Source organism: Paramormyrops kingsleyae, chromosome 9 (genome assembly GCF_048594095.1).
Source record: "Paramormyrops kingsleyae isolate MSU_618 chromosome 9, PKINGS_0.4, whole genome shotgun sequence".
NCBI lineage: Eukaryota > Metazoa > Chordata > Actinopteri > Osteoglossiformes > Mormyridae > Paramormyrops > Paramormyrops kingsleyae.
Genome location: NC_132805.1, coordinates 1,965,933 through 2,082,938, shown reverse-complemented (window position 1 = coordinate 2,082,938; position 117,006 = coordinate 1,965,933). Strand labels below are relative to the sequence as shown.

At 43.8% G+C, this 117,006-nt stretch overlaps 6 protein-coding genes across 20 annotated transcripts in view; 4 read left to right on the top strand and 2 right to left on the bottom strand.

Moving 5' to 3' along the window:
• Positions 1 to 9,515: 9,515 nt before the first annotated feature.
• LOC111839069 (cysteine-rich venom protein catrin) lies at positions 9,516 to 12,935 on the bottom strand. 2 transcript variants are annotated; one of them, XM_072715894.1, is made up of 7 exons: positions 12,889 to 12,935; positions 12,033 to 12,133; positions 11,495 to 11,585; positions 10,707 to 10,849; positions 10,443 to 10,534; positions 10,108 to 10,190; positions 9,516 to 9,972 (listed from the first exon to the last, which is right to left on the bottom strand). In XM_072715894.1, exons 2-7 carry the CDS (start codon positions 12,042 to 12,044, stop codon positions 9,830 to 9,832), a joined length of 564 nt encoding a protein of 187 aa, XP_072571995.1. In that variant the 5' UTR covers positions 12,045 to 12,133; positions 12,889 to 12,935; the 3' UTR covers positions 9,516 to 9,829. The 2 variants fall into 2 exon arrangements, with proteins under 2 accessions (XP_072571995.1, XP_072571994.1); XM_072715893.1 differs by lacking the exon at positions 12,889 to 12,935 and adding an exon at positions 12,239 to 12,333 and having other exon boundaries at positions 12,033 to 12,156.
• Positions 12,936 to 27,369: 14,434 nt separating this feature from the next.
• Positions 27,370 to 74,759, top strand: rftn1b (raftlin, lipid raft linker 1b). 3 transcript variants are annotated; one of them, XM_023802548.2, is made up of 11 exons: positions 27,370 to 27,864; positions 33,867 to 34,033; positions 46,340 to 46,517; positions 49,225 to 49,330; positions 51,137 to 51,614; positions 54,716 to 54,919; positions 58,323 to 58,367; positions 59,266 to 59,381; positions 67,080 to 67,183; positions 70,002 to 70,077; positions 70,829 to 74,759. In XM_023802548.2, exons 2-11 carry the CDS (start codon positions 33,889 to 33,891, stop codon positions 71,507 to 71,509), a joined length of 2,133 nt encoding a protein of 710 aa, XP_023658316.1. In that variant the 5' UTR covers positions 27,370 to 27,864; positions 33,867 to 33,888; the 3' UTR covers positions 71,510 to 74,759. The 3 variants fall into 3 exon arrangements, with proteins under 3 accessions (XP_023658316.1, XP_023658317.1, XP_072572107.1); XM_072716006.1 differs by lacking the exon at positions 27,370 to 27,864 and adding an exon at positions 28,553 to 28,665; XM_023802549.2 differs by lacking the exon at positions 58,323 to 58,367 and having other exon boundaries at positions 27,372 to 27,864.
• A 2,881-nt stretch (positions 74,760 to 77,640) lies between these two features.
• Positions 77,641 to 79,346, bottom strand: LOC111839064 (vitelline membrane outer layer protein 1 homolog). The gene is made up of 4 exons (XM_023802659.2): positions 79,090 to 79,346; positions 78,639 to 78,751; positions 78,117 to 78,447; positions 77,641 to 77,811 (listed from the first exon to the last, which is right to left on the bottom strand). The coding sequence occupies exons 1-3, from the start codon at positions 79,306 to 79,308 to the stop codon at positions 78,147 to 78,149; spliced, it is 633 nt and encodes a 210-aa protein (XP_023658427.1). The 5' UTR covers positions 79,309 to 79,346; the 3' UTR covers positions 77,641 to 77,811; positions 78,117 to 78,146.
• Positions 79,347 to 83,443: 4,097 nt separating this feature from the next.
• Positions 83,444 to 85,369, top strand: malsu1 (mitochondrial assembly of ribosomal large subunit 1). Its single transcript, XM_072716004.1, has 5 exons — positions 83,444 to 83,479; positions 83,729 to 83,825; positions 84,121 to 84,296; positions 84,657 to 84,738; positions 84,834 to 85,369. The coding sequence occupies exons 2-5, from the start codon at positions 83,783 to 83,785 to the stop codon at positions 85,028 to 85,030; spliced, it is 498 nt and encodes a 165-aa protein (XP_072572105.1). The 5' UTR covers positions 83,444 to 83,479; positions 83,729 to 83,782; the 3' UTR covers positions 85,031 to 85,369.
• Positions 85,370 to 86,325: 956 nt separating this feature from the next.
• Positions 86,326 to 99,210, top strand: stk31 (serine/threonine kinase 31). 4 transcript variants are annotated; one of them, XM_023802707.2, is made up of 26 exons: positions 86,326 to 86,413; positions 86,728 to 86,780; positions 87,739 to 87,778; positions 87,862 to 87,914; positions 88,045 to 88,143; positions 88,229 to 88,300; positions 88,424 to 88,582; positions 88,691 to 89,013; positions 90,753 to 90,918; positions 91,144 to 91,269; positions 92,184 to 92,299; positions 93,129 to 93,285; positions 93,717 to 93,842; positions 93,979 to 94,158; positions 94,469 to 94,603; positions 94,697 to 94,816; positions 95,268 to 95,399; positions 96,435 to 96,536; positions 96,879 to 96,959; positions 97,128 to 97,253; positions 97,407 to 97,532; positions 97,692 to 97,778; positions 97,870 to 98,019; positions 98,196 to 98,321; positions 98,506 to 98,577; positions 98,833 to 99,210. In XM_023802707.2, the coding sequence occupies exons 3-26, from the start codon at positions 87,754 to 87,756 to the stop codon at positions 98,932 to 98,934; spliced, it is 2,961 nt and encodes a 986-aa protein (XP_023658475.2). In that variant the 5' UTR covers positions 86,326 to 86,413; positions 86,728 to 86,780; positions 87,739 to 87,753; the 3' UTR covers positions 98,935 to 99,210. The 4 variants fall into 4 exon arrangements, with proteins under 4 accessions (XP_023658475.2, XP_023658473.2, XP_023658474.2 ...); XM_023802705.2 differs by lacking the exons at positions 86,326 to 86,413; positions 86,728 to 86,780 and adding an exon at positions 87,089 to 87,231; XM_023802706.2 differs by lacking the exons at positions 86,326 to 86,413; positions 86,728 to 86,780 and adding an exon at positions 87,231 to 87,353.
• An 8,342-nt stretch (positions 99,211 to 107,552) lies between these two features.
• The window catches only part of pals2a (protein associated with LIN7 2, MAGUK p55 family member a), a 19,238-nt gene continuing 9,784 nt past the window's right edge, over positions 107,553 to 117,006 (top strand). Inside the window, exons 1-4 of one of the 9 annotated variants that reach the window (XM_023802566.2) lie at positions 107,768 to 108,068; positions 113,333 to 113,447; positions 114,945 to 115,031; positions 116,611 to 116,733. In XM_023802566.2, the coding sequence (XP_023658334.1) occupies positions 116,703 to 116,733 (31 nt within the window). In that variant the 5' untranslated portion in view covers positions 107,768 to 108,068; positions 113,333 to 113,447; positions 114,945 to 115,031; positions 116,611 to 116,702. Of the gene's footprint in view, positions 107,706 to 107,767; positions 108,069 to 108,752; positions 108,873 to 112,913; positions 113,448 to 114,944; positions 115,032 to 116,610; positions 116,734 to 117,006 lie in introns of those variants that run through there. The other 8 variants (XM_023802569.2, XM_023802565.2, XM_023802568.2 and 5 more) reach the window with 8 other exon arrangements.

The window sequence follows — 117,006 nt, the reverse complement described above, 5'->3', positions numbered from 1 at the left end:
TTGATTGCGCAGGTTGTTATGGACCGGAATGATGAAGTGACGATACACAATGCCTACTTACGTACAAATGGTAACTTTTTAAGAACTTAAACAGATGAGACAACAAAACAAAGGCAGCTCAAGGGTTCAAAAGAAAGACAGTTGGGCTACATGAAGAAAAACATGGACTGGAACTACAAGAGGCAAGCAGAGGGAACTTAAAATAACAGCTATAAGAAATTATAACATTAGAGATCATTACATTATTATAACATTATTACATTAGAGATCAATCAGGACACAAATCAGGGACAGGCACATAGGCACAAGTGTAAGAAGGAAAAGGTGTGAGCCATAACAATCAAACAAAAAATAAAGACTAGGGGCTAACAAGAGCAGGTGTGGGTCAATTTACAAATCACAAAAGACTCAAACTCTAGGGGTGACCAGCGACACCTGCTGGCCAGGCAGGGAAATGACAGGGCAAGATCCTTACAGTACTCCCTCATAATACATACACTCTAGGCATGAGAGATACTGCCAGAACCAGGATAGAGCACACAGGACTGGGAACAAGACACAAGAACAGAGCAAGACAACCACAATCCATCAGTGAAACCCAGGGAATAGGATGGGACACAACAAGAGAACCAAAACAGACAGGTGGAACAGAAGGAGCTGGGTCAGGGTCAACAGAATGGGGAACCTCAAAGGACAGGGCCAGTCTATTTGGGACAGACAGACTATGGGCAGGACATGGCACATGGGGAGAAGCTGGAGGGACAAAACCACTGGTGGAGGAACAAAGGGAATAGGAGCAGGAGACAAAGGAGTAAACAAAGGAAGGAAACTGGGTGGAACAGGGCCGGACTGTGGTCTACGGGACATCAGGGGACTGACAATGGACTCTGGGCAAGATGAGGGACATTAGGTTGTGGAGCGCTATTGTACCAGAGGTGGAACAGACGAGGATGTGACATGAGTGATGGGAGAAGGGACAGTGAGCACAGGTGAGACGGGGGCTCAGGAAGCAACAGGAACAAACACTATAGGCAGCAGCCAGGGAACCATGCGACATGGCCTCCCTGGGGCTGGACATTGGAGACACGGGCTCTTCTGGACATAGTGCTCGAGACATGGGCTGAGCAGCTTCCTTGGGGCTGAATGGACAAAATGTCCCTCTCTGGGCCCAGAACCTGGGACACAGGCAAAGCAGCCCTATGTGGGCCAGGAGCATGAGACGCGGGCGAAGCGGCCCTCGCTGGGCCAGGAACATGAGACGCGGGCGAAGCGGCCCTCGCTGGGCCAGGAACATGACACGCGGGCGAAGCGGCCCTCGCTGGGCCAGGAACATGACACGCGGGCGAAGCGGCCCTCGCTGGGCCAGGAACATGAGACGCGGGCGAAGCGGCCCTCGCTGGGCCAGGAACATGACACGCGGGCGAAGCGGCCCTCGCTGGGCCAGGAACATGACACGTGGGCGAAGCGGCCCTCGCTGGGCCAGGAACATGGGACGCGGGCAAAGGGGCCCTCGCTGGGCCAGGAACATGGGACGCGGGCGAAGCGGCCCTCGCTGGGCCAGGAACATGGGACGCGGGCGAAGGGGCCCTCGCTGGGTCAGGAACATGAGACGCGGGCGAAGGGGCCCTCGCTGGGCCAGGAACATGAGACGCGGGCGAAGCGGCCCTCGCTGGGCCAGGAACATGGGACGCGGGCGAAGCGGCCCTCGCTGGGCCAGGAACATGGGACGCGGGCGAAGCGGCCCTCGCTGGGCCAGGAACATGACACGCGGGCGAAGCGGCCCTCGCTGGGCCAGGAACATGACACGCGGGCGAAGCGGCCCTTGCTGGGCCAGGAACATGACACGCGGGCGAAGCGGCCCTCGCTGGGCCAGGAACATGGGACGCGGGCAAAGGGGCCCTCGCTGGGCCAAGAACATGACACACGAGCGAAGTGGCCCTTGATGGGCCAGGAACATGAGACGCGGGCGAAGCGGCCCTTTCTGGGCCAGGAACATGGGACACGGGTGAAGCGGCCTTCACTGGGCCAGGAACATGGGTTTCTAGAGATGTGGCAGCCTCCCCCAGGTAGGGCTCTGGAGATGCAGGTGAAGTGGTGGCGACTTGCCTCTTTTTAGAACTAGGCCTGGCACTCACTGGAAGTAAGACTGTTTTTCAGTATGTTTACTGTATATACTTCGTAATGTTGGGCCTATAACTGATCAGCACAAATATGGAACATCACCCTTTTCTGGGTGGGAGTTTCATGCCGGTTTTTCTTTGGAGAGTGTTGAGTATGATGTCAACGGATTAATTGCAAGTTCTGAGGTCCCGCTGTATGTTTAATTTGAGTAGCTGTTGGGGCTTGGATGGTTACTCACACTTTTTACTCACTGCCTATGTATTCTCCCTATAGTAGATGTGTGTCTTGATGTTGCCCTGTTTGCCTTATATTAAGTTCTTCCTTTATAATAACAGGCCAGCACGTTATGTAGTATTTTTTTTTTCAGGTACAGTAGATTTATTTTATTTTATCCAATTTGTGTGGGTTTGTTAATTGTTTTTGTGATAACCCACTTTTTTAACAATGTACCCTAAAATCAACTTTTGCGAAGTTGAGTACTGCAACGCCTGAAGCTCTTCAAGGTTTGTAGCTCTTCCAAAGCCCTTGGCCTCAAAAAGGTTTTGCTCACCCAATTATTTTCTTTTCTTTTTGCCTTAGTATAGTGGGCGGTGCTAATGTTGGCCAAAGTTAGGTGGTGCAACTGTGAGAACGTGGCTTCACCAGATCTCTATCTGCCAGCACGTGATTTTTAATCTTAATGGAGTTTTATGGCAAGTTTCATAAATGTATTATGTAAATGATAGGCTGTTGATAAGAAGATTAAAGCTCCATACTATCAGGCATGCTTTTTATTAGCTTTATTAAATTGCATTTAGCAGTGGAACATTGCAGATAAGTAACCAGCAACACTGGGTTAGGTCTCTCTGGTAGGTATTACAAGATGAGGACTTTTTTTTTACAAAGACATGATTCATTTTTGTGTTCTACCATGTGATCCAAGCAGAGAAGGAACTAAAGGATGGCAGAGCCACCTTTGTTGCCACCCCACATCAAAATTTCATTTTCTAAGTCGAACTGTAGAAGAGACACAGTGGGCCGTGGTCACCCCCATAAATACAACTGGTCCCTGATGGCCACCTCATCATTTTCTGCAGGCCCCAGTGGACCTGAGACAGGTCCACTACATAGAAAGTAGTGAGTGATTCTGACAGCTCTGCACTCTCTACTTCACAACCCGGGAGCAATTTCAGCAGCACGTCGGAATTTAGGGGGTAGATAGTGGGCTGGTGTTTGGCCAAAAGTTGAGGAAGAAGAACAGAGCTCTGAGTGTCTTACAAATCGCATGAAGTACCTGGAACATTGTTTGCGGGGGGGGGGGGTTGGCTAAGCTAAGGGAAACTAAATATTTATGTCAGACATAAGCGGGACTGTAAGGCTCAGTTCAGGACCCACCTACTGGCCCTCGCCCCCCTTGGCGGCCTCCGTCACCTCAGTGCTGACACCTGCCTCTCTGCTATGATCTATCTATCCACTTCTCTCAGGGTGAGGAATTGACCCATGTGCTGTTACTGATGGATGTTCTATCTCTCCGTTCTAAAGTGCCTAAATCCCCTACCATGTACTTATGTATGCTTGTATTCCCCGATTCCCTGCCCAATCAGCGTGTTTCCTGACCTCTCTCTCTCTCTCACCATGTCTTCCCTTGTCTACACATGTGCCCAGCTTTCCCTGCACCCCCCAAGACAGATGTACTGGCTTATCGACCCCGACTCGTACCTCCAACTATGTTTCCTGTCTCTCATCTCTATAGGGTTCTCTGTGTCTGGGTCCTCGTTCCCCAAGGTTTCTGCATTACAGGAATGGAAAGACGACGGCTTACTATGGTTGTCTTCTGCAGCTCAGATTAGTCTCTTTTTACTAGAATTAAGGTTGGCAATGATACTTTGCTGTGTTGCTTTGCTTTCAACTCATTGTAACTACTGATGAATATTGCAAGAGGGACATCTGATGGCTAATAGATATTCCTGCAGGCAATAACTGAGAATGTGTTTGGAAATAAATGGACTACGGACTAACTAATAAATCAGACAAAAAAGCACATTTATCATCTCACATCAACTGGAATATGATCTATGCTCTCTGGGATACGCTCCAACCACCCAACCCACTCCCCTACAGAAAATCATTTAACCTCTTTATATTATGATGCTATTTCCTTGATCTAGCTGTGCTTGGAGGGGGGGGGGCACTCTCCACAGAGGTTCTGCAGTGTCTACCGAGCCGGTCCTAAGCAGGTTCTGCCTTAGAGGCATACAATACAGCTCCTGTCACAGGAAGTCTGTGTCCTCAGCTCCCCTCCCCTCCTGTCCAGGTGGTGAGGACTCTGTGCCACCTCCTCACTGCAAGTCTAACCAGGAACCCAGAGTAAGTGTAACCAAGAACTAGTTTGCAGTAGTTTGCACTGTTACCTCACACCTCTAGCACCAAGGGTCAAGCCTCTGCTTGAGCTCCATGTTTGTGGAGTTTGCATGTTCTCCCTGTGTCGTTGAGGTGTTCCATCTGGGTTCTCTGGTTTCCAGCCCCAGTCCCAAAAGAAAAACATGCTGGGATTAATTGTAGTTACTGAGTTGCCCATGTGAATGAATGGTGTGTGAGTGAGCCCTGTGATAGGTCGGTGCCCCATCCTGGGTCGTTCCCCGCCTTGAGCCCTGTGATAGGTCGGTGCCCGATCCCGGGTTGTTCCCCGCCTTGAGCCCTGTGATAGGTCGGTGCCCCATCCTGGGTTGTTCCCTGCCTTGAGCCCTGTGATAGGTCGGTGCCCCATCCTGGGTTATTCCCCGCCTTGAGCCCTGTGATAGGTCGGTGCCCCTTCCTGGGTTGTTCCCCGCCTTGAGCCCTGTGATGGGTTGGTGCCCCATCCTGGGTTGTTCCCCGCCTTGAGCCCTGTGATAGGTCGGTGCCCCATCCTGGGTTGTTCCCCGCCTTGAGCCCTGTGATAGGTCGGTGCCCCATCCTGGGCTGTTCCCCGCCTTGAGCCCTATGATAGGTCGGTGCCCCATCCTGGGTTGTTCCCCGCCTTGAGCCCTGTGATAGGTCGGTGCCCCATCCTGGGTTGTTCCCCGCCTTGAGCCCTGTGATAGGTCGGTGCCCCATCCTGGGTTGTTCCCCGCCTTGAGCCCTGTGATAGGTCGGTGCCCCATCCTGGGTTGTTCCCCGCCTTGAGCCCTGTGATAGGTCGGTGCCCCATCCTGGGTGCGCCCTTGCCTTGTTCCTGATGGCTCTGGACCCCCCCTCCCCCAACATCCTCAATAAGGCATGTGGTCACCGAAAATGATTGGCTACAAGAAACAGCCCCCCTGTACCTTACACAACCACATGGGGTGATAGGAATACAGGCTATTATCACAGTGAGCCCCAACCTGTGCACTTCTGTCCACATCTGCACCAATGTGTGTTGGGGAATGAAATATATATTTTTTGCAGCCCCGGCTTTTTGTGGCTGATTGAATTTGGCCCTCAGGAAAAAAGAGTTGGGGACCCCTGGTTTATCATATGCTGCAGTTTAATTAACATGGCTCAGTATGTGCTATTCCCACAGTAACAAATTGGCTAATGACTGGAACACATAATAAAATAAAAATTTATATTAATTCTGAGCCACGTTCATTTAAACAAGTGTTGGTCATTAGGTCCTTTTTAAGGTAGGGAACTAAAACAGACCCGATGACTGAAATTCTTTACGAGTCTGGCATTGCAACAGTGAGTTATGTCATTATCTGATAAGTTATCTGGTGCTTGTGTATAAGGCGGATTTGGAGGTGCAGCACCTGCTCATAAATTCTACTTGTCATGTGACCTGGCTTCATAATTGTAAATTTGCAGAAACAATAATGATAGCGATAATTTCAAGAGTTATAAAGCTTTTATTTAAACAATCTTATACCTCTAGACTTTAAATCTTTGCATTTGGCAGAAGGTGTTTGTGTTATTAATGGCTGTTTCAGTCACAATTAAATGATGTTTCAGATGGATATACAATTCTGTGACGATGACAGAATTATTTACTAATACACAAGAAGAATCAACAGTTCACTAATTTGTTTCACATTACCATCCACGTCTCTTTAGTGCACATCTGAGCAGTATAAAATAAGCTCTACAACCACCATGGAAAAATGATATTTACTTTTGTTTGGTGAATTATTGAAAAATAGCACTGAGAGGTTAAATGATTAAATGATTTCTATCCTGGTTTTGGATGGGATACAGAATGTGGAAGCTCCATAAACACAACACTACAACTGTGGGAATATGGCTAAAATGCAAGCAGACATCACTGATTACTAAAATTTTACATAAATCATTCATTGCTGAAATAAATGAGACCGGCTTGTTGCTTTAACATTCACCTGACGGGGCACAAATGTTACTAATGATCTACAAATCAAGAACAAATATAGTCACTACTTGATAAAAGATGTCACGATTCATTATTGATGAACAAACATGAGATCAGTATTTCACTTGTGTTATTCATCACTTGTCCCTTCAGTAATTCCTTCAGTAGTTCCTGCTGTAGTTCACAAAGGTTTACATAATTAACAGATATAGTAATAAACATAGTAACAGCTTGAGATAAAACATGCATCATGATTCGTTAATCATGAATTGACATTATATCAGTATTTAACTAAGACTTAGTTTGTGGTTAATTAATACATAAGTTATAGGATAATACTATATTATTTGTGCCCTGTCAAGTAAAGTGTTATTGTATTTTTTAAGTAACAATGTTAGACTCTTGGATATTAAGCTGGTTACATTTTTGTTGTGGTGTTTAATGTTTTGGAAAGGTCTTCTGTTCTCTGAGGCATAAGGCCTTTGCTGTCAATTTAAGTCAAAATAACTGCCTTAAGCTTTGGAAATTGGGCAACAGTGGACAGTATGAAAACCAGCGGTGTTGCTACACTGTTCTCCATACAGCTACCAAACAGACGGTGATGTGTGTACGACTTTCAACCCGTTTCTCACCATTCTTCACTTCCTCCACACTACAGGTTTCCGAGTATTAGAGCAAAGGCCATTAAAAGGCCATGTGGTAGCTACAGGAAGTGAAGCACACTTGTAGAACATTAATCTCAATAAATGGTAACAATTAGCCTTTATTGCTTTTCTTGCGAGAAAAAGATTAAGATGTACTTTATTGATCCCAGAGGGAAGTTCTGGTGCATACAGCAGTGAGAACATGGTGATTCAGTGCAAGGAAAAACAGACAAGGTGCACACAATTAAGCGGGCAAGGACCTCGCATGTTTTCCTTCAGCCAATAATAACATACATACATTTCACAGAACGTTTGACTTTTGATACATTTACACTGGGATGGCATTAACTGTACCCTAGCTGCTCAGTACATTTGGTACCGAGAACCTCTTTCCATCAACATGCTGACAAAGCTTGGGATTGTGGGTAGATCAGTAAATTTCCCACCTGATGTCCATGTCAAGGTTTCAGCTTTGGGTACATTTGACAATCAAACAATTATCTTTCAGAACAAAGTGAAAATGTTGAAACTCCAACAAAGCTACAAGAAGCCTTGCCGCCCCCCACACCCCCTCCCAAGATGATACTTGCTCCAGTTTATTTTAACCCTTCCTTGAGTATTCAGAGGGAGCTGCAAAGGCGCCCTGCCCAGATGATTCATCACTCAGAAAGTGATTGATTACCCACTATTGATGCCTCATTGATGGTCCTGCCTTCCATCACCATCACGTCATGGTGTTTTGCAATCCATGTCACTATGAAATGTAGCTTATGTGCTTTCATTGTGTGTGTTGGAGTGTGTAACCCAGGAATGTAAAGCTCTGCTTTGCAAGGGTCAGTGTCCTGCACACAGAATTTGAAGCAGCTAGACACCACCCTTGAGAAGAGGAGGTCCCCAGTAAGGGTGTGTACAGTATGTGTGCGTACTGAGCTTTACCACGTACAGAATGTCTCAACCAGTAGCTTTTCCTGCTTTCGTAACTGCATTGTGCACCATGAAAATTTCTGTGAATCTCGGTTTTTAAAATGATTTTGCTACAGTAAATTTCATATGCAATAACTAGTCCCTTACCAGAGTTGGTGAGTGTATGCTAGGTAAGGTCTATTTGAAATGAGCACTGGTAACGTTACCATTTTGTACATGTTAGCTATGCCGCTATTGAATAATACAGTCATAGTTAAAACAAAGCTTGTATTGCAGCTGAATTTAATTCATGTAGGAAATTCAAATACAGCATTGAAAAGAGAGATGAATCCGACATAAATCCGAAATAAAAATCCGTTTGTTATGTTTGATTTTATAATATAAAGCAATTATATTGCTTTAAATAATTACACCTAATGATTATCATCCTATCTAGGTGTAACCCTGCCTTGGGCTCGAAGTAGCCTGGGATAGGTTGTCCAGGGTGAGCAGTTGGTGGATGGATGGATTCATTTTGCAATCAGTAAGTTTTATTTTATTAGCCATGTACAAATATGCAGTTATAATGTAACAATAAATCCATTATTGCACATTCCTGTCCATATAAGTCATCGGCAATTTTTTTAACAGTATTTTTGACTGTATTTTTCTGTCTACATCTTAAGTTAATGTCTCAGCGTGTAATTTTTAAATGATCAGATTGTCTCTCATATGCATGATTATATTCTGTTCAACTGTTTCTTGCACTATGATTAATGAAATCATAATTTCATGTCAGTGTATGACCCCTGGATCAGATTGATGAAGATGACGATAAACATGCTTTGACTTTGCCTTGTGTTTGCATGATCAAAGTCTGTTATGGGTGTAATGGGAGGGAGAACCGGTTGCCTGACTTATTTGGGATTTACCCCTGGCTTGTCCCCTGTACCATCTGGGACGGACTCTAGGCCCTGCAATGACACTGTCTGAGGTAAGCGAGTGAAAGATGAATGAATAATGAAAATCTTCTCAAGAAACTTTGAGTGGAATTCCATTAAAAGCCATAAAATGTTGAAACAACCCTCAAATGTCACCTAAGGCCTCATTGGATAGTGTGGAAATTGTTTCCGACAAAGTACAACCTTTCCGATAACATCCAGCTTGACTAAACCAGGTATTGGGATATATGGGTGGATGGTGTTCAGGAAGAGGGCAGATGTGGTTGAAGCTTGAGCGTCATCAAAGGATGGATAGTCCTACCATTGTGAGGTGGCTGATCGAATTCTGTTTGAGGAACAGGTGGCCTTAATATACTTTATATGAGTCCATCTGATGACTATGTAACATGCAAAATTATTAAGGCAGGAGTATTAAGCAATAATATGAAGCTTGAGTCATTCATTCATCCTTCCATTTTCTATACCCGCTTATCCTATGTAGGTTTGTGGGAGGTCCAGCGCCTATTCCAGAATCTATGGACGTAATGTAAGGAATAACCCAGAACAGGGCATTTAGTCATTCAATGCATGTTTATTACATGGAAGCAAACAGTTACATGAGGCAAATGTAAACCATCACCCCAGCGAGTAGAAATATAGAAGCAGGAAGATGAGAGCCTTGAGAGTAAAGAGGAAAGAACGACGCAGGAAATCCCAAGTAAACTATTCCGTCTTTCTTCATATCATCCCGACTAGTAATTAACAAGGTTTTTATTATCTAGTCAAACATTTATATTTTAAATAGCCAATACCGCCTTCAATGTAAATGTTGATTAACAACCAAATAGAAATGTATTAGTTTAAAGTTATTTCTTTCTGGAAGGGCTGCATGAAGTATGTCATTTCTTTGCAATTGGCCGGATTTTTGCCTGGCACTGGCACAAGCTGGGACACCATTCCTTGACGTCGGAGTTGCCACATCCATTTGTCTGTACCAGGTTTGGGCAATTGCTGTATTTGTCGATGTATGGACACGGGTTAGCTGTTAAGAGAGGGGATTTCAACGATTAATAACATATGGCATACTGTAGTTCCAAGTTAAACCAAAGCCTTCATTGCATAAGCCGTGAGATGGGGGGGAATCAGCTTTTTGTGCATCTGACCTCCTCATACTTACTGCACAGTTTGTCATCACAGTTGTTTGGGCAGTCAGCACATGAGTCCCCCTTAGTATACGGAGGAACTTCTTTGAAGTTCCCACTGCAATACATAAAAACATGGGTGGTAACTGTGTCCTATGGCAGTGTTTTTCAACCCGGTCCTCACAGTCCCACAGTCAGTTCATGTTTTTGCTCCCTCTGATCAGACAGTCCACATTTTTGCTTCCTTGCAAGGAGGGAGCAAAAATTTGGACTGTCTACGGGTCCCCGAGGACCGGATTGAGAAGCACTCTCCTATGGTCATAAACATGGGTTCAAGAAACAGATGCACTATGGATTAGGGTTATCATACGCTCGGAAGTAGTGGCAGCCGTAGAAGTACGTTGCAGAGTTGCTGCAGTAGGTGACCCCACATCCTACCTCATAAGAGCCATACCACACCACCTGCAAGACATGGAGCACGTCTGGTGTCAACTCTATTTCTCTGTCATTTTTTATCGTTTCTGACATGCTTCATACCAGCAGTTGCACATTAACAACCATTAATACACAAGACCCTTACAAATATTTGATAAACTTATTTATTTTACATAATTTCAGTGAATGATATAGTCACCTGTGTGTAATGGCCAATCGGGTTTCCGTTAATGGATCCAATGGGAAACTGGTAATTCTTGACTTCATTGTGCCATGCCCCAACAACAGAAGTCCAGTTATATACAGCATTAGACTTAAATAAGTTCTCGCCACACTGGTACCCTGTCAATAAATCACATAGAGAATGATGGTGCTTTAATCGTTCAATGTAGCTGCGTAAACATGTACAAATTGTACTTTTAACCTTTAAAAAAAGTAACATGTTTTTGCTAAAGAACTCACATTTGTTTATTGGTAAGTATGTAAGGGTTAATGAACAACAAGCCATGTCTTGTGTTTTTTTTAAAAAAAAAAGGCTGCAGAGGCAAAAATTGTGAATTATGCGTTCAGCCACTGTTTTATTCATTTAGCTTATTAAGTGATCACCTATTATTATAACCGGACTTGCGTTCCATTTGGTTAATGCAGGTTAAACAGCACTGTAAAGTATGACTGGACTACAACTGCACTATTTCAGTGAATCATTATTGGCATTTAATCACTGGCTACAGGACTGGGCTCTCAGCCTGAAGCACTGTTGTTGTTGCCTAAGTGATGTCGTTACCTATATATTTTCAGCTAAATAACGTTAGCTAAAATTAAACATTATAATTACGTACTGATTTACTACTGTGATTCACCTGGCTGGCACCACACGTACAGTTGTAAAGTTAATCCTCCATTCAGATTCGAGAACTGAACAGTTCCGGGGCATATAGAGAGATCAAACGAGAGCAGACAGAGCGTGGCACAGCAGAGTAGCATTACCGTCAATCTCCCGGCTACTAGGAGGCCCATGAGTCAAATTGCAGTTGTTAATCCAGTTTTGAGCATTCGTGGACAGCTGTGCGTTCCAGGACTGCAGCCATGACACCAACAAAAGAGAAGAGCCAGCTGACCAGACAGACCACAGGAAATGAACGTTGAATTCAGAGAAGATTTCTTAAAGGGCAACCAGGATTAGTTTGGGCAAACACAACAATTTACACCAAACAGTGTGAGTGTCAGTAAGAAGTAGCGGTTAGCTCTCCAGCTAAAAGCAACATCCCGTCTGATCCTGAGAGCAGGGCCAGGCGCCCCCCCCCCCAACACAAAGCAGGATACCCCCCCCAACACAAAGCAGGATACCCCCCCCCCCCCAACACGAAGCAGGGTACCCCCCCCAACACGAAGCAGGGTGCCACCCCCCCAACACGAAGCAGGGTACCACCCCCCCAACACGAAGCAGGGTACCCCCCCAACACGAAGCAGGGTACCACCCCCCCAACACGAAGCAGGGTACCCCCCCCAACACGAAGCAGGGTACCATTTTTAGCATGTTTGTAGCAGTTGGCTGCACTGTTCTCCTGAAGGCATTGTGCACATTCACAATCTCCTGCTGGACGTCAGCGTTTTGTGGAGAAACGCCTGTGAAGTTCACACATACAACACTGCATTAGTTGAGATAATTGCAGGAAAAACAAAACACAAAAAAGCATCGGCATAAAATTGTGTTAGATCATGAGTACCTACCTGACTACAGACACCACATATAGAATGAAAGAAGCAGAAAAAAGTCAAAATCAGATCAGTATGAAAGATTTCTTCTTTAACACTGCATTCACTGCTATTTCCCAACAAAATCTTTTTAAATATATTAGGAATTAATCCGATAATAAAACAGTCAAATTTTTCAGATTGCTACAGTATGAATACACAAACCGCAATTGTCAACTTTTCAATTTAATTCCTTTACATCACCATGCAGTATAACGCAGAAGGCAGCTTTTCTAGGCATTTTGTTCACCACAAAGGTGTAACTGAGAAAAAGACACACATTCCATGGTGAACTACAGTGAGTCACTTTTGTACTCGGTGGGACTCTGTACTCACCAGGTCCCCGCAAGTCAAAGACACTAGCAGCACAGTGATGCACACAGCAAATACCATCATTGTTAAGCACCTCTAAAACTTTGTAGATGGGAGTAATTTAATTCAGCAAAAAAAAAAAAAAAACAGGAAAAAAAAAGACTTTGTAAGTACCTTAGAACATTTACAATGTTTTGGTGACTCAGAGCAAATTATAACACAATGCAATATATCTCTGAATATATTATATATAAATAGTTCCATAAACTACATCATCACAACAGGAAAAATAGATGTGAATTTGAAATAAATACCTTAATTGCCGGCCAAGTGGGGGAGCTACAGTCAGCCTCGGCTGCCTGAATTTGCTGTGAGCAGTGAGACTCCGCTCCCTCCCTTTATATGCGCTCCTCCGGCGCGTCTCCCCTTCAGTATCCCTCAAGGTGACACCTGCAGCAGTTTCACTTCAGCTCAGAACAATAACAAGAAAATCGGGCAACAACAAAGGACAGATTAGATTACGCTGCATGGCGGAGGGCGTTGTGCCTTTGCAGTGCGGCACAAAGGGGATCTCGTGGGTAGAATGTGTACACAAAAGAACAATGACAGATTTTTCTCTTTTTTGTGAGCAAACCATGTGGTGAAGCCCTAGTGTATATGTACTGTCTGTCTCGTTGAAGTGGAAAAGTAGATGTTTATTCAAGGATTATGCGGAAAACAAGATCTATAGAAAATATCAATCAAGACAGCAATACTCCCTGTAACCACCCTATTTGGTAGGATTAGTTCACCAGGACACTTAACTTTGCTTTTGGGCACTCCTTTCTGGGTGAAGGAACGAATGCAGTCACGATTAGGCTTAAAAGCATGAGTATGTGAAATAAACATAAACAAAGCTGAAATGAGGTAATAGAACATGTAGGTAGATGTAGGTAAAGAAAAGCCGTGGCTGAATGATTGGGAGGGAATGTTTGTCTGGCTTCCCCTCTCCCTCCTGTTGGCGTGGCTTTCATTTAGTAAGTAATTTTTTTTGTTTTGTTTTTGGTCAATGAAATGAACACCTAGCAGGCATGCCCCCCCCCCCCCCCCCATGCTATAGTCAGAGTTGGGTAATTCAGGTCCAGAGAGTAAAAGTCCAGACCAGTTTCCCAACCAGTTGAGTACTGTGACTCTTTATGCTCAGCTGGGTGGTTGAAACAAAATCTTGGTCTAGACTTTTACTTGAATTACCCAACTCTGACTATACAAATACTGCAATGCTGGAATGTTAAGTTCTATGGGAGAGTCCAAACTGAAACATCCATTCATGTTCTCACTGTATATGGTCATCAGAGATCTGCAGCATCGTGCACTAGATAAAGGAACACCCTGGACAGGATGTTGGTCCATTGCAGAGTGGGTGGGATTAAACCCAAGCGATGTGGAAAGAACATGCTAACTTCACACAGAGCGATGTGGAAAGAACATGCTAACTTCACACACAGCGATGTGGAAAGAACATGCTAACTTCACACAGAGCGATGTGGAAAGAACATGCTAACTTCACACACAGCGATGTGGAAAGAACGTGCTAACTTCACACACAGTGATGTGGAAAGAATGTGCTAACTTCACACAGAGCGATGTGGAAAGAACGTGCTAACTTCACACAGAGCGATGTGGAAAGAACGTGCTAACTTCACACAGAGCGATGTGGAAAGAACATGCTAACTTCACACAGAGCGATGTGGAAAGAACGTGCTAACTTCACACACAGCGATGTGGAAAGAACGTGCTAACTTCACACACAGCGATGTGGAAAGAACGTGCTAACTTCACACACAGCGATGTGGAAAGAACGTGCTAACTTCACACACAGCGATGTGGAAAGAATGTGCTAACTTCACACACAGCGATGTGGAAAGAACGTGCTAACTTCACACACAGCGATGTGGAAAGAACATGCTGGGTGGTTGAAACAAAATCTTGGTCTAGACTTTTACTCTCTGGACCTGAAGTACCCAACTTTGGCTATACAAATACTGCATATAGGTTAGGTTTCAATATTGGTACAGACCAAATCAGCCACAAACTCCCGCCCCCCCTAAAAACTCACATGGTGCTGCCACATTGTTAGGGGGGGGCATGTCCCCTACCGTCCATACTCAAGTCTACACCCTTGATTTCATCCACGTCCCTGGAGGTCTGAAGCATTAGTAGTATCCATCCCCTCGAGGCTGATCTCTATTCAAATATATTACAGTGAAGTTTCCTTCAAAAGTAATTCAATTTTGTGTTCATATAAAGGTGTTATTTATCTAAATGTCACTCATCTTACCTTAAGGTGCTGATGGGGACATTTGTGAGAAGAATTTCTGTTGCTTGCGTGCCGTAATGAGAGTATTTTGCAAATATACTTCATCAGTCAGCAAACCACTGCTTCAATTAGAATCTTCTAACTCGGCCACTAGCCTGCTGCAAAACCCTGATTAATGAATGAATGGGCAAAGCTCGTTCTGTTGCATGGTCAATTAGTCTCTTTCAAATAGAAAACACACTCATTTACAATCGGACGGCGTGTCTGCAGGTTTCCACTGCAGGCCGGGACGCGGTAATGTAGCACTCGGTGCCCCCCCCCCCCCCCCCCCCCCCCCGGCACTCTCCCCCCTCTCTCTGCCCAGCGTAGGAGACAGTGAGCCGGAGAGAAGCAGCCGTCTGCTGGATCACATGCCCCATGGCCACCCTCCCTCCAGGAGCGAATCTTTTTTCATTGAGGTTATTCTTTTGAGAACATCCCATAATAATAATAAAAATAATAATAATAATAATAATAACAAGCACAGTTCTGTAGCACAATTACTCTGCAGTTTATCGCATTTTAAAAGATTACTGTAGTTATTGAAGGTCACCATAAAATTCTCACTTTCCAGTGTTTCAGTCTTATTTCCATGCGAGTGGGTGTCTGTGGTTTCTTAAATCTTGGGGGATTCATTCTTATAATATGACAGCATCTTGTAAGCCAGGCCTGGGCAGTTATTTTCTGGGCTTTACCATGTGAAAAAGGCCCGTTTTTTAATTATTGCTCCATGAAAGCAAGGATGTTTGTTTGGGTATGGATGGTAGGAACATGTCCTTACCGATATTGTGTCTGTTTGGGTATGGATGGTAGGAACATGTCCTTACCGATATTGTGTCTGTTTGGGTATGGATGGTAGGAACATGTCCTTACCCATATTGTGGGAGTAGAATGTGTGCTTAGGGGGCTGAGGGCCTTTTGGCTGATTGGGTCACTGCCAGTATGGAAACCTACAGCTTAGTGTGAAAGCTACAATAATGCACTTGTTAGCACTTCCCCCTTTTTGAAAATACATGTATGTGGGTATGTGGGGATCCTCAGCTATAACAATCTACGGGGGCTTGGAAAGGATTTTTTAAAAATATGGTGGCTGAACTCTCTCTATCCTGGGTCTAGAATCTTTGCAATCAGAACATTTCCCATATTTAGCGTATATATTTATCATTAACTTACAAAAGAATTGTGGGCAAAAATCTATTCATAGTCATAGACATGAAATGACAACTTTTTTCATTTTTAAAACTATTTTAATGATCATGAGGTCAGTAAAATGCCCCCCTATGCTTTGCCCCCCCAGTCTGTTACCCACACACTTACTTAAGCGTTTCCTCTTCAGTATTTACCACTAGTGGGCAGTGTTGCGTAACATATTGTTCAAACGCCGCACGCAACATGCTCCTGCCTGTAGAGACACCCACCGGCAAATTCGCATCTTCAAATGCAAAAACTGTGAGTGGCACCGAACTAATGCGACGTGCGATGGAAGTTCCTGCTGTGCAGAGCGCCAGGTGATGCATCCTAACGCTCTCTGCTGGTTCAATGGTGCCGCAGTTCTCTGTCTCCATCTGTGGCTCTTGGCTTTATTAAAGGTGTCTTTTCCATAGCATGCTACATATCCACAAATGCTTGAAACTGAGATGCTCTCCTAAGGTATATTTATCTTCATCTGGTTTGTTTCTTTGGTCCATAGTGCGCCTTGTCTCAGGGGAGGATTAAGTCAGGTTTGCCTGAGGTTTGGCTTTTTTTTTTGTTTTTTTGAAGGAAGATTGGCATCGGGACTAAAATACTCAGGGCTGCAGCCCCGAGGGATCAGTCCTATCGACGCCCCGCCTTGTGTTACATTATTTGTTCAATATCATTGAACAACAAGGTTTCATTATAAGTTGTTTCACATTTGCCACTGTATGTTTAAAAGTATTAAGCCAGTGCCGTCCATTCACGAATAAGAAATATACACCTAAGCTAACAAGCATCATAGCCTAGCCCACTTTAAGAATGCTTAGAACACTTACATTAACCTACAGTTGGGCAAAATCATTAACACAAACCCTATTTTATAATTAAATTGTTGAATATCTCATGCAATTTATTGCATAATGTACTGAAAGTGAAAAACATTTGCCTATCATAAAGTTGAAACATCGTAACACAAACCACAGTGGCAGTACTCAGGGTCTAGAGATGGTCGTCTCACTAATGGCTCATCCAGTGTTAAATATGCGATGATGAACAGCAGTGTAAGAAATAACATGGAAATGTCCTCTTGGGAGTTTTTAGCAACCAAACAAATCACACATCCAAAATCTGAAAAGTTCTGTGCCAAACACAATTTTCAGGTTGTTTGCAACTGTTTGTCTTGTACAGTGTGTCTGATTTTATGCAAGTGTAATAAAATAAATGTCTTAAAACCAGGTAAAGAATTTGAACCACTATTTATCCTGTAGTAAGGGCATTGTACTAGGTTTGTTTGTACAGTATCTACTGTACATTACATAACACCATATGACCTCTGGTTTGCAGACAACAGCAAACAATGATAAAACCACTGTCTGACGTTATTATGCATGTTGGGAAAAAAAAGTCAAACAGGAAGTAAAGCTGTAAATATTTCTCTATTTGCAAATCAAAATGGGTAAAAAGACGGACTGTTTAGGCAGTGAGAAAGTGAAAATTGTGCAGTTATTAGATAATGGTAAAACACTGGAAATTTCAAAGACATTGCACAGATACCACTGAACTGTGAGAAAACGCAGTGAATGGTGTGAACAAAGAGAGGATACAAACCAAAGGAAAGAAACAAACATTGACACCCAAGACAGATGTAAACTGAAACAGGTTCTCATTAAATATCTCTTACTGAGTAGTTCAGACGTTCAGTAAGACAAGTGTGCGGAATTCTTAAAACACTAGGTGAAGTAAGGAAGACTATCAGTAGATCACCCCTCGATAAATTATACCTTCAGAAACATTTAAAGTGGCCCAGAGTGAACTCAAAAAGTGACTTTAGTAAAGTGCTTTTTTTCGAGGGTGACACTGGCCGGTGGGTCTGGGGTGATGGGGAATCTTGTGAGACGACAATGGGGAGGTGGTGGGATTATGAGCTGGGCAGTTGGGCCATTCAAAGCTGATGATGGGATGAAGCACCTTCCAACGAGGAAGCAGAGACGGGGCACTTGGGTGTGGACTCCCCTCTCTCTGGGGCGGAGGTCGCTGAGGTGGTTAAAAAGCTCCTCGGTGGCCGGGCCCCGGGGGTGGATGAGATCCGCCCGGAGTTCCTCAAGGCTCTAGATGTTGCAGGGCTGTCCTGGTTGACACCAGGATCATCTGCAGCATTGCGTGGACATCAGGGGCGGTGCCTCTGGACTGGCAGACCGGGGTGGTGGTCCCCCTCTTTAAGAAGGGGGACCGGAGGGTGTGCTCCAACTATAGGGGGATCACACTCCTCAGCCTCCCTGGTAAGGTCTATTCGGGGGTTCTGGAGAGGAGGGTCCGCCAGATTGTTGAACCTCTGATTCAGTTCTATACTCTCGGCAGGGTCTTGGAGGGTGTGTGGGAGTTTGCCCAACCAGTCTATATGTGCTTTGTGGACTTAGAGAAGGCATTCGACCGCGTCCCTCAGGGAGTCCTGTGGGGGGTGCTCCCGGAGTACGGGGTGCCGGGCTTCCTTATAAGGGCTGTTCGGTCCCTGTATGACCGGTGCCAGATCTTGGTCCACATTGTCGGCAGTAAGTCGGACTTGTTTCCGGTGAGGGTTGGACTCTGCCAGGATTGCCCTTTGTCACCGATTCTGTTCATAACCTTTATGGACAGAATTTCTAGGCGCAGCCAGGGCGTTGAGGGTGTCCGGTTTGGTGACCTCAGGATCAGGTCTCTGCTTTTTGCAGATGATGTGGTTCTGTTGGCCTCATCAGACCGTGACCTTCGGCTCTCACTGGAACAGTTCACAGCCGAGTGTGAAGCAGCTGGGATGAGAATCAGCACCTCCAAATCCGAGACCATGGTCCTCAGCCGGAAAAGGGTGGAATGCTCTCTCCGGGTCGGGGAGGGGGTCCTCCCCCAAGTGGAGGAGTTTAAGTATCTCGGGGTCTTGTTCACGAGTGAGGGAAGGATGGAGCGGGAGATCGACAGGCGGATCGGTGCAGCGTCCGCAGTGATGATAAAACAAAAATAAAGAAATGTTTATGTTATTTTTAAACATATTGTTTTAAGTATGAAACTTGCAGTGATGATTAGAATTATTAGAGTTATGTCAATTACATTAATTATATTTTTGTGGGGACTCTCTATTCATTTCTATGGGGAACACTTTAAAATCCCAACATGACGACCTTAACCGCTACCCAACCCTAACCTTAACCATAAGTAACCAAATAAAATGAGACTTTTGGCATTTTTAGTTTTATGATTGCATTCACAGGTCTTTGTTGGGACCTGAAAAATGATCCCCATAAAGTCAAAATAACAGACTCTTAATCCCATTGTGGGGGACATTTGTCCCCACAATGTAATATAAACATCAATCACACACAAACACAGAGTGCTCTATAAAGGGTAGGCAGATATGGATTTATATATGAATTCATATACAGTAGTTCATGAATTAATACATGAGCAGTCAGACCTGTAACTGCCTCCATGACACCACAGTCAGAAAGATTTCCTGATTTTTCCATAAAGTCTAGGAGAATGATTATAATAACACCACATTATGTGATATTTGTTAAATCAGTGCTCATTGTGAATAATGTAACTTTAATCAGAATGAATTGGAGGTGTGCTTTCAGGAAAGGAAGAACGTATGAGGAGAATTCAAAGTAATGTTCCCCATTTGTGAATTAATCATTTCCCTCAGCCTAAATTTAGCAGAAGCATTTAAATGTGCTCATTGTCTGGCATCTAGGTGAAATATGATATTTTTCTACATTGCACATAAATGAAATTGATTGCAGGCATCTATTGCACAATAATTTTCTGTCAAATATTCATGACAGCATGAACAATTTGGAATATTAATTCCTACTGTCTATACTGTGGAAGTAATGTCTTAGAATCACAACACATCCATCAACCAGTGATGGATAAAATGATGCCCCATGAACCATTTGCTGTATATTTTGATCCCACTAGGAGGGGCCCTTTGTTCAAAAAAGGGCTGAAAGCATGCTCCGCAGAGCGCCATCTAGTGGGGCTCCAGCAAATGGTTCATGGAGCGTCAGTGTGCCCAACGCTACCGTCAACCACTTGGTTGCAATTTCAACAAGTTTGAAGAGGTTAAACTTCCAAAAAAAAAAAGCACTTCTCCTCTGAAACTTTTCACATTTTACTGGAGGAACGTAGCCTCTCCCGAATCACGGATGTGGAGAAACAGCTGTGTTAATGTTGTCATCTTCATCTGAAACATGACAGCATTACTCAGCGTGATTCTGTACTCATCAGATGCATCAGGGTGACATTGCACTCAGTAAACAGGATCACTGAAACACCGAGATTCCGTTACGCTTTAAGCATATGCACAATGGCCAGCTCACAGACACAGTGTGTAAATAACAGAACACTGTGAAGATTTATTTTTTTTGTCTCGAACAAACCATGTGCTGGAGTACAAGAATATAATGTGCAAAAATCTGTCTGGTTGATGAAGTGGAAAAGCCAGTGTGTTTAAGCACTGCACATGATCTATGGATTGTCATTCAAAGCCGCATTCTGTCCTGCAGCTGCTTCATGTGGAAGGAATATTTCAGCAGGACACTGGGCATTGCGGCTTGGCACTGCTTCTCAGTTCAGGGAATAGATTATGTAAAATAAATATCAACACCTATAACTATAATCAGGAAAAGTGGTTCGAAAATGTATGTTAAAATCAACAGCAACTGAAATCAGACAATTGGTCATACAGGTTAATTCATCCATGCCGTGATTTAAATGAAGAATCTAAATAAAGAGCACAGATGTTTTTATTGTCTCTAGGTCATGAACAAGAAGCTTGTGGATAAAGTGAGTCATTTATGATGAATTCTACAACAAACATATGCAGATACACCTAAGGAGCGGAAGGTAGGAAATCACGCAGGAGACTTACAGATAATCAGTGTTTAAATAATTTACAATAAAGAACTTGCCCCAGAAACCACGTTGCTTTGATAGTTGTTGCCTATTACCATCTGTAAGCGCTAATGGTGACAGCTGTGAAAAATTAATGAGTTTTTGTCCTTTAATCTGTGTTGCATGTGTGCTCTGTTGAAAAGGATTATTTTTCTTAAATCTTGCAAATATACATAATCAGCTTGAAAACCAGGCTGACCACTATGTTACGATAAGATCCTAAGACATTCGAAAGCCAATTATAAACTTTTAACGTGACCCGCCTGTTGCAAAGCCCTGAGTAATAAACGGCCGAAAGCCGGTTTTGTTGTACAGCCAATTACTCTCAGACGGCTAATGTGCTAATCTGCAACAAGATGGCGCTAAACGCAAAGTCTCCTTTCTGAGGCGAAACACAGTAATGTAACGCTAATGCTTGGGTGCAGTCTGTCCATGGCAGTGGTGCTCTAGGCACGCCGCCCCCTCAGTTCACCGCCGGCCCGCGCGGCTTGCTAAGTCGCCGCCCCCTCAGTGCACCGCCGGCCCGCGCGGCTTGCTAAGTCACCGCCCCCTCAGTGCACCGCCGGCCCGCGCGGCTTGCTAAGTCACCGCCCCCTCAGTGCACCGCCGGCCCCCGCGGCTTGCTAAGTCGCCGCCCCCTCAGTGCACCGCCGGCCCGCGCGGCTTGCTAAGTCGCCGCCCCCTCAGTGCACCGCCGGCCCCCGCGGCTTGCTAAGTCGCCGCCCCCCCAGTGCACCGCCGGCCCGCACGGCTTGCTAAGTCGCCGCCCCCTCAGTGCACCGCCAGCCCACGCGGCTTGCTAAGTCGCCGCCCCCTCAGTGCACCGCCGGCCCACGCGGCTTGCTAAGTCGCCGCCCCCTCAGTGCACCGCCGGCCCACGCGGCTTGCTAAGTCGCTGCCCCCTCAGAAGATGGCGCCCTGGTGCCCTGGGCGGCGCGGTGGCGCAGTAGTTAGCGCTGCTGCCTCACAGCAGGAGGGTCCTGGGTTTGGTCCTGGGTCCTTTCTGTGCAGGTTTCTGCCAGGGGCTTCGGTTTCCTCCCACGGCCTGAAGGAGTGCAGGTCTGGTGAGTCTAAATTGGCCCTGTAATTGTCTGTGTCTGTGCCCTGTGATGGTGATTGCTCAGAGTTGGTTCCTGCCAGTGCCCATTGTTCTGGGATAGGCTCTGGTCCCCCTCACGACCCCAGTTGGGACTAAGTGGTCATGGTGATGGGTGACTGGGCTCCTGCCCACAGTGTTTTCTCCCCTCTTTGTGAGACTGCTGCTCTGGATCTCCACCTTTAGCAGGAGGAGAATGTGCCCCTTACCAATTGTTGGTTCTCGCCACTGCTACTAATAGCAATATTACTATTACATTGTAAGCCTTACATTTTTACTTTTCATATGATTTTCTTCTGATACAGTGGTTAGCGCAGTTGCCTCGCATCTCTGGTACTACGGTTCGAGTCTCCACTATGTCTCTATGTGCCTGGAGTTGGCATGTTCACTCCATGTTGTTGTGGGGTTTCCTCCAGGTACACTGGTTCCCCCCCACAGTCCAAAAACATGCTGAGTTGCCAAATTGCCCGTATGTGTGTGTGTGTGTGTGTCTGCCCTGTGATGGGTTGGTGCCCCATCCTGGGTTGTTCCCCGCCTTGTGCCCTGTGATGGGTTGGTGCCCCATCCTGGGTTGTTCCCTGCCTTGTGTCCTGTGATGGGTTGGTGCCCCATCCTGGGTTGTTCCCTGCCTTGTGCCCTGTGATGGGATGGTACCCCATCCTGGGTTGTTCCCTGCCTTGTGCCCTGTGATGGGTTGGCGCCCCATCCTGGGTTGTTCCCTGCCTTGTGCCCATAAGCTCTGGATCCCCCATAACCCTGAATAGGACATGGGGTTACAGAAAATGAATGGACAGGTTCTTCTGTTTAAAACAAACCCATAATATTTACATTTAACTGACGTTTTTCATGTCGTACTACAAATATCAATTAATCTGTGTCTGACGGTAGCCTTGTATCGCACGTACATCCTGGGGAAATCCCCAAGCTCACCACAGCCCTGCACTGCATGAGCGGTTATGGATGCAAGCATGTGTGCATGGCTGGCAGATTTTGTATTTGTGCTTAAATAAAGAAAACTGACCAATTACGCATCAAATATTGTTTTTATGTCACTGTGCAACTTATGTGTCTGAAGAATCTTAGAAGTTTGATAACAGGCAGTTAATCATTTGGTACGAACAGTCAAGCACCATGTGGTGACGTGTGAATATTAAAGCCTTTGCTTTTTACGCTTGGCTTTGCATCGGCAAACAGCAGACCGATGGTAAGACACACGCCCAGGGATGGAGTGTTTTTTAGAGAAAGTGGGTGAGCTGTGATTGTGTTGGATTGGTGAGCTTGTTACACTAAGGGATCGCATGACTGTGTCATAATGACTGCGCAATTTCCTCCTCTTATTACCCAAACATTTGGTCAGTGGCTTTCATGCATCTCATTAGTACTGATGTCCTATTATGTATTATTCATTCAGAAAGGGGGCACATTTTAAATTGTAATTTTTATATCACATCTATTCCTTCATGTTTTCCGGTTAACATTAATCTTTAAAAAATGAAGAGAGACAGAAATTAGGATTTTCTAGGCCTTTCTTTTTGGCTTTTTATTCCATCCTCTGTCTTTTACACGCAGTTCAAATCCTCCGCACAATTTCTTTGCAGTCATTTTGGCACAAGAGTCATTTTAGGAGATTAGTTATAATTAGATATTGTTATCGGATGCTGTCAAGTCAGTATTGATTCCAGACGACCAATTAAATGGTATTCTTCCAGAAATGTCTGTTTTCTGTCCCAGTCGTCAGGCTCCCCAGCGGCATCTGATTGCTGGTTATTGTCTTATTTCCCTTCATCTTTCGCACATCACCGTGTCTTTTCATAATACATCGCGTGTCGCGAATGAAAATTCATGCTTGATTTGATCAACAATCCACTCGTATTTTGTGGTTCGTTTTCCTTGCAGTCCATGATTTTCCTTTCGTCTTTGACCACACCAAAGTTCAAAGGCCTCCCCTGTTTCCTCGTTGCCCATTCATTTGTAGAGATATGTCAGTACTTTTGAAGATTTTTGTCTTTGTAGATCCTTTATTGCAGCCCAGAAAAGTCTGTATTTCTTCACTGCAGGATCTTTTGTGGTAGATGTTCCCAGGAGGCAAAAGCTGCCTTTAAACCCCACGTTGTCCATCAGTGCTAAAGGCAGCAGGTGAATCTGTGGTCATAACCTTTGCGATATTCACATTTAGTCACAGGCTCACAGCCTCATCTCTCCAGTCTATTCTTTAACTTTCCTTGTAGCTTGAAGATGGATGGTGATAGCAAGCACCCTTTGGTAACTTCTTTAGCTATCTGCAACCGATCTGTTTCTCCATATTCCTTTCTAACTGGCTGGTTCTCCATTGCAGAGATTATTCATAAGGACTGCACGATGCTTGTTTAAACCACTAGGGGGCACTGTTGCACAACATATCCTTGCAACCTCATACATCTGTGGCGTTACCCATCGGCAAATTCACACGTCTCAAAATAACAAAACCGCGAGCGGTACCCAGCTGGGATCTCCTGTACAGTTAACATGTTTGTCCTGCAGTGCTCTGCATGATCTATTTCTAACACTCTTTGCCAGCATGATGGAGTCACGTGATCCTCAGTGTCCATCTGCAGCTCTTGGCTTTTGTGGAGATGTCTGTCTTTCCATGGTTCACCTCACGTGCTGAATTCTGCTTCAGCTTGAGATGCTCCTGTGCATTCATCAAGCTCCAACAGACCGTTTGCTTGACTATTTAGGTTATCATGGCTCATATCCATCATATCTATATATTTTGCATGTCAGTGCTGTTTAAAACAATATAAAAATAGCTATTCATTAGCTGCTACACCCAATGACTGGCGGAATCCATTTGCCGATAAACGCATGCCGATTGTTTTGTAAATAAGCTGTTTGCTGTTTGCTCATTACCACCATGTCACCATTTTTTGTTTGGCCTGTTTGTTCACACGTCAGTCCAACGTGCTAGACGTACTCTGGCAGCCAGTGCAGCTAACATGCAAGGCCACTTTCGAGTCACTCTACACACGATTCACATTTCAGTTGGCCTCCTTTGCGGTGTAGAAGCAGACACTGCAAGAATGAAACACTTCCTTCATATGGACAAAATGAGAGAAAATGTTGTAGAAGAGCATGACGCCTCTGAACAACATGTGATTAAAAAAATGAAAGACTCCCTCTCAGAGTAAAGACTGTCACAGTGCAAACAAGAGTTGGCGTCTGGCTGTTTTTGATTTATTGTTGTCACGTGGAAAACAGTTGCATACTGTGAGAAGCTCTGAGTGGCTGCGGCGCCCTGAGCCTCTCGACACGGGGATGACTGCCGGGGCTCAATCTTCTCTCTGGTTTAGGGGATTTCCTTCTCAGGAACAAGAAGCTGGGGGCCGGACGAGATCTGCATGACATAGTGGGTCGTCAGAGTGTATAGCATGCTGCAGGAACAAGAGGCGGCCTGGAGATCTGGGCCAGTTAAACGGCAGAACACATAGTGTGGCACATAAAGAGGGATGTTGTGTCAGTTTGAGATCAACCCAGGAGTCCATCCTCTGGGAACAGAAGCAGAGGTCGAGTCCGGACCGCCAAGAAGTTTACGCTACCAGTTATTCCACTAATTTGTCTTTAACCGCACAATTCTGGAATTAGATCATATGATACTAATGGATTTCCTCTGCTGCTACCACAATCTGGCCTCTCATGGCGAAGTCCCTGAAGAGACACTAACGTTCTACTGAGGGGTATCTCATCAGTAATTTTTCAGCTGTGTAAACCAAAAAAAAAATGAAAATGAAAAAAAGAAGTCTGTATTCACTCTAAATCACGGTAAATTCTGGCATATTGCATTTATTGAAGCCACTGCTACACGATAAATTACTGGAGCGGGGGGGCAGGTATTCTATTAGTCATTTTAAGTAACGGATTCTGGGTCTGATCGCCTGAACTTTGTTGTATTTCCTGTTTTTTTTTCAGTTGTTTTCTTACCAGCAGTAATGGAAAGCATACCGTGTTTTATTATCCACCACCCTCATCAGACTCTGTAAATTCACCACAAATGGGCACAGGCTGGATTCAGTAACAAAGTCATTATGCTCAACTGCCTCTGTCTCTGTGAACAAATGAGGGGGTAAAATGGAAATCTTGCTTGTTAATGGCTAATTATACGTGCTAATATGAAAAGCTGTGTGTGTGTTTTTTTTATAGAGAACATCATAAAGCAGCAGCAACTTCTTTGGACTATGATCATGACACATGCGCATCTTTGAAGAATGATATTGAATTACTCAGTAGATAAGAGGAAGGGTGTAGGAATGGCTTAAAGTGTAATAACATGAGCAACAGCGTAAGAACAGCCTATATGTTTGACAACTAACATGGAAGTGTTTTTAAAGCGGCATGTTCTATGCTATAATGCAGCTATAATAAGTCAAAGAAACAGTATGTAAATAAATCACACATCTGAACATTTCCTTTTGTTCTGGATTTGGCTATCAGACATGGTGTACCAGATCAGCTATTATTTCTTAGCAAGTGTATAAGACAGTGGTACATTTTAATATTATTTTTGAACTCCTTGACTTATGAAAGTATGAAATAACTCATCGGTGATTAAAAGAATTACTCTATCCTTCCAATCAGGAATAAGATAATGTATCTGTGCTGATTCCACACAGTAGTGGCTAGGGGTGGCCTGGGGTGGGCAGGGTAGGGCCATAAAATGTTCTGATCTGGCGTCCACATACTCGACCACATTCATTGATGTGGGGTGGCAGCTGGGGGGGGGGGGCACGTGCTTCCTATATCCACCCCAGCCATGCGTGTGTTTTAATGCACCTTCAGATCAAGGTGTGAGAGCTGCAACAGCAGCCACCACCCCCCCCCCCCCCCCCCCCAAAACAACATGGAAGGTAAATCGGTCTTTTTGTCTGTTATTCACCGCCGTGCACAGCGCTGTATAATGGGTTGGCAGTTATGGGGGGGGGGGGGGGGTCATTTGCAGCTTATAAAATATACATTTGGCCTCAGAAGTGCGGGCCAGCAGTCGCACTCGCATCGAGCGCAGTGTCACTCCTGAGCCTGCCTCCCCTGACCATCTCTTCCTCCTCCTCGCCCCCACCCCCTTCCCAATCCCCTTCCCTCTAGTCTGTCTTTAACAGCCCCCCCCCCCCCTTTTGTTTCCTCCCCTCCCTCTCCGCTGGGTACCTCAGGCGGTGGAGTGGAACTGTGGCGATAGCATGAGGTGGGGGGGGGGGGGGGCAGCAGCAAGCTAAGCGGCACAGGGGTCAGACTCAGCTGCTGGTCTTAGAGCACCGGCAGAGGGGAGGTGGGGAGCAGAGGGGAGAGAGAGAGAAAGAGAGAGAGCGAGAGAGAGCGAGAGAGAGAGCGAGAGAGAGAGAGAGGAGGCAGAGATGTCAGAAGATGTGGTTTCCCTGAGCTTCAGCGAGCGTCCCCGATGCACACTTTGAGGAAGACAGGAGGCGAAGCAGCACGCTGCACGCCGCTCACACAGGCTGCCTGGCTGCGACGGGGCGGGGGGGGCCAACACAGCGAGACAAGCCGATCTGCCTGGGGGGGTACACACTTTACTGCCGCAGGGTCGTCTTCACTTTCAAAGCCTGCAGCCGCAAAAGCCCCTTCGTCTGCTTGGATCTGGGGGGGTGGGGGGGAGCGTGGATGGTCTGCATGGACTGAGGCAACACCACCCTCCTGGAGATGAGTGGAGACTTCACAGCTGCCTGTCGCTGATCTCTGAGACAAACCTGTAGTCGGCGATCTTCTAAGCAGGTAACCTTGTTTATTTTATTCTTTTTTCCTGTGACTCAAAACGGTCAGCTTATTTCACATGTGACTGGATAAAAAGACCCATGTAGATGATACAGAGTGAAAGTGCTTTAAAACTTGGAATTTGCACATACTTTACTCACTACTGTTCTAATGCAATAAAGAAAGAGGCTGAACCAGGGGCAATTTCACTATTTGGGGTCTCAGACCCAAAGAAATACGGGATTTAGACTATGTGGATTTAAAATAATGATTTTTCAGACAAAAAACAGGATGGCTGAAACCCAAATATACGGTCTGTGAGCTGGAGCACGGTTCAAGAGAAAATGCAATACAGCCGCAGGTTAGTGAGCGCGCGACGCCTCTGTAGGGAATGCGAACGTAAACACGGGAACGAGCCGAATGAGTGACAGAGCCTGGAATGAGCCTGTAAACACGGGAGCGAGCCGAGCGGGTGACAGAGCCCGGAATGAGCCTGTAAACACGGGAGCGAGCCGAGCGGGTGACAGAGCACGGCGCCTTGCACGTGCGGCGTGCCGCGAGGGCAGAGCATCCCGACGTTAACACCTGGCCCCGCCGCCCGCTCTCCCGCAGAGCCTCAAATGCGACACAGTAAATTGCGTCTGTGTCAGTCGGGGAGGGACTGCCGGCTTCACCATGAGGGCTCGCCGGGCTGCCTTTAATCAGCTCCAGCCGGCGTGCCGAGAACTTAACTGTTTCAACGCGCCACGGACCGGAGATTCAGCGTCGCCTGAAAATCTGGGGCAAAGGGTCTCCTGCTGTAGCCCGTGTCTCCACACCCAGGTAGCAAAGTCATTTTGGTTAGATATTTACATCCAGAAATTTGTCGGAAAATGTTCGTTTGCTTAAAACACACTTCTAAAATCTCACTTGCACAACTTGTTGGCGTACTTTCTACCTATTTGTGTACCTGCCTCATTAGTTAAACGATATAAATAAATCATCCTGTAAGGCATACTGGAAATGCCCTTCCTGGAAGTTGACCAGCTGCGTTTCTATTTAATGGTTCCTTTTCTCAACCGCTACATTACACTGCTATTTTAAGCAATCTTGCATGAACTTCATTTTTAGATAACCAAGACTAACACAGAAAGCATATTCACTTTATAGCTGATAATGCATATAGTTCATAATTTAATAGCCTACTTGAGCAACCAGCCCCCCACCCCCTACCAACACCACTACACAGCAGTCAGAAAGATTTCCTGATTTTTCCATAAAGTCTAGGAGAATGATTACCACCACATTATGTGATATTTGTTAAATCAGTGCTCATTGTGAATAATGTAACTTTAATCAGAATGAATTGGAGGTGTGCTTTCAGGAAAGGAAGAACGTATGAGGAGAATTCAAAGTAATGTTCCCCATTTGTGAATTAATCATTTCCCTCAGCCTAAATTTAGAAGAAGCATTTAAATGTGCTCATTGTCTGGCATCTACTGTAGGTGGGTGACGATATTTTTCTGTGTTTCACTTAAAGGACCAGCACAACTGATTACACAGACATCTATTGCAAATTTGTTTTTTGTTTTTTTTTCAAATTGACAGCTTGATCTTTTTCTAGACTTTACTATCTGACATTATAATGAGCCTGTTCACATGGATGACATTAATCATAAAATTTCCATCAGCCAACAAAAAAATGGTTGCCATTTCAGTAAATCTGAAGGGGTTAAACAAAAAAGCACCCCCCCCATCAACTTTTCACTCTTTACTGGAGCAAATTTAGCCCCTTCAGAGTCACGGAGGGGAAAAAAGCTGTATTGATCTTATCATGTTCACCTCAGACATGTCAATATTGTGTCTGAAGTGCACTTGCTCTCTGTTAATGTACATTAGTAGACACTGGGGGGTGGGTTCATTTTAACACCAGTCAAAGGGTGGAAGTGCCGGGGGGGGCGGGGAACTTTGTCCTACCCATCTGCCCCAGTTAAATAAAGTTAATTTAAATTAAATGATAAAAAAATAATGATAAGTCAGACCCTTTTAGATTTATTGGCCTTGTGACAACTGGCCATTTATTATTGTATGATTTAAAATTATAAGCAGTCTCAGCCTCTGGGGTTTTAGATTCATTATAACTGACATGCTGCTTTATTAGTATTTTATTAGCTGATAAAAAATGTTCTGTTTATCAGTCATCTTAAAGGAATTTGGTCTCTTTATTATATGGCCATGTATTTTAAAATGCTTGAAATCTCGGATTTTCCTCTTTCTGAAATGCATCACGCAACGTGTTCTGTGCTCAAAAACAGGGGGGGGGGGGAATCACAAACGCATACAGAATATGAACGGCCAGGAAGAAGAAAATGCCATAATGGCTAACATGCTATCAACGAGTCTTAAAAAAAACTATTATGCTGGAGAGATGGCTGTCCTTTATTCTCCTAAGGATAGAGTAGTCAAGAGGCTGGTTCCCATGGCAATAGCTTGCTGCATTTCTGTTTAATTTACTGGCACAGGGCTGTGCTTGGGCCTTGAGACGATAAATGGGCAGCCCTTGGGGTGCGGGGAGAACCCCGGGCCTGCTCCCTCCTTCCAGACACGCCGTGGCCGTCCTCCCTGAGAGTGCCACCTCCTTTCATACATCTCGCTCCATCTCTGCCTTTAAGCATCAAGGCAGGCAGCCCTCAGCTTCCTATCTTTGCATATCGTTTCATCATCTCAGCTACGCTCTGTTACCACGAGAGGAGCATGTTCCGGAAACGCGGCCGCGCCGCTGCGTTCCAGCCGAGGCTCTCGGTGAAGTCACTTGCTTAAAAAATACCCATGAGTGTGCGTGCGTTTGTGTGTCTGCGAGTTTCGACCCAGCAGCTTGAGAATAGCATTGTTGAGCGTTCATATTCGCCATACATTTCAGCACCATCAAACAGTAAATTACCACAGCACTCAACAGGTCACTGAACTCCCAGCACTCCTGCTGCTCGAAAGATGGAGACCGAAAAAAGAATTTGATTTCAAATGGCCATTCAGGCAAGATAGAAGGATAGACCTAAAGTGAAATAAACTGTGGAGGCCTGTTTTAATTGAGTAGAGATATTTTCAACTCTGTCCTCCTGCAGATGTGACCTCTGACCTTTCACTCCTGTACAGTCGCAGTATCCAGAGCAGCCCGCCCTCTCACTTGCCTTTTCCTCTCCCCCCCCCAGCCTACCCCCTGCCTTTCCTTTCACCCCACCCCTTGTCTCTCTCCTAACTGGGCGTGGGGCATCCAGGATAGGAGAGACAAGGGTTGGGATTTTTTAAGAGGGATCATAATTCATACAGGGGGCCCAACTTTACCATTAGCCAATGATATATTTTGAATCGGTGAGTGACGGGAGGAGGAGCACTCCAGGAACCAATCAGCTTTCAGTTGAGGCCAGTGTCCCTATGGCCCCACCCATTCATATGCCCCTGGATGAGAGATATACAAAGAGGTGGTTCTACCTTTCAAAGCTGCGGCAGTTTTTAACTTTGAACACTTATTAAATAAAACACAGAGTAAGTAAAAGAAAGCTATAGTTAGCTCCGTACTCTTAATAGATTTGATAACTAATTCCATTCATCCATTTTTCATAGCCTCTCATGCACTGCAGGGTTGCAGTGAGCCTGCACTGTATCCCAGGGCATGAGGCAGGGGACTCCCAGGATGCACTGCCAGTCCGTCACAAGGCACAAACATCCCCACACAAAACCTCAGACTCAGATCCATTTACCTCCTAACTTACCGGCCATATCTGCACAACTTCGTAATGCCAATTTAAATACCACTGTCCTTCTCTGCATTTACATGAGTTTCTAAACCCAGGATGTGACTTAAACGCCGGTCGTTTAGCCAATTTGTCAGCAAAGTTTCATTTTATTAAATGATTAAACCGGGGGGGGGAGAGATGAAATCACTTCCTTCTCAGAGCAGTGGGAGCAGTGCTGAATGGGGGCCCCATGGTAGGTCACACCGGGGGGGACATTTGGGAAAACACAGCAGTTTGCCGTGTGCCATTAGGTCAGCGCTTCCTGCGTCTGCTACGAACACGGCAAACTGGCCCCTGTGTTTCTGTCTATGGTATAATTCCGCTTTGCCTCGCGGGAACATTCCTGGCATAGCGTTTAATTAAGCCGGTATTCTGTTTTGAAATCGTCTGCTTGCGCCACGGTAGCTAGGAGGTCAGTGGACACAGCTGGTATTCATATCTGGTAGGCATCTGAAATTATTGTGTGATGGTATCTGTGCATTTGATGCTACGCCTCCCTCGTTTCATCTGTTTTCCATCACTGCTTATCCAGTGCAGGGTCATGGGGGCAGGTGGGGGGTTGTGGGGGGGTGGAGCTGGAGCCTATTTCAGGAAGCACAGGGCACAACGCTGGGGAAACCCTGGACTGAATGGAGGAAACTGTGTTGCCCTTTTAAACACTCAGTCAGTTTAATAAATGCTTAATAATTGCACAATGGGACAATGGATTAATGGACTCTTTTATTGTTGCGGGATTGTTTGCGTACATCTGTGGAGCTGAATCGATTTCCAGCTGTCCAGTGCGTCAGGCGCAAAAATGTAGAGGTCACAGCACGACCTTTAACCTAAATGAACCTCACTCTCCTTCTCCCTCTTTCTCACTCTTGTTCTCTCACTCTATCAAACACAAAGTGTGGATGCAATGCAGAGATCCCAGTGAATAGTCATGCTGCAATTATGAATTCCCACTTCCTTTGACTGATCTAAAAATAAAAAAAGAGAGAGAACACCTTGGTGCACTGGTGCATCCACACACAATGCAAATCAGGCAATTCGCTGAAGTTTGTTATTCTCTTCTTTCGTTTTTTCTGACTTTTTTCCCCTCCCTTTGTTCTGACTGATTCCAGCCCAGTAAGATTACTTAGTGAGCCTCCCACTGGATTAACAGAGAGGGAGCGAAAAACACGCCACGAGGAGCGCGGCGGAGACACACTGTTTAACTGTTACTGTTGGCTGCTTCACTATCTGTCTCTAATAAGGTCTGGCCATGTTTCCCTAACTTTGAAGGCAGAGGAGGGCTGGTGGTTTATGTATTAGCAGAATGATTAGAGAGCCAGCTGCTCAGTGGCTGTTTACAACAGGAACTTTTTTTTCTGTGTAAATTCTTGATAGGATTTTTCTGGTCTTGGAAGATAAAGACTCTCCCCTTTCAGTTTTTGAAATGTTTTAAAGAAAACAGCCACTCCTTAGGCACGGCTGCCGTTTCCCCTCAAAAGAGCCTCTGAGGTCGCCGGTGATTTGCTCAGTGACTGTGCATGTGTGCATTGCTGCAAAGCTGTGACCTGAGGAGTATTAATGATCAGTAATGCCAGGACCCTCCCCACGCCCCCCCCCCCTCTCATTCTCAAGATGCATTTACTCTTTTCATAATTACTCCTTCCATGGTGGATTTTACTCTATCGATCCTTCCTCCTCTTCAGTTCGGTTCATTACTTGACTCCTCCCCGCTCTCCTTTCCCTCTCCTCAGACTAGCCGCCAGCTTGAATCGGCGCGGCGTAATTAGCAGCCGGCGTAATAAAGCACGCTTCTCTCATCAGCCACTCCCCGGGGTTAATCAGCTGTGCCTCTCATATTGCCCGCTATCGGCAGACCCAGTGGAAAAGCCACACCTCTGTCACGACGCATTTGCATGACGGGCAGCCCTTGGCCCCGTGCCGGCCTTCCATGCCTGATTCCACACTTAATTCTACACCTGCAGGAACAGCAGCAGCACCCGCGAAAAATAACGCTCGTTTACATCAGGAATACCTACTTATTGAATTATTTATTCATTGTTTATTTATTCATAAGTTCATATCCAGCATGCCGTTCTTTATTGGGTTCCCCCACAAAGGCCCTAGAGGGTGAGAAGGTCCGTGTATCTGCGTGTGTTCCAGTCGTAGCCAGATGCTGCGCTGAAGACACCAGATGAAGCTTTCTGGAGGATCTCGTGGCCAGACAGAGGACCCCAGCTGTGGACTTACTCCTTGCCCTCCCCTCTCTCTCATCAGGTGGCCGATAGACGAAGAAGAGATGGGCTGCAAGCTGCCCAAGCTGAAGCGGACTGAGGATAGCAGCCCAGGAAAGATTTATTCCACCCTCAAGCGACCGCAGGTGGAGACCAAAGTGGGGGTGGTCTACACCTACCGCTTCCTGGACTTTATTCTGGGGAAAGACGGTAAGTCGTCTATGTGTCTGGGTGTGGGGGTAGGAAGGACATTTCTTTGAATCAATACCGTGTGGGTTGGGGAAGCCGCGCTCTATTGGAAACAACTGCTGGCGAGAAATGCTTTTTCGAGAATGCATCGCTGGGGAGGTTGGAGGACTTTTCAAACATGAAATATTTTACAGATGCTTCAACTAGGCATGTGTGTGTGGGGGGGGGGGGGGCTTAGGAACCTGCAGTTTTATAGCTGAAAATGAAACACACCCTTTGACCCGGGTGAATTCTCTATTGCTTGGTCACGCCAGCAACTTTAACCATCTGAGTGTGAGTGTATTTTTAATCATTTAATCAACAGCTAATTTCTGCTGAAGGGGTGCTCTGGGAGGGGACTGTTGATTTCCAATAAAATCTGTGCCAATCTCTGTGTCAAACACTGTGTTTACATAATGACACCTGTAGTAATTGAAGATTGAAGCCCATGTACAGCCTCCCCCCTCCCTCCCCATTTTGCATCAATAAAAATCAGTGCCTGTGGTTTGCTAAGCTGCCCCCCCCCCTCTGAAGATGCCACCCTGGACAATTGCGCATATCGAATTTAAAGACACAAATTCATAAAATCTCCTCCTATTTTCTTCTTCTCCTCTTTCACTGATGCCTTAAGGGACATGTGATTCGCGGTGTTTTGCCGTTGTTGTCTGATGTCAACAGCCGGGTACCCCATGTCAATGGGTAATACTCGCACTAAATATAGTAATTCCACATTTCTCACAAAGCGGATTGAGAGCAGCCTGTCAGCAGAGCTGTGAGGCTCATTTTATCCTGCCGTCCTCCGTGACGCCGCTGCCTCATGTTCGAATTAATCCTGCGCTATGCTTCCGTACATGATACAAAAAGAGAAAATGATCGTGAAAATCCAACCCAGGCCTCACAGCTTAATGTAAAGCCAGGCTGGCGATTCCCAGTCCTATCTGACAGACCTTCGATGCATTCCTTTCCTACGATGCGTACTAATTTGCCCAATTTGCATCACAGTGGGCTTTGAATTTAACTGGAATCTAATGCAGGCAGCTCGTCTTTGAAAAAGCACATTTTATGATGTCCCAGAAATTATTTACCTTATGATTCTTCCTCTTTCTTTTTTTTTTTGTAAAATGCAGCCAGTGTAAAAGCATTTGACCTCCTGACAATTTATGCAAACTAGATTGTCTGCATGAAATTTGGTGTAATTTGGCCCAAATTAAAATATAATGACAACCTGCAACCAGAACAAGGTTATAATGACTTTGGAGATTTTTTCTAATTGCTTCTGATATACTTGTGTCTAGATACATTTGTGTCAAAACTGTTTAGCATCAATGCGACCATTGCTGTAGAATACAGCAAATTGCAGTCAGTGGCTTCAGTGTTTTTATAAGCCTGGCAATGCGTGTCCGATTACTATAATTATTAGCAATGAATCTCAGTAAACAAAATATATAGGGCCAGATATGAGGCCTTATATGGAAAGATCATGAATCCAAGCAACGACAAAGCCTTGGTAATACTCTGTCGCCATGACTACTGTGTGTAAGCATCTCCCAGGGAGACACACCACAGCAAAGCTAGCAAAGCCCCCCCAGCGCCGTTTCTTTGCCCTCGGTCAGATAAACGACCAAAATCCCCTCTTCCCCACTCTGGGTCATGTCAAGTCAAAGAAATCACCGTTCCAAAGTTATGATTAATGATTTTTAAAAAGTACAGCACTAAATATTTCTACTAAATTTGATCTGCAAGAACAATCAATCATTTTGTTGCCGCATGTTCTTGCGTACAGAGAGAAAGCACCAGGAGCGTAAAGGCACCTCGTCACACTGGACTGGGACTCAATGCGAGAAATCCATTTACTCCAAGGACAGGCCGAGTTCAGGATTCCTGAAGTTAAGTCTGTCAGCTGTGTATGTAAAGGCATGTAGCTGACCACTGGGATTTCATTTAGACTCACACCCCGTCTGGAAGAGAAGAAGCAAGTGTTTTCAATGAGCAACACATTCGGTTAAATGCCGTTTTATTTCCATTTATGGCATTTGCGTTCCATGACCGCATGATGCATTATCCTCGTAATGTAAACGTAATGGGCTGGCTATCACATGCACTCAGCCTTTCCAAAGGGCCATATAGCGTTAGCGGCAGAATTACGAGGACTATCATAATGGAAGCCTGTTAGCGACAGAATTACGAGGACTATCGTAATGGAAGCCTACTTTCAGAGTCTTCTGCTCCACTTGGAGTATCTCAGGTTTTTCAGGCAGGCTGACGTAAACTCGTCCGTGAGAGATTCTCCCAAGTTTTCCTTGTGCCCAACCAGTGTCTTGAGAGACTGAACACCAAGCTATAAAGCATTTATTGTGGATGTAACATTACCGTGTTAATCATCAGTCTATAAGATTCTAACAGGTTTGGATGCTGTTCAACCGAATAGTTACTTCAGCATTAGTTCAAATACAAGAACTCGTGGCCATAGGTGGAAATTAGCGGGAGAACATTTCAAACTGGATTTAAGGAAGCACTTCTATACACAGCGTGTAGTCAGAGTATGGAATAGTCTTCCTGATAACGTAGTGCAAGCTGAATCCTTGGGTTCCTTTAAATCAGAGCTAGATAAGATTTTAACAACTCTGAGCTATTAGTTAAGTTCTCCCCAAGCAAGCTCGATGGGCCGAATGGCCTCCTCTCGTTTGTATAGTTCTTATGTTCTTATTAGTTATGCTGATGGAAATACATTAAAGTACCGCTAAAATACAGCAGATGAATGCATCTACTACATACTTGATTCGTACATGTAGCTGTGTGCTATTTATGCTTAAGCTGTACAGTACCAGTCAAAAGTCTGGATTCCAGGTGGCTACATTTGGACGATGGTTGAAAGAATGCTGAAAGTCTGTAATGCTGTCATCGAAGCAAAGGGGGTTATTTTGAAGAGTCCAAAATATAAGAAAATTTTAATTTTGGTGAATAACGTATCTAAACTCGACACAGATGCAGTGAAAGCAGGTGTGCCCAGACTTTTGATCGGCAGTGTATTTCAATAGAGTTTGTTCAGGTATATTCTCAAGACATGGCCAAGACAATACTGCCCTGTCCCACCTTCTGAATGAAGCTGAATTCTGCAGAGTAACAGCTGCTTGACTCTGAACAGTTAAGATCACATGCGCTATTTCACAGGGTTTTGGGGTAAACAGTCGAGCTGGTCCCTTCGGCACATTGTCAGCCCTCATTCTACTGTCTTTGTCAACAGGAAGCACAGATCTTTGTGCAGTTCCTTCCTCCCTTGGCCTATTTATCTGCCCGTGTCAGAAAACCGCTCCATACAATGTGTTTGGGATGAAGGCTGTTTGAACTGGACCAAATCGATTTTATTTTTGCCAAAGAGTATTTCATGCATTTCCTAAGTATATATATATATATTTTCTTCCTCCTACCATAGTGATCACCATGATACAAAAGTGCACACAGGGTATGAAAACATTTTCTTATGTTATTCCATCAGGTCTGTGAATGTCTTTAATGGCTTTCACCGGCAGAATGTAATCTGGGAGGTGCCGGCAGTCGTCCATTAGTCTTCAGCCGGCTTGCCGCTGCCCCTGGCTTTCGCCGTTATTACTGACTTCTGTATTACAGCCCAGCATCCGTGCAAACCCCTGTGCAGAGACATGCAGCGCTTCCTGCGGCACTCCGTGCAGGTTTATTGGGCATAATTGTCCTCCTGCTCTGATTCAATATGGCAGCATATTGATTCTGTCCTAATTCGATCTATGTGAGGAGTGAGTAAACAACAGGAGTCCTATCAAGTGTAGAATTTTTCCCTCCTTCGCCCTTTTATACACCTTCATGTGTAGAGAAAACCCAACAAAGTAAGTTAGTTGTCTTAGTTTGCGAAATAAAACAATACAACTCTGTAGGCCTGGCAGAGGAAATGATAAGCTGAAAACGGTTGGATTTCTCTAAATCTTGTCAGCACACAGGAATTGTTGTGGCCTCAAGCATAAGCAAACTTTCAGGATGAGCTTGTTTTTCTTCAGAAGAATTGTTTGTAAAAATAATCATAATAATTTGCTGATCTTGAAACTGGGCCTCATGTCCAGGATGTTCCCCTGCCTAGTGCCCAGAGCAAAAGGGAAAGTTAATCTGCTACTGAATTAGGAATCGCTGTTTTCTAAGTAAAGGCTGGGATTTCATTGTCTGTCCCTTAGAGTTTTAACATGAAAGTCAAAATGTAAATAACACATCACTGTTATCTCTGGCTTATTTTTGCCAGCTTTGGCCGGTTCTTATAAATAAACTGCTAGAAACTGAACTCTGAGCTGTCCTTCATGTGTTTGTGGAAAAATACTCACACTACATTGTTTTTTTACACACACACACACACACACACACACGCACATACGCACGCAGATCCTTATGGGGACCATTCATTCATTTCAATGGGAAAAATGCTAATGCTAACTATGACAACCTTAACCCCTACCCAGCCCTAACCATAACCATAAGTAACCTAACAAAATACATTTTTAGTTTTTTCATAGCAGTCACCGATTTTTATAAAATAGAATTTTCCCTCGGAAACCGGTCCCCATAAGGGAAAAAAAAATGGATATTTATCACGTTATGGGGACATTGTGTTCCCATAAGGATAGGTATACCTGCTCACACACACACACACACACACACACAATATTCTGTACTGTCCTAACTAAAACCATTAATTTATAATAAAATAACACAAGGGTGGATGTACATCTTTTCATACATTTTTATTTATGCACTCCTCTGTACCTGGAACTGTTAACTGCTGGACTGCATGCCTGGTTCTTAAACTTGTTTCTGAAAACACTGACTTCTGGGAAAAGGGAGAAAAACAGCCTTTGGGCAGCTTTCAAACCCCTCGAGTGTCGAAACAAGTCACGCGTTGAAAGCAAACGTCTACTTGGGGGAGGGTGCGGGGGGGGGGGGGGCAAGTGTAGAATAACAGGTCGCTGTTGCTGACTCATCCGAGAGGCCTGAGGCACAGCGGAGCACGGGCGCCTCGCTTCCGACGCCTGACGCTTCGTATAGGAATCCAGTGTGGAGTGTGAGAAGGCTGCTCAGCATCGTACGGCTTTCTGTGTTTCCTAACATATAAGAAGTGAACTCTGGCCTGTTTTTGTCTTGAAATTAACTACAGACTGGATCCTAAGAGCCTTTCAGGTTGACATTTGGTTTTTAACTGCTGGAAATTAAACTTCACAGTTATACTTTGTGTGTGTGTGTGTGTGTGTGTGTGTGTGTGTGTGTGCGTGCGCGTGCAAAAGTTTTATGACGTGTTTAAAAAGTGACCTGCAGCTGTTTATAGTGCTGCAGAGATGTGTTGACTCATTTCCTGACATTTACTCTTGCAGTAGTTAATGTGCTGAGTGTCCGCATGGTACATTTACACCACGGGAATCTACATTTTCTAGCTCCCTTCCGAAGCCACGATAACATGTGCTGTTTGTCATGTCCAGTAAGCCCCCACTCCCTAACGTTCCAAACACCCACCCACACACACTAAGACACGCAAAAGTTCTCACCGCACACACAGCAAACTTGGCTGAACTCTTGCTTTCTTTCGAGGGCTTGTTCTCTAGTGTCAGTTGTGTCTGAACGATGAATGCTTGAATGCCATTTGATGGGGCGGCTGTAGGGCGAATGCACTAACAGGTCTCTCATTTACAGGGGTGCCTTAGGGGCATGGCGACGCTGGCAGATTCAGGGGGGGCAGAACTTTACTGGGGCTTTCAATATGTAAAATTGTATAATGGAGTGGGGGGGGGGGGGCAAGGTGACATTTTGTCACGGGGCCCAGAATTTCTAGCTGTCCCACTGCCCATTTATATACCAGCACATCCCGTGTGGGGGCCGCACCTCCGGGAATGCGCTTTGTTGATGAACATATGTGCGTGTGTGTGTGTGTGACTGTGTCTGATTGTGTGTGAGACGTTTTCCCGAAATTCCGCTACAAAGCATCTCCGTCTCCCGGCATCCGCGAGCTCCTCGCCACGCGCCGCCTCCGTCAGGGAGGTGCCGCCTCCGTCAGGGAGGTGCCGTTGAGAGTCAGGCGCTGGCACTCATAAGGCAGAGGCAGCTCTGCCGCTGCTTCCGCGTGCAACATGAAGCCTCCCACCAGAGGCCATATTTACAGTCACTCTAGTGTCGACACGTGTGATGCTGCACTTAAGCCCCTATTGAAACGTAAGACTGAGCGCTCTTTCATTATGCCACACAGTTGCCTGGATTGTCCTTGGTTAAACCCAAATGGACATCGTCTCAACAGCAACCATACAAATTACTGAAATCCGGTTAGTCTGGCGAAGCAGGTCTACCCATCTGTCTGAGGTTTTTTTATGGCCGGTCTTACAAAAGACAAGGAATACAACTTTTAAAAAGAGGAATCAGAAAATGATGCTAAAAGTAAGGCCACGTATAAGGGTTAGGATATGGACTCTTCTGCTGCTGTGCTGCTCTGATCGCTTCACAATGGCTGTCTGTAAGCGGCCACTGTTAGAGCCAGAAAGCTATAATCTCCGTCCTCCCATTAATAAAAGCTAATGTTTGAAAATTCCAAGGTTCAAAGAGCATTTTCTATTTATAAATAATTTACTGACAGAATGATTGAATGCTTTTTTTACTCACATGTGCGTGATAACTTGATGTGAATTTAATTTCTTTGCGTCACACTGGTGTCGTGTCATTTAGTTCACCGGCAGTGTAACGTGACATTCATGGTGATTGTTATACTTAGTCAGAGACTGGATGTTCTTTACATGCGGGAGGCATGGTGAATAAGTGAGTGACACCATCGCTTCACACTTCCTGGGTTGGGGGATTATTCCATATAACCAGCATGGAGTCCCGAAAGCCAGATTTGGTAGCCGGCAAACAGTCAGTTGAGGCCCCCACCTGAGAGCTAAGCCAGAAGGCGAAGCTCTGGATTTACCAGTCAGTGTATGTTCCTACCCTCACCTATGCTCATTAGCTTTGGGTAGTATTGACAGAATAAGATCGCGGATACAAGCTGCAGAAATGAGTTTCCTTCACAGAGTGTCTGGGTTCAACCTAAAAGATAGCGTGAGGAGTTCAAATATTTGGGAGGAGCTCAAGTAGACCTGCTGCTCCTCTGCATCAAAAGGAGCCACTTGAGGTGATTTTGGCATCTATCTAGGATGCCTCCTGGACACCTCCCTGGGGAGGTGCTTCAGGTTTGTCCAACTGGGAGGAGACCCCATAGCAGACCCAGAACATGCTGGAGAGATTATATCTCTCCAGCATGTTCTCTCCTGGGAACGCCTTGGTATTCCTGCAGGAGATGGCTGAGGAGAGGGAGGTCTGGGCATCCCTGCTCAGACTGCTGCCCCCGCAACCTGGCTCCAGATAAGCAGTAGAAAATGGATGGATGGATGGACGGACAGACGGACCAACCTAGAGTCTTCCTGTATTATGCAGATTTCCTTGCACAGTCCAACAACATGCAAATCAGCAAACTAGCATCTCAAAATTGCCTGTATTTGCCCATAGGGATTGTGCATGAGCATCTGAGTACCCTGTGATGAACAGTGTACCACTGTGCTTCCAGGGATAGGCTCAGGGCTGCTGCTGACCTTGTAGACTTGGTTACTAAAGGGTGAATCCATGTGAAAAATAACATATTTTCAAGTTTCAATGGTTATTCCCCACATCTGACATTTCTCTATCGACTATTTAGTCCTTCTGTATTTGTATTTCAAGGTTGTTAGGGCTGCTTAGGATTGGTGCCTTTTGTTAAAAAATGGAAAACCTTCTAGGCTACTAACCCTAAGGCTGCTTCTAAAACTGCGACGGCGACACAATGACTGAGGTCCTCCAGAGCCACGGCGGAGCTCCTCCTCGGTGCTCTGCGCCTCTCTCTCAAACTCTGCACAGCCAAAAAACAAGTGAAAGCGGCAAGCCGTCCGCTTTTCCATTTGAAAGCTTGTTAGCTTTTTAATTAACTGGAGGAGAGGTGCCCTTGGGCTTGCTTTTCCAGCAACGGTAAATGAAAGCCGATGACGTGGACTGACCGCCTCTGAGGCGGCACCGACTCAACCCGCGGGTTCGGCCGCGAGCCTTTTTATGGCAGACGAACGTCCTCAAGCACCACACGCTAACCACCGGGTATGTCACCGCTTGAAGTGACATCACGGTAATAATGTCCTCCTTCATGGCATGAAGACAGCACGCATTCATGTTCAATTACACGTATCACACGTGTCCCGATTTTTTATAGTACGACTAAAGAGTAGCGAACGACATGTTAACAAATTTAATTAACTTTTAGTCCGCGTGACTGCTTTGGCTCCGGTTTGGCTCGTTTACACATCATAAATTGAGTTATTAGTGCAGCACAGCTAACATACTTATTGTTGACAGGGAATGAGATTGGAACAACAGATTGTGGATGAGCTTATAAGTATCAGTTCTTCCAGTGGCAAGGAGATAATTCATAACAGGCCACCCTCCCCCGCCTGTGGATCATGCAAATCGGATTGAATCGTATCCCCCGGCAACTCAGCAGTAAGCACTCACTGAGCCTCCTGCCGATGTTTCTCCTCCTATTCATTTCATATTTACTCATTTATCCTTCTAGGGCTGACGGTGAGGAACCAGTAGACTTATCCTGCATGCGGCAACAAAGAACCATTAGAATGATAGGCCTTCCGTACAGATCTGTGTCTACAAGCAAGTCTAACACAAAGTTGACCTCATCTAGCAGGGGAAGCCCTATTTAATCAGAGCGCAGAATTTCTAATTCTGCTATGGGAGAGAAAACACTGAAATAAAAAGCTATAATACTGCATCTCACAGAAAAAAAGAACAGGGAAAACTAAATACATTTTCTCAGGATGACCTGAGCGTACTTGTTCCATCAGAAGGCTGAGTTAATGAAACACGGTGTCCCACCAACCTGAGGAGTCATCATATGGAATTTCACGCTTGGCAACATGCCATCCAAGATAACAGGGCCAGAAACCACAGGAGACGTGTCATGAACACTTGATTGGTTTTATATGCCACAGTCCTTCCTAAAAGAAGACCTCGGCCAAATGGACACATTTTTGTGTCCATTTGTAGTAATTTCTTGTGGAAGGAATTGCACCAAAAGTGCTGCAAAACAGCAATCAATCCTTGTTGACTTAATCATAACACTGTATCCATCCTTTGATTAGCATGGTAAAGTGCCTCCACACCCTTACAAACAACGGAGAACCTTATTGGCTTTGGATGGCATGATCGCTCAGCAGGTAGCATTGTGACCTCACATCTCTACAGTGTTCAGGGTTCCATTTGTGCCCCATGTCTTTGTGCGGGTAATCTGCCTGCTCTCCTCATGTCTACACAGGTCACCTCTCTCTTTCCAGAAACATGTACCAACATGAGTGTGCCACTCTCATTCTGTACTGGAACATGGATGCACATGCTCCAGTGATGTAAAGCTAATTTTGGAGGATCTGTTAGTCAAAGATCTGCGCTTAAGGGCACCAGTGTATATTCCATAACAGGAAACTGGCTCGTTGTCCCCATAATTGAAGCACATGACCGGATAAATGTTCCTTTAAAACATCTGGGCAAAAGTGCACCCGGAGGAAACAAGCTTAAAATTCGATTTCCAAAGTCATGGCAGGCTGTGCTGGGATTTCCCCAGTCACAACCTAATGTTTGCATCCAGTTTGTGACAGCTGGATCCAATCTGCATAATGAGAGTGATGAACATAAACTGAAGCAATGGAGAGTCAAGAGGCAGGTCCGACTGATGTTGTTTACATTGAGCAATTGTTACTTTCCTGTGTAGTTTGAACTATTTCTAGTCTTTGTACCCAATTTTATTAATGAGAAAAGCCCGGCTACTTCACTGAGGAGCTGGACTTAGTTTCAGGTCTATTGATCTAGTCTTTGTGCAGTCACTGCACTGGACCATAGAGGCTCAGCTGTTACACAGTTTGTGGGATACAAATATAAATGCTTTGAACATCTCCGTCTATGTTCTTTATGAATGCGTTATGAAGGTTCATTGAATGTTCTATGAATGCATTATAAATGCATTATTATGGTTCACTAAATGTACTATGAATGCTTTATGAATGCATTATGAAGGTGGAGTTAATGTAAAGCATTACCCATTGTTTAAACAAGAGTTTCCAGAGTGGTTAGTCAACTTAATTTGTGCCTCTCCTGGGTGCTTTCCCATTAGGCTGTAATGGAAGTCATTCAGTATTTATTCATTATAACTTGAGGGTTCAGAGAGTGAATCTAGTCATGCTAATATCCACCAGCTCAGAGACACAGTGCCTTTGGGGAAAAGAACGGTAATTGCACAATCAAACCGGAATTAAAATGCAGGATTAATTAAAGATACACGGATGTTTTAAGAGTATTTGGATTTTCCGATCTGTGACGGCCCTGGATTACTGTTTTGGTTCATTAAGTGAGAAAATGTTTTGTGTAATGGATGCAGTTGCCTGTAGACATTGAATGACAATTCAGGGTGTTTTCTGTTACATATGTACGGGCGTAATTTAGCCCTGCGAGTTCAAAATGCCCTGAGGTTGTGCCCCTGGGGACAAAATACTCTCCCCTTCCTCTCCGAACTTCCCAAGAACTTTACCCAAATAGTATCCATAAGTATTAGTCAAAATAATGTTTATTTGGGTCAGGCTAATATACTGTATCACTACACCTTTTCCACTTCATTATGCATTTTGTACGTTTAGAAATCTGCAGTCTGAAGTGCAGGTTAAGTGCAGGTTAAAAGCTGCTAAGTCTGACATGGCAGATGCACCTGTGTTTGATTCATTATGCGTCTTGCCACTTCTCTCACATTGTGAGATCTCTCCATAGAGCTCCATTCATCCTGCCTCTGAATTCATTCATCCTGATTTGCTATTGCATCCCTCTTGCCAGTGAAGCAAATCAGACAACTCTCTGGCAGTCTTTAGTTTTTCACGGCCTTTACCTCTGGTTCACAGTTACCTTTCTGCTCTCTCACAGACGGTTTTTAAACTTTTGTGTTTGTAACTGACTGCAGGGCCATTTTGAGGTCTCTAATTCCCTCTTGGTGAATTCTCTCTCCACCTTCAAAAAAACACCCTAAGACCCATCTGTTCCAGAAATTCCTCATCTAGCCTGAAGCCTCTCTATGTTCCCTGAATGTCCTTAATGTTGCGCTTCTGGTCACTGAATAGTCTTATTAGGTTCTTGTTTTGTTGCATGATGTTGTGTAGCTCTTGCTCCAATACTGCTTACACCTGTACCTGGGTATTCTTTGGAAGGTCAACCTAGTCACACTTATGCTGAGTTGACTCCTAGACAGCAGGTATGTTTGTTGTGAGCCATTTCCCTGACTTTCACGGCACTTTAGACAAAGTGTCAGCTAAATATTGTAAATGTAAATGGTCAGATATTGCAAATCAGTAACACACACACAGGATCCACTGTCTCTGCTCATCACTGGATTCCTCGCTTAAGAAGCTGGTTAAACACCGGGCTAGGTGAACAAACAGGGCATTAAAAAGAAGTCAATCACCCTCTGTGGGGCTCATTAGCATAAAAATGCCTTTCGAAGTCGCTCTCGGACCAGATCCGCAGCAGCTGTCGCGTAGCTCTGCGATTTTGACGGGAAGCTGACGTCTCCTCCCCCACTGCCGCTGCCTGCGTTCTGTCTTAAGGGCTGCTGACGCCGTGCTTTTCAAGAGTCTGTCCTCCCAAAAAGCATCTCATCAGTCACCTCCTTCATTAGCGCTGGTCTGTGACATGGGTCACGGGCACGGGAACCCCAAGCAGGCGACATCAGAGGGCACCAAATGCGGCGGCTCCAACTTCCCGCGTAACGAAAGCAAATAAATAACATTTTAAATATTTAAAATGGGCACACAGCTGTTCCTCCCAATTACGGCTTGTGGAAGAGCAGAAATTGGACAGTCAAAGTGATGATGCAAGCAACCAAAAATAGAGTATTTCTAACAGGCCTCAAAACACAAATAAACCAGGGGTGGGGAACCATTAACTCACTTATGCAGGATTTTTTTTTATTGTTTCTAATAACACTTGATTGTCAGCTGGAGCATCAATTAAAGTTATTATTATTTTTTTAAATATCCAGAATACTGACAATTATGAAATGATGAAAAGCAGCACATCACAGGTCCCCATCTGATTGGTTATTCCCGGTTTTGTCCCATTTTCCCCTGCCCTCCCCATGGCTTCCGCTCCTTCCCTAACTGGAGGCTTCTCCTCCCGCTCTCCCCTTTGCAGATGGCACGTCTATGCTGTGCATTTCCTCGGTACGGGAGCTGCCAGCCCAGATGCTCGACCTGTACCAGCAGGGCTTCGTCTTGGCAGCAGTGCACCCCTTCATCCACCCGTGTGGCACCAAGCCAGGCAGCGAGCAGAGGCTGTTATACCGGGCGGTCCTGATCCGGCTCTCCGACAGGTGAGAGTGGGGGCTGCCAACACCGATCCTCACGCATCACGCTCCTGTCGAGTATATATTTCGACTAGCGGCACTTTGACGATTGGGTCAGCTTTCTCGATATTCAAGTAATTTTATTAATGAAGCAAAAAAGACCTACAATCAATGAACCAAACACAAACCCTTCAGCTTCAGAGAAGGCAGAGGTCGGCCCCCTTTGCCTTAATGACATCATTCATCATGCCTCTTTAATGTCAACTTGAAAAATGATCCAGATCTTGATCTAAGCCTTAAATATTAAAGCATGTCTTTAATCTTGCCTTGTATTTGTGTTCACTCACACATGCCTGCTTCTAGGCTGGGGTGGCTATAATTTTAGTTTAGATTGTGGCGGCCCAAAAATTGTGTTGGCCAGAGAGACAAATTATTTGATACTGACACTGTACTTTAAAAAGAGGCTGTTTAGAAAATCTGCTATTAGTGAATTCCGGTATCTACCAACTCCATTTACTTGCTGTGCCAGGTATTTTGACCAGGACAGTCAGCTGGGTAAACTTTTGATAGCTTTTTGGTAATTAGGTCAACATGCAGCGTGTGCTTAAACGGGAATGTCTCATGGATTCCATCCTCGGAGGTGAATCGGGAGAGACACCTCTGTTGAGCTGTAGTGCAGAGGAGAGCACTCCTGGTGAGCGGCAGACAGGGTACCCCTCCGCCGTCGTGAGTCTCCCACTTAGCATTTCTTATGGCCCCCCCAAACGAGCGCGTGACTGCCGCAGACGAGACGTGGGGAGCGGGCCCTCCTCTCAGGCTCTGTGGCACCCCAGGTAGCTGCATTCCAGCCGAGACTCCAGATATATTTTGAACACCCCCCCCCCCCCCATTGATTTTATAGTCTGGGAATTCACTGTGGATTCCACACAAATGAATCCGTAATATGAAGTGATCAAGGCTGAATTCCACAGACAAGCTATGAAGTAGCATGGTGAAATTTTAATTGTTTTTCCAGTTTTTTGCTAACTGTAATCTTGGGACTGCTTATCCTAGTCAGGGTGACGGTTTGGCGGGGGGGGGGGACACTTACAGCCGCATAGGGCACAAGGCTGGGGTAATCTCTAGAGGGGATGCAAACAAGCTGAGGTGATATGAAACATACAGCTTATCTTCACCCCAGGAGGGGCTTGGAGTGGCTATAGAAAGCAATGGGAAAGGCAGCCTTTGATTAGGATGGTAAAGTTCTCGCTGTGGAGGTGATGAAGAGAAAGTAACCATAGATCACAACGAAAGGGGAAGAGAGACGGAACAGAGGAAGCTAATTCTTTGATGTCCCCCCCCACACACATCTCAGCGCGTTGCCCCCATGAACGAGCGCTCACATCAGTGTCGGCCCTGGGGATAGGACCAGAAATGAAAGAGCATGCAGTTTCTTTCTAAGTGGCCTAAAAACTGAGAACAAGGGAGTAGCTTGAGATGAAGGCAGATCGCTGGCTGTTTGCCCATCATTCACAACAACAGGCCTCCAAACTCTCCCCCCGGTGCAGCTGAAAAACAGGGACGGAAAGGAAGAGCAGTATGTCAGCGGCTGCTCATTGTGGATCATGAGATACCAACTGGGATCACTGCATAACATCACAGAGTCGTGCCTCCAAAACTCTTACAAACGCATTTGTCCAAAAACAAGTCACCTGCGTATATTCTGTGATATTATTCTGAAATGAAGTTGCTTTGCTGATGCTTTCAGATGTCAGACTCGTGTCGTGGGTTGATTGCTTCAACTTCCAAAGCCAGAAATAGAGAAATTGTGATAAGACATAATTATCAGAACTAAGGTTTAGGCAGGCATGGCACCGAAGCTAGCCAACTGGGTAGCAGTCCGACTTGCAGTCTGACATGCAATTTACTAGCTAGCATGCTAGTGTTCAGTTTCTTGTGTTTGCCCTTTGTCTAAAGAACTCGCCTCTGGCGAGTGGGCAAGCTTAATTTCCATGATGAAATTGGGTTATGGGTTTAACTTAACTAGCACACTAGCTCTAACAACTAGGAAAGTCACAAGATGAAATTCGCTCATGCCACTTTTCTCAGTTTATATCGAGAACCCGCCGCGACAGCTGAAACACTTTCATGGCTGTGCAGCGTGAGAAGAAGGGAGAGGAGCTCTATATGAAGAAGCGTAAAATCCCAGGTCTGGGTGAGGGTGCAATTACTGTAGGGACTACAGGCAGAGTCGTGGATACGCAGGGTGGAGGCAAGGTCTCCGGGCCTTTTGTCAACAGGATGGGAGAGGGGATAACGGGAAGTAAAGGCATCGGCACTCACAGGAACACCAGCCGAATTCCGTCTGCTAAAAACATAGCTTTCCTAAAAATACAGACGCCTCACATGCAGACAGACATCAAAGCGAGCCAGGATATCTAACCACTGCAGGTTGTCAGTTAAAGCATTTATGGACAGATTTTTGTTTTACGTAATCAAAATTACATTAGAAGCATTCTATTTATTTATGGTTTTATTATCCATAGCAGATCATAACACTTGCAACGTGTCAGAATCAGATTTTAATTGTCTGTGCCTGACACTCTTAATATGTAATTTGTTGCGACGTGATGAATGTACCTTGACCCTGATCTGGCTGTATGACTGAGACAGAGACAGAGACTGAGCACATTACTACCGTAAGTGTGCCGTCACGTGACACTGCGATGACGCCGCCATTCTCTCTTCTCTCCAGTGGGGAGAAGCCAGAGACGAAGTATGACAATGGCCTGGAGATGGAGACATGCCTGTCAGCCGACCAGGCCCCCAACGCCGAGCTGATACAGGGGTATCTGAAAAAGGTGAGACGCCAGCCAGCTCTCTGACGTTCCTCCTGCTGCTCTGCTTAAGGCTAATTGCGTGTCCAATGGCACATTGTACCTCAATTTCCAGGTAAGAAAAAAAGAATAATTTGGAACTGAGATGAAAAGTCCACAGTGTCAAATCTTGCATAGAATTTGACAGCTCGGTTCAACATGTTTTGACCCAGTTTTCTTTTACCTGCCTACCTGCCCTGAATATATAGAGTCAACTGTTGCTATGACTGCAATTTAAGATGATGGCAACATCTTCATATTACAGCTCCATAATTACCTAGCAACAACCACGTTGTAGCATGGAAAGCATAATCAGAAGTAATGGGGAAGTTAATTGTGAAAAAATAACAGAATTTAGCATGTTTAATTCTAGATATATTTGAAGTAGATTTTAAGCCTCAGCTTTTGTCTTTCATATCTTTTAATTATTGTACCTCTTGGGTTATCTCCTGTTTTGTGTTTTGCTTCTTCAAAGTGTCGAGCGAATCAGAGATGGAAAAAAATGACATTTGATGTCATCAAAATTTCACGTTGAAAGTCCCACGATGAACATTGACTGTTGGCACTGTGTTCTGTGTATATGTACTGCGAAGTACCATATTGTTCTAGAATGCTGATAAAAATAGGATTTATTGTTCACAAAGAATGGAATTAATAAAACAACAATCAGATGACATACATTCTCTAGCCTCATCATTCATTAAAGAAAGAAGCTTATAGGTTGCTCTTTAATTACTTGCCAATGTTTTAAATCAAAGCAGCATACAATTTCACATGCTTATAAAGCAAGATATTTTATTGGAGCAGTTCAAAACATTTACTGATGTGAACAACATCTTCCTAAAGACTGAAAATCCCCAAATGGGATTTGAATTAGTGACCTCTCGATTACATATCCCATCCAAAGAAGAATTATTGTATTCAAAGGTTTATTGTCACATGTACCGAGTACAGTGGTATTCTTACTTGCATATTGACTCATAACAGATGTACAGAGAACAGAAAATTTATAATAAACAACATCGAAAGCATAGTAACAATAGAGGAGACAGTACAGTACAATTAGTAGTTGGTGAATTAACCACCCTACATCCACCACGATACTGCAGGTTATTTGCAGTTTACTTTACCTAGATAAGTATGTGCCAACCAGGATATACTTGTTAAATGCTGCCTTTAGAACAAATAAGTAGTTAATAATGTATAAGTTCCTATACATGGACATAACTAGAAATTCTGAACCCCTTACAAAATATCACCTTGGGCCCAACGGTGCCAAGCAGGAGGGCTAGGTTCCCTGAATCTACCAGGGTATCTATCCATACCCCTCTAATGCCCCTGCCCCTATACTCCAAAAGAGTTGATTTTCGGTAATGTCTTTATTCATTTTAGTAAGCTTACATCATAACCAGAAGAAGTGGTCTGAAGATAATGATGATGACATTATAACCATATGTAGCTGTGTGAATGTGCTGTGAAGTATCAGTACAAGGCAAGATGCCATTAATGCAGTGGTTAAGCCCAGCTGTCCTCTGTTAATGCCCTCAGTATCAAGGTTTCCTTGAAATTGAAACTGATTTCTTTTTTTGAAGAAAAACAATGTGCTTTTCTAAGCCTTTATAAAGGTAACCGCTTAAACATTATTGTGAGAACCAAAGGCTTTCACTGAATTGTATGATGATTCACGCGGCTGATATAGTTGCCCCTTTTTCATAGACACATTTCCCCCGTTTATTTTATAGAAGTTAGGTATCACACTGGGCTGACTGTTTGTCCCCTTATTGTGTTTAGATCCAGGATTCCGCAGAACAAGGAATTACATTTGTGGGGTTCGTCCAGCAGCCCAGCAGGGCTTTTATAGTCCACGCCCATGATGACCCAGACGAAGTGTCTTTGTCCCTCCATTCAAGTCCCAGCTCAGTCCAAGGGGAAAAGCTCCACCAAAACCAGGAAAACAAAGAGCAGAATCTGTCCGAAGAGCAACACCATCAAGTCGAGATTGGAGCAAAGACCAGAGACATCACCTGTGAGTTTGTAGAGCTGGTCCTGGATGAGGCCAAGAGCCATAATGCGGATAGTGAGAGCGCTGAAGACAGAGTGGAAGGAGCCCCAGAGAGTCCAGCATCCTCTACTCTCAACACCGTCCGACGAGAAAACGATGAATTATCGGATGTCAGGAGCAATGACACGCTGAAGGACAACAACAATAAGGCAAAAGGCCAGAAAGCAACTAAGGAACATCAGAACTATCAAACATCCTTCAGAAATGGTAAGTCCAGTCAGAGACTGTACCACATTATACAGCTGGGGTTTCGTGCCTTTCTCACTGGGGTGTAGCCATTGAATTTCCATGGCAGGCTCGCTCATAGAAGGCCGCTCCCATTCAAAGACACGTCACTGACCAACCAGTTAGCTTTAGATAAGCTTTTTTTTCTCACAATAGTTAGAGCTGTGGTTGCATAGGCAGAACAATAGTGCATTATACAGCACAACGGAGCCAATGATTTGAATAAATGTTCCTTGATATCTAGGTAATTGTTGCCGGCAAACTTAATGCTGATTGGTCCTTTTCCATTCAGAACATGTATCTGGTCTTGGAATGAAATGCACCCTAACATTAGTCTTGCTCCATCTGAGTAAGTCTCTCTCTGCCTTCAAAAAAATAAACTGAATTTGAATTGCCTAGAGTCAGTATCTGTTTATATGAGCGTTGATCTTAGCTTTAGATTTAATGTAATTAATACTTAAGCATGATTCTAACTCCAGGGGGAGCGAGTTGCACCTGCTTTTTGATGAGCCTTAGGTCCATGGTCTCTTGAGTAACTTTAAAGAGGAGGCACAGGATTGACAGAATGTGGTCAAATGCTATGGTGGGATCAGCAGAGTCATACATTTTGAGTCCTACTTCCCTGAGTGATTCTCAAGTCGAGGGATGGAGTGAACCTGCCTTCTAAAACTTCACAAGAGCAATGGCATCATCAGGATGGGAGAATGTGCTGTAGTTGCACTTTTAATAGCATAACAAATGATGTAAGGAAGGGAAATATCAGCTTAGCAGCAGTTTTTCAATCATGCTTTGTGTTTAACCCCTCTGCCCTTGTATGTCATTTAGTTACTGTTCCTGAAAAAATGGAAGAAAATGAGAGATATCAAGAAAAATGCATCAGTGAGCATAATTTTGGGCACCCAAATGTGTAGTAGTTTGTTTGTTATTTATATATTTATATGTATATTTGTACTGATATTCAACAGCAACAAAGAATGCTTTGTTACCTACACCAGAATAAGCTATAAGCTCAATTTCGCCTGTGTCCTAAATTATTTCTGGTGAGGAAATTGAACTTATCTAAGTGTTTTTTTTTTTTTAAACCAAAAGTAGGAGAGCTGCAGTGGACCTCAGTAACCTGAATGAATTTTTAAATAAAGCAAGTTCTGTATTTGTTCATTACACCTCATCCGTTTGTATTTGATCACAACCGGATGATAGAAATCTGTGAATTTTGTTTTGGTGCATAGCAACACTCAGTGTGTTAAACTGGGTAATCTTGGTGCCAAGTCGCTGACTAAAATACACCCGAAGCCAGCAAGCCATTATCATTCTAGCAAAGTAGAGCATTTCCTCCGTTAATCTGAGGCACACAATGGCCAAACTGTTGGGTCGGCATGAGAATGTTCATGTCACCAAGGTTCTGAGGCAATAAATGTCTGGAGACCTCACTGCTATTAGGTTTATTTTTGGCTTTAAGTTAATAGCACCTGCCTGAGAGAACCCAAGGAGGAAATTCATAGTGGGGAATGTGCATCCTGCTGACAATTCATACGATACCGTGTTACAAAGTACTTTTCTTTCTGCTGAGTGTGTCATTGTAATATAACATATATTTGAAAATGAAATAACCCCGACTCAGACAGCCCAGACAATTTTCAAACCCTTATTTTTATTTACAATTTATTGTGGGGTATCAATTAACATTATATGAATACTGTATTATTGAAACAGCACTGTTCTTAGAATAAAAAGGAAAACGGCACCAAAGCAATTATTTTCTAAGAGGAATGCGAAAGGAGAAATCGGAAACAAGACGGATCTGCTCGCTTGTGTTCGCACAACTGCCAATTAGCACCGGGACACAAGGCGTTTCTCTTCGATGTTTGTTTTCAAAAGCATGATTGATCTACAGTATCATTTAGGTTGTATGAGGGGGAGTCTGTTGTGTGATGATTCAGACAGCATTTTGACCATTGTGGAAGTGAATTTCTAAAAGTGCTAGGAGACTTCTTGGGAGTTTAATGGCTCTGTGCTCAATAACCTCTTCTTTGACGGTGACTTATCGATCACTTCTGTCCGATACATCAACCTACACAAGGCCACATATTGCATTAACACGCCTCATTTCCAAGAAATTTTAATCAGAAGCAAAGTACACCACATTTTCAGGGTACTGTCTATGGAAATCAAACTAAAAAAAATTAGAAGGAAAAAGGACAGGATAAAGATTTTTTTTTCCGATTCTAGGCTTTTGTTTGGGTGGCAGAGTGGCTCAGTGGGTCGTACCGTCCCCTCACACAGGTCTGACATCTGCCTCCACGCTGTGCTTGTTTGCACATTCTCCGCATGTCACGTGGGTTTCCTCTAGATGTTCTCACACTACAAAGACGTGGTTAAGCTAATTGGCTTCTCTAAATTGTCCATAGTGAGTGAGTGTTTACGTGTGAATGCCTTGCGATGATCTGGCTTCCCGTTACGGGTGTTCCCCTGCCATGTGGACGGGCTTCAGATCCCCCACCCCCCTAGCACTGTCCAGGATTAGCAGCTGGAAAATGGATGGATTGATGAGTATACAGTCGGTGGAGTTTTTTACATGACAGACCTGAAAACCAGCCCTCTCTGGGAGATCTTCTGAGCTGCGGAGTGATTTGATTTCCCCACCAAAAGTAGTTCCCATTTAAAAACTCATCTGTCTTGCTGATGAAAGTCAGAAGGGTGGATGGTGGGGAAATATCAAATGGGTTTGCAGCTTTTCCCTGAGGACACGTTATCAGATGTAACTGTTTGTGTGGGCTGTACTTAAGGACAAATTACTGTGAGCTGTGCAAGAAAACAGCAGGTCTACACACCCTCAAGGGTTCATCTTTGCCTTTTACAGAAAATGATTTTTTTTTCTGATATGGTAAAATATTTCATAAACAGACAGTAGTAATAGCTAGTTTTCTTTCTTAATTTTAAAACACTTTATGAAACCAATTTGATATGCACATTACAAGCATGCTGTCATGTTATTTTATTGTGTCATTGGGTGCAATTCTTTCCCAGGGCATGTAATGCAAATGAATCACCTTGGTAAAGTGTGGTCTCCCTATTCTTCACAGGGGTGGAGCTCTTCGCCTTGTTTAACCATCCCAAGATGGGCAAAGGCCTGCTGAAGTACTACACGGTGAAGGTCCCCCTGCGGGTCCAGTGCCAGGATGAGAGCATCGTCTCCGTGGAGGCAAACTGGCTGGATCACATGACCCAGCACTTTCACAGCGGTGCCTTGTTGATTGACGGCTACTTCCACCTGGGGAGCGAAAATGGTACGGTCCGGGGAACTCCCATTGTGCTTCCAGCAGAAAGTTAGCAAGCCGTATAACTGTACCCCTTCGAATTTCAGCCCAACGACTTTGAGGAACAGCGAGAGTACCGAGCCTAAACCCCAAATGGGACACCCCTGGTTCCTCAAGTGTGATTCTTCATCTTGATCACTCCCCTATCAACCCAGTTTAGCAAATGGGTGTCGTATTTAATTAATCACTTGAAAGGACCGCATCAGCAACTCTGAAACACAGATAATTAGGCTGATATCAAATTTGCACATCTTTGCATACATTATGCTTGAAGAGGCATGCAATTATTATTAGTCTTTGCCATTTGTATTGATTGACACCCCTGTGGTACACCCTAGGGCTGGATGGGTAGCCAGCACAGCAGCGAGAATAAGCATCCCACGCTCTGAGAATAGGGCCTCTGACTCTAACGAAAACTTAAGCTTAAATAAAGAAAAAGAAAAATTCTGGCGGAAGACAGACAGAATTGAAAGAAAGAAAAAAACCTTAAAATATATAAATAAATGAAGCCGTCCTCCGTCTCTCGTTCCGCTTGAGAAATTCGCCCTTTTCATCCTTTTTCCCAAGTGCCTCAAGTTGCCTTCAGCTGAGAGGGTTAAGTACGTTCGCCTGTCTGGCGGAGGCCACCCAAAGGCACCTGTGTAGTGTAGCGTCCCTCTGGCGCCGCGAGGTGTAGTCCTGAGCAAAACCACTCTGCACGACTCCCCCCCCCGAAGCTACGGAAATGGATCGCTCTCATTAGCGTTAATTTTTAATGGTGTTATAATATGCACAGACCCAGTAAAATATACATATAAAAAAGCACCAAATGAGCCATGGGATAGTGAGGCTTCACGCAGGAGGCTGACACTTAAATAAAGATTTACATAGGGCTCCCCCGGACTCGCGAGAAAACACACGCAGGAATTGCTAAGCGCTGAGAGGTAGGGAGCAGACCAAGATGTAATTCTTAAAAATATAAAGATTAAGCCTCCCGAGAGGGTGCAAAATGTGAGGGTGCAAAATGTGAGGGTGCAAAATGTATACGTACATTTTACCGTAAGTCGCTGACTGCTCCAAAAGCAAATGACCAAGGTACAGGCCTAACAAACACAGACAGGTGTCTCCGAATTTAGCAAACTTTGGAGGTTTGAATTTATCATGAGAAATTTCCATTAGCGCTTAGGCTGAATATGCTTAAAAATCTCTAAAATACAATTTAAAGCAACGGAGCATAATAAAGATGTTCAGCATCAGAACTCGAATCAAAACCATCAAATCAAAAATCCATTAGTGACTATAGCCATGTGGGTTATTGCAATGACACCAGTGGTTATTTTCCTCCTGGTAGCTTGAGAATAGTATCAGTATTGTTTATCTTGTCATCTCCCTCTCTTCTCTTTCTTTATTAATATTGTTAGTGTGCGAATGTGGATAAAAATAATGTGAAAGCATTCAATCGAGGAGAGAAGGTTCTTGAAATGCTTTTGATGGTTTGACGGTGGAGGTCACGGTGGAGCTGGCTCTGAGCTAGTGCTTAATAATAGAGTGATTGATAGTTCTTCTGCTCTGAAGTGAGAATATGTTAAAAGGGGTCTCAAGAAGTATAGAAATATGGAATTCTTTCAACACATACAAACACACAAACACGTGCCTCCATCTGCTCATTTACTTCAGTAATCTTCTGAGCATTTTGTGTTTTTTTTTCTCCCAAAACCGCTTTTGTCGCTGATAGTGTATAGTTTCACGATTAGCAAAACACTATATCTATAGTAAAAGAATATGTGCCCCACCCACTTTTTGCGATATAGGTGCAAAAGGTTGGTTATTGGAGAGGAGATACCGTTTCTTTCAGTACATTCAAATAGTCCTGCTTCCACTATCACAAAACATCTATTTCTGAGTTCTAAAAGTGATCTGCATTCATGCGATCTGTATTCATAAGATCTGCATTCATAAGTATGCGCATAATGCTCATTTCCCACACTTGCGTGAAGCGTAGCATTAATTCCCAGAATGCCTCACTCTAAATGGTACCGCTTGCTTTTCAAGACGCAGGAAGGGCTTATATTACTATTCATGGGTTTGGCTTTTTTGATTCCGAACAGCCCGCTAAAATATCTGACGGCAAGAGGCCGAAAAGACCGGGATACTGGCTGAAGTTGACATTGTCATGCTTTGCTCCCTCCCCCGTTAGAAAGCACTTTGTCAGGCACGCTGTAAAGTACATGAGTTGTCACAGCTGGTCTTTGAGTGCTCCTTGCCCACCCACCCCACCAGCTCAGCCATTATGTGGCTGTCATGTTAAGATACAGGACAAATGCATTTAAGGCACCCCTCTGTTACTAAGGCATCAACCAGGCTGGTGATTTCCCACCTTTTTTACTCCTCATTCGGTCCCTCTGCTTCTGCCTTACTGCAGACCACTGGCTAGATGCTACAATCAGGTGGGGGTGGTGGCAGCTGACTGCGCCCTTTAGGAGCCAAACACCCACGTCACCACAGCACCTGTCATCCTCCCTGCCCCCTGCTGAACTATCGAGCAAGACAGTCGGGGAGAGGTCTCCATTTTCAATTACGGTCCGAACAAGGAAGCCAACTTATCAAAAGGGAGGACAAAGACCATGTCTAACAGCGTGTAGAGGTGTCTTTACCTGAGTGAGCACAGCCTAAGTGTCTTTCAGGGGGAAGAAAGGAATCCTGACGTCCCGTCTCCCCCGCACCCCCCCCTCCCCGCAGCCAAGCCCTGATCCCCATTATCCAGAGTAATAATGAAATCCAGAGTGTCTTGGAAAAGAGACAGGCCTGTACAAACATTATTAGTGTGCAAATGTAGAGGAATTAATGGGAAAGCACTCAGGAAAGGAGGAGGAGGTCTGTGCAATAAGAAAATGCTGGCAAAAGAGGAGTGAGGGGTGATGGGAAGGAAGGTCCAGGCCTGTTTGAGCATCAAGACATAATTCTGAAATCATAAATCAGGCTGGCAAGAAGAAACATCGAAGCGTACGGAAGGTACAGAGCGAGACATCGCATAACGGCCATTTACATACTCACCGTACCTCAAAGTCATACATTCAGTTTCAGCATTAAGGATTTATTGACAGAATGTTACGAGAAGATGTTTGCGGGAATAATATATGATTCTCAGAGAAGCAGTTTGAAATCATTCATGTTGACGCATCAACTGACTGATCTCACGTGCAACAGTCAGGTGACTATCTTCATCTTGCGACCAAAATTAAATCGCAAGGCAGTCGTGTTGAGAGATCTCATGCCTGCGGAATGGATAACCTATTACATCTGTTGGGCTGTTCCATTAATTCGGTTCTTTCGATGCTGTTTGACTTTTTCGGTTTAATTGTCAGTTTTGTTTGTTTTCTATCATCATGCAAAGGCATAGCCTGGGCAAAATACCTCACTACGTCCCAGAAATACAGCAGTAAGTATAACAACTCAATAGCTCTATAAATAGAAATTCTCAAAATCTGAAAAACTGGTAAGCTAGGTATACATACATGTGTTTTTTTTTCAAGTATTTTCAGTAGCACTTTATTTAAAGCGCACATGTATGATGCATTATAGATACCTTCATAATGCATTGAAATGCATTCATAAAGCATTATAAACACAGCTATAACTATTTAGAAAAAGGCATGTTTATTATGCATCATGAATGCTCTATGAAGCTGTCATCTATAATACACTATAAATACCTTCATAATTCATTATAATGGCTTATACTGACCATTATAATGCATTATGACGGTATTTATGTAGCTTCATTGAGCATTCATAATGCATAAAACATGGCTATAATGTGTTATACCTTTTTATAGTTATAGCCGTGAGCCATACTCTATGAATGCATTATAATGCATTATGAAGGTATCTGTAATGCATTATGATGAATGCTTTAAGTAAAGTGTTGAATGCTTATAGCAGTTTCATTTTTGGTATATTTGTAAATTATTGTGTTCTTGTTCGGTTGGCATTAAAACTGCTGGATGGGTGTAAATAAAGGGAAAACGTACTCACTGGCTACGAAGAAGTGTCTGTGCTTCGTTTCCTTGTGCAAAATGTAAAATAAAATCAAAATTTTCAATTTGGCTTTCAAAAAGTTAATTGCCGATCAAAGCTTTGGTCAACTAATCTGCCTAATTAATCTACAAGCCAGTAATTCACTGGGGGTCTCCTGTGACAATGCAGCCAGCCTGTGCTATCATTGGTGACCTCCAGTGAATAATTGGCTCACTGTGCAACGCATAATTAGCACTAACCTTGTTTGGGCCCAGCTGGAGTGACCTTTCCTTCTCAGGTCTTGTATTTGTTCCCCGCAGATGTGTCCCCTACGTCCGTGGAGAGCATCTTCATCTTCCAGGAGGGGCAGGAGGTAGAATCCAATACGGCAACAGCGTATGATGCCATAGTGGTGGAGCAGTGGACTGTTATCGATGTGAGTCAATTCATACTTTTTGTTCATTTGGATTTGCTACCAACGGTTGCAGAATTCAGTGGAAATCTCCTGTTTGCCTTTTCATGGTGGTTTTCCCTAGTTTACTGCGCATTCCCTTCCCAGATCGGTAAAACTGAATTCCCTTCCACTTGTGAATTATGCCCCGGGCTCGGAATCAGCCATGACCGGACACGTGGAATTTTCAAACGGGCGGAACGACAGATTTAGCGCAAAACTCCATCTGATGGTTAAGCAGCTCTCTGCGTCAGGCCTGCTGGAACCACACCCGTGACTCGCGTTTGTCACGGCGGTCCGCGCGGCCGCGCCGAACTTAATCAACTAAGCTGTTTTTGTCGCACGTGCACGCAGACTCTCGGCTGAGAAGCGCAGTCGCCAAGACGAGCCTGTTGTTTTCCTGTGGGTGTTTTTAATTTACCCTCCCTCAGAAGCAGGTGTCTTTCTGCTCAAAGTGAAAAAAACACATCACACGCTAGCAAGTTAATGAGCCAAGGATGAGATTATAAAAAAAAAGAAGAAAAACTAGTCTTTTCATGGAGCTTCTGTACATAAAATTGCAAACTCCAATTCAATGGAAGTACAGCCAGAAAATAATTTAAAGTGGATATTGGTGGTGACTCGAGAAATTATTCTTGCACTCCGTGTATAAACACATGGGCTAGGAAATGGAGTATGTTCTTTATTGCGATTATCTTCTGTGCACTTTCCACTTGCAATGCATAACGATTTAGGCGAATGTATTACAGTACAATTTCATTTACTTGGTGTATCAGCACCGTTGCTCTCTAAGACATTCATTACTCAGTTAGACGGATCAAGTGAGAATGTTGAACCTTACAGAAGGAATCCAAACATTGTTTTAATTTCACGGCCTTTACGGGATATTACCCTCTATCAAAACTGTATCAGAGTCACCACAAGAAGCTGTGCTTAGACCTTTACCAGGTCTCTGGCTGTCTGTCTGTGTGTGTGTCTGTGTGTGTACGACTGTCTGTCTGTGTCTGTGTGTACCCTGTGACTGACTGTACCCAAGCGTAGGCTTTGTGTTTCCAGAATAGGCTGCAGATTACCATGACCCATGGTAAGATGTTATTAAAGACAGATAGATGGAAGAACGAACGATAATAACCGTCCACTTTCGGAGAATCTCTCTATTAAAGAGAGATTCTGACTTTGCTCAGGGAGAACCTGGTTTGAAAGGCTTGGAAACACGACTGGGTCACAGTGGACATAGTATGTTCTGAAGTGCAGCCTTTCCTTGGCCTCATTACTTATAGCTGTTGATGAAAAGACCCCCCCAGATTTATGCTAAGGGGGAGCACTATCTGTAATTCTCCAAATGATGACAGGGTAACTGATAACATTTGCATTTCCACTAGAGGATAAATAGCATTGCACAGACCTGAAACTGACAATAACAGGGGGCAAACTGAAATTTACTGAGCCATGCAGTTATTGGGTTCAGTGGTAAAACTCAGCCCGGCTCTATAAACACAAATGGGAAGGGTTTATTTTTTATCCTCCTAGAAATCTGAGCTGCTGCATAATGAGTGATGGAGCTGCACGGAAACGTAGCGACTTTCTGGGAGTACATGACAGCTGATGATCGGCTTGGCAGCGCTGTCAGCGAGGAGAGGGAGCTGCTGAGCTCACGCTAAGCGTGCGGGTAGCGCTGCCGCTCTCTCCCAAACACGCTTGCCTTGTTTTCAACGTGTTTTGATATATTATTGACTACGTGAAACGCTGCATATTTTGCTGAAAATGTTCAGTATTACCTCTTCAGGGTTTATCTTAAGGATATTTGACTTTCCCACGTCAGAATTGTCTGCCCTTTTGAAAGTGATTGTTGTGACGCTGTGCTGTTTTAGGGAGTGCAACGGGGACATGGCGAAACGTGTGAACATCGGACCCTTGGTCTTCTCTAAAATAAAGCTGCGAGCGAATATATGATCTGCAAAAAAGAAAAACAGTTTCCCCATTCATTCAGAGTGAGCTCATTCTCTAGCATTGTGTGCAATTCAACCCTAGACAATCTTTTGCGCAAGCGGTATAGTCCTATAATGTTATTAATATTATGCTGCCGGTATATTGTATATAAAGCATAAAATGCATTGAAATTCTGCTTTAACTATGTGTTGAAGGGCGGCATGGTGGCTCTGGGTAGCACTGGCTTTGCACCTCTGGAGTTCGGGGCTTGAATCTCACGTCCACAGTGTGTGTGAATTCTGCATGTTTTCTCAGTGTCTCAGTGTTGTGAGGGTTCCCTCGCAAGTCCAAAGACATGCAGTTTGCATGATTGGTGTCTCTGAATTGCCAGTACTGTGTCCTTGTGTGTGTGTGGCCTGTGATGGACTGGCATGCCATGAAGACTGTACCCTGTACCCCATCCTTGTACCCGGTTCTACTGAGAATAGGCTTTACCCCCCCCCAGCGACTTTCACCCCGATAAGTGGTTAAACGATGACTAGATAAACATAATAAAAATACATTTATGTGAAAAGAAAAAACTATAACTGTATGTGTGTCCTGTGTAAATCTAGCGCTGGGTGTTTCATACGAGCTCAGCCCTTCTGACCTCTGGTCTTTGGCAACCTTAACTGTTGTAATAATTTTCAGTCTACTTCACTCATTAAATTTTTCCCTTTAGCAGTGCACTGTTACATTCTGGGCACACAATTAAAAGATTTCTTTTTTAGGAAACACTTTTAAGTGGTTGAGATGGGATATATATCAGTCTTACAGTCACTTGATGTTTGTTGATAGGGAACTTGATCTGCTTTGTTAATATTCAATCTGCTGTCCTGCACTTCATAAGAAATTAACATCAAAGAGCTGGCTTTCAGTGCTCAACTCTGTTTATGTTCTTCCTCTGATTTTAGCAATGCACTGTTTAGCTTTAATGTAGTTTAGCTGATGCTGAGACACCAACAAATCCAGAGGAACACCTGAAACAATGAGGCGAATCTTTCTGTGAGACTAGGTTTGTGCTAAGTGAATCTTTCAGTGTGCAAATGACAATTTGCCTGTGCTAAACCGGGAGGAATGTTTATGGTGCTACTGGCACTGTTCACGTTTCCTGCAAATTTATAAGAAATCACAAGATCTGAGGGTCTGGAGTCTGTCCACGCTAATCGGGATGACGCTTTCTTCATGGCCATGGAATGCAGCAGAACGAATGTGCAGACTGGGAATGAAACCCGTCCTCAAAGGCAGGAAAGGGGGAGAGAGCAAAGGCCGTAGAAGAGTGGAGACAGTCAAGCGGCTCATATGATGTCTTCTTCACCAAAGAGACCATGACAATCAGTGGGTCACAGCAAACTGAACAACACTCAGGGAAATAGGAACCGATGCCATTCTGATCGATATCCTTAGAGGAAATATTTAGATGCTGAGGAGTCTTATCTCAGAGACCTGCATCAGTGGTGTGTTCATGAGTGAAAAGAAAACTGTCCTTTCAATTAAGACACTGAAGCAAATGTGAAATGGGTAAGATAGTAGTGTAGCAGTCCACTCAGTTAGGAAATGTGCAGGAATAAAAAGGAAATGATGTCCAGATTTTAAAAAAAGCCCTCACATTCAGTTTGGCTATCTCTAGTTGAGACATAAAGTGAACTGTTTCCATTTTCAAGTTTACAAGCCCCTGCTTGACTCTGGAATATGTACCTTTTAATGAGATGCATATAGGTCTAATGAGAGACCCAGAATTCCCTTGTCTTTCTTGTAAAAAGTCGTTTCTTTCCGAGTAATTGGGCCATGCTGCATGAATTATTCATCCTGCACTTTGTTTCGGACTTGCGAGCTTGTCCACACTCCTCGGAACACATGTGATCGATTCAGGGTGCGACAAAATTGGGGAAAGACCAAATACTAAGCGTGGAACCCAGTTTCCTTTCAAGCTCTGGTGTTAGTGGAGAAGTAGAAAAGGCAACATGGACATATTAATGAATATTAAAGAAGCTAAAACAATCATGGCATCTTACGTACATGCATTCTGTGGAGCCTTGTCATGTCTTGTGATTGCAAATGCGTTCCAATTAAACCCCTGCTTTAACTGGTAATGTGGAGGGACAGAAAGGAGATGGGGGTGGGGGTGCCGCTGTCGTGGCCCTAGCCCCCTCTCTGTTTGTGCAAATCCAATTCAGCATGAAGTCATTATATTTGTGCTAAAACGGATTCTCCACAGCGACACCACGGCTGCCGAGACAGGCTCCATGTCACTATGCTCCATGCCGTCTCACTCCCTGACAGGCTCCATGTCACTATCCCCCATGCCGTCTCACTCCCTGACAGGCTCCATGTCACTATCCTCCATGCCGTCTCACTCCCTGACAGGCTCCATGTCACTATGCTCCATGCCGTCTCACTCCCTGACAGGCTCCATGTCACTATCCTCCATGCCGTCTCACTCCCTGACAGGCTCCATGTCACTATCCTCCATGCCGTCTCACTCCCTGACAGGCTCCATGTCACTATCCTCCATGCCGTCTCACTCCCTGACAGGCTCCATGTCACTATCCTCCATGCCGTCTCACTCCCTGACAGGCTTCATGTCACTATCCTCCATGCCGTCTCACTCCCTGACAGGCTCCATGTCACTATCCTCCATGCCGTCTCACTCCCTGTGCGCCAAAACAGAACTCCTCTCCTGCTCACTCCTGCCATTTTAAGACACATTTCACTCCACTTCACCTGCCGAAAACATTTTTTTTTGACGCGGCCCAAAAATCTGACGCTCATCATCAGCATTGTGTTTATTTGGCTTTTCGGAAGGCCGGGCCCTGGCTGCTCTCGGTATATGAGAATACATCGACATACAGGCCTGCCCATCCTCGGCCAGAAACTTCTTTGTTAGCCTAGTTTGCTCAAACTGAATTGCATTACAATTACGATTCCTTGATTAAATGCGCCTCTGCAACGGCTGAATTGTTCTACATTCGTGGGCTGACATGTTTATCCAGTCTAACTTATGGCTTTTACCCACTTACACAGATGGACTATTTTCGGTTTCTCTGGGTTACAGTAGCTGGACCCCCTCTGGGATTTGAAACATTACAAGGTTATAAGCCCTTGTCCTTAATCACCATGTTTCCTAATACTATGCAATATAGTTGTCCAACTGACTTTATTTTAAATGTTTGGTCACAGATTGTCAATGAGAACCTAGACGGATGCATTTGGATACTATTAACTATTAATCAAAGATTGTACTAGTTTATATATTACATTTTTATCATGAATTATAAATTCACATTTGCAGAGTCTAGAGAAAGTTAAGCTGCTTTGTTCTCAGTTCATGTTTAGTTAACCGCAAAAAAATCTATTATATGTATTGTTATTCAAATGAGCACACATTTGGGTTGTCAGTACTTTGGGTCTATCTGAATATTTGTAGAACTAGGTGAACCTAGTTGTTAGCTCTGCCCTTCATTGCTATAGGCCCTGTCTATGTATCTGTCTGTCTGTCTGTCTGTCAGTCTATCTGTCTGTCTGCCTGCCTGTCTGTCTGTCAGTCTATCTGTCTGTCTGCCTGCCTGTCTGTCAGTCTATCTGTCTGTCTGCCTGCCTGCCTGCCTGTCTGTCTGTCTGTCTGTCTGTCTGTCAGTCTATCTCTCTGTCTGCCTGCCTGCCTGTCTGTCTGTCAGTCTATCTGTCTGCCTGCCTGTCTGTCTGTCAGTCTATCTGTCTGTCTGCCTGCCTGCCTGTCTGTCTGTCTGTCTGTCAGTCTATCTCTCTGTCTGCCTGCCTGCCTGTCTGTCTGTCAGTCTATCTGTCTGTCTGCCTGCCTGTCTGTCAGTCTGTCTCTGCGGACCTGTGCACTAGAACTTGAAAACCACTGGAGTGTGTGCCGAATACCACTCTGGCATGGCTGACACGCGTCACTCTTCCTATCTGGGGTTGGGTGTCGTGTGCGTGTGCAGAAAAGCCAAACAGCGACCACTTCCTGTAAGTGCTGCATCAGGGAAGACTCTGTCACATGTTTTATCTGCGTTGCCATAGCCACCAACATTCAAACATTGATCCCAAAGATAACAACAAGCCAAGTTTATTTATACCTGAGTTTTTTCTTCTAAAACAACAGTACCTACAGTCTGTAGACATAAGAAACATTGTAGATTGTAATTAGTAACGTCCTAAATTTGAAAACTTGGTCCTGGCATTTTCAACAAGTCTCTTCAGAATGAGTCATACAGGTCACATTAGAAGTGCCCAATATTTAGTACTTTCTCGACTGCATATAACTCTTACGCTGATTGCAGCAATTCAAGAGCTCATGCTTACCCTTATCATATAGGCACCAAGACAGAGACACTGTCTCTATCGAACAAAGCCCATCCGAAGTCTAGGATACCTAAAGAGTAAATATATATGCATTCTTATGTGTATATAACGAGGAAGTGCACAACACTCATCGCTGACTTGCATGAAAGTTAATTAATGATTATTGAGCAGCTCATGCCCTGAGGTGAAAAAAATTCTACAGCAGCAGTGCATTCCATGACAGCCTGCCAACACTGCAAATAGAAATGCAACCTGATTACTAACCTCCCATTGTCTTACAGAGTAAGACATACAATAACGGAATATGTTTCAGTCTGGAAAATTGTACCTACGTTTAAGTTATCATTTACATTGTTTCCATTTAGCAGATGTTTTTGTCCAAAATGATGTACTATGGAGGCAAACTGCACATAGACAAACATACACCTCTCAACTAGGTTGGGCTTCCAATGAATGCCCAGGTACAAGTGTAAACGGTATTACTGTAAGAGCTGCACACCGTCTTCCAAACAAAGCAAGAACCTAAGACATGTTCAATAAGCAGAGAGTGCAACACTGAGAACATTCAGGGACCAGAGAGAGGTATCAGGCTAGTAGAGGAATTCCTGGAACAGAAGGGTCTTCGGGTATTTCTTGAAGCTCAGTATCAAGCATGAAGTAGCTTATATCTCCCCGATAATGATGCCATCTCAGATTGACAGTGGGTTAATACTGTAATAAAACCATTGTACACCTCTGTTACCTCTGTTATACAGACTGATGTAATGACCAATGCACCAAGCATTACGGTCCTTTGTCATCCTGTGGCCTGATCCATATCAGTACTCCATCTCTTCCAGAAGGGAAGGCTCTGGTTCTGAGGAGTCCTGCAGGTCTTACAGGATGCATTTCACTTAGCCTCTCATTAACACCTAAACAGCAGAATAAGAAGCTTCTACAACTAATCGCATCGATGAAGCCATCGCGGGCTGACAGGGAGCAAAGAACCCCGTAGACTGCCCCAGGGTCCAGAATTGTGAATGCCAGATCTGATTCCTTAAATGTAACAAGATAAGTAGCAATTCAGTTTGCTAAGTAATCTGTGTAATCAGTGATTTTTTTTTTCTCAGCTAGCCTATTACGACATATTTTCCAATGATGTTACTGTCAAGTAAATCAATATATAAATGTATTGTTACTTAAATAGAGCCAATAAAAATGAGCGCTTTATCTTCTCTATTGAAATTTGAATAAACTTTCACCTTTTATAAATGCAAATAGGAGTAGCTCTTCTAAGTCTTCAAAGAAAAAAGCTGAAATATTGCTAATCTTCCAATGAATTAAATCCTCTTTCTGAATTTTCTTGGTATACTGTATAACCCATAATTCTGCTCTTGCTAATGAATTGTATGCTTTCTACAGGGTGTGGGAGTGAAGACTGATTATATCCCGCTACTCCAGTCTCTAGCGACATATGGATGGAGGCTTACCTGTGTCCTCCCAACACCAGTTGTCAAGACTAACAGGTAAAATCCCTCTGCACCACCATGTCATCTTGTAAAATTTACACATGGGCCGGAATTGAATAGCGTAGAAGCTAATCCCTCTCTAGGTATCTCATTAAGTTCCAGGTGGACACCGTAAATATGTAATGAAGCTGCTTGATAACACTCCATCTGTTCATCTATCCCACAAAAACATGATTACTTTGAAAGTCTTTAGTGCAGAGTCATAATAAATGACATTATAGTATATAACCTTCTAAGTCTCCGAAATATCCAGAATGGGAGGTAATTTTATTACTGGATAATCATATTGTCTTGAAGCTGTCATTCATACCCCATAGGCCTTTCAGTTATGATGTCATAAGGGAATTTGAAATAATGTGAACAGTGAAGAGTATGTCAGAAGCGGATGAAACATCAAATCCTTTACATGAAATATCCTGATGGCATCCTGAGGCAAATCGTGTACTAGAACGAATGGAGGTTGTCTAAAAAGACCCAAAAAAAGAAATTCCAAGCTGTTTTGACTAGTCAAGTAGCTATGATACCTTAAATCAGCAAAGCCGCATCAAACCAGCTAGCCTCAACAGAGTGCTAAGACTATGCAAAACCAATCAAAGATGACAAAGCCACATTGACTTAAGGCAACCCAGTTTTAACTATATGAAGCAACATTATTTAACTCTCCAGAAACTCTCAAGGATTACTAGTGTTGCCTGATAGTAAAAGTCGTAAGCAGAGAAGGTATTCTGTTTAATCATTCTGTCACGGGTTTAATTTCATATTTATTTATTGTTATTATTTATTTCCATTATTTCTTATTTATTTTTTCCATTTTTGTTTTGTTTTAGAAGTGCTTTCTGGCACTTGCCAGGGGGGTATTCCATGAGAGTAGCTAAAGAAAGCCAGACTTTCCTGAAAAAGTCAGACTCAAACTAGCGCCATCTCTAAACTTAGCCTCATGTCGTTCCACTAACGCAGTTAAGCTTTAACGGATCAAGGATCATACAAGACAGATTTGCATAGTCTCACTTATTGTGCATACCCGAGATATTTATGAAGCCCAAAGGAATGGATGATCGATAGATCGACCAAATGAGTCAGAAAGCGTGTAAAACGAGAGCGGTGTTTTTTTTCTGCCACAGAACAAACGCTGCTGATGGAGCTGAATGAAAAATACAAAGATGTAAGTTCTAAAAAAGGCAATTCTGTGGCCGTAAATACAGCCAGGGAGTTGGCTTGGCAAAGAATTGCAGAAAGACTAAATGCGTAAGTTATGTAACGTGAAGTGCCTAGCACGGTGGTACAGTGGTTTATGCTGTCGGCTTACACCGCGAAAGTTGCTGGTTCGATCCCTGTAGCCAACGGGGAACCTTCTGGAATGAGTTCATGTGTCATTCTTACTGTATAATGTTATTCTGCCGTTATTATGTATTTGACCTCCATAAAATACTTACAATCACATCCATGTGAAATGTTCTGCACGAATAACTGTGTCTTGTCTTTGCTTTTTACTAATAAACTTTCAAAGTAGATTGTGACTGAACAAAATATAAAAATATGTTCCGTTCATATTATTTTAACAGATTTTTTTCAATTTCAGTCATTAAATGTCATGCTTGCCCTTTGTAATATGGGTATGCTTTTATTTTAATTATTCTGGAATTAATTGTAATGCTAAGACGTGATTCTTATAGGCTTTATTATATTTATGACATGACATGAGTAGTGAGAGCGTCTGACGGAACGTTGTTTTGGGAATCTGTTCCCACGCGTCGGTCGTTCTTTGAGACAACGCTTAACTAAGCGAGACAGTTAACCTGGTCCGGAGCAGACTTGTTCACTTGCCTAAGTTACCATGGTAGCTCAGCAGGGATTCATTTAAGACACGTTGATGGAACGGAATTCCCACTTAAATGAGCCAGACTTGTCGAAATAAGTCAGACTTTCCCTTAATGGCTGCCCTTCGCGGACAGCTTGCTCTACAAAGAGCAAGTTGAGGGAGGCGTAAAAACAATTTCCCCACGGGGATCAATAAAGTATCAATTATTATTATTATTATTATTATTAATCCTGCTTCGTGGAACACCCCCCAGGCTGTCACTGTAAATAAAAAACTGTTCGTAATGCTTTGCCTGGTAAAATAAAGGTTAATAAATTAATGAATTAATGGATTTAAGGTGGACAGGTGCCTTTGTGTGGGACAAGAGGGTAGATGGATGGTGAGCCTAGCTGGATGTTTGGGGGAACCACACATGTTGTTGGGTCTCTCTTAGGTTCCTACTCATGTTATCTGCGCTCATGAGTGCTCCTTCTCTTCACGGATATTTGTGACCATTTTGGTGCATTACTGATTAATCACATCTCTATTTTAAACTCTCATTTTCTACAGAGAATGCAGAACGCAGGAATAGGGCAAATTAATCAAATCACTGTCCTAGATACTAATAGGTTTATACATTTTCACTTGTTCTCCATGTTGGTCTACCATGCATCTATTCACATACTCCCCACATGCTCTGTCAGTGTGCTAGTCTTTTGTATTTATTGTGTGTCTCTGCACTTACAGGCCTGCTTCTCTGCACTTACAGGCCTGCTTATTATACTGTAGTATGTCTTTTTATTTTGGGAGAAGTTGAATAAGGTTACAGATAATGTGATTTAAAAAGAATTGAAGATGTAGATGAGGAATGTTATTTTTATGTGGGGTTGAAAACTTATTTTTATGCTGTGAAGTATCCATTAAGGTTGCTGGGAAAGTCATAGTAATTATTTGCGAGGGGTAATATTTGTGGCCAGGAAGCAGAGACCCATGCGCGATTATTCTTCTCTCCTACAGCGACGGGAGTCTGGCCACCAAGCAGATCGTTTTCCTCCAGAGGCCTGCCTTGCCACGCAAGAAGAAAGAATCCAAGGTAGTGACCTCCTCATTCCTGCGCCTGTTTCTCTTGGCGCTGCCTGGCGCACTCACGCCAAACAACAACACTCTGCTCTTCATCCCGTTTCTTTCGACACGCCTTGTTATTGTTTGCATTAGACGTAAGAAGCACTGGTCAGAGTGAACCGTCTCTCAACTCCAAAGGCATGGAGATAAGAGACAGAGGCTTTTGAGGCCCTCTGACAGTCATGCATGAGTGGCTCCCTATCAGCAAATCTGAAGTCAGGCACTGAATAATTTCAGCGAACCATAATATTTCTATGTCATTCGCCATTAATGTAGTTATTGCCTTTAGATCCTTTGGCGAGCCTCATTGTTATTTTTAACATTTTCTTGTAGAGTTTGCAGGCGTCCTCGGGGAAATCAGCTCTGCCTCTGAGGATTACTTCTTCATTTACAGAACACGGCACAACTTAATCTCATCACATGATTAGAACTGTTTCATTGTCATGCACAGCTGGTTGGATTTCAGAAGTATTTATAGATATTTAACACTTTGTCATCCCAAAGGTGTCTCTACTTGGCTGCCATTGTGACTGTTACTTATGCCATGCCTATTTCAGCTAAATCTATTTTTACTTCGTCACTTTATCATTCTCAGTTCTTTCATCGTCCATTCTTATGAAACAGCTTGCTTGTCTTAAGGAACAGGCGACACTTTTTTTCCGTTTAAACTTTGAGGAATAGAAGAGTCCTACTTATACTTTGAGTTTCTTTCTGCTTTACAGAAACTGAATTTCAAAACCAGGAACAAGTCAAATAAGAACTCTGTCAAAGATGCTCCGAATGACAAAGGCAGGAAAAGCGAGTCCCCAGGAGGGGAGAAAGAGACAGAAGCAAAGATGTCGGAGGAAGGGGAGAAGGTGTCAAAGGCAGAGATGGAAGCTGTGGTGAGAAGGAATGATGAGAACAGGCAGAGTGAGGGATTATGCCTGGAGAGAGAGAAAGAAGAGAGGAAAGTTGAGCCGGCGGCTGAAGATGGGATTAGTGAGAATGGGGAGATGGTGAAGACTGAGGAAGATAGAGAAGGAGAAGGGATGGTGGAGACTGAAGTCGATGAAGAGGGTGAAGTAGAAAACCTAGAGGAGAAGAAGGATGAGACCCAGGCAAATACTGAAAACAAAAACATGGGAAGGAGAGAGGAGGCTGGAGAAGAAAGGGAATGTCTGGCTGAAGAGGGACCCGAAAAGAATTTAGCTCTGCGAGTCATGAAGGGAGAGGCAGGCAAAGAGGAAGACAGGGCCGCAGCATCTAATAACAGCGATGTGGGACAGTCAGAGCAGTGCAAGCGAGACTCCCATGTTGAGATCCAGGTTTCGGTGGAGTCGGGGCTCACACAGGAGACCTTGGGATTCCCCTCCTCTCCAGACCACTCTAGCAACCCTAGTCATAAGACTGACAGTGACTAAGGCTGCTAAGTGACTAAGACTAGAGGGGCCTTTGATTACTAAGGGGGTCTTAGTGTCAGCTGCCAATGGTGATGACAGTCACATGTCCTGCTCTCTAAAAGTCGGCGTTTAAATCAAATAAAATTTTAAAGTGATAGAATTGAAGTAAGCCCACAACAGCTTCTGTGTACATGCAGCTATATGATTCTGAAGGTAACCTAATGAAGAGAGTCCAATGGAAACTTGGTGAGAGCTGGAGTGGGGGCTGCGGGGGCTGGGGGGGGGCACTGTCAGCCGTGGCGAGGACATCCAGAAACAAAGCAGAAGTGCTCTGTGTTTTGTCAGCCGTGTTGAAATGCCGATGTCCCACCTCCTCTCTCATCGCTCTACTGTGACGCTTACTGGCGACTTACGGACTGTGGAGGGGCCTGGAGCCCGTGAGGCACCAAGAAGCAGGTGGAAGAAGGATGCACCTGTCTCCCCCTGCCCCCCCCCCCCACTTCTGTATCAGGCATCTTGTGCTGAAAAGGAAAACTGCGGGGATCGCTGGCTGTTCCAAAGTGTGTGAAAGACGGGGGAGAAATTTGGGAGGGAGGGGAGCGTTGCAACATACTGTACTCGTAAGAAAAGTTTGAAATCAAGTTGTGATGAAACAGTGTTGTATCATGCTGTAATACAAATTCTCAGGACAGTCACATGACACGGCCTTCTGCTTCAGTTCATTGGTCGGCCAGTCCTGTGCTGCACCAATGTACCCTGGCCTTGGTCCAAAGCCTCATTCTTCACACATCACCGCATTTCTGCCACCACTGCAAGAGTGAGATTGGGAGACCTTTTCTGTAGCGTATGTGGGATAAAACGCCGTGGAGTAAAGACACATCATTTTCTCCTTCAGCAAACGCTTAGAAGTGCAAAGTCTTGTATCTGTGCCCTGAGTTTTTCTGTTTCTATTTTTCTGGTTAAGTTATTTTTTGATATGGTCTTGCTAACCATGCTGGGGCAAGAAGTAGGGAATAGAAAAAACTTCCAACAATCTGCTGAATATAAAGAAATTCTGCTTTTGTATTGCATAGGATGTTGCTTTGACTTGGGTGTGTAATGAGGAAATAGATAGTTGTTGACCTGAGAAGGGCTTGTTCCTCCCTCCGCTGTAGCTTTAATGAAGGTTTAACGACGGCCAGGCTGATGTGGCGCAGGCCGGTCGGTTGCTTTCACGTTCCTGTGATTGCCCTGTACATCCCAAGCAAGATGACTGTCCAACAAGGAGACACTTTCTCGAAGACAATACAGATCAGATAAATTACAGAGGTAATATGTAGACTTTTAAATCACTTTAACTTTAAAAGACCTACTGTCAAGGGCGTAGGAGAAAATTTGATATTGGGGGACACAACTTAATGATATAAATGCAAAGGTCTGTATTTGGGGTGGGGACAAATGAAATATTTAATAAATAAATATTGTCATTTAATTCCTGATAAATCTAATTTGAAATCCCCCAAAGAATAACTTTTCCAAAACAAACAGGATATATGCTCTGCAATAACACAAATTATATTTATTTCTTACTGCATATTTTCCCCGTATGTAGCTTAACGTTTAACGTTATTAGCTGCTTTTTAATTGTGCAAACAGCAAAGCTTGATGATGTTTATGTCAAAGTTAGCTACAAAAACCAAAAGGTCGGACCAACTCTACTTAAATCTACTGAAATGGATACATTTTTTCATTATATACATACAGGCCTGTAGGTGTTGAAAAAATGTTGCTGTTAAATACCTTTGGCTTGCCTTGTTTAACAAGCCGGCCCTCTGCAGAGATGTGTAGCACTCTAAAGACAGTCATCAGCCTTCTAGTGAAAACTGGAGGTTTATATTATATTTTGAGCTTAAAGATTGTGTGTGCAAAAAAAAAAATGGAATGTGTCTTGTTAGTATATTGACAGTATATGGCTGAAAATGCAGTTGTTAATATTAGAATTTAGTTTGACGATAATGTATTTTTATGAAGTCCAGTGTTTTTTGGAAAAGATATTGTAATAACATTGTCGTTGGGAGCTTGTGGGCCCCGGAATTCAAAAACCTTCTTCATGCTGCATCCGCTGGGCCTCTTCTGTCCTGGTTTCGCTCCGGTTTTACGGGGTCCAACCTTCTGGACACTAGACAAGGTCAGAGGCTAATGTTTGAAATACTTTGTTGCCTATTCACTGTTCTTTACAGATGGAAATCATTTTGAGTGTGTGATTGGTTGCCGCAGTCGTGTCACATGACGCTTCTAAACATATATCAGGATGTTGTCTCCACCCACCTTCTGTTTTATGAAAATCTCACCTGTGGGTTTTGGCTGATTAATAAGAGTTCAATTTGTCTTCAACCTGCTATTTTGAATGAAAAATAGACTCCCTGAGATGCCATTGTTTGTGTTTATTCATATTAAAATGCAGTTGCCTTTTCAGTCGATTTGTGATTTTCAAAAGTGTTTTGCTCATGCTGCTAAATCTATGTATTAGAATCATGTGATTCCATGTTTTCCTGCAGTTTTGTATGTTGTTTAATGACGTGTTCATGATGTATTGGAAAACGCAATGGGGATTTTCTATGGGCTCCCATTGTGTAGTATTCACAGATTCTGGTGGGGATAGAGCTTCTGGCATAAGTGTCAGAAATGGTGGTAAATGTTATGCATTTCCTACCTTTCCTGCCTCTCACATCCTCCTGGGGGGATGAGGGAAGGTGGTCAGACTATCAAACTATGCCTGCGACTATCCTCTGGTGGCAAGCTAAAAAGCAGGAACGGGGAGACGAGGAAGCAGACCAAAGCAAGACATGAAGCGCGCTCTGTAGGCTGGAGCTGAATGGCCGCCTTTGTGGCACCCCGACAAAGACAGGCGGCCTGACTGCAGCAGAACCCGGCTGCGTTTGTTTCCCTGGGGGTGTTAGGGTCTGAAAGGGAGCCCCAAGTGCTACACCCGCCATTCAGATGGCGCGCAGTTACAGCTCTTTGCATCTCTCTGCTCCCCACTGCTTGCTCGTGGTCCTTAGCATACAGGATTGTCACCGTGTCGGTGTGCGAATCTCAGACTGACAGCCTGTCACTGCTGCCGTCGTCTCCAGAGCACCTCTCCAGTGCGTACCGCTTAATTCTCTGTAAGACATTGCTCTTTGCTTTTCTGTTTTGGAGAGCTCCATGTTTGTTCACGTTTGACGTCTGTATAATTTGTACATAATAAATCTGCTTTTGTGTTTTTTATAAATATATTTGCTTTATCATACATGACGTAAATTGTTTCTTTGTCCAGCCAGCCAGTAGTGACATTCACATTCTTTTGTGGTAATGACATATTTCCCTGAATAACCTAAGTTCTTTCGGCTGACAGTTAAATGTCTGTTTCAGTGTTTGTTCTTCCATTGAAGGACTTACTAGTCAGAGCTGGAACATTAATAAAATTTGCATGTCCAAATGAAGTCCACATGATCCTTCGAAAGTTGTGTCTTTTCCTTGGATGCAAGGTAACAAGACAATTATTTTGCTGAAGTGAGGTACAGTATACAAGGCCTTTCGAAGGTATACAAGGCCTTTCGAAGGTATACTAGGCCTTTCGAAGATGTACAGAGCTCTAATCCAAGTTTGAATGCATTGGTGACCCCCCTCCTAGCACCATTGAATTCATCATCGATGGCGCTTATGGTGTTTTTAATTAGCAGCACAACTGGGCCAACCTCCGTAAACACAGACAGCTCTGCTTGTGGGTCGAGTTTCCGCTCAGCCGTGTTTACACTTGAGCGTTTCTGTTTACTGCAAATGCAAATTTTATTTATTCACAAATGATGGTCTTCATTATATGGAAATTGAGGATGAATCAGGATTTGTAATCATTCTAAATAATGATATGCAGAAAATTCAACAGTTCAGTAAGAAGGGTGTCAGAGGAACAGTTCTGAAATAGAACAGAACAGAATGATACGTTTCAGACAGGTTGCGGCAGGTTGACATTTTAAATGTTTTTAATCTTAGATGAGTGACTCCCATCCTGGGACTGTGGAACAACCACTAGAAGTGTCTGAACATGCAGATAAACAAACAAGGCTTGTATTTACCTTCTGCTCGAAATATACACACAATAATCATTCACTGGCATAATTTCTTTATAATACATGATAATAATAATAATAAAAACAGTAGAAAATGTTTTATGCTACAAAACATTTACCTTTATCCCGAAGACACAGATGAACTCTTCTCAGTAGCATGTGAGCCATAAATGCTAACATTGTGGTTGGAGATGCAGGTGTTCAGAAGCTGGAGCTGATGTCCCACCTCCCCAGGGGTGGGGGTTGATTCCCACGCCCCTGGCTTTGAGCATGTAGAGTTTGGTGGACTGACATCTTTAAACCAAACCTCTTGCAAAAATTTATGCTTCAAAATACTGGAGTTTTATTCAGCTTGGGGGCAGATACAAGTAAGTAAATAAAATAAAATAATGATAAATAACTAAATAAGTTACCAGATTTATTTCTATTCTTAATTCTATTTATGTTATGAGAAAACATCAACATTATCACAGATACACTGCAATTTAACACTAGTACAAAACACATTAATTTATTAAGCAGATTCATAAAGTTTGAGGGACGTGCAAATTACGGGAGTTTCTGCAGAGAAACAGCAAAACGGGAAGGTCTGCTGGAGACCACCCATGGAGTGTGAGGATATAGACGCCCAGCATCAGGCTGTCATTCTGTCCCAGGTGTACAGCGCCCCCTGCTGCCTGGTGTAGGCTTCACGCTCACCTGTACCTGTACTAGATAATTAGTATGGAAGACGGATGAAAAGTCAAAATACTGATATAAGAAATTCTGGAACGTCTTCATTCAATACTGTGATAAGGGTGTGTGGCTACAGTATATAAATTATTTATAATAACAAACTGTGCTTCCACGACTAGGCAGTTTAAATTAAAAATTGAAAGCACTACATTGCAAGTAAATGAAAATAGAAATGAATGACCATATAAATATTTATCATCAAGTTTAATTTATATAAAAACTGGCCACATATTTGTTAGGTGTTGAACATTATTTTTGCAGCTGAATAGGTATCAGAAAGGAGGAGAATCAAATTGTTAAATGGAGGGAAGAGAAAAACATCATGCCTGGTCACAGCAGAGAGAGAAAGAGAGATGGTGAGAGAGAGAGAGAGAGAGAGAGAGAGGGAGAGAGAGAGAAAGAGAGATGGAGAGAGGGAGAGAGAGAGCAAGAGAGATGGAGATTGCTTTAAAGCAAGCAGTTTAGAGACGTAGGCAGAGGAGGTGAACATTTGGTTTTTACAGTCTTCTAGCATTCTTTAGCTGATTGGTGACGGGCTAAGTATGTTTTACGTGTGTAGGTTGGTAGACATGATAGTGGTGTGAATAGCAATTTTTAAGCGAGCTGTAGGCGTAGTAAAACAGATTTTTACTTATGTTTCTATTTAGTAGGTCTCTGAGAAAATGCATGCTTGTTTTTACCATATTTTATGTTAATGATTTATATGATACAAAGAATACCTTTCTGAAAAATGATGGCTGGCACACCTATTGTTCATCAGGTTGGCTCAGAAGGCATGAATTAAAATTTATCTTGTAAAACTAAAAATGCAAAAATTCTTGTATTTTGTTTGGTTACTTATGGTTATGGTTAGGGCAGGGTAGGGGTTAAGGTTGTCATAGTTAGCATTAGCATTTTTCCCATTGAAATGAATGAGTGGTCCCCATAAGGATATGTTTACCCTACATGTGCGTGTGTGTGAGTGTGTGTGTGTGTGTGTGTGTGTGTGTGTGTGTGTGTGTGCGCGCATGTGTGACCCACCCACCCATATTTAAATGAAACTTAGTGTATTGCATAAAGTTATGGAGAAAACATGCAAACTCTACCTGCACAGAACCCAGTGCCCTACTACATAGGCAGTTGGAAGAGATTGTTGGATGGATAGTATGTGAAGTAGGAAATGTTCACCAGATATATCCATGTACCATCTTCAAAATTAGTTAGTTAACATCATACGTAGAGTAATGATATCACTCAGTAATGGTAAATAGGTAGAAAGGCAACTTTGCCTGTTCTATTCATATTAATTAGACTATTTATTACAGTTATAAAAGCAAGGTCACAACCTTGAAGGCGTTTAATGCATATTTTATTTCCTTTGTTTATTAAATCACAAGTTATTACCAGTGAATCCTTAACTGTCGCGTGAATTAGCTGACTGAATTTGAATGCACTTGCAAACACTTTTGCGTGAACTTCAGACTGCAGCCGTGGTGACACGACTCCCTCTGCTGGTGCCTGCGAGGATGACAAACGATACCAAGATCAGAAAAAAAAAACCTGGCACAAGACCATCAATTAAACCATTCATTAATTAATAGTTCATTAAAGGAGAATCCAGCCACTTTTAACTGCATGTGCTGGTGCACAAATTTAATTTGGATAATAATGTACATATAATTTTGATACATTTTGATACAGTCAATAGGTAAACTGATTACAGAGTGATTCCGAGGGGTTTGTGGGACTGAAGACCTCCTGTCTTCTTTATTGATCTTTTCTCCCCCTTTTTGTAATTTTGACCTAATTTCAGAGGATCTTACCATCACAACCCCCATGGCTCCACCCGGTCACTAGGCACAGCAGTGGAAACGCACGTCATTAAGCGTGGAGTCGTCCAGTCCACTCTGGTAATTCTCCATCTTCACCTCAATGCCACAGATGCCCCCAGTTGTGCACTCCTGGCTCCAGCCACCGTAATCACCCCAATCCGGCCCCCGCCCCTCCAAGGTGGGGTTGCTGGTGCAGCGGAACCTGATGTTGTTGGCCGAGGTGTCGTCCCCGAAAATGCCTTGCTCGGGTTCGACACGAAGCTGGAAGGACTTCAGAAAGCCAGCCTCGGGGCACCACTGCGGGTCCGTCCATTCGCCGAAACTGGAACAAGACACATTTCTTTTTAAAAAAATCCACTGTAGTACCTTTTTGTCGTCTTTGGAGCTGGTTGCTTTGACCCAAACATGTAACTGTAAACGAAAGTGCAGTGCATGGAGTTTGCATATGTTCTGTTGTCACACTCTAACATTAAACCAGCTGGGCTGTATCAAAGAAGCACGTCTTATACATACTATCCAATGTGAGACTCAATGGTGTACAAGTAGCTCCTGTCTGTGCCCTGGGAGCAGTACAGACGGATCCCATTGAGCGAGGTGTCATCGAGGCCATACTGGTTGGACTCCACCTAATGTAAAAAATAACTTGAATACATGAAACATGGATTTTTAAATTTTTTTTTTGCAAAACATTCAAAGACGGGCAAGTGGCAGGATGTCAAGCAAATGGGTCATTTTCTCTATATTCACATTCACTGCTCCCTGGTGGTTAGTGCAATAACTGTATTAAAATAATATGTATTGGATTAACTCAAGGAATTAAAACACATCTAAACTCAATAATTCCCTGTGATGCTGCCACTAGTCATTTTTTCAAAGACAGAAGCATTGCAACGCTGTAATCTTCATGATTGTGAGTTCCTCTGTGTTCCTGACGTGACACGAGGCTGTAGGATCGTGTTTTTACCCGAACACTGAAGCCCGAAGCGTAGAATCCCTCAGGACACATTTCTATCCAAGTCCAATCTCCAAATTTCCCTCCATTTGGCACAGTCAGGATGGAGGTACTGGCCCTTCCAATGAAGTTCCTTCCAGCTCGTTCCACGAAAGGCTTCTCCTCCAGGTCACATGAGCCCAGAGCTGCAATGGAAAGTACCGAGACACACAACACGAGTAGGGATGCCATGTCAGCGCAACAGACAGACCGAGCATGGAGCAAACTGAGACGAATTTATATATAAGCACATCCAGCTGCAAAAAACTCACGACCACCCTCTCCTGTTATCTATGTTAATAAGTCACTTTTCTGAAAATAATCATGGGAAAACACAGGTGTTAAGACGTGACATGAAAGAAGTCAGATGTACTGGGGTCTATCACTAGTGTGTACGTGTCAGTAATAACTGCTGAAGGCTCCCCTTTGCTCTCTACTTTCCATGGCGTCTGCAGCCAGTGAAAGTGCAGCTTCTTTGCGTGCTGTTGCAGTTCCTGCACCCAGATTAACATCTTGTGAAGCTCTGATGCGCATTAAATCTCATCCATGAAGATCCACCCACCCGAATTTATGTTTTTAATAATCTAGATGATTATTAAAGATTAGATTGAAGAATGAATGATTTCTGCGTGCTTCGGCCGTTTCCTGAAGCCGGAAGGTGGAGGTATGATGTCATGACTTTGTTTTGCTCATGGGCCACTTGGCAATTTAATCAGAACTGAATGCCCATGTAACCATCATGGCTGCCACAGTAATCTGCAGCAACACGCCACCCCATCTGGCTCATGCTCAGTTGAGCTGTCATTTGTTTTCCAACAAGACAGTGACCCAAAACACATCAGCAGGGTGTGTAAGAGCTTTCTGGGAAAGGAGAATGATGGACCGCTCCATAAGACCTGGCCTCCACAGTCACCTATAACCTAAACCCAGCAGAGATGATAGGGGGTGACTTTGATCAAAGAGAGAAGGAAAAACTGCCAGCAAGTATCCGGCATAGCGGGAAAATAAGCTTAGCCACTCACATGAGGTGAGTAATTTAGATGAAGGCAAGTTCAGAAGTGAATGTTACTCCACTGAGTAGTAAAAAAACATTGCATGTCAGGTCACAACAACAACAACAAAAAAACAGATTACATTGAGTTTTCATCACTCAGCACAGGCATGTAGCCGCTGTCTGGGGTGACGATGTGTGCAGGGTCTTGTTGGACAATCCCAGTTTCAGACTTGTCCCAGTTAGCCAATCAGCTTGAAGGGCCTGATTAATCCATTTCCTGCAGTAGATTCTCCATTTTCCTGAGCAAAAAAAAAAGTGACTTTGGAAGGAAATTGAAGAAACTAACTTGATTTAATTAATTGCTTTTTTTGCTCGACCACCTTTGTCTCTTTGCTTGTTTTTGCTCTTTATGAGTTTACATTTTACATTGTGGGCCACTGAAAATGTATCTGGGCTGGTATGTTTTTTCTTACTAAAGTAGCCCGTTGGGTTGTAGCAAAAATTCCCTGGTGGGAACTAATTCCAGATAGGAACCCCAGGAGCCTGGTTAAGTGAGTGTTGAAGGCTGTCATCAAGGCAAATAGTGCTACTTTGAAGAATCTAAAACACAGATTTTAGGTGTGATTTAAAACTTTTTTGTCATTGCATAATTACATCTGTTACTTTATCACTTTGATGCCCACACCATTATTTATTATTTTATTTAGCAGGTGCTTTTATCCAAAGCAACATACATATTTTTGGGAAAGCAGGGTCAATCAGCCCTTGGAACAATTAGGCAATATGAGTCTTGCTGAAGAGCCCAGCAGTAAAATCCCTCCATGAGGGGATTTGAACCAGCAACCTTCCAAATCACAGGTACGGCAGCCTGATCTGCTGAGCCTCCCACCAGCCCTAGCGTGCTACAATAACATATTAAAAATAAAGAAAAAAAATCTTCTATGAGTAGGTGTGTCTAAACCTTTGACTGCTGTACACATACACTCCTTGGCCAGTTCACTAATTATACCTGCTTACTGATCCAAACAGCCTTCTCCTTCACGCAGGGAATCACACATCTGCAACAGAATACATACAGGATGTAGACAGGAGCAGGAGATTTGTTAAGGCTGTCAGGAAAGCCACATACTCATATGACGACAAAAAATATCAATGTTACGATACTGAAAACCTCGCAAAAAAATCATTGTGAAGAGATTTGTAAAATTCTAACTATATGGCGAAAAAATTAAAATTTTGTCATGTTTAATGTATGTCCCAACTCTTCTTCATTAACTAAGGCTAATTAATGCTAATTCTGAATACCCATTTGTAAAATATTTCCATAAAAAAAAAAGCATAATAAAAAGCTGACTGATACACATTTTACAAACTGGATAATTTACTACATACTCAAATGTGAGCAGCGTGTTACTTTCCCATGTACTTGGTCAAAGTCAGCTCCCTGTTCATATCTAATTTAGCGTCTACATGTTACGCAAGGCTAAGCTGCTAAGCTGCTAACCTGGCCCTTGCAATGTGCTGTGTGTTATTTCCATTTCAAATAAAATGCCTCTGCTAGGGGTGGCCATAGTACGTCCTTCGCATGCATGTTCATTATGCATCCGTCAGCTCGCCTTGAGCTTTTGTGACACACTGTAACCTTTCCCTCTCAGTAATCTTATCTGTCTGTAGAAAACCTGGAAATTGTTTGCCAAAGGCGAACAGCTAGTTTATTTTTAAGAATGTATTAGTGACACACCTGGTGAGTAACTGAAAGGAATCCTTGTCATTTCAAAGCCAATAAAGATGCGAATAGCTAGGATAGAAACACCTTGTGACATCGAGCTAAAACTAGAAGCTCGTAAAAAACTGCTTTTTAGGAACATGTCACTCATCTTACATTTGAAGTCTATTTTTAAGCCTGAAAGAACATAATATGGAATAGCTAGTAACTGAATAATAGTGGATAGTTACAGTCATAAAATACTTTATTCTGCTGTACTGCACAATGTTACAGTAATATACACGTATGTGTGAAAATAAGTGACGTAACATTTCAAAGAATCTGTTGATATTTACTCTGATTTTAACTGAGAGCTAAAATTGTCGCAATTGTTTTTGTCTGGTCTCTGTACAGACGGGAAATATTGCTTCATAATACCATAGCATTTATCAACATGTTTACAACAGCTTTTCAGGAAATTGTCGAGTACGACCACAAAAGCCAGCAGCACCTGACTGAGAAGGAAACTCTGAAGAGCCTTATTTTCGAACGCAAAGCTACGGCTTCCTGCTCGACCACGACGTGCCCTAGCGTTTCCGCCTCAGCCTGCTTGCCGCTCCTGTGCTCTCATTATATGAAGGTTACAACAACAGCTCCTGCTCATCCCTCCTGGAGGGGCTCTCATGCATGGCTGGGAGCCCAGTCTGCACGGGGGGGGAGCAGGAACATCAGCAGAGGTTTACAGTCGCTTCCCAGGCTTCCCAGAAGACAAGGCGCCTGAAGGCACACCGCCCCTGGGCTTGGGCATCTCTCCATAACCAAGCTGTCCACGGATACTGCGGCTTCTTTAGCCGTCTCTGCCCCCAGAATGAACATATCCTGGACAGTATTTTGGGGATTCACCCAACAAAGGCCCCCACTGGCAGAGGTGCTCATGAAGATTAACAAGATGCACTCATCGTGGGCAGTCAAGACCCATCATACTCACTGGTGTCGCTTTCAGGCAAGGTCACCCTGTTCTTCCTGGCTACAGTCCCACGGTTAGCCAGAGGCTCACCCCAAATCCCCCACTGGCACCTGCTTCAGCCTTTGTTTTTTCACAAATGATGTTTTCATTGTGGGCATCAAGATGTCTGTGATTCTCCATATTGTGTCTAAGTACATTTTGAGTTGTATACAAACAATGGCAGAACACAGCTTCCTTCAAAAAAAATACACAAAAATTGTATGAGGTACCCTACAATTGACATGTTATGTCTAAATGACGTTTTCCTCATTGTAGAAAAAGAATACACTATTTATTTATACAGCCAGGGCTTTTACTACGCAATATATCCTAATCCATCCAATTTCCATAACCAGCTATCTAGCATAAGGCTGCGATGTGCCTTTTTCGCCTGCCCAGGCCAGGAGATACTCTGACCAGAATGCCATTGCAAGTTTTGGAATTGATCCCTTAACCCAAGCGGCGAATAACCATCGCATTATACTTTATTAAATCAAATTCTGCTGGGGAAAAAAATGCGCCCTCCACTCAGTAGATGGCGGTACGACGTCAGTGTTTGAACAAATATAGTATATGAATAGTGCTGTGATTGGTTAAAACTTTGACCAATAGCAGTGCATCGATTTGGGTTCGTTTATGTCTCCGGTCCTTGCTGGTTGTAGGTTATTTTTAAATGGCAATGATAAGTTATAAATGTGTGACGAGTTGCTCTAGAAGAATACTTTCTGGAATATTAAATCTAGATGCTGTACGAACAAACAATATAAAGTCTCTACATGTAAATATGAAGCGGCCGTGTGTTGCTCTTTTGTCTCGGTACACATGTTGTGCTCCGCGGCATGATCAGTTCCATCCGGTGAATAATGTGCGGTGTTCAGGAAACCATAGATTTTACTGTGATACACAGGGTATCAAAGATGACAGGACCGCGCACAATAGAGACATAACGGGCTCTCCGGTCATGAGCTTTGCAGCGGATCCCCAAAATGACGATCTCAGGCGTAGTAAGTACATATCAGTCTATGGCAACTGATAAATAGTTGCATACATTTAATTACATTATGTGATAAAAAAAAGGCAAGCAAATTGACATCGCTATGGGTCATGTTGGACGTTTCTCAGAATGTCAGTATTTGAATATAATCTGTATTGATTATTTTAGTTCGGAGCTTCCATTAACAACAGCAAATTATAGTTGTGTGACATGAAACACGGATGAGGTTGGATTATGCATGCAAGTGATATTTTGTGCACTTTTCCCTTCTTTATTCCTGAGTGTGAGTTTTCCCTGTCTAACAGAGATCCCGCAGGCATTTAACATCGACGTCCTAGTGGCACTCCTCCGCCAGGAAAACGCCGTGGACATCTGTGTCATAAAAGTACCGAAATCGCTGAAGTACACCGATTACTTTGTGGTAGTCAGCGGCTCCTCAAGAAGACATCTCATAGCGATGGCAGAGTATGCAGTCAAAGTGGTAAGACTATTAGCTATTGCTGTTGTGTTGTCATCATCTCATTAGTGATATTACAGTGGATAACCTTGTCGGTTTTCCTGTTATAGCTGTTTGTACATTTTCATGTATGCGATTTTTTTTTATAATGCACTGTTTGTGTCCTTATCAGAGTGTTTTTAATTGTTATTTCATCAGTATTCAAACCTACACCCCATACTTGAAGCAGCAATACATATGTAGTTGTGAAGAAAGTGTGTATTACTTTCTAAACCTGAGTTTCCTCTGATCTTTTTGTATGTTTTATCATTTACAAGGAGTCTGTATAAACATGCATTGTTTGTTGGTACGTCTGACTTGTATACCTCTCTGGCACTTTGACAGTACAAAGCCCTCAAGCTGGATGCTGATCCCCATGTCATAATTGAAGGCAAGAATGCGGAGGACTGGATGTGCATCGATTTTGGTGAGTCTGTTTATCGCGACAGTCTGCTTTAGCTATTGCACAGATGTTTTATTTATATTTTGTCGAGAGCCCTAACCAATTGGTTTTCTCCTCAGGGCACACTGTGGTTCACTTCATGCTGCCTGAGACCAGAGAAGTATACGAGCTGGAGAAGCTGTGGACGCTGCGCTCGTTTGACGAGCAGTTGAGCTGTATCCCCCCCGAGATACTGCCCAAAGACTTCATCTATGATGATGAGGCCACCGATTGGCGCTCCAGTTTTGGAAACCTTGGGGAACAAGAACGGTTGTAGGCCGGCTGAGCAAAATCAGCACTGGAATTCTTTTGATCTCAGTTGTGAATGGCCCTTTTGTTGTTCTTAATTGAAGGTCAGTGAAATGTCCTTTTAAAGGTCATTTTTACTATGAAAGTAAGTGTACTTGTATATACAGATGACCACAAATTGTGGCTCAAAGTTCCAACCTGTTTTGAAGTCTTTCAATAGTTTTTTTTTTTTTGTAGCATTGCTTTAATTAATTAATTAAAATATAAGGTCATATACAGTATGGCATAATGCTTGATATTTAAAAAATAATGAATGTTGTCTTGACTGGTTGTATAATGTGTTTTAATAAAGACAACTTTTGGATGATTTGGTGAATTATGCTATTTTAGAAATGCTAATTTAAATTTTTTTTGCTGGCTACCTTGGGTACATGCAACTACTTTTTAAGAATTCATTGCTTTACACTTAAAACTAAATTTCATTCATTCATTTTTACATCATTTATAAATTAAGATAATATGAACGAGGCATAACTGTATCATTAAGCTTGTATGGCTCATATCAGATACAAGATGACTTTTGTGTTTTTGTGTTTTTTTTTTTCCCTCAACAGATGGCAGTAATATCTTTAGCTTTACAACCAGCCCAGTACGTTTTCTCTTCCTCTTCTACAGCCCACTTTGGAGTTTCATGAAAGAAATAATGCAGCCGGGTTTTATGATGAAACATAAGCTTGTACTAAGGAGATTTACTCAAAGTCATTAAAAGAAAATATCACTGGGAACAAGGGCGTTTCTAGCAGTTGAGAAAAATCTCGGGGCTAAGTCAAGTTTACCTGAGACTTGACATTTGTTTTTGAAAGCAGATTGGCATCAGGGCTAAAATACTCAGGGCTATAGCCCCGAGTGATTGGACCTAATGACGCCCATGATTGGGAATGATGGCATACTAAGCTCAGAAAAAAAATATTTTCTACTGACTGGTTTCACAAAAGGCAGCAGAATGTTTTCACACAGTACATGCATTTTGTGCTTCATCCTTCTATCGTCTACCACTTCTCCTGATTAAGATCATGCAGGGTCCTGGAGCCAATCCCAGGCAGCTGAAGCCATAATGCTTGGATGCACCCTAGATAAGATGTCAGTCCATCACCAAGCACAAACACTGCAAAACCTGTAACTAGATGTGTGAGGCAACAGTGCAACATGTGGAGCCACTTTTTGTGCTTTCTTTGTATTATAAATACATGATAGCCAGCCACTATGGATTAATGCTCTTCAAACTAATGTTGTATTGTGAGGATCAGTGGAGCGATGGAGTGCTGTGACAGATGATCTGACCCCCGCAATCTCCCGACCTCAACCCTATAGAGCCAGTGTGAAACGAGCTGGATCAAAGAGTAAGAATAAGGTAGCTAACTTGTGGCCAGAACATTGCATCGTTGCAGTATTTGATGTTACTTCATTGCTTGAAGCCTTTTATTTAATAACGTATATAAAAATAACAGCAAAAACAAAAGCACTAAAAGCATGTGTCCAGACTTTTGACTGGTACTGTATATCAGCATCGAGAAATGCATATAAATGTAGATTATTTACATCGAATAATGTATAATTGGTAAAAGTATATCATTTTTATTATAGTTTTTACATTCAGTTTCTATCCTTACCACAAACTTTCCTCATCAACAGTTAACATTTTTACGTTTAAGTGCTGTCTTCCAGGGTCGCCAGCTTTGGTCAGCTGACTGGGGTGAGATTTTCAGTCATATATACATGTACGTGTACGTAAACGTTTTATTACGTTGTAAATAGTGGGTAGGGGTTGCAAATTGTACCAAAGCTTTTAATGTAGCTAAGTTTAGATTTGTAATGCAATAATCTATATTGGCCACAAGATCTCATGCGAGAGTCACGCCAGATGCATGAGAGTTTGCAGCCTTGGTTTCCACGTCGACACACCTTTCATCTCGGTATCAGTAGCTGGGTTATCTATAACACATTACATGTGTTGCTCCTACGGAAGCGAAGAGGATCACAGCAGTTGCCGACTCTAATGCATAACCCAACCACCATATTTAAGATTGCATCGTTAGTTACGTTAAGCTGCAGTCACTGGGCAAACTCTCGCGATGCGCGCGACAGATATCGCGACTCAGTGCCCGCTATGCGCGCACCGCGAAGACCGCGCGACAGGTGGTCACGTGGTGCTTTGAGTTCGCGCTGCTGGTGAGTGTCGACGGTTAGTCGGATATAAATTAAACTGCAGGAAAAAAATGTTTTTTCTTTTATTATTACTGGCAATAGTTTAATACTTTCTAAGTGTGTAAAACATTGTTCGTGGTTTGTAGGTAGAGTATGACATAGGCATAATGAAGCATATCTAATAAATGTGCAAAAAGCGTTAGGTAGCTAATAATTTGTAAAGTAAAGCCTAAAAGGACCTTCTTGCATGCATTTAAATGGCACTGTTAATGTGATTAATGTAATGAGAATAAGGTCCCGAACCTTGCTAATGTATATCTGCAGTTTGCGTTTTAGTAACTTAAGCCGTTGAACATTTGTCTTACCTTGCGAATAGTCACGCTAATCGCCTCATTCTAGCGTACTACTGCTGTAGATAGAAATCTGTTACTTAAAAGTGTCAAACACTTATCTGTGGGTTAAAAACTCATACCACCTGCAGTACATTGTTCTTCAATTATTGTGATTGATGTGATTTGCTCTTCTGTTTAGCATGAAACTACAGCAATGGATAAAACTGTACCTGGGAAAAGTAAGTGAATCTGTCCTGCAGCTTTGACAGAAATGTCTGGCTTGGCTGGTTAATGAGACTGACTCGCCCTCTTTTCCTTCCAGTGGAGCTTGTGGGAGTCACACACGTGGTGGACGCCATTACATTTTGGGCTCAGGTTGGTAACCAAAGTGAACCCACCCTTGGTGGTGGGGGGGTGGTGTTGTTGCTTTGCTTTAAAGCCACTGAAGAAGATCAGGTTGGGTCCGGCGATAAAATCCACAGCCGAGCCCTGATACCCTTTTCAGAATGTCAGCGACGACCCCGCTGTGGAGAGGATGACCAGCGTTTTGTCGGCGAGATGCCCCACAGCTCGGAGGCTCACGGGGAATCCCTGTCCTCAGAAGGTAACCGGCCAATTAAATCGCTGGCGGACTTCGACCTGCGTTATAATGTGGTTCACGTTGGTAACCCAGTGATCGTTTTATACAGGTATATGGGGCACTGTTTTCAGAAGACCGATGCTGGTATAGGTGTAAGGTACAGCACCATGATGATGACAAGGTATGTTTATATTGGTAATTATTGTTAGATTTACATGGCTTTGTGTTAATTATGCTGTATTTAGCTGGATGCTGCTTGTGAATGATGCTGATCAGACAGGCTGTAAAATGTTTCTTTGTTTAGTTTACAGTGTGCTACATTGATTATGGTAATATGGAGCTTGTCAGCCGTTCATCCTTGGTGGAGCTTCCAGAAGACCTTCAAACGGGGTGTTTGGCTAAGAAGTACAGGTTTTGGGGCTTCCATGTAAACAGCGATGAGGACTCGCAGCATTTTGTACAGGTGACATGGGGGGTGGGGGTCTTATTGCGGAGAATCTGTCTAACCCGTTGACTGGCTTCCTCTTCTCACCAATTGGGAACTTTGCAATACTGCCCGTTCTGTTCCCAGGGAAAGATCTTCTTGCGCAACCTGATTTACGGCAAGAAATTACGGATTCAGAAGAAGTCGGTGTGCTTTGACGGCACCATCCTGGTCCACGCGTTTCAAGGGGACCTGGACATCGGAGAGGAGGTCATGAAGATGAAGTTCGCCAAACTCAGTATCCCCGGGTGCAGAGAGGGCTCTAACCCGACCTGGCAGGACCCCCTGGGGCCGTGGGGTCTGCGGACGCCAGAGCGCGCCTCTCAGGGGGACACTGTGCAGGCGGGCTCCCAAGTCCTCGTTCCCAAACCGCGTCCTGCCTTTCCAGAACATGTGCCTCAGGTGCTAAAGTAAGTGGAGCAGCAGTTGCATCAGCCCAACAAAAAAGCTGAGTAAACATAATGCTGTCACAGTATCAGGTTTTCGCTACACGATTATCATGACCAAAAGAATTCAGCGTAACGATACAATTGCGATATCCAGGGCTTACGGATTACAAACCCGAAACTAAACTAGATTTCAAATGAAAATAAAAAATAATATAAACTATTTTAAAAATCAGAACAATAAAAACCCCGACGCGAAATCATATGCGGGTATCTGTAGCTGCAATACAAATGTATTTTATTTTCATTTGTAGCTATCTTAGTCATCATAATCCTGTAGTGAGGAATCACAGAAATGCCATTAACATTATCAGTTAACCATTCTTCAAATTCACTAGCCATTTTTATCATTCTGATCATAGAGAGTAGAAATGGTATTTGCATACAATCATTGGTCCGATTGACTTCCTGCTACTTTTCCCCTGGCCAGTGAACGATCAGGGATTGTTTGCGTCACTGAGCGAAGCCTCTGCACAACAGGGTTGGCGGTATATCGCCTGTTAAGGAATGAATGACTCTATACCCCTGTGCCAAATGTTTCATATTTAGTCCAGTTATTGTTAAGAGCGTGAGAGTCCATTTAATATATTTTTGGTTGTGTGGTTGTATGTATGCATTATTTAGGATAGTATTAGGATAGCATTTAACATTACAATTCCAATGTCTGAATATTCTTAATTAAAAGTTCTTTGTACTTAGAAAGGGTGTACTTGCATTATTATGTTATTAGATTATTATGGCAGTGGTCTTTAAATTACAATATTTACTGCAATTATTTCTGGTACATTATATTGTCTGACAAAAGTAGTTATCATGACAGGCCTACAATACGCCTGTCATGACTAAACATCAGTATAGTGCCGGCATTCTGACAGATTTTGCTGGCTGTAAATACACTGGCACGCCCGTTATCTAATGCCCTGGATATCGTGTTTTTAGTGTTGTTGTAAATTCTTTTGGCAACGTTAATGGTATAGTGAAATTCTGATATTGTGACAGCCCTAATTATGACCAATAGTTGGTGCTATTTTGTGAGTCTCCGTAGTCTATGAAAATCAAGGAAGTACTTTAACACCCTTGTTGAATTTGGGCTTCAACAATTACACAACAAGTGTTAGAAGTTTTATTGTGATTGATGTGTATTCAGGGGAATGCAATGAAATTCTCATTGTGCATTCTCTCTATAACATTAGTGGGGGGTTCAGACAGTACAATAGTACATAAAAACACTAAATACAATAACATAGTGGAAGAGAGATGGAACGATACAAGGGAAGTGTAGAAAACCCATACAGTCTTAACTGGTTGTGGGACGGAGCTGATTGTAAAGAGGATGGAGATGCAGGGTGCAGCGAATGGCAAAGAATGTTAGGGTGTGACGACAACATTCATAGCCTTGATGAGAGGGAACACGCTTATGTGGAAATTTCATACACCAGTTTAATGATGTAGCTAGTGTTTATTTTAAATTGGCTTATCTTTGAGAAGCTGTTTTTCTTAACGAGACACGACTTATTTCCATGATGATTCAGGTAGTCATTTGCGATTGGTCAGGTATTCAGGTAATCATTTGCGATTGGTCAGGTATTCAGGTAATCATTTGCGATTGGTTATCAGTTTGTGCACAGGGTGGCCATTTCCAATGAAGGCCACAGGACTACATGCTTTAGTTTTTTTCTTTTTAAACTGATCCTTGCTTACAGGGAGAAGAGCACGACCACGGCCCTGCAGCCCGCAAGCCTGCTGAAGAAGAAGCTGGACCAGGAGCTTATGGAGGAGAATGAGCGGCTGAAGGAGGAGAAGAGCGCACAGCATCGCAGCGCCTTGCTCCTTGGGAAGGAGCTGACGGAGGCACAGACGGAGCTGCAGGTGACAGGACAGCTACACAGGATGAGCGCCTGGTTCAGAGAGGTTCAGAGCTGTTAGGGTGAACTCAGTGTAAAGTGAGGGTACTTAGTGAGCGAGAGTGACCTTATGAGCACAGTGTGAAGTGGGATGAGTGGTCTGACTCTCCGGGCTGATAATCTTCTGCCGGGAGCTCCTGTGGGTGTCGATGCAGTTTTTCAGGCTGATCGTCTTGTGTCTTTTGTGCAGAGGATGAAGGACAGCAGGATGAGGGATGCCATAGAGATACAGAAGCTGAAGGAGGACAACGGTGTTCTCCGGCAGAAGGCTGACGAGCTCGGGAAGCAGCTGCGGGACGTCCAGCAGGAGTTGCAGGTGGGGGTCCCTCGAGCTGCAGGTGGGGGTCCCTCGATGTGCAGGTGGGGGTCCCTCGAGGTGTAGGTGGGGGTCCCTCGAGGTGTAGGTGGGGGTCCCTCGAGGTGCAGGTGGGGGTCCCTCGAGGTGCAGGTGGGGGTCCCACGAGGTGCAGGTGGGGGTCCCACGAGGTGCAGGTGTGACTGAAAGCGATCGGAGTCAGAATCGAGATCCTGGTTCCGTTGCATCTTGTGCATGGTTAAGTCCCCTCATCCACCCAAAACTGCTGATTGTCTTCGTCAGGGGTGGCCAATCTTGTCCTCAAAGGGCGAGTGTGTGTCCAGGTTTTTTGGCTAGACCTTTAGGTCAGCTGTTCAAACCCAGGTGTGAGGACTCTTCAGCCAATTAGTCCTCTAATTAATAGTCTAATTATGGAGTTGCAGCAAAAACCCGCATACACAGCGGCCTGGATAAGATTGGCCACCCCTGGTCTACATCTTTCTGTTGAAGGTCATGCAACCAGAATCTTATAATGTAATGTGAAAAAGTACACATATGGAATTAATATTTAATTTGAAATGAAATGCTCCTCTCTGTCTGTGTTCTTCCTGATTCTGTTATTTTGGAGCTGGTTTTATGCTTGGAACTTGTAGATTTCATGTATCATTTTCCTGTTGACTAATAGAAACAGTGCAGCATGACACAGTGTCTCGTAGCCTCGCTGCTCCAGGGTCGCGGGTTCGATTAATACTACTTCCATGTTCTCGCCGTGTCTGCATTAGTCATAGTGTGTGTCCTGCACTGGACTGGCAAGCTGTCCTGGGTGTCCAAGCCTCCCTTGTGCTCACTGTAAGCCTCCCTTGTGCTCACTGTAAGCCGTACGCTGGCGGCCCCTCCTTGTGCAGTGATGCCACCACCGTGTTTTGCGCACACAGGTGACGAAGCAGCAGGTGACTGACAGCGTGGAGGTAGCAGACAAGCGTCTGGAGACGGCGGTAGGAGACAGGCTGGGCCAGTTGGCACAGAAGGTGGAGTCCTTAAGGGGTGTGAGGTACAGTCTCCAGCCCTTTCCCCTTTGTGGTGTGGTCTGTGTGCGGTCTGCGTGTGGTCTGCACCTATTAAATGGTCAGCTGTCTCTCTGCCTTTAATGTCTCTCTTCACACGTTTATTCTAAAAGCTCTCGTATCCGGAATTTAAGTAACTGGCATAATTCTAAAATATCAGTGCAAGTGCTCCTCGACTTTAAAGTAGTTACCGTAAATGCCTCTAAGTGCCATTAATTGAAACAAATAAATGAATAAAATTCACAGAAAAAAAAATGTACGATAGGGCTTAACACTGTGAGACGTTTAAGCTCGCAAACACTACAGCCTGGAAGTGTGGCTGCATGCATACTGCTGTTGTCTGGCAGGAGTAGGACGTATCATGCTGCAGATCGGTAGTCTGGGAACAGATCAAAAATTCTGGTGACTACTGAATGTGCATCTGTATCGCACCAGCGATAGATGTCGTGAGTTGAACTAATCATTCAAAATTTATGATAATGACACCGCTCTATTGAAACTAATGAAAAATAACAAAGGCAAGCATTCACGCATACAAAGTGGCACGCTTTACAGTCATTCTGCCAGAGTTTAACTGGCACTCTTGTGTTCTGTCAAATATCTGCTGTTGCTTTGTGCTAAAATCACTACAGTAATCATTAACATGTCTGTATAAAAGGATTAAAGTGTAAGAAATGCTACAATTAAGTGTTTCGCGAGTAACATTCAACCAATCTGGAAAATTCAGCTATCTGCCAGCGCTTTGGTCCCAACATTGCTGGACATGAGAGCTTTTACTCTAAGTGCTTTAACAACCTGGACAATCCCGTCCCCCAGAGAGGCGTGCGCCCGTGGCACCTACAGGGACAGCCTGCTGGAGGCCATCGACATAGTCGCACACAATGGCATCTCCTCTCCCGCATCTTTGGAAAAGCTGGAGGCTGTGTGGAGGGAATACGACCTGGCACAGGATATGGTGAAGGCCTGTCACAAGGTAAGCCGTCTCAACCCAAAATCATCAGAAAATGGGTGAAATATGCATAAAGGTTTAGTGACTGTACTGGTGTGAGCTCTCGTTTAACCGGCATGGGGGGGCATCATTGGAGTGAGACCTGGGGGGTTAATCCTCCCCCCAGGGGGATTGCGCAAACGCCCAGCCCGTCGTGCTTATGGAGCCAGGTGGACGGACAGGTGAATTAGTAAGTGTGTCATTTTTAGAGAATTTAAAAGCTTCTCTGAAGTGTTAAGTGCTGTAAATTGACTGTCAGAAGCTGCTGGAATTGAACTGGGATTTTATTTCTGTAAGTACCTACTTATGATCGTGTTAAAGTCTGTGCTGCACAATGCCAGTGTATAGATTGGGGGTAGGTAAAATTGATGTTAATCGGCAGAAATTAACTGACTGCTTTAATTGTGGTTTGCCAGAGAGAGGACCTGGAAGAATTGATCGAGAAGAGAAATGGTGTGAGGAGAATGTTGGCCGTGGCTGTGGATGACTTTATTCAGGAAGTGGACGGGCTGCCCATCAGCAAACGAATGGACACTCTTGAGGTGCTGAGGGGGCGGGGTTTGATGTTAGTGTCCAATCCCCTTTGACTTAGGACAACAGCATGTTAATCTGCATATTGTTTACAGTTCTGCATTCTGTGTTTGTACATTATCTGTAATCTGTGTCTCCCCTTCATAGGCAGTGGGTGCCTCTCTTACTACGGTGTTTGGTTCCTTCTCGATGGAGGAAGTCGGAGACGAGACCTTTGAACGGTTCAGACAGTGGAACAGTCAGAAACAGCAGGAGACCCAGTCTGTGAAGGAGGGGACTGACGAAACACTGAAATTCCTGTGTTCCTGGTTTGAGAAGGTGGTCAAGGTGTGTGAAACATGACATTAGGGTGCTGACTCACTCTGCCATTATGAATATTTTTTAAAGTTTAGTGATGAATTTAGCTTTAGCAAAAATAGACATGTATGATTTGGTTAACTAGGCAGGACAGCCATATTGTGTTTAATCAGAAGAGAATATTCTAGACTGCTGTACATGGAAAATAGGTTATAAATCGGTTATGTGTATATATGTACTGTCTTCATTGTTGTAAAAATGTACATTTGCACATCCTGCAAATATCATTTGCTTGGTGTTGTGGGATTCAATGTTTATTTTTGGTTCTCCCCATCTTCAGTTTTTCAGTCTATCCAGCGAGTCGCCCCCCCCCCTGAGTGTCACCGCCCCCCTGAGTGTCACCGCCATGGGCGTGGATGTCCTCCTGCAGAGGGCAGAGCTCAGCCTGTGCCAGGAGCTGGACGTCTCGCTCGCCGTGAGTTGTGGGTTGGATCACCTGCTTCCACGGCCCCTCACCCCACCCCCCACCCTCTAACAAATGTCAAAAACCTTAACTGTCCTCCTGTAGGAGCAGAACAGTCGGGACATGGAAATAGTGTCAAGCGCCTTTCACAGAGTAATGCAGAGGATCGGGAAGGAGCAGAGTCTTCTGAGGGCTGTACGGGAGAAATACCTTCTTAACTCGCAGGTGAGGGACCGACAGGAGCAGATATGTGTCCGCCACCATCTACAAGAACTTCAGAGCACCATGTAATATCTCAGTAATCTGTGTAAGCGTCCATTTCTTATCGATGAATAGAACAGAACATATTGTTACTGTACACATACAGCGAAAGTGTGTGCTTCCCACCAAAGCTATAAAAGATAAAAAATAAACACAAAAATTAAATGGAAGTGAATTTAAAAACCGTACAGGTACTTTGCTGTCCAGGAGACACATAGACACAGCTTGGGGTCACAGTCCAGGGTGAACCAGCATGCAGCACCGCTGGAGTTGGGGGGGTTAAGGGTCTTGCTCACAGGTCCAATGGCAGCCTCAGCCTACTGGCCCTAGGATTTGATCCGGTAACCTTCTGGTCAGACACAATCATGCTGGTCCACACACCGCCTCCTCCATAATGTCTTCCTGTACTCTTCAGTTTCAGGAAGAGGTCCTCCGCTGGCAGGACGACACTCCAAAGGCCGACCAGCTGTTCTCCATCAAGAAGCGCATCAAGAACTTGAGGTCACAGCTGCGCTGGAGGCTGGTGGAGCAGGGCAGCCTGGAGGAGGTGATGTGGGGCGGGGGGGGCGGATTGTGAATTCTTTTGGCCACAGTAATCGTGTAGAGAAAATCTGATATTGTGACAGGCCGACGTCGGTGGACAATAACATCTCTGCCTGTGGTCTGATTCTCAAAGAGAAACTCCACAACCAAGATGGAGGTTTGAGGAAATTCTCATCTCTGAGCATTTTTGTCTGGATGTAAGGGCTGCAGCTTCCGCTCTGCTGTCGGCCTCTGCGGGCAGCCCAGAGCAAAGGAGGGTCCTGCTGTTCTCCTCTTAATGGACGGTTTTCGATAGATGGCTTCAGGGAACACATGCTGCTTACAGCTGTATGAATGGGCAGCACAAGGAGTCGTGCGGGTGACTTTGAATAGAAGAATAAGCTGCAGACCCAAGCTGTGCTCTTTGAGTTCAAGTGCTGGTTTTGTCCTAAAATAGCTGTTTTTTCCCGCTGCCTGGACCTTCTTACGAGAATTCGGGCACTCTTCAAAGTGGGGCTTATTAAAAGGGTTTGTCGTGACAAAGCTTAAGTGTATTTCCTGCCAGGCGTGAATTACGCCTTTTTCTGTAATCCCCTGGATTAGACTTGATTGGCGCTGACCATGTTTGGCGGTGTGTGTCTTTTATAAATACCTGATACCCGGTTATCCGTCCAGCTTCCATAACTTGCTTGTTTAGAGTCAGCGTGAGCCTGGAGTTTGTCACAGGGACAGCTGGACCTGAGGCAGGGAGACATCCAGTCCATCGCAGGGCATGTTCACACACATCATGGGCAAGATAGAGATGCCACTTAGGCTAACAGCATGTTGTTGGACTGAGGGAGGAGACTTGGGTCTGAACAGGAAATCCACACAAAGGAGAACATGCAAGCTCCTCACAGAGAGCATGGGGCAGGAGTCAGACCTCCAACCCTGGAAGTGTGAGGTTGCAGTGCTATCCCCTGAGATTTCATAGCTGGTCATGATGTTTCTACATGCCCCGGAGTAGGGGGTCTGATATTCATGTGGCTGTTTTTTTTTTTTTTTCTCAATTTCTTCTCAGGCAGAAGAGGTGGACCTCCCAGAGATTGAAAAGAAAAATACTGAGATTGAACTGACCAGGAATGCCCTTTTCCAGGAGATCGGCCTGGAGAAGGAGGAATATGTAAGAGTTTTGACCTTTTGACCAAGAGAAGATGCTTGAAGAAGATGTTTCTTGCATTCTAATTGTTGCTTGCCTTCTTAGACCTTTGTATATAAATAAACCTGAACCAAGTGATTTCTGGATCACATCACAGATTTTTTTGTAAAATAAATGATCAAATAAATGTTATCTCAGTAATTAGAACTGTTTAAATGTTACTCCATCTTCGCAAATAGCTGTAGATTAATCTTTTTGGTTGATTTGGGTGCCAGGCTGATCTTTGAAAACCATGGTTCTGCTTCATCCCGTGTTGTGTGAGATCCTGTGACAGTGAGTGTGTGGCTGGCTGCTGTTCCTGTGCAGAGAAAGCTGGCTGTTCTGGCCAGGGGGGGTTTTCCTGAGCTGCCGCTGCTCTACCACGACGCAGACCTCCTCAGCTTCATGGTGAGCCACCCCGCCAAGAATAACAAGCATTAATCAGGGAGAAGAGCCTGTGGCCGATCACTGGTGCACAAAACCCCACCCAGCAGTTCTCTCCCCTTACTAGTGATCCCCGTGCGGGAAGCACTCGTGCATAACACTGAGGATTCTGACCCGGCTCGGCTGTTGCAGAATTCTGAGGGGCTGGTGGTGAAGAGCCTTGACCGGGACCTTTTCGCCAGCGTGCCCCTGCGAGAACTGAGCTCCCGGAGACCCCTCGTGTGCACAGAGTTCCAGGGCCAGCAAGTTGTCCTTAAGGTGACAACCTGAGCAAATCCACCTTATTACTGTTGATATTCGGGGTTTATAATTTGGCCACTGGCTTGGTTCTGTACTTTTCAAAGCATACTATTTTTAATTTTCCAGTGTTCTGGACAGAGAAATTTAAAAAGTTTTGTTACTGAATTGTAGGGTTACTGTGTCGATGCCCAGTCAGAGGCCAGCACGGTGGAGAGAGCCACCCAGTACTACAGGGCAAGTATGTTTGGTGAGGAGCAGAAAGGACTGCTGCCCCTGCTGGCACTGTTCTTTGGCAAGGTAAGAAGGTGCATGTAGATCTATACCTTCCTACAGTCCGTTCATTTCTTTTTCCTCCCTCCAGAAATATGTCACAAGCTGATTGCGACATAATGAAGCCTCTTTATCCCGATAAAGCTACTCCATTTAAAATGCCAACGCTGCCTGTCTCCCTTTTAGTCCGACCCCATGGCCTACGTCATGGTGCCATACATTCCCTGTGGCATGTTGCAGCTTGTGCAGAACTCCAGCCCTCTTAACACTTCCGTGAGTCCTGAACCCCCCCACCCCACCCACCTGCCAGTCTTCCTGTATTTTGAGAGTTTCTCACATTTTGAAGGCCTGCCTCACCTGACAGGAAATCACGGCCGTCATGAGGGGGGTGGTCCTGGGGCTGCGGACGCTGCACGGCTCTGGCGTCATCCATGGCTCGCTGCACCCCAGCAACGTGTTCGTCTTCGGGCGGGAGCAGGGGCTGCTGGGAGATTTCGATTTCACCAAGGACCCGGTGAGTGGCCCCCCCTGCTGCTCAGGGTCTTATTCACGTAAGACTCCCCCGAAGTTCCCGGCTCGGCATCAGCAGAGTCTGGGGGGGTTTGCCCTTTCTTTTCCCTGACACAGGGAGCCTCCCGTGACCTTTTCATTCTGCTGTCTTCCTGCACTGTACTTTCTGGTCCAAACTAGGACCAACGTGTTGCTGACCCCAGGATGCTGGCCGGGGCCCTCAGCCTGGTTGCCCCAGAGGTTGCCCAAGGAGAGCCCCCCTCCCCCGCCTGCGACATGTACGCTTTGGGCTGTCTGCTGTTGTGGGTAAGGCTTCAGATAACCTGCCAGCCATGTCATTCTGGAGATGCACAAATCCCTCTTCCATTGCCTGCTCTTTCCCTGTCTAAGCAGCTACTTGACAGGTCATATTGCCCATAAAGTGTGAGGAAATCGGTTAACTTGTTTCATGGAGGACAGAGAGATTACTAAATGTTTTGTCCTTTCACAGCTGCACTTTCCAGAGGTCAAGTTTGCACTGAAGCCTGATGGATGCCTATCAGATACGAGTGAAATGAAATTGGTATGTAATCTGGTGGAATTGGGAGCAGCATGCACACATTGAATATTACAGCAAAGGGGGGGGGCGTGTCTGTGGGCAGCACCCTGCGCTCCCCTTCAACGGTGGGGGTTCAAATCCCACTTAATCTCCTTCTTCTCCCCCAGGTTTCATTCAGATACTCCAGCTTAAGTGATTATGAAGGCATATGGGTGGAAACATATTTTTGTTGTGGTGCTTTTTAACCTCACCAACACCGTAACCTGTCCTTGTTAACAGGACCCGAGGCTCCGGATTCTGCTGCCCCAGCTTTTGTGTTCCTCTTCGCGAAGATTAGCGGCGTCTGATGTTCTGTCACACGATTACTTCTCCGGGCAATGATGTCTGGCGGTGGTCCTTCAGTCATAACATGATGAAGAGTTTGACAGTTGGAAATGCTCCAGTTCATTGCGAGGTTTTCCTTTTCGATTTCAAATTTTCCTGCAGATTGGAACAGTTTTTTTTTGTTCGAGAAATGCCACCAGTATTTGTTCCGTTTATTGGTCTGTGTTCTGACAGCTGTTTAAAACCAGTAAAGTGAGTTTTTCTCCTTAATCCAAGAATCTGTCCTGTATGTTGTTGCTCTGACAACGTCAATAAACACTAACAGCAAAAGAATTTCTCGGCAACTAATAAAATATGGACCTACAGTATAATTCATAGACTACAGGTCTTCTCCAAGTAAGAGTGATGGTAGGAATGATGCTTCAAAACTCATTGTTAATGGGTTTTTTTTTTTTTGCTTGTCAGTCAAACCATTTAGCCATTGTGTGATTGGCTATTTTATCATCTCACCTTCAGTTAAACCAATCAGTTATTGGCAATGTGAAGTGATTCTGCCCACTTGTTTTCCAAGCTTTTGATTCTGCCTCCTCCTAACTACAAACTTCAGAAGTTTATGCATTCAGACTCCAACCATTATTATTTCAATACCAAAAGTTGGCCACCATAAGGAACACAGTCAAATGGAACCTGTGTTTTTTTTATACTTTGGACACCAATAACTAATTTCATGCAATTTTTTTCTGAGCTGCTTTGTGCAGCCTCTCTTCATAAAGTCTGTTTAGTTCACGGTGCCCCGTCTTCCACTGACTGAATGATAATGGAGCTGCCAGTGGAAATTGCAGGCTTCCATCACTTGGAAATTTCTCAAATTCTCCCCTTTAAAATGCTCCTCAGAAATAACTATTTTCTTTATCAGCTGAAAAGCTCACTGCCTTTCTAAGTTTAGAATTATGACATTTGCTTCCACGAGCCCTCCCCTTTTTATATAAAAAATGATCTGTGTATGTGTATTGGTTGAAAGGCTTAAATTATTAATAGTTTTTGATCGCTTTCCTTTTTCAGCTCTAAAAAATGCAGGATGGTTTCAGTGCTTTTGAGAGTTACGCCTCTGGGCAAAAGCCTCTACTAAGTATGTAAATGTGAAGTGTTTACATCTGACCAGAAATTCACAGCCTTCTGATGTAACATTTGTTTGAAAAGTAATTAAAATTGATTTATTGTTTTGACATTAAGGCAATCCATAGGAATCGTTTCTGTAATGAAAACCTAGGCGTTTTGATGTAGTTTAATCAATGTTTTGCCTCATTGGTATATTCCTGTACTGTAATTTGAAGTGTGTTCTAAAATCATGCGATAAAAAATGGGGCAGGAAGATACTTGTTGCCTGTGGAAGGTTTCCTATAAAATATGAACAGCATGAATCAGTTTTGTGCAGCTGGAGGGAGCAGTTGGGCAGTGTGTTGCTCATCAAGTTCGGAACCTGCCCATGTTCAGGAGGTTGTGGGTTCAAAGCCCAAGACTTGGCAAAGTAATCATATCACCACTGGGCCTTTGAGCAAGGCCTTTGACTGCTTCAGGCATGGTAGACCCCACTCTGAACACAACGTTTCCTTATATGTAAGTCAGTGTAAATAAAGGAACACTTAGTATTGCTTACAGATAGAGAAACCTGAGGCATATTTTTCAAATGAAAATGTGTTTATGGGCAAAGATATCTGAAACAAATACAGTATTCCATCAGTTGTTGTATTTCTGGGGTTGATTTCCTACATTTAAAACACTGAAAGTCCGAATGCTTTTTGCAGACAGTTCAGCAATTAGACAATTACGACTGACGAAAAGCAGAATGAGATTGACCTGATGCAATGTGAATAACATCATAATTGAAATGTTTTATGGAACCAAAAAAGTCTGCTGTTTTCTCAGTTTTCCTGCTCAAAATACTAATTTTGTCTTAAACTCTTGGTTGATTACAGATTGTTTATCAGTACACTTGAATATACAATTCATATTGCCTCTATGTGTAACTATAGAAAATTAGCCAAACAATTAACTGAAAATGCCCATAATTATACAAGAAATCACACAGAACTGATAACGTAAGATTTTTTAAATCGGTCTGGACAAAAGAGCTTGAAACCCCCAAGGGGGCACAAGATTTATCCACAATTAGATGAAGGATTGCAGAAAGAATGAAAGGGGTGGGGGGTGCCGCTCCGATCAGAGAGAAAGCCACAAAAAAAATCAACAAATCTTATCTCTGGGCTTCCTCATTAGGTGCAAAGCTTTTCTGGTGTCAGGTTTTGTCAGCTCGTTTTAGTTGATGAGATGCTCAAGTACGCCTTCAAAGACTCATAGCACTGTGCTGACAGGGTGGGGTCCGCATCACTTCTGCGATGATGTCACTCTGAGGCAGAGCCATGTAGATCTAACACACGTGGTATCAGGCTGAAAGCAGCAGTTGCCCAAAATGGATCCATACAGTGAGTGTGAAGATGTAGCATATAATCACACAACAAATGCTTTAAAGTCCTCTTACGATCAGAACATAAAAAATTCATCTGAATTCAACATTACATGATAGATTCTCTTTGTTGTGGGGATCTGAGGACATTGAAGTACATGACAGATTATGTCCATGCAGATGACTGAAGGTGTTGGGTTAGTCATGGAGTTACAGTGACTCACTGAATCTTACTGATTTCCTATTTTAATCCTCTTAACAATTTTACTTTTTTCACTGCTGGGGGATTATGTATTCGCTGTTTTATAGGCTTAAAAAGAACGTACTGTATTATTCTACAGCAGCTCAAACATTCTCATTTACAATCAAATTTGTAGCTAATCACTTGCCCTTGTACAGGACTTGGCCAACACAAATTTGTTGATATTTTATTTTATTAGAATAGTATATGTATTGTTTCACTAACAATAATATGACATTTAGATTGACAAATTAAGGAATATGTTTACATTTGAGATTTAAATTCAAGAGCTTCAGCAAGTCCTCACTGAAGAGACCCACAAATGAAATAAAGATTAATCAATTCATTAATGGAATTACTTGGATAATATCCACTTACTAGGTAGTAATCTGTGTCACATCAACTCCTATAGCTTTGTTTGTCTTGCTGCCTTAGAAAGGGTTCAATATAGGGCTACAAGAATGATTCTTGGTCTTAGATGAATGTCTTTAGAGGAGAGCTTAGCTGAGCTACCAGGTATCACCAACACACTAAAGTCCCAGTAGTCAGTAATATAGCAGCAGATGATCATTTTCTGTAACTGGTGTCCTCTCTACACAAAGCACACACAGCGGCCCTTTGTGGATAAGATTGGCCACCCCTGAGTTAGAGGAATTGGTGTATAGATGCTGATTCATCTGACAAATAAGCCAAGAAATTATAATTGGCAAGCTTCTGATGCATTATTAAATATTTTTGTTTGTATGAATAAAAACACGTGTTAATATAAAAGCTGTATTGGGAAACTGAGTCTTATTAGTGAAATCAAGGACGACAATTTTTTGATTAGTGTAGGCTACGTATGTGCGCCGTCTCCTCGAAAACAAATTTAAAGACGTCCTTTGGGATAATAATGATGTACGCAGTAGCATCACGATCAGTGCAACGATCTCTCCATGTCTTTTATTTTGCAAAATACCGTGTATGCCTGTTTATTGCCCCCATTAAAAATCTCCTTGCTTAGAGTGGAAACGGTTTTGATCGATGTTGTTGGAAATGCAAACATGCTTGGCGTTATCTCTCAAAACAGTCAAGCAACTAACCGACAAGTGGCTTTGCGGGAAGGCTTTGTGAGAGCTAAATTGCATTCGGTGGAGTTTGATGGTGTCACCCAGCCCTTACCCCGGCGCGGGGCGGCGCTATATAATGGGGAGCGGCTGAAAGCTGCCAGAGCGCATCTGGGCGGCTTGGGGACGCGAAGGACGAGCTGCAAACTTGACACAGTAACGTCAGTGCTCCGAACTGCACGTGAGTAGGCTAAAGTATTAACTTCTATATCAAAAGTATTTATTGTTATCTTTGTAGTTACATTTTATTTTGTAATTATTGTACAAATGTATGTCACACATTATATTCCAAACCTAGTTTTATAAGCCAACTGATGTATAGTTTAACCAGAATATTATTAACAGAGCGATGATTAAAATATTCACTGCTCCAGATTGGCCCCACTTTCAAATTTTCAAGGTTTAACCTTTTACGTTTTAATTGTATCTAAAAAAAGAAAAGCGGTTGTATCGTCATTGCTAGTGTGGATACGTGAAGTATCCAAAGTTATGGAAGCAATATCCAACATCCACATTTTGCGTCACCTCATATTGTAGGTTAACAGGAGACAGGGTAAGACTGAGGTTTTAAAATCACACGCACGGATCATCAGGTACAGATACTCACTCTATCAGTTTGTTGAAATTAGTTCAGTTGGGCCTAAACACATTGATTTAAATGTACGTCTTAAATAAAGATTCCAAAATGTTTTGACAAAATGTACATACTTGTTCTGTAAGTTATAACACAACCCAATACTTTCAAAGGTGGTGCTCTAAAAAATGTTGCATCCATGTGAAATGTAAATCAATAAATTATACAGGGGGTAGAGTATGTGTGGGTAGGTGAATTTTATATAATGACTAGATTTCATTGTAACTGCATTATTCTAATACCATTGGAACGTTTAAACACACAGCCAAGGCTTTTAATATGGACACATTGTATTAGGAATACACTGGGATTTACATGCTCTTTTCCCATATGTACGGTTACCTGGTTATTAACCTGATTTGTAATATTACATTTTAAATAACCAACCTATTATAACAATTAAAGACCACAATGGGAGTACAATCTGGTGGTACTCTATAGTGGTCTGTTTTCTCAAGTAGTGTATTAAAAGGCTTCAAGTTTAAGGCTGCTATTACGGTCAATAGAACGTTCAGAACAAAGGAATAGCATAATCTGTTCATAATTAATATGGTATAATTTTCATTTTAATTGCCGTACTGTCTTGCTAAATAATTAGCAAACATGTAAAAATAAAGTGATCAAATCTGCTATTGCTGCGGCATATGACATATTTAGAAATGTACAAACTAATGTCTTAATTAACCTGGCGTGTTTTTTTTTCTTCAAGATGCATCTTCACATGGCCATGCGACTGAACCTCGTGGCTTTCTGCGCAGTTTACTGCGTCTGCGTGTTAGCTGACGCGTTCCCGTCCATACCAGCGCGCCCGGGTGAAAGCGCGCTCCCCAAAGACCTAACGAAGTACTATTCCGCACTAAGACACTATATCAACCTAATCACAAGACAGAGGTAGGTTCCGGGATAGCTGGGTACTAAAATATAATATCCGAAAAAAATGCTAGGTAAAAGTATACCTGCAAAACATTTTATATACTGCTGCAAAAGGCTAATTGTAGTTATTTATTTAAGTATATGAGTGGTCTATAGAAACAATGGTAAAAATTTGTTCCTTTGCTTATCGCCGGGGCTGTACCCTTGTAATTGTACCTTTTAAGGTACAGAAGTGGACTCTGACGAACATCCCAAAGGTACAAACAGCATTAATGTACCATCAATGGTACAGAAACATTCCTCAGAGTCCACTTCTGTACCTTGAATGAGTACAGTTACAGCTCAGGGTACCATGGCAGATCTTTGAGGGTACAGTCCCAGTGACAATCAAAGCTAAAAAAAAATCTGAAAGTGTATAAGGGTTTCATTATAAAAGCTGATTTTTCCCTTAATCTGCCCCAAATTTACAGATATGGAAAAAGGTCCAGATTAGACACTCTGTTCCCGGAAGTGGTGGTGAAAGACGGAATAGAAAATAGCCCAGTGTTAAGGTAAAGGTTACGTGGGGTGTGATCATTTTTCATAATTGTGAGCAGACGGGGAAGGAATTTGAAATGACCTCTTTAGGGAAGTAACCACCAAAACTGAAGTATTTTGGCAAATTAATATTACCTATAACACTTAGGTTACCTCATCAAAATGTGTCCATTAAAAATGATTACGTATGGTCTTCCTTAACGTTTTGAATTTAATTTTGTACTTTTTCATCTCTTTAGATATGATCAACCGTTGGCATGGTGACATGACAGAAAAGATGTTGGCATCACTTTAAAAGGGTTCTTTTGAAAACGCAAAGTGTACCATGTAACTACAGCCCGAATATTTGCTGAAACCGCAACGGTTTAAAAATATATTTTAATTATTTTGTGTATTGCAATTATAAATGGGAAAAAAATATTATTGGCACAGTGAGTTGTGTTATTAAACATCATTATTTAAAACTGATGTTTTTTTACAAAAAAAATGTATGCTCTGTTTTACTAGTTTATCTTGATCCTGAGGAATCTACCCAATTTAGCAACTGAACACTTTTTCTTTCATTTGAAACGTTCTATAAAAACGTTGGCATGAAGCATACTTTTTGACAACAGATGTTCATTTGGCTCATCCAAAAAATCAGCATCACTTAATTGACACGCATGATAGAGTGACCCAACATACTTCAACAAACTGCAACAGCTGAGCTCACTCTGCATCTGTCTGTGAAACTCAGTGCTGTCTTAAAGGTCACTGACAGAAATTTCAGTGAAAAAAATGTTCTGATTTAATATGCGTACTTGTCTATGGAAATATAATTTATGTTAACAGTTTCATTGAAACATTGTATATCTTTAAATGTGTATGGAAACAGGCAGATGCATATGATCATAAGCAAATTAACAAAAAAGCTTTTATTGTGGGAAACCTGATATAATTTTCCTTGATTGTTTCTCTGCTCTCAACCAGTCCAATTACTACAGCCACCTGGGACTTTGCCTAGATATTATTCTGAGTACCATTAGATACTAACATACACAGACGCACATTAAAAGGGCTTGATGCCAGTGATATTAAGGTCATATTACAAGCTTTGGCATTTCATGCTGAAGAGGGTATTGCTGATACTCTTTTGTGTTAAAAATACAGCCATAACTCAGGCCCAGTCCCAGTTGAGAATCGCTAGAGGCTTCGGAGAATAGACAAGATTACCCAGCATCCCTTGCCACATGCTTGTTAACTGGAGTAAAATGGTAAGAAAAAAACAAAACAGGTGTCAGACATTACCAAGGCCTTTGAAAATGCAATACCATGATAAAAGCTGTCATGAAGATTTAAAATATTGAACATTGTAACCTTCAGGGTGTGCAATGTTCTTAACATATTGTACTTTGCTTAGACAGCAGCATCTGCATATTACTACTGGAAAATCTCACCATTTAGTTGGCTGTTTTCTAATAGGGATTTTAATAAGCATGTTAAAACGGTAACGAATAATTGGTTTTTAAGTATCATTCCAAACAGCAGAATCTAACCTAGGACCCCAAAACACCCAGAGCCAACTCTGGTTTATTCCATTTACTAACAGGAGACAAATAATGACTAATGGATCGTTTTATTTTGCAAATTAATCTCACCTGGGAATAGCACACACTTATTCAACAGGACTCACAATGCTGTGCAACAACCACATTAATTTCCTTCACTTGGTATATGTGCAGGTCAAATTCACAGTTCCACTACTGTATATCATGTTAGTATAGCATGTGTTTAATAATGTACTCTAATGAGAAATGTCTTAAAATGCCAACGATAAAACAGCTTTCAGCACATACTCTGCTGACCTATTTTTGGATAATGGATACGCAGATTATTTATTTATCTTCTATTGCTTTTTGTTGGAGATAATGTGTCTATTACCTTACTCTCTGCCTTAACACTAATAATAACCATTAATTTATGGGTAACTTTTTTGTAATATGCCATTAAATCTTTACATAAACGGTATAGAAAACGTTTAGCTTTCTATCTTACGGTATCTTATATTTACCAAACAGACGTGCGAAATAAAGTATTCAAAAATGCTGGAAGCTCATTGGGGCAAAAACCCTTTGCCTCATACATTCAGGGCAGGAGGGGTCATTCCATCCCCTACTGAGTATGTGTACTTTGTATTTACACGTTCTCCCCACGTGAGGGTTTCCTCCCACAGTCCACAAACCATGCAGTTAATTGTGTATTTCTTATTTGTCCATAATGTGTGCGTGTTTCAATGTATGTGTTGCAATGGACTAGTATCCCTTCCAGAATGTACCCCTGCCCTGTTTCCTGTGAGAGGTTCCAACCCCCCGCCAATTATATGCTAGATAAGCAACTCAAAGTTTGATGGATTTAAAAAATAAGTTTTAAAAAATAAGATACGCATACCATGCTAAAGTTTGTGTGAAATTTGGCACTAGTGTGCATAACTAAAAGTTTTTTTATTTAGGTCCTGTTGTCTTGTAAATGAGTTACTGCATAAAAATGATTAAATATTCTAAGTAATATACAGCCTAGTTGATCAACTCAATAGTAGAGTTACTTGTGAGCTTGCTAAACAAGTAAATGTACCTTTTTGTACAATATTTAATATCCATGTTAAATTTAATACCGTCGTAAGGATGTTCTGCCAAGCTCGAGCGTCCAGCGGCTGATAGTTTAGTACGTGTCCTTTCTTTGCGCTTTCACTCATCGTTTGTGTAAATAAACAGCATAAATAAGAGAACACTTATGTAAAAGACTTCGAGTGTAGACGTACCATGCGGGAAAGCAGCGATCGTATGGGGACCCGCTCGGCGCAGCACGTCACTCGGGGGCCAGGCTTGGTAAGCTGATTGACACGAAGTGCGGGGATAGTTACCTGCGCTCACCCGGCATTAGCGGGCATCTAAGCGGCGGACCGGGGTCGGGGGGCACGATTGGCGGATTATCTAGGTAAGTCGGTCTGTTTTCATAAATTGCAGGTGTGCGACTTGCCCCTGTTAGGATTATGTGCGTCGGTTTCGCCTCCCTTTGTTAGACCGGCTAACTTGGACGGACGGCTAGGCAGCTAACTGGGAGTGAGCGCCGCTCGGTCTCCATGCGTGGCGATCCGGGGGACTGGGCGTCCGATCTGTCACTTACGGCGGCTTGGCGTGTCGCTCTTTAATGCCCGGTTCTGACACAGCCCGCCTGCCGGATCCCCCTGCGATGGCGAGTGGGGGACCGTCCACGCCGCGCTAACTTAGCCACGCCGCCGGATGGTCCCATGCGTGTGCGCCGCGCGCCCGGACCGGGGGGGATCAAAAATGGCCGCACGTGAGTTCATATGCGAAACGTCCCCGTAGTTTATTTTAAAAGCCCGAAACGCTCCCGTCCTGTACAGAGATTAATGCGGGATATATGATGGAAGTGCAAGTTACGGGGTTTCGGAGCTTCACGTCCGCAGGGGCGCTCAGTTCGCCCTGACCCGAAGTTGCCTCGTTTATTAACCACAGGAGGACGGTGTGAAATTGAATAATAAACAGGCTTTTTATGCGGCAGATTGTTATAAGAGAGAGGCTGGTGAGTGCATCGCTGGCCTGTATGTTAAAAAAGGAAAAATGAAAGTTAACGTAGTTCCTAGTGGGAGGCGCGCCGTCGCGTGTCTCTGTAAGTGCGGGGTTTCAATGAAGCCATGTGGGTACAGTCATTAAAAATGTCTCCCAGCGCAAAATGTTACTAGCCCGAGCTAACCTTGTATTTAAAAAGAAAATACCCCTCGTACTTAAACAGTCTAACGGGCACGTGCGCTATAACGGAGGGCGCTGTACTGGGCGACATGGCTGCGGCGGCGCTGCACTTCACTCCTCTAACAGCTGCGCCCGGATCAGTTATGGGCTTAATCCCACAGTAGTTATAGTTAGAGTCGGGGATCAGTAAGCTGATTCCCGGTCCATAGTTACGGTGCATGTGGGTGGGGGGGGGAGCGGTGATCAGTAACTTTTTTTTGCCTGGAAAGTTGTGCAATATGGACAGCGTGTTAAATATAGAGCAGCATGGACACACCGCGGCGGCTCCTTTCTTACTGCCCCTGATCGGCACCGTCTATAGGGAAGTCATTTCTGTAGGAGCCGCAGAAAGGTGAAGTGGCTTCCTATCGGGGCTCTTTTGGGTGGGGGCGTGTTGTATCTCAGGGCAGGTATTACGGGAGGCGTAGGTAGTCAGTGGGCTGATGAGTGGGTAGTCGGGGCATTTAGAAAGTTTACAGAGAGGTGTGTGTGTGTTGTGTTTGTGCATTATATTATCTTAATGTATATAATCTGCTACATTCCTGTGTAAATTTTTTCCTCCTACGTGTAACTAAAATCCCAGTCTAATCCTGCCACGTTTGCATCATTGTGTGTTTTTTTTTGTTTGTTTGTTTTGTTACTGGGTGTCGTAAAATAACATTTCACTGCAAGTCATTCTCTATGATTGGAATGTGACAAAATTTGAGTTTGTTTTATATATCCAGTTCCAATCCTTATACGTGTTAAAAATGATTATTTTTGCCACTCTAGTCAACAATGTGAATTTATTTCACAGCTGATGTATCACCAGGTTAACTGGCATTCTTCGGCACCACAAAAACACAACCGAAAGCTGGGGGGTGGTCTGTGTACCAGCAAGAAGTTAGACTGACGGCCAGAATTGCTGAAGAGTGTGTGTGTGTTTGTAGATTAGTAGTATCTCCTCCGTGTGTGTGTGTGTGTGTGTGTGTGTGTGTGTGTGTGTGTGTAGATTAGTAGTATCTCCTCCGTGTGTGTATGTGTGACAAGCACGGTAGCTAACTGGGCCCTGACAACGTCTGTTTGAGATAGGGCTGCTGTCCACACCTGCTGTTTGTTTGAGGTGGAACCGACCCTTAATCTCCGCCGCTTCATGGCCGGCCCACATCATAATCTACTGTAAAAATGAGATTATTCAAATCCGTATTAGGAGAGCAGTAATCGCCACCGATTTCCCCACAGCCTCCTCCCTGATGTTCATGAGGGTCGGGCATATACCGCACTGCTAGCCTGCGCAGTGAGACCTATTAAAAATGTATAATCATGTCTTAAAGGTTTGGTCATGACATGTTTCCCCAGTTGTTTTGTGTTGAAAAGTTATGTGTGAATATTTGTAAACTGCAGTCTTAGTGGTCTAACATTAGAGGCCAAATTCTCACTGCATGTGCAATTTTAACAGCCTGGTTACATTGTACCGGATCGGTTTTATTTTGCGTATAAATTCTCTGCAGATTCCCTTCAAGATGCAGTGGCCGGTTCTGTTTAGGGTTCTCCTGAGAAATGTACCTTTTCCAGCAGAAGTGTCAAGTAGTAATGGCTTATCTTAGTTCTACCAGAACGTAAGCCGAATTGCTTAACTGAAGTAAGGTTATATCAGTATGGTAACCTGAACACTCAGGTTTGATTGGTTATTTATAATGGTATAATTGTATCATTAAAATTTTTTATGGATGCATGCTAATTATTCTTAGCATCATTTCCATTTAGTCTTTAATTATTAATCAGTCAGTCAGGTTCTCTTCAAACATTCATTTGTTGTGGGTATTCTGTATTGTTTTGTTTAGCAGGGTGGGAAAATGGAGGGGAATTTACTTGATGTCTGATTCCAGACAACATTAGTCAGGCTGAGGTACCAGATATACTGTGTAGGAAAAGTCAGGACACCTGCTAGAGATTAATCGTCCAACTAGAGATTAATCGTTAACTCTGGGTTCTGGGGGTTCCCTGACACTGCCCGTCCTCTGGCTTTCTGATGTTTGCGCATCGAGAACACGTTGTATGCAGCCCTGCACTCTTCCAGAATGTTCCCTAAACGTCCCCTAAGAGAGCTGCAATGCCCATGGCCATGTCTTCATTGCCTGTTGCTTGTAGCTGGTGTTTCCTCCAGCACAGTGGAGGACAGCTGCTTTGTAGTATTGTGGGCTTCAGTGATCTTTTCTCATTGTTGGGGCCGCTGCAGTGACTGCAGTCCTTTTGTAAAGGGAAAGTTTCATACTAAATTATAGAATTTGAGGCCACAGTGACATAAAAGCCCTTTGGCACAAATTTTAAGGCCAGGCTGTACAGGGAGATGACTCTCTTGTCCTCATTCCTCATAAACTGGATTCTTGTTTGTAGGGAAGAGGGCTCTCACTGATCATTGAATTGTTAGTGTTAACTGTCAGTTACATTTTCATTGATGTAGAACTGTTTGGCTAACTTTATGTCCAACACGTCCTCTAAAGCTTCTATTGCGAGACCTTGGGTGAATTTTACAGGTAAGGTGCATGCCTTGCTATCATCATCGGAAATTAACGGTAGCAAAAATGCAACAAGAAATCTTGGAATGTCCCTCAATCGAATTTTCCAGTTTAGGCTAATAAGCCATCATTTTATCTTTATTCATTTCCATTTCTAACAGCCACTCATACAACTTGTAGTAACTGTGAGTATATGCTACTGTGCAACACTGTTACGATATCTGGGAGAGGCCAATTTTTATTTTTTAATAACGGTGTTTCTCCAAAAACAAGCAGATTTCTGTGGGGGGCGTGGCTACGGATGGCCCGCCTACTTCTGTCTCTGTGACCTGCCCATCGAGAGCTTTTACGGGTGCCTAAGGCTGCACAGTCATATTTTCACAGTATATAGATGTATTTTATATCGATTTACCTTTTATTGTGTGTTAAAGTAAAAGATTTTTATAGAAACCAAAAGAATTCCTTCCTAGGTGTAAATAACATGACAGGTTCAGTCGCGACTCCCAGAATTCACTGCTAATACCAAGCCGCTCAATAAGTATCCCACTAGGTATTTGATTGAGGCAAAGAATAATTGGTACTTGTTTCATTACATTTTGAAACATTCCCAAAGGCTCACAGGTTAAAAATAGTAAGTAATTTGCAATATTTGCGATATTTTTTTTGTTTTGTTGAAGGGACCGGTTTGCCTTTACAGCTGTAAAACAGCCTTTAATTTCCCCAAATATTTTAATAGACATTCAACAGTTTTTAAAGAGGATATAAAAAAAAAGACTGTGATGAAGTTTTCACTTTAGCAATAATCTAATGCATTATACATATTTACAAAGGCTGTATATAGGCATATAAATAAAAGCCTGAATGTAGCTGTCTCCTGTTGTCGCATTCAGATGGTTGTTCATTACACGCTTCTTAGTACGCTTTTTATTTACTCATGTTGTCCACAGATAGCTGCTGGACAGTTACTATGAAACACAAATAAGACATAAGCGCCAGTAAACTACAGCTTTCACATCTGCTGATGAGGAGCACAGCCATCTTGAATTCTGGGGTGTGGGCTGCAGAAGTTCCTCCGACTTTGAGTTGGAATTCCGACTTCAGGGGGCATTCCGGTTGAAACTTCTGACTAGCGACTCGGAGTTTCCGATTTCTGAGCTCAGATGGATTGCAGGATGAATATCAGGCTGGGTGACACAGCGCTTCAGTGGGTAGTCCTTCGCCTCTTGCCTCCAGTTAGCAGATTCTTATTAGCATGGTTTTCGTCCAATCAGTGTCTTTAATTGCACTTATTGTGTGAATATGCGAGCCTGTTATTGGCTGGCATCCCAGCCAGGGTGTCCCCTATCTTGTGCCTGGTGCTTCTGGGAAAAGGCTGCAGGCTCACCGTGACCTGGTACTAGGTGCATGACACTCTGCTCCCCGCTGTTGTTTTTTCCCCTCTTATGGGACTGCAGTTATTTCGCTGGTTAGTAAGGACCTAATTAGCAGTTCCTGTCTCAGGAGAACCAGCTGTCTAAACAGATGCAGTTTGAAATACAGCGCAGTGAAGTTTGCTTTGAACTGAAGCATTGGCTGAGCAAATAGATAGTGATGCAACTGGCTAACGGGGAGAGATCCAGGCGTGTGCACCTGGGACCCTGGAGAAGGGGCATCACGGTGGACCCGCCCCAGAGGAGGTGACCTTGGGGGAGACGGCGGCCGGGGGCATGCTGGGTTCGACCCCCACGGCGCTGATGCCGCCGGATTCGTCAGCCGGTATCTGCGCCGTCAAAATTACCATCGTTGGCAAATAAAGTAGATCTATAGTTGCTCGGTCATGCACGGGCACAAGCAGTGTTGTGTAAGAACGTAATTGCTACTGTTGATCGGAAAGCTATAATTTTCCGTAGAGTAGCGCCGGATGACAAGTGTAAATGGGTGACGCAGAGGCTTCACGTGAGTAGGAGGGCACGGCCGGGAGACATGTTGATCTCAGTTATTAATTGGAGACTGGTAAAGCAGTGGTTATATAAGTCAAAGCCACAGCTTTCCTTTGGTGGGTCGCATTAGGTGCTGCGAGTTCTGCTGGGATCGCATGAATGTATGGGGTAGGATTCGTTGATGTGGATCTAGTCAATGTGACACTTGCCAGCTTTGGGTTTGGCCGGGTGGGAGTTTGGTTCCTATGGAGCTGAATCTGATGCCCGGGAAATATTTATTTGTAGGTAGATGTATAGTAGTTGTATGTGTGCCCATGTTTGAGGATTTTTTATTTGTTTGTTTGCTTTTGTTGAAATTGTTTCTGATTTTCAGTCTGTCTGTTTGTTTTCTGCAGAACTGAACCCAATGTTTTTTTTTTTTTTGTAACCATGACTACATTTGTAAATTCCTGGTGAGAACGTGGAGTTCAGCCGAGATTACCATTTTGATATTGTCAGGACTTAAAACAGGTGAGATTTAGCCATCTGCCAAGGACCCGAATCTAACAGGACTGTAACGTCTGTCGAGCTTCTGTCACTAAAAGGATCATCCCAACTCAGTCTGGCAGAAATGATCATGCCATATTTTTTCCTTCACCCTTATCTCTGAAATGGCTGCCAGTCATCTGTAGTGCGACTGACTAGTCCTGTCTGGTCTGTCCAGCGTCTCTTAGGGAATGAGACCCCCATCATTTCCGTCAGCAGATGGGCTTAAGGGCAAAGCTGTCCGTCCGTCAGGTGATGTCACTGCGAGTGCAGTGCAGTCTGTCAGTCGGGCTCTCCTGGGTGCTCTTCTGTCAGTCGGGCTGTCTCTCCTGGGTGCTCTTCTGTCAGTCGGGCTCTCTCTCCTGGGTGCTCTGCTGTCAGTCGGGCTCTCTCTCCTGGGTGCTCTTCTGTCAGTCGGGCTCTCTCTCCTGGGTGCTCTTCTGTCAGTCGGGCTCTCTCTCCTGGGTGCTCTTCTGTCAGTCGGGCTCTCTCTCCTGGGTGCTCTTCTGTCAGTCGGGCTCTCTCTCCTGGGTGCTCTGCTGTCAGTCGGGCTCTCTCTCCTGGGTGCTCTTCTGTCAGTCGGGCTCTCTCTCCTGGGTGCTCTTCTGTCAGTCGGGCTCTCTCTCCTGGGTGCTCTTCTGTCAGTCGGGCTCTCTCTCCTGGGTGCTCTTCTGTCAGTCGGGCTCTCTCTCCTGGGTGCTCTTCTGTCAGTCGGGCTCTCTCTCCTGGGTGCTCTTCTGTCAGTCGGGCTCTCTCTCCTGGGTGCTCTTCTGTCAGTCGGGCTCGCTCTCCTGGGTGCTCTTCTGTCAGTCGGGCTCTCACTCCTGGGTGCTCTGCTGTCAGTCGGGCTCTCTCTCCTGGGTGCTCTGCTGTCAGTCGGGCTCTCTCTTCCAGCCCCTCTGGAAAGTGACGTCATATCTCCATGTGAGCTCCGGGTTATCTAGCTGCTTATCTCGCTGCTGCCTGCACTTTGCACTAACATGCCTGAACTCCCAAGCTGAGAAGCTGTTTTAGCAGAAGTCTCTCTGGCCTTTTAATCTCCGTTTTTCTCTCTTAATTATTCCGTTTTCCCCATGCAGCCGATCGGAAGTCCCCCTTTTCTTTTTAGGACACTGTGTGGTTACTGAGACTCCGTTTCTTGGAGTAATCGCAGGGAATGGGTCTTGTCCAGAAACATATGGTCTTTATTGGCACAACATGAACATTTGCAAACTCAGACACACATACCCTCTCACACAACTTGCTCTGACCATAGATAATGTTAGAGCAGTATTGGTTCCTGGTTGGTAGGATGGCTGTACCATTCTTTGGTTGTGTTACTGTGATTGGTGTCTGGGGCCAGAGATGCCGTCAGATGAACCTTTAAAAATGTGTGTGACGTCACTGTTCTAGTACACGCCGGTTCCTGTTCCTCGTGCGTACGTACGTATACGATTTCTCTGTGGGCAGGCGGTTCAACCGGTTTGATCTTCCCCTTTGCAGGTTTGGCGGTGACACGGAGCGCCGGATGAGAAGCTCCTAGGCTTCAGGCCCTGGAGCCGCCTCCTGGAATCGGGTACAGAGCCCAGGGTGAGTCTCCCAGAGATCACAGGCCTCCCGGGTTACGAGTCGGTCAATGTTCTGGAATATGAGCTGCTGACTGTGATAAGCCACAAAAAAAGGGAAAAACAGACTGGATATGTGGGGGAATGTTAAACTTCTGTGAGCCGTGTCTTTCGTATGACGGACGGCAAGGGGATTGAGGTTTCCATGCTGGCTTCTCTCTTTGGGGAAGTCTGCATCTGCCGATCCTTGTGATGGGGATTAGTGACCATTCTAAGGATTTTGTGGAGGATCAAGGAAGCAAAGCTTTATTGGTGGTTTCTGCAGACCGGTTAGGATGCACTCGGGGAATGGCATGATGTGGAGGTTAGGGTTAGGGTTGGGGTTAGGGTTAAGGTTAGGGGTGTTTCGGTGCAGGTTCAGGGCTGTTCAGCTTCAAGCCAGCGCCCCAAAATATTATATCCGTAAACATCTGTCTGTATACATGGGAAAATTGATTTATCAGGGCTTTAACATGCTTGCTTACTTGTCCGAGTCTCCTTGTTTCAACGGTAACCATGTTGTTTTTTTTTTTGTATGACTTGGATGCTTTTAATCGTGATTGAATGGTTAGATCATCTGGTTTAAGGTTCCTGTTGTTTTTGTATGTACTTGCTAAGCTGCATAAAAGAACCGCAGATCTCAGATAACTGTCAGCACGAATACGTTTCCCCTTTGATAACGGTATCCCCGCTGTTGTCGAGCAGCCGTCACCTTACTGACCCCTCATGCGCCGCTCGTGGTGACTGCCTACCAACCCCCCCCCCCCCATCTGCTTTCTCACAAACGTATGTCACTTTTGGATAAAAGCACCTGCTAAATGAATTTTCTTTTTTTTTTTTCTTTGTTTATTTTAGTGTATTAGCCTTGTCATACAAGCATGAAATTTGTCATACACCTACCCTACCCCCACCCCCCCCCCCCCCCCCCACTCAAATGTGAATGCTGCCTTTGAGCCTCTAACCTCACCACCGCTGGGATCAGGTGTGAAACTGTCTGGTCACACCAAAATCAGGATGCTCTGTTTAAGCATCTCTTTGGTGCGCCTGTCGTTTGCTTGGGCTCTGGTTTCGGCCCCCCAGGGGCCCGTCACATGGTCGGTGGGGGTCACCTGATGCATAGCTAATGCCGTATCGCAATTGTTACCCAGTAGTCCCTGCCAGTTCCAATGAGGTGCTATAAATTATAAATTATAATATGATTCAACATGAATTGAATTGCATAATTCATTACAAACAGAACCTAGTTTCTCTGTCCTTTATGGTAGAGGCCGAGGGTGCATTTGTATAGCAAAAATTTTGTACGCATCAGTAATACCCCACTGAGTCCTGAGATTATGAACGTAGAGTTTTGTTTTCAGTTGTGGACGTGCATGAGGAGCAGTGCTGTTATATGGCTGAAATGCCCTGAGGCTCATGTCCTGCAGACACACACAGCAACACGTAGGATGGTGGAGCTCATGCCATTTTAGGAAACGAAAACCATCCTTCCGTAACACGGGGTGCGGCTTGAGTCTGGTGCCGGACGCCCCGCCTCCTCACTGACGTGGGGTCTCTACGTCCTCTAGCTCTGTCGGCGTGAGCGGAGACCGGCCCAGTCGCCGCTGGGTCCCCTCTGCCCTCTGAGCCGCTCGCCACATCACCCTCTGGCACGGGAGACATGACGCCGGCCAACGCCAGGTGCACGTCGGGTAAGCTGCTTGGATGGCGTATCTGGTCTGGTCTTCTGCTCACGGCCGAGCCGGAGTGTGGGCGTTCGCTGGGAAATTTTGTTGGAAAGTTTTCCTGTCCCACAAAACGTGTGCAAGAAGGTGATAACTGAGCAGTGACAGTCCAGTGGAAAAGTCTAGGTGTGTTTTCCTTGGGACTGAATTCTTAAATGTTGAAAGTGAGCAAGGCTTTCGTCCTGATCTGTGGAAGCACATGCTTTGGGTCCCTGTATCTACAGGCAGGACTGCGTGGCT

Coding starts and splice junctions, on each gene's coding strand:
- LOC111839069 (XM_072715894.1), bottom strand. Junction 10,191..10,442: donor GGCTGCCACTACTTCCGAGC/GTATGATAACCC, acceptor TATGTATTGCAG/TGGGAACTTCAAAGAAGTTC. Junction 9,973..10,107: donor CTGTGATGACAAACTGTGCA/GTAAGTATGAGG, acceptor CTCTCTTAACAG/CTAACCCGTGTCCATACATC.
- rftn1b (XM_023802548.2), top strand. CDS start 33,889: ATGGGCTGCAAGCTGCCCAAGCTGAAGCGGACTGAGGATAGCAGCCCA. Junction 49,331..51,136: donor TACAGGGGTATCTGAAAAAG/GTGAGACGCCAG, acceptor TATTGTGTTTAG/ATCCAGGATTCCGCAGAACA. Junction 51,615..54,715: donor TCAAACATCCTTCAGAAATG/GTAAGTCCAGTC, acceptor TATTCTTCACAG/GGGTGGAGCTCTTCGCCTTG.
- LOC111839064 (XM_023802659.2), bottom strand. CDS start 79,308: ATGGCATCCCTACTCGTGTTGTGTGTCTCGGTACTTTCCATTGCAGCT. Junction 78,752..79,089: donor CTTCGGGCTTCAGTGTTCGG/GTAAAAACACGA, acceptor TTTTTACATTAG/GTGGAGTCCAACCAGTATGG. Junction 78,448..78,638: donor ATTGAGTCTCACATTGGATA/GTATGTATAAGA, acceptor GTCTTGTTCCAG/TTTCGGCGAATGGACGGACC.
- malsu1 (XM_072716004.1), top strand. CDS start 83,783: ATGAGCTTTGCAGCGGATCCCCAAAATGACGATCTCAGGCGTA. Junction 84,297..84,656: donor CAGAGTATGCAGTCAAAGTG/GTAAGACTATTA, acceptor GCACTTTGACAG/TACAAAGCCCTCAAGCTGGA. Junction 84,739..84,833: donor CTGGATGTGCATCGATTTTG/GTGAGTCTGTTT, acceptor TTTTCTCCTCAG/GGCACACTGTGGTTCACTTC.
- stk31 (XM_023802707.2), top strand. CDS start 87,754: ATGGATAAAACTGTACCTGGGAAAA. Junction 87,915..88,044: donor CCATTACATTTTGGGCTCAG/GTTGGTAACCAA, acceptor TACCCTTTTCAG/AATGTCAGCGACGACCCCGC. Junction 91,270..92,183: donor ACGTCCAGCAGGAGTTGCAG/GTGGGGGTCCCT, acceptor TTGCGCACACAG/GTGACGAAGCAGCAGGTGAC.